Below are 144,179 nucleotides of genomic sequence, written 5' to 3' on the forward strand. Positions count from 1 at the left end.
ACCAGTACTTCTAGAAAGGTTTGCCTTCATCTCAAGGTAGCTTTTTTAAAAACGGTAGCCAGGAAGAGGCAGGTTGACCTAGTTTCTTTAACAAGACTAAAACAATGCAAAAAAGTTTAGGGATGTATAAAAACCAGAGTTTTGGTGGGAGTCAGGCTCTGTTTGGTTCAGAGTATAATTGGGGTGCAACCCTAGCTTACCTCCACATGGTGCACCCTGGGTAATGGTGAAGAGCTAGACCACCATCCTATGGCAAGGACAAAGTTAGAGTCTGTTGTCACATTTAAAATAAGCAAAGTTTCATTTAGTATTCAGCCATATCACATAGGTTGTGGGGTTGGGATTGATTGATGGTCAGGAAGAACCAGTTAGAGTCAAGATGCATAATAAGACCTGGCTGTTCACTGAGTGTAACTAAGATTGAAGCAAGGGAAGAATACAGCAGCACACAACTAAAAACCTGTACACCTAAATGTGAGAGAATGACATTTAGAAGTATGCCAGTGGCACCTCAAGACAAGCAAAGGTCAATGCTAGGTGGTAGAAGTGACACCAGAACTCCAAGAGATTCAATGAAAAGGATGTCCCCTCATATGACATGGATGGAGGGATTTGTTGTCAGGAAGCATCATTAGACTCTAGATGCCAAAGTGACAGAGTGGTCTCTGCAGCTAGAAGTGGATAAACATATTAAACAAGAGCAAAAAAGCTGCAAATTTGGATTCAGAACAGGTATTGAGAATACCTGAGAATAACATGCCTGAGAACTAGGTTTGACTGCAGTGGCACCTTTAAGACCAACATAGTCTCTTTTCTGTGAAAAAACTGAGAACTAAACAGCTTAGTTATTAATTATTATGTCTACTGAGATAGGAAGCCATTATCTTTGTTAGGTCCTGGGGGTTCATTGTGTTGACTGTTTTTATGTTGACTGTAAAACCTTGACTTTATAAAGGACACCAACAATTAAAGATTAAAAAAAAACAAAATAAAACATGCTTAAAACATTAGCACTCTTGCAGTATTTTATTTAACAGTCTATGAAAACTGATACCTCTTGCTCTGATTTATTGCATCAAAATCTGGAAGCAACGTTTGTGCTGTAGCAATCTTGAGTATGCTGTCCAGATGTTGTTCAGTTATGTATCTGTAAGTTGCAAACCTACTTTTGATTTGTTGAAATTCAATACAGAAATCTCATGGTCAATGCTTTGAGCCTAAGATCCAGGGGAAAACAACATGGCTGGGAGCTTCTGTACGTACACTGCTTCTGTATGTACACTGCTTCATGTGCTAGTCAAGAACATGTGAAGGCACCATAACACAGACTGAAGGCTATGTATTTGTTTACAAAAACTGTAGTCTTCCCCAGAGAAATATCTATAACTCCTACAAGGCAGTTCAGTAATACAGAGACAGCAACGTATAGAGGTATCAGCCCTCTTATCTGGCAAGCTAGGTTAAAAATCTCCAGTCTGCAAAAGAAATATGCTAGGTGAACTTGGTCTGGACACACACTCTCAGCCTGTTCCACCTCACTGTGTGTTGCTATTCCTCATCTAAGTAGTTCATATTGCTTATCTACCGAGAAAGACTGGAACATGAAGGCATAAATACAGTGAAAGGAAGGAGGTAAACTCAGTTGTACCCATGAGAGTCCTGGTATAATGAGCCAACAACACACACTCTCTCTCTTTCTCTCTGTAGAAAAGCAAAAAGTCAAACCTTGAATAAAACTTCATTGGCCTTAAAGGTGCTTTCTTTGCATTTCTCCCATGGGGTCAAGGGAACCAAGCAAAGGAAGCTCTCCCACTTTCCCTCCTTCCCTCCCCAGGGGACAAGGAGGGGGAGGAGCCCCAGTGTAGTGTATCGTGCTTCAGTTTAGCACCGCGCGACACGCAATAGAGGTGACCAGGGGAAATCGCGCGAAAGCGACCCTCCAATCAGGACCAATGGCGGGAAGTTTGACAGGCCAGGATAGGTCTGGGCCAGCTAAGGGGCCGTTCCGGGTAGAGTGTATATAAAGCGGGTCCCGGCCCATGTTGCCCCGTCTTGTTGTGATGTACCAGTAAATAAAGCATGTTGCCTTCAACACGTCTCGTCTCCAAGTACATTACACTGGCGACGAAGGTGGGATCTAGCTAGGAAGACATCCCCGAGGGGAACCTGACCTGGCCGAAGACGAGGAAGGTGCTGAACAGCAAGAACTGAGATACCCGCCGCCACCATAGTGAACACTAGTGTAACGACGGGCCATCTTGCCGAGTTCAACCCGGACCACCCCGAGAGGTGGGAAATGTATAACGCGCGAGTCGACTGCTACTTGCGAGCCAACTTAATTACAGACGACAACAGAATGAGGGACGTCCTGCTGAGCGTCTGTGGAGAGGCGACCTTCGAGATCGCCCGAGGTCTCTCGGCACCAGCGAAGTTCACCGAGAGGACATATGGGGAGGTCGTCAGGCTCCTCACAGGGCACTTCGCGCCCCAACCCTCCATAGTGGCCCTCAGATTCCTCTTCCACAAGAGGGATCAGAAGTCCGGAGAGACGGCGGCGGTCTACCTGGCCGCTCTCCGCCAAATCGCGGGGAACTGCGAGTTTGACAAACGGGAGGAGGCCCTGAGGGACCGGTTCGTCTGGAGCCTCCGAGACGAAAGGCTGCAGCAGAAGCTTTTCGCCAAGGAAGAGCTCACCCTCCAACAAGCCTTCAATGAGGCGACGGCCTTCGAGAGGGCCACCAGAGCATACAGCCACCCACGTGGAGAAGCAGTCCACCAAGAAGAAATGGTGCCGGGGGACCGAGAGGAGGAAGAAGCCTTCCAGCTCTGGCAGCCACAAAGAACAGACCCAAGAGTCCCCATGAGGCAACGAGCGACGGAGAGGGCCCCCACCACCAGGTGCACAAGCTGCGGAGACTCCCACGAGAGAAAGGACTGTCCGTACCGCAACATGGACTGCCACAGCTGTGGAAGGACAGGACACATCGCTCGTGCTTGCCGGGCCAAGAACAGCTGCCGGCAACCGTCAGAGCATCACGACTCTACGGATGCTCACACAATGGCGTCCACCAGCCTGCAGGTATTAAACTTGCCCCTCTCAGCCCCGGACAAGGTCAAAATGTCGGTCCTCATCGAGGGCGCCCCCTGCATTATGGAAGTGGACTCTGGTTCCTCCATATCCATTATTTCGGGGGAAACCCTCAAGAGGCTATGTCCCCGCCGCCGCCTCCAAATGAGGCCGGCGGACTTCGTACTGAGGGATTTTCAAAAGAACCCGGTACACATTGTGGGATGGGCCCGGGTGCGATTAGAAAGAGGGAACGTTAAGGGGCCCCTAGATATTCTGGTGGTCAAGCGTCAACTTACCACCCTGTTGGGGCTGGCCTGGTTCCAACCTCTGGGGATCCAGTTGGTGGGGGTGGAACACGTGCAGGCCAGTAATTTCGAAGACATTTGCTGGGAGTTCCCAGCAGTTTTTGACGGGTCCCTGGGGACTTACAAGGGTCCGCCCATCACCCTACCTATCGATCCCATGGTCAGGCCAATCCGGCTCAAGGCGAGGCGTGTCCCGTTCGCCTTAAAGCCCAAGATAGAGGCGGAACTGGACCGCCTCACAGCTCAGGGTGTCTTAGAACCCGTGGCGTATGCTGCATGGGAGACCCCCATAGTAACGCCGGTTAAACCCAACGGGGATGTGAGAATCTGCGCTGACTACAAGTGCACGATAAACAAAGCACTCCAGGACAACCCCTACCCAGTCCCAGTGGTCAGCCACGTCCTAGCAGCCCTTGCAGGGTCCCGGGTTTTTGGGAAGCTGGACTTAACGCAAGCATACTAGCAACTACCGGTAGATGCTAAGACAGCGGAGGTCCAGACGATCGTGACCCATAGGGGGGCGTTCAGGGTTAAACGGTTGCAGTTCGGGGTTAGCGTAGCTCCGGGGATCTTCCAGAGCATAATGGACTCTCTCCTTAAAGGGATCGCCGGAGTACAGCCCTTCTTCGATGACGTTTTAATCACCGCCCCCGACGCAGGAGAGTTCAGCTGCCGCCTGCGAGAGGTCCTCCGTCGGTTCCAAGCGGCGGGGCTGAAAGTTAAAAAGGAGAAGTGCTTGATAGGAGTTCTGGGGGTGGAGTTCCTGGGGTTCGCTGTGGACGCGGCGGGAATTCACCTGATGGCGGACAAGATCAGGGCCATTGTCCAGGCCCCTGCCCCCACATGCAAGGCGGAGCTACAGAGTTTTTTGGGTTTGCTGAACTTTTATCATTCGTTCCTGCCCCACAAAGCTGCTGTAGCGGAACCGTTGCACAGCTTACTGGATAAACAAGCCCCGTGCGTTTGCGGCAAGCACCAAGCTGCGGCGTTCCAAGCAGTAAAGGACCTCCTAGTCTCAAATGCGGTGCTCCATCACTTTGATGAAGCCCTGCCACTGGTTTTGGCTTGCGACGCCTCCCCCTATGGGGTGGGGGCAGCCCTGGGGCAACAACTCCCGGACGGGAGGGAGGTGCCGGTTGCATACTACTCACGGACTCTAACCCCGGCGGAGCGGAACTACGCTCAAATTGATAAGGAGGCCTTGGCAATCGTGGCGGGAGTGCACAAATTCAATGATTACTTGTATGGCAGGCGCTTCACCATAGCAACCGACCATAAGCCACTCTTGGGCCTCCTCGCCCCCGACTGCCAGACCCTACAAATCCTGTCCCAGCGTGTGTTGAGATGGAACCAATTCCTCAACTCTTACTCCTACACCCTGGTGCACCGCCCAGGCAAAGCCATGGGGCATGCTGATGCCCTCAGCCGCCTGCCACTCCCCTCAATGGATCTGGATCCCGCCCTGGCACACCAGGTGATGGTCATTGAGTCCCTCCCCGAGCAGCCGCTCCATGCTGCTGAGGTGGCTCGGGCCACCGGCAGGGACCGCATCCTTGCATGGGTTCGGGACTAGGTGGGGAGGCGGTGGCCTATAGGCAGGGTAGACACGGAGTTCAGGCCATTCGCGGCACGCAGGGACGAACTATCCACGCACAAGGGGTGCTTACTCTGGGGCAGCAGGGTGGTGGTCCCCCCCCCCATGCACAAATAAGTTTTAAACGCACTCCAGAAACACACCCAGGCATTGTGCGAATGAAAGCCCTGGCCCGCAGTTACGTATGGTGGCCAAGCATGGACGAGGAGATTGAGGTGTGGGTGAGAAGGTGCCAACCGTGCCAGGAGTCCCGGCCTGATCCGCCTAGCGCCCCTGCCCACCGCTGGGAGTCCAACCAGTGGCCATGGTCCCGCCTACATTTAGATTTTGCTGGGCCATACCAGGGCCAAATATTCTTCGTCCTGGTTGATGCCTACACTAAATGATTAGAGGTGATCCCAGTGGCATCCACCTCCACTGCAGCGGCAGTCAGGGCTTTGCGGAGGGTTTTTTGTACACACGGGATTCCAGACACCCTGGTCACTGACAACGGGACGGCGTTCACGTCCCGGGAATTCTGAGAGTTTACCAGTCAGTACCTTATCCAGCACATCAGATCCGCCCCCTTCCATCCGGCCACCAACGGCCAGGCTGAACGCATGGTGAGGACCACCAAAAAGGCCCTGGGTCGCATAGTGCAGGGGGACTGGGACCACCGCCTGGCAGCCTTCCTGTTCCATAACAGGATTACCCCCAACTCCACAACGGGGTCGAGCCCTGCTGAACTACTCATGGGGAGGAAGCTGATAACCAGGCTGAACAGGTTACACCCAGACCGGGCGACCGACGTCCGCAATTCCCCCGAAGTCAGGGAAGCAACGCGGGGGTTCTTTCCGGGGGATCCGGTTTGGGCGAAGAACTTCGCGAGTGGTCCGGAGTGGGTAGCCGGCCGGGTACTGCGGGTAACGGGGTCCCGATCGTACGAGGTGTCGACGGAGGAGGGCCAGACGGAGGGGGGCCAGTGGAGGACGGTAAGCAGTGGGGTGCTGCAGGGCTTGGTACTGGGTCCCATGCTCTTTAACTTGTTCATAAATGATTTAGAGTTGGGAGTGAGCAGTGAAGTGGCCAAGTTTGCGGATGACACTAAATTGTTCAGGGTGGTGAGAACCAGAGAGGATTGTGAGGAACTCCAAAGGGATCTGTTGAGGCTGGGTGAGTGGGCGTCAACGTGGCAGATGGGGTTCAATGTGGCCAAGTGCAAAGTAATGCACATTGGGGCCAAAAATCCCAGCTACAAATACAAGTTGATGGGGTGTGAACTGGCAGAGACTGACCAAGAGAGAGATCTTGGGGTCGTGGTAGATAACTCACTGAAAATGTCAAGACAGTGTGCGTTTGCAATAAAAAAGGCCAACGCCATGTTGGGAATTATTAGGAAGGGAATTGAAAACAAATCAGCCAGTATCATAATGCCCCTGTATAAATTGATGGTGCGGTCTCATTTGGAGTACTGTGTGCAGTTCTGGTCGCCGCACCTCAAAAAGGATATTATAGCATTGGAGAAAGTCCAGAAAAGGGCAACTAGAATGATTAAAGGGCTGGAACACTTTCCCTATGAAGAAAGGTTGAAACGCTTGGGACTCTTTAGCTTGGAGAAACGTCGACTGCGGGGTGACATGATAGAAGTTTACAAGATAATGCATGGTATGGAGAAAGTAGAGAAAGAAGTACTTTTCTCCCTTTCTCACAATACGAGAACTCATGGGCATTCGATGAAATTACTGAGCAGACAGGTTAAAATGGATAAAAGGAAGTACTTCTTCACCCAAAGGGTGATTAACATGTGGAATTCACTGCCACAGGAGGTGGTGGCGGCCACAAGCATAGCCACCTTCAAGAGGGGTTTAGATAAAAATATGGAGCAGAGGTCCATCAGTGGCTGTTAGCCACAGTGTGTGTGTATATATAATTTTTTTTGCCACTGTGTGACACAGTGTTGGACTGGATGGGCCATTGGCCTGATCCAACATGGCTTCTCTTATGTTCTAATGAGAGGATGGGTGAATGATAAGACAGGGCAGACTATATCAGAATCTGCTCTCCAGTTAGATAATTTTTTGGCAGTTAAGAACCGGGGATTACAAAGGGATTCATCATTTTACCACAAGCATTAGGAAATGCCTTTCCCATCGCATCATCATGTCCCTGTTTATTACTGGGAAGGTGCCGTTTATTAAATTTGGATTTCTCTTATTTTTAATACCCACAATCAGCTTTACGCCCCCCCCCCCAAAAAATAGATCTGAATTACAGAGAGAAATTATGATGATTATAAGAGGCCGTTTAGTTTATGAGCAATCCTTCGAAGACTAATAGCGCCGCATGAAAATTATTTCGCTTGCAAGACCTCTCTCTCTCTCTGGAGCTTAGTTCTAAATAGATAAAACAGAGCACCAGCTTAGTTATGCTAGATTCTCAGTGGAGAATTAAAACCCCACCGTCTTCTCCTATCCCTGGTGGATGGCATTACATTATCTTGTCGCAATTCTTTTCAGGGCCCATTAATTTCCAGGTGCTAGCTGGAATAATGTAGAAGGTAAAATAATGTCATCATTCTATTACATGTTTACCATACATGGAAGAGCAAAGCTGATGCATATAAAAAAAATTATTTGCCATTGCCTGAAGGAGAAACCTAAGGTGACCCCACAGTCCTCCCCAATATAATAATGGGGTTATTGCCCAACCTGAATGACATTCACCATATATCTTGTTAGGATGTTTCTTAAATAATGAGGAAATAACAAAGTGGTTTTTTTTTAAAAAAAGATTCACTGATTAAAGTGGACTGAAACATTCTAATTAGTACAGCAAAATGAAGTACTCCTTGGGGAGAACGTGTGCTAATGTGGATGAAGGAAATAATTAGGATTGTGAATCTATGCTCTTACCATGAGGGTAGAAAGGAAGATCTTAGTGAGATTCTAGGAGAAACTCTAACGGGGAACAAGTTCTTGGGTGAAAACAGGAAGGAGAAAATGACGCAAGGAGTCAAGACAGAATTATTCCATGATAGGGTTAGGAAATGCTTGGTCTGGGTTGGGAAATACATGGAGGGTTCGAGGTAGGGTTCCCTCTAAGCTGAGTGAGCTAGCTCACAGTTTTTTAGCCTCCGGCTCACACATTTTTGTCTCAGCTCAGGAAGGATGACCCCAGAGCAAACTAATTTATGCAGTAGCCAACTCACTCACTCATAACTTTAATGAGCGCACAAAACCTTTTAGCGATCCCCAGGCCAAAAGATGTTCGACTGTCCACCACCAGGGCAAGAGCCTTTTTGGTGGCAGCCCCTACCCTCTGGAATGCTCTCCCTGAAAACATCAGGGCCCTGCAGGACTTGCCACAATTCCGCAGGGCCTACAAGACAGAACTGTTTAAACAGGCTTTTAACATCTAATAGAGGCATCCAGCACTTCACCACCCCACAGCATTAATATCCTAATCCGACCCAAATAGAAATGCAAGGTGCTCAATAACACCTAATGACATCACAGTAAACAGCGCTAATTAAGAAGGAATAACAACGCCTTCTAGGGACTAAAATTGTATAAGTTTGAGATGTTCTAATAATTTATTCTGATTTTACTGTAATAATGTAATTTTATGTTGTTTTAATTGATGTTATCCACCCTGAGCCCATCAGGGGAGGGTGGGATATAAATATAATAAATAAATAAATAATAAAATAATGCCAGTAGCTCACGAAGCAGCATTTTTGCTCACAAGACTCCACAGCTTAGAGGGAACATTAGTTGGGGGTGGGGCCTGAAAAGGGTGAGGTTTTGGGGAAGGACTTCAATGAAGTATAATTCCATAGAATCCACCTTCCAAAGTGGCCATTTTCTCCAGGTGAACTGATCTCTGAAGAGCCAGATGTAATCCCAGGAGATCTCAGCCCCCACCCGGAGACTAGCAATGCTGTTCTATGACCATTTTAACCCTCACTGAGTAAAAAGGTACTCTGATATCTAGGTCTGAGAGCTTGTTTTTCTGCTTAGTTACTAGGTGCAAATAACATTATCCCATGTGATGGTGATCTACTCAGCTACCTGGAATGACTCAGGGGTGACATGATGGAGGTTTACAAGATTGTGCATGGGATAAAGAAGGCAGAGAAAGAAGTACTTTTCTCCCTTTCTCACAATACGAGAACTCATGGGCACTCAATGAAATTGCTGAGCAGTTGGGTTAGAACAGATGAAAGGAAGTACTTCTTCATCCAAAGAATGATTAACACATGGAATTCACTGCCAGAGGAGGTGGCGGTGGCTACAAGCATAGCCAACCTCAAGAGGGGATTGGATAAACATGTGGAGCAGAGGTTCATCAGTGGCTATTAGCCACAGGGTATTGTTGGAACTCTATGTCTGCAGCAGTGATTATCTGTATTCTTGGTGCTTGGGGGGGGCAATGGTGGGAGGGCTTCTGGTGTCCTGGTTCCACTGATGGAGCTCCTGATGGCACCTGGGTTTTTTGGCCACTCTGTGACACAGTGTTGGACTGTATGGGCCATTGGCCTGATCCAACATGGCTTCTCTTATGCTCTTAGATTGCTTCAAGGGAGGGGATTGCATAAACATATGGAGCAGAGGTCCATCAGTGGCTATTAGCCATAGGGTATTGATGGAACTCTCTGTCTGGGGCAGTGATGCTTTGTATTCTTGGTGCTTGTGGCGGGGGGTGGGGGCAACAGGATGAGGGCTTCTAGTGTCCAGGTCCTGATGGCACCTGGCTTTTTTTGGCCACTGTGTGACACAGAGTGTTGGACTGGATGGGCTATTGGGCTAATCCAACATGGCTTCTCTTATGTTCTTATGAATGTCCCTAGCTTAAATGAAGAAAGAAAAACATGGTCAAAAGTTTTTCCACCCAAAGATGGAGAGTTAATGACTAAAAAAAGTTCCTGATGATCTTCTGTAAAGCTCTTTGTTGCCTGGGACCCACCTATTTATAGAACCACCTCTGTTGATAAGCTGTGATTATCAAAGTTTCTCAAGAGGGTCTATCTTCCAGGCAGAGTGGAACAGCATGTGCTCTTTTCAGAGCTTTCTCAGTATGGTGGAACAGAAGTGATAGTACCAAAATAATCTCTGTGGGTGGCTATTCTGTTAGCAGGGCATTGTCACTGAAAATGCTGTCTTGTCTCGAGTTGCCGTCTTCCTAAGCTCTGAAGGATCAGCTGGAATTTCCAAAGGCATACAGAAGGTCCCAAGTTCAATTCTCAAGAATCAACAGCTAAAATGATCAAATGGCAGATGATCAGGGGTGGAATTCTGGCAGGAGTTCCTTTGCATATTATACCACACCCCGTGAAGTAGCCAAAACTCCAAGAGCTAACAAAAAAGAGCCCTGTAAGCTCTTAGGGGATTGGCTACATCAGGGATGTGTGGCTTAATACGCAAAGGAGCTTCTGCTAGAATTCTACCCCTGCAGATGATGTTGAAAGACTTCAATCAGAGGCTATGGTTGCAAGCCTGACTAGACAATACTGACCTGGTGTGGAGACTTCTGGGGTTGGAAAATGCTGAGCTGAATTGCTTCTCAGAAGGGGAGCAGGCTGGGGCTTCTGTTCGGGGTAGTGGAGGGCAATTTAATGCTTACTGCCTACTTTTCTCAGTCAGAGATCAGTCCAAGATATGCACAGGAAACTCTGAGGAGATTTACCTTGGCTAAAAGGGAGTCCTGGGGGGGGGGGCGCTCCTTTGAGGCTTTGAGAGGTCTCCAAAGATGAGTTGCATATTCATCATCTGCAGAAGTTTCCAGAGTCATTTATTTGACATAAGCTCGACGGGATCCTAACCTTCTTTAAGACTGGTAAACATCTAAAGCTATACAAGACCGGTGTTGGATCTGGATAACTGTAGAAAAAGGTACTGATGACTATCTTCATTCTGGGACTATTTAAAGTTAAACAAAATAAAATCAGAAGGTGGGAAATAGAGATTCAGAAAGCTTGGAAGAAGAAGGGGAGAAGGGGCAAAATTTGAATTTTGTAAATTTAAAGGACAGTGCTAAAAAGTGGAAAGGAATTTATTGTTTTGTCTACTTGCAGTTTTGGTGAAAAAGCCCCATCATCACAGATTTGCAGCTCTCACAGTCAACACAGGAAATCACGAGATCTTTTTACCAGTGAAAATGGGATTTGGTGGCAAGAAAAGCAGGAAATATCAGATGGAAAAGGGAAATCATTGAAGGAGCTAGCCTACTCTAGGACTATAATATCATAGAAAAACATGGGCGGCCATTGCCAGGAGGTCTAAATTTAAACAAAGTTTTTAATGTGTTCGGGATATTAAAAATTGGTGAAGCTGACAGAGGTGACTATTATAAGGTAAATACTATTGGACATTATTGCTGATAATTATTTTAGAAGCCTTTTGAAGGAATTTTTTTTTTAAAGGAAAGCAGAAAGTCACGACTGCCATTTTGGAAGAAATAAAAAATTCAAAAATTAATATCTGAGCCCAGGAGGCTCTGAGGACGGTGAAATTAGGCTTATTGAAAAGGGCAAGCCTTACTCTATCAAACCTGATAGTTTAAATTTAATTTGGAGAGGTCAAGATTTTTGGTGTTTTTTTAAATGTCAGAGCATAAGTTAACCTGTGCAAGGACTGCCTCAGTGGAGAAAATGCAAGAGCAATTAGAAGCAATGGAAGCCAGGATGATGAAAAGGGTGAGAGACATGATAACTTCAAGAAAAGACATTGAAGAGCTAAGGAAAGATATAGAAGATCTCAGAAATGAGACTGTGGTAACATCAAAGAAAGTGCAAGAGGTGGAAGAGAGAGTGAAAGTACATGATTCCACCTTACTAAAAGTGCAAGAAAAGGTAGCAATTCATGACTGCAAATTGATAGAAACCCAGATATGTCTGAGAGGAGTACCTGAGGATGAAGAGACTGATTTGTAAGGATATATAATAAGAATAATTGCAGAATTTTTGGAGGAAGATCCTGAAGGAACTAGAAGCATGCATGACTATATGTATAGAGTGAACTCACTATAAGCCAAGAAAAATAATCTACCAAGAGATGTGGTTATAAGATATATGACAAAATAAATGGTGGGAAAAAACTTGAATAAAATTTTTGAATAGTGGGAGGCAGCAGAGTAAGAATCATGAAAGAATTGCCAAGACAAGTGATAAATGACAGAAGAGCATACAAAAATTGATAGAAAAACTACGTGACAATGAAATGAGGTATAGATGGATAATATCTGAAGGTCTGAGCTTTGAGCTGCAAGGAAAAAGAATTACAATTACAAGCACACAGGAACTGCGTAGGTTTTATGAAGAGCATAAAGAATTTGCACCATGATGGATTACAAATTATTATCTTGGAATGTAAATTGACTAAATTCACCACAAAAAAGAAAGGCAACGTTTCATTGGATTAAAAAGCAAAATTGTAATATAGTTTGTTTACAAGAAGTGCATATCAAACAAAAGGATTACAACTTTTAAGGAATAAACAACTGGGACTAGAATTTTATTCATTGGCTGAACAGAAGAAAAGGGGAGTGATTTTCTATATTAAACAAGAATTGGAGCCGAAATTAGTGTTTAAAGGTAAAGATGGAAGATTTGTAGTGGTAGAAATAATATTAAATGCAAAAAATTACTAATGGTCCAAAGGATGCTTTTAAAAAAGACATTATACAACAATTTTATGAACTGACTTATGACCAAGTTTTGATAATGGGGGACTTTAATGGAACAATTAAGAACACACTGGATAGGTCTGGGGGGTAAAAAAAATAATAAGGAAGGGAAATTGCCAAAGACTTTTTTTGAATTGGTCAAACAAGAAAATTTGGAGGATATATGGAGGAAATTTAATCCTGAAGTGCGAGACTTTTTTCAGCAAGACATAAAACTTTTTCCAGAATTGACGTGTTGTGGGGCACTAAAGACTTAGGCCTTATAACAAAGAAAATAGAGATTTTATCTAAAATTGGGGCTGACCATAACCCAATAATGTGGATTAAAAAAATTGTCTAAGAAGTGGAGAAGATGGAGATTGAATGAAGATTTACTACAGAATAAAGAAATAGTGACATCTCTAGAAAATGAAACTAAAGCTTTCTTCCAAATAAACGATAAAGAGGATATAGAATTTTAGATGGTCTGGGATGCTTATAAAGCAGTAATGAGAGGAATATTGATTACATTGAATAACAAAGATAAGAGGGCAAAAGAAAAACAGATGTTGGACATTCAAAAGGAAATAAAGAAAAAAGAAGGGGAACTGAGAAAAAGGCCAGGGAAAAAGAAAATTATAAGGGAGATTACAATATTACAAAGGCAAATGAGACATTTGTTAAATAAAGAACTGGAATGGAATTCTTTAAGTATTATGCCAAGTTATTTAAAGGTGTTAAAATAAGGAAAGAAAAGATGGATGAGTACTTACAAAAGATAAAAATAGCACCCTTAGCAGAAAATATGCGAAAAGTTTTGAACGATCCAATTGAAAAAATAGCAATTGAAGCAGCAATTAATGAAATGAAAAATGGAAAAGCACCTGGGCCAGATGGATATACAGCTAAATTTTTTAAAACCCTCAAAGAGGAGTTAATCCCGAAACTTCAGAAATTGATGAATATGATAAGAACAAAAGGGAAAATACCAAATACATGGAAGGAAGCTGTTATTTCGTTGATTCCAAAAAAAGATAAGAGATGTTACGAACGTAAAAAAATTATAGACCAATTTCATTATTAAATAATGACTAAAATATATATATACAAGAATCTTGGCAGAACGATTTAAACAATATTTGATAAATTTTATAATTTATCAAATATTTTTATAGTCAAGTGGGGTTTCTTCCCAAAAGGCAAATAAGATACAATATCAGAACTGTTGTAAATATTGTAGAATATTATGAAAGACATCCAGAAAAGGAAGTAGCATTATTCTTTGCGGACACAGAGAAAGCATTTGACAATTTCAATTGGGATTTTATGTTTGCAGTAATGGAGAAAATGGAGCTGGGAGAAAGCTTTATAAGAATGATAAAGACAATATATACTGAACAACGTGCAAGGCTGATCTTACAGAAGACATGATAATTAGTAAAGGTACAAGACAAGGTTGTCCACTTTCCCCACTGTTGTTTATAATGACTCTTGAAATATTACTGATGCAAATTCAAGAAGATAAAGAAATAGAAGGATTAAAAGTAAAAGGATTTACTTACAAATACAGAGCATTTGCAGATGATATAATGTTTATAAATGAAAACCCCATACAAGTCACACTTTTGTTGTTAGCCAAAATACAAGAATATGGGGAGTTGGTGGGACTTTGTATTAATAAAGAAAAATCAAAACTTCTATGTAAAAATATGCAAATAAATAAGCAACAAGAATTGCAGAGACTAACGGGCTGTGAAGTTACCTCCAAGGTAAAATATTTGGGTGTGGAGATAACAATGAAGAATATTGATTTGTTCAAAAATAATTATGAGAAGCTATGGCGTAAAATGGATGAAGATACGTTAAAGTGGAATAAACTTAATTTGTCACTGTTGGGTAGAATAGTTGCAAATAAAATGAATATTCTACCAAGAATAATGTATTTGTTTCAAACTATTCCGATTGTGAAAGACAGTAAACAATCTAATAGATGGGAAAGAAAAATTTCAGAGTTTGTGTGGGCGGGGAAGAAACCAAGAATTAAAATGAAAATTTTAACAGATGCAAAAGAGAGAGGCGGATTTCAATTACCAGACTTAAAATTATATCATGAAGCAGTTTGCTTAGTATGGATAAAAGAATGGATAATGTTGTTAAATAAAAAACTCTTAGCATTGGAAAGTCATGGAAATAAATTAGGCTGGCACGCCTATATGTATTATGGGGAAAAAAAGATAGACGGCTTTTTCTCTCACCATTATATAAGAAACAGCTTGCTAAATACATGGATGAAATATAAGAAATATGGAGATGAGAGAAAACCGTTATGGATAATGCCAGCAGAAGTGATAAAAATAACAGCTGAGACGGGTGAAGAAAAGTGGTTGTCATATAATCAACTATTAAAAATACAAAGTGGCAAAATAGAATTGAAAACTGCTGAAGAGCTGAATAATAATGATTGGTTTCAAATGTAACAAATAAAGAGCTTGGTGGAGAATGACATTAAAACTGAGGGAATAAGAAAAGAGCAAACAGAAATGGAAAAAGTTCTGCTTGGAGACAATGAAAAAATAATTTCAAAATTATATAAATTACTTTTAAAATGGTCTACGGAAGATGAAGTAGTGAAATCTCAAATGATTAAGTGGGCAATTAATGTAAATAAAGAAATACAGATGGAAACTTGGGAATATTTGTGGAAGAACTCTCTGAAGCTATCGATGTGTCATAGTATTAAAGAGAACTTTTAAAATGATGTATAGATGGTATATGACTCCTAAGAAATTGGCAAAGATAAATAATAAGATGCCAGACAGATGTTGGAAATGTAAAAAACATGAAAGTTCTTTCTACCATATGTAGTGGACTTGTGAAAGAGCAAAAAAGTATTGGCAGATGATTCAACAAGAAATTTCTAGAATCTTGGGATATGAATTTAAGGAAGTTGCAGAGACTTTTCTGTTGGGATTACAAATGGAAAAATTTTCAAAAGAAGATAGAACTATAACTTGCTTTCAGCTGCTAGGACATTATATGTGCAGTTGTGGAAGCAAGAAAAAATACCAGAGAAAAGGGATTGGATTGTAAAAGTTATGACAGGGAGTGAAATGGACAAATTAACAAGAATTTTAAGAGACTATGATTTAGAAGTTTTTAAGATTGAGTGGAAAAAGTTCAGAAGATTTGTAGAAAAAGAGTGGAAAATAAAAGGACATTGGACAATTTTTGATAATGATTAAGTCTTAATTTTTTTGTTGGAGTTTATGTTGTGAGCCACCCTGAGCCACTTGGTGGGAAGGACGGGATATAAATCATTAAATAAATAAAATAAATAAATAAGAAGAATATCATTTTTTGTTTTTATTAGTTAAGGGTACCTTTAAACATTAGTACTTTAAGTAAATAACACAGGCAGGGGTCAAGTAACGGGGGGAGGGGTGGGTAGAAAGTAATATATGGGATAGATAAAGAAGTTATTAATGATGCAAGAAATATAATTTGTTACCGTATGTTACCAAATAAAATTGTTTTAACCAGGAATACTGACCTTGGTGTACTGAAGGGCTGATTCAGTATAAAGCATCTTTATGTTAGTGACAGGCACTTTATAGCACTGGTACACCTTAGGGTTGCCAATCCCCAGGTGGGGGCAGGGGATCCTCCGGTTTGGAGGCCCTCCCCACTTCAGGGTCATCAGAAATTGAGGTGGGGAGGGAAATGTCTGATGGGTACTCCATTATTCTCTATGAAGACCGATTCCCATAGGGTATAATGGAGAATTGATCCACTGGTATCTGGAGCTCTGGGGGACTGTTTTTTGAGGTTGAAGCACCAAATTTGCAACATAGCATCTGGTGCTTCTCCTCAAAATGCCTCCCAAATTTCAAAAAGATTAGACCAGGGGGTCCAATTCTATGAGACCCAAAAGAAGGTTCCCCTATCCTTCATTATTCCAAATGGAGGGATTTAAAAGTAGTGTGGTCCCTTTAAACGTGATGACCAGAGCTCCATTTAGTGTTCAATTGTGCTTGTCACAGCCTTTCTCCTGGTTCCACCTGCAAGGTCTCCTGGCTCCACCCCCAAAGTCCCCTAGATATTTTTTGAGTTGGACCTGGCAACCTTAGAACACACATATTCGAACACGCAGTAAGTTTTTCCTCTCCCAGAGTTCTCTTGCCAGTTGTGTTTGAATCTAGAATCTGAGAAACTCAGGAGGGGGAGGGAGGGAATTGGCACACTTCTTTTTTTTTTTGTATTTTTAAAAATACGTGCATGTGTGTATGCATGCACCTGGAAGTCCTGGTGACTGACCCCTACTGTGGGGCTGCAGGATATTCAGGGAGGCAACTGAATAAAGCCTGCCCCTGCCTCCAAACTCCTGGTATTCCAAGGAGGTCTCCCATCCAAGTACTAGCCACAGTCAACCCACCTTAGCTTCCAAAGATTTGATGAGATTGGGCTTGCCTGGACTATCCAGGTCAGGGCAGCACAGTTCATTCTGAGTAACAATCAGTTTCTAGTAGAAACTCCTTTGCATATTAGATCAGACCCTCCTGATGTAGTCAGTCCCCAAGAGCTTACAAGGCTCTTTTTGTAAACTCTTGGAGGATTGTAAGCTCCTAAGATGCAAAGGAGCTCCTGCTAGAATTCCACCCCTGGTAACAATATATAAATAATTAAGAATATTGGATTTTTGTGACAGTGTGACCATTTTTATTACTTCTGGACAAGTTACTGACTTCATAATGGATATATCGGCACGATGTGTTCTTTCCTGGCACACAGCCATCTCCCTGACTCTTGCTGCTTTTGGTTGTAGAATCCGGCCCTTAGAACATTTATCCTAAGGAAGTATTAAATGTCCTGCTGTTCAAAATCAATCACCAAAGGTTCTGCCAGGCTAAACAATATTGAGGAATGAATGACTTTAATAACAATGTGACAACTGTTGAGAATAGGGTGGCCATAATGTCTGAAGGCCAGCCAGGGACACTTTTGGGGGGGGAGGTAGGGGTGCGCGTGCGCGCGCCGCCGGAAACAGGAAGTGACGTCACTTCCGGTGACACCATGCCACCTGCCGGAAGCAGGAAGTGACATCACTTCCTGTGACATCATTTCCCCCGCGCCGCCTGCCGGAAGCAGGAAGTGACATCACTTCCTGTGACATCATTTCCCCCGCGCCACCTGCCGGAAGCAGGAAGTGACATCACTTCCTGTGACATCATTTCCCCCGCGCCACCTGCCGGAAGCAGGAAGTGACATCACTTCCTGTGACAGCACTTCCTGTGATGTCATTTCCCCCAAATATTACCACCCCCAAAATATTCAACTTTTAAAAAGAAGAGAAACTTCACGATGTTCCCTGCTAAAGAAAAAAAGGCTCCAACAGCAATCCCTCTTGAGTCAGATTCACAGGAAAACAATCCACTATCCTTGATACCTGCTTGTGCTCACAAACATTTCAACAAGACTGTCCACAATATCAAAGGGTCTTGATCAACAAAGCAACCCTTATCTACAATCAAACTGAGATCAGAACTAAAACCACCACTGCCAGTCTGTGCCCCGTAGCCCAGCCTGAAGGCAGGCGGATACAGGTCTAGAAAAGCAGGTCCTCCCCAAGCAGCACACAAAAAGAAAAAGGTGTTCAGGTGTCACTAAAATACTAAAAATTGCAAAAGAGAAAGGAAACCAAGTTCTCTTCATATTATTAAAGCGATGGAACGAGCTGTCAAGTCACAGCCAATTTGTTCCTTACCTTCTGTTGTGTGATGGAAGCGATCTACTGTTGTCTGTGGTTGCTAATTTCCTGAATGGAGCTTATCTGGAAAAAAAAGAAACACACTGTCAGCAGTTTAAAATTACTTTGCATCTTGGCAGCTCTTCCAACACACCCAGGAGGTGGCTGCCTAGTGTCGTTTTTTTGGGGGGGGGTATCGCCATTAGCCCTAATCCCCAGTTTTGTTTTGTATTCCTTTTATAATTACTATTAAATTCTGGTCTTACATTAACATACGCCCGCACAGTGGAGCTTCTTGGACCTCGACTTCTCCCTGGACAAAGAACACGGCTGGTAGGATGGGACTTGCGTGCTGTGGGCCCAGGCGGTGGGCCCGCAGGTGTGGGCCATCCCGACTCCCACGCTGGACGAAGGGCTGTGGTGTGGAAGGAGCGACACAGGTTTCAGTCTTTCGCTTTTTTACTGAATTTATACTTCTCTGATTTCCCTGAAGCCTTGAGGATATCTTTCTTCTCCTTAATAAAGTGATAAAATTGATCACAATCCATATTAAAATTCAATTTGACTTGCAGCTCTGCTTTCACCAGGTCTATGCTACAACGATTCCTGGTGTCCGTCCAGTGAGCTGACATGAGGCTGAATACCCTCTCCACAAAAGCGTTTGAGCATGGGATACTCAGGATCTTGCTTACAAGAAGTAAGAGGTTTTCGCACTTCTGAGACCGAGTTCCCATCTCAGAGAATATGGCCACCCACTTTTTATCCACAGTGATTTCTGGGTCAACACAGGCCACTTGCTCATCCAGCAGGCTCTTGGCATCAGTGTATTCACTGTATAGGTGATCCAGGTTTATTATTTTCTCCATTTTCAGCTGCTCAGCAGCACACCGCAGGTGGTCATAAGTCACACTTTTTTTAAGAGAAAATGGTGTCAAAGCACACAGGTGATTTTTCTCAGAGAAATCAAACTTTTCTTCAAGATATGTGGTGGTTCTTTCAAAGAACTTGAGGAAGTCCTGCTTCACTTTCCTTGCCTTCGAAGGTGGCATTTTGCGCAGCGCCTTATCTGTCTCCGTTCCAAAAAAGGAGTCAGCTTTGCGTTGCTTAAGGCTGTTTAGCAACCTGAGCATGGCCTCAAACAATTCAGGTGCTGTCAGTGCATCCCGCTCCAGAATCAGTACAGTCTCCTCAATAGGCGTCAGAGTGGTCTGGAGAAACATCATGTAAGTTTGCGATGTACTGTAGTCCTTTTCTCCAGACTCATCGTCAATGTGGCGCCATATCAGAGGAGGACAGTGATCCTCTCCCAGCTTTTGAAAGTACGCTTTAACGGCTGGCCAACACTTCAACATCTTGTTTATGGCAGGCAAGAAAGATAGCCATCTTGTGCGTACATGTCGAAGCAGGTGATCACCGTCCATCTCCAAAAAATCAAACATCTCCTGAAGTTCCTCTGAGCGTTTGGCAGAAACAGAAAAATGACCAAAAGCCTTCAGTATGAGAGACTCGATGTCGCAGGTGAGCATATCACATCCTTTTTTGGCAGCATTGTGCACAATGTGTGCAGGGCACCTGGCGGGCACGATGTCTTCACGGCCTCTACTCAGAAGTGTGTACACAGAATGGTATTTTCCAAAGTTTACATTCGCGCTGTCTGCTGAGTATGCAGACAGACGAGCTAAGTCCAGCTGGTATTTTGCCAAGACATCCAAAATCCTTCGTGTGACATTCTCTGCCGTTTCATTGGCATCTTCATAGAAATCAAGAAGACGATTTGAAATGCCGTCCTTCAAAGTGAAGTATTTAAGGCATAGGGGGAACATTTTCCTGTTGCCATGATTTGATGCGTCGCTGGAAACGCTGTAGAAACAATGTGCTGTGTCAAGATCTAACAGAATCCGTTCTACAGAGTAAGGTGCCAAGACATCGCTTATCAAAGCTGCGCCCTTTGTTTTCCCACAGGTCATCTTGGTCACAGTCTCGGAATCGGAAAATGTGACTTTGCACAATTTGACACCGCAATCAAGAGACCGGTATGATAACGCATGCCTGTTCGAGTGGTATGCCCAGGTTAGTTCAGCAGCCGCAATTTTGGCCTGAGCAGCGGTGTCTTTTTGGTAGGCAAAAAAACTTGTGATGGATTTTGAAGTTCCAGCTTGGCTTGCCGCACTCCTGTGAGAGTCAGTGTCCTTATGAACTTTCAAATCATTCACTCCACCATGACCAATTCCTATCTCCTTAGAACACATTGTGCAGAATGCTTTGTTCTTGTCCTTTGTCTCTTTTAGCCAGGGGTAGGTGTTTTTCCATTCAGGATTGAACACAACCAAACGTTTGGGCTTCTTTTTTGGTGGTTCCTGGGGCTGGTGACCTTTGCCACCTCCAGCGCCTGATGTTGAAGCCATGGTCTGCTGTAAGGGCCTAGATGAAGAGGGCAGAAGAATCATAATTAAGTCCTCGCCACTTCTGGAAGACGTGGGCCTTGGACTCCAAGCTGGGGAGAGAGGGCTTGTTCAGCCGGGGGCAGGATTAAACCCGTAGAGGCCCATAGGCAACTGAAATCTTGGGGTCTCCTCTCGCAAATTATCTCCAGTCCTAATGCATGGAGGCTGGGAGGGCAGCGAGCGGGGGGGGGGGGAATGGGGGGTGAGGCAGCCTGGGGCATCTAAAGGCGTGGGGGCCCATAGGACGGTGCCTACTTGGCCTATGTGTTAATCCAGCCCTGCATGCAAGACTGCAATGAAGGGTATTGATGCAATAGGCATACACACACGTGTAATGGCAGTGTTTGTGCAATGGAAGAGGTAAAAGGGGGGGGCACTGCCCAATGGGAGCCCCGTTCACACGTGCTTGGGGGACCCAAGCACAATGGGCGAGGCGCACACACGGAACCTGGTGCTGCTGCTGGCGCGTGGAAGCAGGCCTTGGATTCAGGGTCAGGTCAGACGCCACTGCACCTCGGCAAATGGGGGGAAGGCCACTTACTGTAGTCTGTAGGGGAATCCTTTTCTCTTCTTCTCCCCTCTCTCTTCTCCCCTCTCTCTTCTTCTTCTTCTTCTTCTCTCTCTCTCTCTCTCTCTCTGCAATGGGCAAGCAAAGCAGATCGAGTCCCGGTTAGGCCATCCCTCCACTGGAAATAATGAAGGATAGGGACACCTCCTTTTGGGGTGCATAGAATTAGACCTCCTCTACCTCAAAAAACAGGCGCCTTCCCCAGAGACCTGCATATCAGCTCTTTATTATAGCGTATAGGAATCGGTCACCATAGGGAATAATGGAGAGCCCAGCTTTCTGATGACCCTGCTTTCCCCCGCTTTCTGATGACCCTGAAGCGGGGGAGAGGGCCTCCAAAACGGGGGATCCCCTGCCCCCACCTGGGGATTGGCAACCCTATCTCATGAGCCTTGGATAACACAGAAAGAGCCAGAAGTGCACAGTCAATGGCAGGGGGCGATTCCACAGTGCTGTAAGAAACAAAGCCAAATAAAAGATGTTGTTGCTAAAGGAAAACTGGTGCATGTTTGTTTGTCAAAGACTTAGGATATAACATACTGTTTGAAGTACCACAAAGCCAAAGCTGAAAATAACACAAAAAGGGGAACAGGCAAGTATTTATGGTCTTTGAGAATGGGAACATAACTGTCCAGTGAAGGAAGTACACTGAACTGATATTTACAGGTCCCACAGAAAAATGGTCTACAGTAACAGAACTCACTGCTGGGCAGAAAGGCAAAGATACTTGCAGGCCCTGAGATTTCAGTGGCATGAAAGAAGCCCACAGTGCTGTTTGCAAGATCTGAAGCACACACACACACCAGAAGAAGTCTGAGTACAGTCAAATGGGGTAGCAGAAAAGTATGTCCAGATCTTCAAAAGCATAAATGCAGATCTTCAGAAGTCTTCCAATGGGCACTCTTCGCAGTGGAGGATGGTAATGCATGGGATGGAGAAAGCAGAGAAATAAGCACTCTTCTCCCTTTCTCACAACACAAGAACTCGTGAGCATTCGATGAAATTGCTGAGCGGTCAGGTTAAAACAGATAAAGGGAAGTACTTCGTCATCCAAAGGGTGATTAACATGTGGAATTCACTGCCGCAGGAGGTGGTGGCGGCTGCAAGCATAGCCAGCTTCAAGAGGACGTTAGATAAAAATATGGAGCAGAGGTCCATCAGTGGCTATTAGCCAGAGTGTGTGTGTGTGTATACAGTTCTTTTGGCCACTGTGTGACACAGAGTGTTGCACTGGATGGGCCACTGGCCTGATCCAACATGGCTTCTCTTATGTAGACATTTGCCTAAGACAGATGAGCTACAGAAGCATAACAATAGCGGAAGAAGCATTTGTTAAGGATCAGATGTGTTTGTGAAAGACTTAGGTTACAATGGTTGGCAATCCACTGGGAGGATTGGGGAGGACAGGGACAGGTGTACCAGTGTCTCACCAGTACACAAATACAATGCCATTGCTGACCAAAAAAACCACCCTGAAGTGATGTCATGATGTCAAGACAGTGCTCTAGGATACACCAAAGTTCTGTTTTGAACTATATAGTTTGAGGAAAAGCTTAGAGGGGCCCTCAGATGTCATTACTTCCCTTTTTCAGAGGAAGTGACATTGTACACTGGTGCACATGTTTGCACTCCCCCAACTCCCTGTCCCCCCCCCCCCCCCACACTGGTTTTTGTAGCAGGGGGAAACAGGGTAAATTGCTATCTGCCTAACATTTGTACAATTCAGCATCAAAAACCCATTAAGTATAAAATTACAAATATAAAAAGCAGCATAAAGTATATTGATCCTCCTTGTTTCGCAATGCATGTACTTGTGACAAAACTAGTAGTTCTACCACAAAAAAGCACAGTATGTATGTGTTTTGCAGAGGTAAACCTGCCGTGGGTCCTAACTGAAGGCCATTAGGAATATTGCTTTCTTCATATTCTGCTGTTTGTTTCTGCTAATCCCCACAGTCTTCCACAATTTCCCCAACCCATCCTCATAAGGAAATATCAGTGAAACATCCTTCATTCAAATACAAAGCTTAAAGACTAACGTTCAGCGGCCACAATCATCCCAGGGCCACTTCACTTTAAAAGATGCCTGCATGGATGGCACTGTCACATATTTCTTTATGTTGCTGCTTGTATTAAAGATTATTATATGCTTCTTATGTAAAGCATTTGCAGTTGCTTTATGTCTATGTAGAATGATTCAAAATGTTTTTTTGAAAGATGGGGCATTAACTAGAAGTAGGCTCTATAACAGGGGTGGCCAGATTTGCTTGTCACATAGAAGAAATGTCAGATGTTTGAGAACCGCAAGACATGAACATGAGGAAGAGAAAGTGATAGAGCAAGAGGGAGGGAATGAGGGAGGCAACTTTAAATGCGTTCTCCAAGCCCCGCATCTTGACTGGCTTGACTTGGCTTGGCTAAAAAGGAAAAGGGATTTTCTTCACCACATCATAAATCTTTCTACTATGTGCCTGATTACTTGAAAGTCCACACTTGCACACATAATGTGAAGGTGGACAGAGATATCTTTTTAAAGAATGTGGAGGAGGAACACACTGGAAAGTGAGTGTCTCAATTCACAGCAACTCAGAAACTGTAATATAGATTGAACACAACTCAGCAGGCATGAAATGCACCCTAAGTTGCATATAAAATCCAACTTAAGATAAATTACAAGTTAAAATTTACAAATTATAACAAGATGGTAAAACATTAGAACATAAGAACATAAGAGAAGCCCTGTTGGATCAGGCCAGTGGCCCCTCCAGTCCCAACACTCTGTGTTGCGTATAAAATCCAACTTAAGATAAATTACGAGTTAAAATTTACAAATTATAACAAGATGGTAAAACATTAGAACATAAGAACATAAGAGAAGCCCTGTTGGATCAGGCCAGTGGCCCCTCCAGTCCCAACACTCTGTGTTGCGTATAAAATCCAACTTAAGATAAATTACGAGTTAAAATTTACAAATTATAACAAGATGGTAAAACATTAGAATATAAGAACATAAGAGAAGCCCTGTTGGATCAGGCCAGTGGCCCCTCCAGTCCCAACACTCTGTGTTGCATATAAAATCCAACTTAAGATAAATTACGAGTTAAAATTTACAAATTATAATAAGATGGCAAAACATTAGAACATAAGAGAAGCCCTGTTGGATCAGGCCAGTGGCCCCTCCAGTCCAACACTCTGTGTCACAGAAGAATATAAGAGAAGCCCTGTCGCATCAGAGCAATGGCTCATCCAGTGCAACACTCTGTGCCACATAAGAACATAAGAGAAGCCCTGCTGCAGCAGACCAATGGCTCATCCAGTGCAACACTCTGTGCCACATAAGAACATAAGAGAAGCCCTGTCGCATCAGAGCAATGGCTCATCCAGTGCAACACTCTGTGCCACATAAGAACATAAGAGAAGCCCTGCTGCAGCAGACCAATGGCTCATCCAGTGCAACACTCTGTGCCACATAAGAACATAAGAGAAGCCCTGTCGCATCAGACCAATGGCTCATTCTAGTCTAATATATTGGGAAATTATTGGGAAACCAGTCTAATTTATTGGGAAAGTGAGAAACTTCTGAGGTTGAGGGGAGGGACGGTGGCTCAGTGGTAGAGCATCTGCTTGGGAAGCAGAAGGTCCCAGGTTCAATCCCTGGCATCTCCAAAAAAGGGTCCAAGAAAGTAGGCATGAAGAGCCTCAGCTTGAGACCCTGGAGAGCCGCTGCCAGTCTGAGAAGACAATACTGACTTTGATGGACCGAGGGTCTGATTCAGTATAAGGCAGCTTCATATGTTCATATGTTCATCCAGTGCAACACTCTGTGCCACATAAGAACGTAAGAGAAGCCCTGCTGCAGCAGACCAATGGCTCATCCAGTGCAACACTCTGAGCCACAGAAGAACATAAGAGAAGCCCTGTCGCATCAGAGCAATGGCTCATCCAGTGCAACACTCTGTGCCACATAAGAACATAAGAGAAGCCCTGCTGCAGCAGACCAATGGCTCATCCAGTGCAACACTCTGTGCCACATAAGAACATAAGAGAAGCCCTGTCGCATCAGAGCAATGGCTCATCCAGTGCAACACTCTGTGCCACATAAGAACATAAGAGAAGCCCTGCTGCAGCAGACCAATGGCTCATCCAGTGCAACACTCTGAGCCACAGAAGAACATAAGAGAAGCCCTGTCGCATCAGACCAATGGCTCATCCAGTGCAACACTCTGTGCCACATAAGAACATAAGAGAAGCCCTGCTGCAGCAGACCAATGGCTCATCCAGTGCAACACTCTGTGCCACATAAGAACATGAGGAAGGAAGGGAAGGGAGGAAGGGGGGAAGGGAGGAAGGAAGGGAGGAAGGGAGGTAGGAAGGGAGGGAGGGAGGGAGGGAGGGAGGAAGGAAGGAAGGAAGGAAGGGAGGGAGGGAGGGAGGGGGAGGTAAGGAAGGAAAAAAGAAAGGAAGGAAGGAAGGAGGGAAGGAAGGAAGGAAGGGAGGAGGAGGGAAGAAAGGAAGGCCGCCCCCCCCGCTTTCGGCCCCCTTACCTTCTTCCAGGGCGGCGAGGACGAGGAGTTCGGCGGCGGCGGCGGCGAGGCCGGCGCTGGCCGCTGGAGGGGCAGCGGCGCAGCCAGGCAAGCCCGGCGCAGCCAGGCAAGCCCGGCGCAGCCAGGCAAGCCCGGCGCAGCCAGGCAAGGTGACGGGGGGCTTGCGGGGAGGAGGAGACGGCGGGGATTGGGGGTGGGGGGCCTTGGAGGCCGCGGCCTGCCGGCCGAAGCCTCCAAGGGGGGTGAGCGGCGGCCGGGCGGCGGGAGACTGCTGGGATTGGGGGTGGGGGGCCTTGGAGGCCGCGGCCTGCCGGCCGAAGCCTCCAAGGGGGTGAGCGGCGGCCGGGCGGCGGGAGACTGCGGGGATTGGGGGTGGGGGGCCTTGGAGGCCGCGGCCTGCCGGCCGAAGCCTCCAAGGGGGTGAGCGGCGGCCGGGCGGCGGGAGACTGCGGGGATTGGGGGTGGGGGGCCTTGGAGGCCGCGGCCTGCCGGCCGAAGCCTCCAAGGGGGTGAGCGGGACGCGGGCGGCGGGAGACTGCGGGGATTGGGGGTGGGGGGCCTTGGAGGCCGCGGCCTGCCGGCCGAAGCCTCCAAGGGGGTGAGCGGCGGCCGGGCGGCGGGAGACTGCGGGGATTGGGGGTGGGGGGCCTTGGAGGCCGCGGCCTGCCGGCCGAAGCCTCCAAGGGGGTGAGCGGGACGCGGGCGGCGGGAGACTGCGGGGATTGGGGGTGGGGGGCCTTGGAGGCCGCGGCCTGCCGGCCGAAGCCTCCAAGGGGGTGAGCGGGACGCGGGCGGCGGGAGACTGCGGGGATTGGGGGTGGGGGGCCTTGGAGGCCGCGGCCTGCCGGCCGAAGCCTCCAAGGGGGTGAACGGCGGCCGGGCGGCGGGAGACTGCGGGGATTGGGGGTGGGGGGCCTTGGAGGCCGCGGCCTGCCGGCCGAAGCCTCCAAGGGGGTGAGCGGGACGCGGGCGGCGGGAGACTGCGGGGATTGGGGGTGGGGGGCCTTGGAGGCCGCGGCCTGCCGGCCGAAGCCTCCAAGGGGGTGAGCGGCACGCGGGCGGCGGGAGACTGCGGGGATTGGGGGTGGGGGGCCTTGGAGGCCGCGGCCTGCCGGCCGAAGCCTCCAAGGGGGTGAGCGGGACGCGGGCGGCGGGAGACTGCGGGGATTGGGGGTGGGGGGCCTTGGAGGCCGCGGCCTGCCGGCCGAAGCCTCCAAGGGGGTGAGCGGCGGCCGGGCGGCGGGAGACTGCGGGGATTGGGGGTGGGGGGCCTTGGAGGCCGCGGCCTGCCGGCCGAAGCCTCCAAGGGGGTGAGCGGGACGCGGGCGGCGGGAGACTGCGGGGATTGGGGGTGGGGGGCCTTGGAGGCCGCGGCCTGCCGGCCGAAGCCTCCAAGGGGGTGAGCGGGACGCGGGCGGCGGGAGACTGCGGGGATTGGGGGTGGGGGGCCTTGGAGGCCGCGGCCTGCCGGCCGAAGCCTCCAAGGGGGTGAGCGGGACGCGGGCGGCGGGAGACTGCGGGGATTGGGGGTGGGGGGCCTTGGAGGCCGCGGCCTGCCGGCCGAAGCCTCCAAGGGGGTGAGCGGCGGCCGGGCGGCGGGAGACTGCGGGGATTGGGGGTGGGGGGCCTTGGAGGCCGCGGCCTGCCGGCCGAAGCCTCCAAGGGGGTGAGCGGGACGCGGGCGGCGGGAGACTGCGGGGATTGGGGGTGGGGGGCCTTGGAGGCCGCGGCCTGCCGGCCGAAGCCTCCAAGGGGGTGAGCGGGACGCGGGCGGCGGGAGACTGCGGGGATTGGGGGTGGGGGGCCTTGGAGGCCGCGGCCTGCCGGCCAAAGCCTCCAAGGGGGTGAGCGGCGGCCGGGCGGCGGGAGACTGCGGGGCTTGGGGGTGGGGGGCCTTGGAGGCCGCGGCCTGCCGGCCGAAGCCTCCAAGGGGGTGAGCGGCGGCCGGGCGGCGGGAGACTGCGGGGATTTTGGGGGGGGGGGGCCTTGGAGGCCGCAGCCTGCCGGCCGAAGCCTCCAAGGGGGTGAGCGGGACGCGGGCGGCGGGAGACTGCGGGGATTGGGGGTGGGGGGCCTTGGAGGCCGCGGCCTGCCGGCCGAAGCCTCCAAGGGGGTGAGCGGGACGCGGGCGGCGGGAGACTGCGGGGATTGGGGGTGGGGGGCCTTGGAGGCCGCGGCCTGCCGGCCGAAGCCTCCAAGGGGGTGAGCGGCGGCCGGGCGGCGGGAGACTGCGGGGATTGGGGGTGGGGGGCCTTGGAGGCCGCGGCCTGCCGGCCGAAGCCTCCAAGGGGGTGAGCGGCGGCCGGGCGGCGGGAGACTGCGGGGATTGGGGGTGGGGGGCCTTGGAGGCCGCGGCCTGCCGGCCGAAGCCTCCAAGGGGGTGAGCGGCGGCCGGGCGGCGGGAGACTGCGGGGATTGGGGGTGGGGGGCCTTGGAGGCCGCGGCCTGCCGGCCGAAGCCTTCAAGGGGGTGAGCGGCGGCCGGGCGGCGGGAGACTGCGGGGATTGGGGGTGGGGGGCCTTGGAGGCCGCGGCCTGCCGGCCGAAGCCTCCAAGGGGGTGAGCGGGACGCGGGCGGCGGGAGACGGCGGGGATTGGGGGTGGGGGGCCTTGGAGGCCGCGGCCTGCCGGCCGAAGCCTCCAAGGGGGTGAGCGGCGGCCGGGCGGCGGGAGACTGCGGGGATTGGGGGTGGGGGGCCTTGGAGGCCGCGGCCTGCCGGCCGAAGCCTCCAAGGGGGTGAGCGGCGGCCGGGCGGCGGGAGACTGCGGGGATTGGGGGTGGGGGGCCTTGGAGGCCGCAGCCTGCCAGCCGAAGCCTCCAAGGGGGTGAGCGGGACGCGGGCGGCGGGAGACTGCGGGGATTGGGGGTCGGGGGCCTTGGAGGCCGCGGCCTGCCGGCCGAAGCCTCCAAGGGGGTGAGCGGGACGCGGGCGGCGGGAGACTGCGGGGATTGGGGGTGGGGGGCCTTGGAGGCCGCGGCCTGCCGGCCGAAGCCTCCAAGGGGGTGAGCGGCGGCCGGGCGGCGGGAGACTGCGGGGATTGAGGGGTGGGGGGCCTTGGAGGCCGCGGCCTGCCGGCCGAAGCCTCCAAGGGGGTGAGCGGCGGCCGGGCGGCGGGAGACTGCGGGGATTGGGGGTGGGGGGCCTTGGAGGCCGCGGCCTGCCGGCCGAAGCCTCCAAGGGGGTGAGCGGCGGCCGGGCGGCGGGAGACTGCGGGGATTGGGGGTGGGGGGCCTTGGAAGCCGCGGCCTGCCGGCCGAAGCCTCCAAGGGGGTGAGCGGCGGCCGGGCGGCGGGAGACTGCGGGGATTGGGGGTGGGGGGCCTTGGAGGCCGCGGCCTGCCGGCCGAAGCCTCCAAGGGGGTGAGCGGGACGCGGGCGGCGGGAGACGGCGGGGATTGGGGGTGGGGGGCCTTGGAGGCCGCGGCCTGCCGGCCGAAGCCTCCAAGGGGGTGAGCGGCGGCCGGGCGGCGGCGGGGATTGGGGGTGGGGGGCCTTGGAGGCCGCGGCCTGCCGGCCGAAGCCTCCAAGGGGGTGAGCGGCGGCCGGGCGGGGCAGCGGCCGGCGAGGCCGGGGCGGGGATTGGGTCGCTGGGGGAGAAGGGAGGAAGGAAGGCTTACCTAACTTCTAAAGGTCGTGGATGGCCTCCCTTCCGGCGGGTGGGTGGGCGGGCGGGCAGGCAGGCGGGCGGGAAGGACGCAGCGGCGGCTGGTGCGGTGCTCCTGCGGCGCTGCTGGCGGCGAGTGAGGGAGCCTGCACGTGCGCACGACGGTGTGGCGGGCCCTACGCATGCGCAGAGCCCGCCACCCCGCCGTGCGCACGCGCAGGGACGCTGGCTCCCTCACTCACCGCCTTCCCTGCCGGTGCGCGCGGCCAGCTGGCTAAACCAGGACGTTTCAATGGTCCCGGTATAGCCAGGGCGGGAGGCGGGAAACGGGGGCCAGACCCGGGAAAGTCCCGGGCAACCGGGACGGTCTGGCCACCCTAGAGAAGGTCACACACGATTGGTAAAAGCTGGCCAGAGCAAATGGTGTTTGTTTAAATTGGGGAAGTCAGAACCACTAGGAGAGTAGACTTCAATCAAATCTGGACTTCAATAGAATCTATCTGCTTTGACCCGGAGGATCTAGTCCAAGGGTGTCAAACTCATTTGTCATGAGGGCTGGAGCTTCACCTTGTTGGGCCAGGCCATGTGTGTCATAGAACATAATGCCAGGTAAGCAGGGGTGTGTGGCCTAATATGCAAGGGAGCTCCTGCTAGAATTTCACCCCTGATGAAAGCAATGTGTTTGGAGCAAACCCTGCCTATTTAATGATTTTTTTGGCCAGCCACCACACCTCCTATGGATTTGATGTTTTTTGATTTTGGAAGCTGGGCCAGCGCTTCTGGAAGCGCTCCACTTTGCTGGCTGCTTGTTGTGGGATTAGTCACCACTTGGATAGGATGCCCCGAGAGAAAGCCGAGATAGCAGAGGATGTGGTATCAGTGAGTCATTAGGTACCTGCCAGTTCTCTCTCTTGACTCATTGATGGGTCTCTGCGGTGACCGCATTAAAAATACTCTCCTCTTGAGACTTCTTTTTTTTAATTTTTGGCTGATTCACAAAGCTGCGGTGCTTGCCAAGATCTGCACAATCCTTTGTTGCAGGATTTTAAATATCAGGGTTCTCAGCCGGAACTGCACTTGGGCTCTCTTAGTAGTGCATGACGTTCTGTCTAAACCCACAGATTTGGTTCACACATTCTTCACTGAGTCCATGGACAGCAAGCCCTCCTCCACTTGTTTGAAGACGTCACAGCTCTCCTGAGGCCTCACACCCACCAGCCTTCTGAAATGAGTAAAAGAAGCTTCGGTAACTTGTTTACCATTTTTTGTTCCCTCAGAGCTGATGGAATGGGGCGGGGGGTGGTGGTGGTGGAAACTTCTCCCATGTCACCCCATCCTTTGCAGCTATATTTTAAAATAATCTATTCATCACTGCCTTGGACTAATCAGTAGAGTTCACAACACCCAGGTGGTAATTGCAGGGCTCTTTTTCTAGCAGGAGCTCCTCTGCCACGCCCCATGATGTAGCCAGTTCTCTAAGAGCTTAGAGGGCTTTTAGCACAGGCCCTACTGTAAGCTCCAGGAGGATTGGCTACATCAGGGGGGAGTGACCTAATATTCAGAGGAGCTCCTGCTAGAAAAAGAATCCTGGGTAATTGAATAAACACACAACCACAAATGATTATAGTGACCAACAATTACTAATACAACAATTGTATTGTATTACAATACAATTACATATTACAATTTCTGAGCTGGTGCCTCTTTGAAGTTAGTTGAGACTATATGTCCTTGGATGAAATATTGTGAGATTACTTTGGTGTTATATGGAAGAGGTTGTCGATACTGATTAACTGTGAAGCTGCATGAATTGTGGTTCATGGATTATTTGTTTAGAAGGAAAATGGAGTAGAGCTTTCCATTGTTTGAAGATTTGTCGAAACAGAAGCTACAAGTCGACTCCCTGTACTTTGATGCTCTACAGTCTTCCATGAACGCACTCTGAGAGGTTTGTCTATGTCTCTATGCATTTGTGTATTCTCACCTATTCTCACATTATTGTATTGTAATATAGTCTTAGTAATTGTTGGTCACTATAACCATTTGTGGTTGTGTGTTTATTCATTTACCAGTGACCTCTTTCTGATATCAATATCATCAAGCTGGTAAACTGGAGATCTCCTGCTATTACAGCTGGTCTCCAGATTATCAAAATCAATTCCACTGAGGAAAATGTCTGCTTTGGAGGGTAGACTCTATGGAATCATAGAGATGAAACTCTCTGTCTGGGGCAGTGATGCTCTGTATTCTTGGTGCTTGGGGGGCAGCAGTGAGAAGGCTTTTTGTGTCCTGGCCCCAGTGGTGGACCTCCTGATGGCACCTGGGTTTTTGACCACTATATGACAGAGTTTTGGACTGGATGGATGATCCAACATGGCTTATTTTATGTTCTTATGTTCCATCACCTCCAGGTATTTCCTAACCCAGAGCTGTCAACCCTACTCATCAGCTAGATTCAAGTTCAATAGTACCTTAAAGACCAACAAGAGTTTAGGGGTATAAGCTTTTGGGGGTCAAAGTTCCTTTCATCTGACTCTTGAAAGTCAGATACACTCAGAGTTTTCTGGGTTTCTGAGGTGCTGCTGGACTCAAACCTAGCAGTTCTGCTGCAGACCAATACAGCTACCATCTGAAATAGTTTAGCCTAGTCAGGCTTCCTTAAAATAGAATTACCAGTCCTCAGGTGGGAGCTGGGGATCCCCCAGTTTTGCGGGCTCCTGGCCAGCAAGGGGAATCACACCTTCAGCAACCATGACCTCACATAATATCCTCAACATGATGAATCATGCGGAAGTGACTGTTGGTTAAAGAATCTATCTTAACCCAGGTTGACAGCTCTGTAATGACAGCTGGTGATCTAGCCGGCATGCTAGGTCACAGTGACCTTATCAACAGGCTGGTTTGAGCCGGCTGAAGACAAGAGAAGGAACCTGCTGAGTCAGCATGACTGGATTGGCTGACTGGACTATAAATGAACTGTGTGTGTAATGCACAGGTCTCTTTCTGAGAATTGACTTGCTGGCGGAGCATTCTGTTCCTGTGATCAATATATTGGACTGCACTAGTGAGCACGTATTGTATATTCTGTAAATACACTACTTTGGCACTAGCTGCAGGTGTCTGGCTGATTTCTTTCCTGGAGCTCTGTGTCGGGCTCATCACATCTCTCCCTCTGCTAGCATCCGCACCAACAGTGACATCTCCAGGGACATTGTGTAGTGATGCACTGGTGTGGGGGAAAACTCTCTGGTTTGAGCCCAATTTTACCATAGAGTTTGCCCCTAAACCAGAGCGCTGCTGCACAACATCCCCAGCATGATGTCACTTCTGTGTGATGTCATCAAATCAGGGATGTCACCCTGCCCCTCACTCCTAGAAAACTCCCTCCCACCCCACTCTCTGATGGCAACCCTATCTTAAAATGAAAGGTGGCTGCTTGGGGAATGCATTGATGAAGCACTTGTGGTGACATATCTTTCCATCTTTCTCTCTTTGGAACCTCACTAATCATAGTGGCAGGCACAAAATAAAATCACTTTACTCTAAGACCCTACAGCATAAGAAGACTTTGACCAACCTCAAAAAGACTATGAAGAATCTGTCTTGATGAGTTTCTTTGGGGAAATATGAAGCTGCCTTATACTGAATCAAAACATTGATCCGTCAAGATCAGTGCTATTTATTTAGACTGGTGGCAGCTGTCCAGGGTCTCAGGCAGAGGTCTTTCACATGAACATCTACTACTTCATCCTTTTAACTGGAGATGTCAGGAATTGAACTTGAGACCTTTTGTGTGCCAAGCAGATGCTCTGCCATTGTGTCACATATAGGGTTGCCAGCTCTGGGTTGGGAAACCCTTTGGTATGTGGGGGTGGAGCCTGGGGAGGAGAGTGGGAAGGGGCTCAGCAGGGTATGATGCCAAAGAGTCCACCCTCCAGGCAGCCATTTTCTCCAGAGGAAATGACCTCTGTCATCTGGGATAGCAGTTGAAATTCTTAGAGATATCCAGGCCCCGCCTGGGGTTTTTAGCAACGAACAAGAAACAATGGTGTAAAGTTGGGCAACCACAGAAATAAAACACCATATACCTCACTTATAGTGGTATGTTGAATACACTTCCTCCCAATACTTAATACCAGAGCTTTTTTTGAACAGGAATGCACAGGAACACAGTTCCGGCTGGCTTGGTGTCAGCGGGTGTGGCCTAATATGTAGATGAATTCTTGCTGGGCTTTTTCTACAAAAAGCTCTATGTGAAACAATGCTGACATCAAGGGGTGTGGTCTAATATGCAAATGAGTTCCTGCTGAGCTTTTTCCACTAAAAAAGCCCTGCTTAATACACATTCAGTGTTGCAATTTAAAAGCTCAAAGTATGGTGTTTGAACGCGTATCTAATACTGAAAGTCCATATGCGACCCTGGTCACTTTCAGTGATGGTTTTCCAGCGCTACTCTGTAGGCTGGTGATGACACGCCTCCTCGGTTTTATAGTAGCATGTTTCAAGAGGCTCTCCCCCTTCTTCAAATCACCCACATTGAATTTGGAACCACTCCTCAAAGATTTCCACGCATACAAGTCCAAGAATAATGCCAGCGTGCCCCCAGACATTACACCCTATGTTTTGCTATTAACTTCAATGGCCCATAGGGTATAATGAAGCCATATATTCTGGAATAGCTGAATATCTCCTGAATCAGATTCTGGCACCAAATCAGATATTTGGGGATATTAACCCGCCCCCCCAATATATATATATATATATATATATATATATATATATATATATATATATATATATATATATATATATATATATATATATATATATATATATATATATATATATATATATATATATATATATTTGCCACTGAATCTTAATTTTATCATTTTTATTTTTCGGCACAGTCCTGGTCTGGACAATATGGGCAGAGGTGGTCCTTCAAACAGGCTTTGTCTTATTCCCTTATGTATTCTGGGCAAATGAGTGTCAGCAAAGGGTTAATTGAAGTTCCAAAATGATCAGACTTGTCTTTGTTAAAAACTAAGTTTCATTTATTGATTACAACAATGTTACTCTCTACTAGAAGTCATTGAAAGTGATAAGGGTTAGCTTGAAACATTGGCATATATGGGTACACATCAAAGGAAGGGTCTTTGAACCATTTCTCATAATAAAACTACAGTCAGTTCTACAAGTGATACTTTCACATGCCGTGTTATCTTTCCCTGGAGATGGCTGTGCTCTCCCCCCCCCCCCCGGTGATGTCCTTGCTCCGTTTAGGAGGCGCCAGAGAGGCTAGCTTGGCACTTTGCACTTCAAAGGTTTTATCAGCCTTTGGAGTTCTGGCAACCTCGGCTCCCATCCCTCCCTTTCTCTAACAGTGCACATGGGTTAGTAAGGCATAGGTTTATTCAGCAATGGGGTTAGTGAATATGAAATATATAGGATCACACAATACAGTTGCTTCAATGAATCACAGGCTGACAATGAGAACCAGAAATGTCATATGAAACATTTGATTAGGGTTGCCAGATCTGACTCAGGAAATATCTGCAGACTTTGGAGGAGTAGCCAGGAAACTATCCCTAACAAATAAAAATACAGCAGTGCAGTTCCCCTGAATACAGTCTTTATTTCTTCCTCCTCTTTTTTGCCTATCCTGGCTTTCTCTAAATGAAAGTGGTTTGTCAGGCATTGGAAGCTTTTCTGAACATGGTTTTTAAAGGGACACACACACACACACAAAGCTGCCAAAATAAACAGAATTTGCAAGCCCACATTTTTTGTGATCTTACTGGGGTAATTTACTCATGGGAGCTGCTGAATGTAACAATCTGCTGTATTTCAGTCAGCTTTTTCAGAAAGCTACAGGAACGGAGAGCAGCCTAGGGGGTGGAGTTTTCCTCCATCCCATAATCAGGTTCTAGCAAACTCTTTTCTATCCATTTTACTATAGAAGCAACTGATGATAAGCCTCAGTTTAGTCATTTTAGTTTCTAGGGATAGTTGAGGATTGATTTGATCTAGAAACTACTTTATTCCCCTCCCTTACTATATTTCCCCCCTCTCTTCCTAACAGGCTGCAGATTCTTATTTTTAGATGATAGCTGAACATTTCACATGGGATAGTTATTGGCTAGCAGCTGGAAGTGCATTTTCATGAGAACACCTGAAGTCCAAACTGGGCTCTGTTTTCTTATCCCCGAGGGAAGCTTCTAAATTTTTACTCAGTTAATTTAAAACAACACTTGAGCAGTAAAAAAATGGCTTGCACCGTAAAAGCATTGATTTATGACCGGAGTGACTTTAATGACAGCTCTATTATAATAAATTATTTATGGCTGGATTCAAACGCACGGATACTAAATGCAAAGCCGCTAAGAGTGTGGTCTCTCTTTTTAAAGAGATATTTCACTCCTCCTTTCTTCATTGTTATTCACTGATCAGGTTATCCTCGCTATGTTAAAATATCATCATTCCTCACCCCCCCCAACCCACTGTCCCTTCATCCTTACAACCCAATGAGGTAGTTTCGGCTGAGAAATTATAACTAGCCCCAAGAGCACCCAGTGAGATGGAGGTGAGCAGGAATTTGAACCCAGATCTAAGTCCATCAGGGCTTTCTTTTGTAGCAGGAACTCCTTTGCATATTAGGCCACACACCCCTGATGTAGCCAATTCTCCAAGAGCTTACAGGGCTCTTCGTACTGGGCCTAATCCAGGAGGATTAGCTACATTAGATGGGTGTGGCCTAACATGCAAGAGAGTTCCTGCTACAAAAAAGACCTGCTGTCCATTATAGCCTATTGACATTCTGACATAGACATCCCAATCACTAGAGGAGGCTGAAGATCTCTTGAGATTACAACTGATTTCCAGGTGATAGAGATCAGTTTCCCTGGAGAAAATGGCTGCTTTGGATGGTAGACTCAATGGAATTACACCCCATTAAAGTCTCCCCCCTTTGCATATCCCCAGAATTGACAGCTGAACTCTGACACCACAATGATAAAATGCCATGCAGCGCTTCGCCCGATTCATGTAGTTCTTATGTATCTTTTATGACACTCTCATATGCCATAATTCAGTAGCAGCTGGCACCTTTCTTGGCCAGTGTACCAAATGGAAAGTATTGTCGCCAGTATTATATAGTGGCACAGAGTGGTAAAGCTGCAGTACTGCAGCTCAAACTCTCTGCTCACAACCTGAGTTCGATCCCGATGGAAGCTGGGTTCAGGTAGCCAGCTCCAGGTTGACTCAGCCTTCCATCCTTCCGAGTACCCAGCTTGCTGAGGGTAAAGTGTAGGTGACTGGGGAAGGCAATGGCAAACCACCCTACCGTGAAAACGTCGTGATGTGACGTTACCCAAGAGTCGGAAACGACTGGTGTTTGCACAGGGGACCTTTTTATTATATAGTGAGTTTAGCCATGGGTAAGGAACATAACTCTTTATTGAGAAACTCTTAACTGAACTACAACCAGGCAAAGCAGGCAATATATACAGTAGGGGCAAGGAAAGACACACCCCTTTTAGTTGGCGAGAATCCGCCCTATTGGTCTCTTCAGGATCCTTCATTTGCATGTACATTGATACATGTCTATTATCCTGATTGGCTAGTTCACATCGGAATGTAGGCATTTGGCTCCTGGAGAGTAGAAGCATGGTTCAGTTACTAACACTCAGAAAAGTATGTGAATTCAGAGCACAGAACAGTTTATGAACAAGGCACAATACACGACAGAAAGTATCCATATTAGTTACATATCTGCTGAGCTGCTCTCTTGTTCTCTCCTCTTCTTTATGGTCTTTGTGAACTTTAATACAGAAGAAAAGAAGAGGAGATTGGTTTATACCCTGGGAGTCTCAAAGTGGCATACAATCTCCTTTCCCCTCTCCTTCCCACAACTGACACCCTGTGAGGTAGGTGGGGCTGAGAGAGCTCTCCTGAGAGCCAGTTTGGTGTAGTGGTTAATTGTGTGGACTCATCAGGGATAACTGGGTTTGACTCCCCACTCCTCCACTTGCAGTGCTGGAATGGTCTTGGATTAGCCATAGCTCTCGCAGAGCTGTCTTTGAAAAGGCAGCTTTTGTGAGCTCCACCTACCTCACAGGGTGTCTATTGTGAGGGAAGAAGATAAAGGAGATTGTAAGCCACTCTGACCGATTTTGCACTCACCCTTACGCCGCTCTCACATCTGTCTTCTCAGTGCGGTGTCCTCCCGATTTCCCACAATTTGTGCTGAGGCTGCAGCAAACATCACAGTTTTCGCGCAGCAAACGCTAAAAAACAGCTTCTGTTTGCTGTGCAAAAACTGCAATGTTTGCTGCACAATGTTTGCGGACGTGAGAGCAGCGTAAGGTGAGTGCGAAATCAGCCTCTGATTCAGAGGGAAGGGAGGGGTATAAATCTGTGGTTGTCTTCTTGTTCTTCTTTGAACTGCTCTTGAGATAACAGCTCTGACGGAGCTAAGGGTGACCCAAAGTCATTCCAGCAGCTGCATGTGCAGGAGTGGGGAATCAAACCTGAGATAAGAGTCCACATATTTAACCATGACCCCAAATGGAATTCTCTCGACTGCATGCCCAACAACTTGTGATTTGGAACCTTGCCCCTCCTGGCTGTTTAAATCTTGCCAGAGGGAGCTCAGATGTCCTTTACGGGGCATCATAAATAGGTTCCTCTCGGAGGGGCGTTTTCCAGCACCTTTGAAAGAGGCTATGGTCCGTCCCCTCCTGAAAAAGAGTACAGCAGACCCGGCTGAATTGGCAAATTACCAACCGGTCTCTAATTTACCATTTTTAGGTAAAATTATAGAGAGGGCAGTGGTGTTGCAGCTCCAGGGCTTCCTGGATGATGCTTCCATCCTAGACCCCTGCCAGTCCAGCTTTCGCCCGGGCCATGGGACGGAGACAGTGCTGGTCACCTTAGTAGATGACCTCCAGCGGCACCTGGATTGAGGCGGCGTGGCAGTGCTGATGTTGTTAGATCTGTCAGCTGCGTTTGACATGGTCGACCATCAGTTACTGACCCGCCGCCTCACCGACATAGGGGTTAGGGGGTCGGCCTTACAATGGCATTCCTCCTTCCTCAAGGGACGGGGACAAAGGGTGGCAATTGGGAGTGAGCTGTCCCAGCGGCGCACACTAGATTGTGGGGTGCCACAGGGAGCAGTTCTCTCCCCGATGTTATTTAACATCTACATGCGCCCCCTTGCCCAGATTGCCCGGAGGTATGGGCTCGGGTGCCATCAATATGCAGATGACACCCAGCTCTATCTGCTAATGGATGGCCGGCCTGACTGCGTCCCAGGAAATCTGGACCTGGCATTGCAGGCTGTGGCAGGTTAGCTTAGGCTGAGTGGGTTGAAGCTGAACCCAATGAAGACAGAGGTCCTTTGCATGGGTCGCGGCGCTTTGGGAGGAGAAATTACTCTCCCAGTTTTTGACAGTGTGCCGCTGAAAGCAGCGCACCGAGTCAGGAGCTTGGGAGTTCTACTGGAGCCTTCATTATCAATGGAGGCCCAGATAGCAGCCACTGCCAAGTCGGTGTTTTTTCATCTGAAGTGAGCAAGGCAGTTGGCTTCCTTCCTAGAGCGTCAGGACCTAGCAACAGTGATCCATGCAACGGTCACCTCAAGATTAGATTACTGTAATGCCCTCTACATGGGGCTGCCTCTGTGCCGAACCCGGAAGCTGCAGCTGGTGCAGAACGCAGCAGCTAGGCTGTTATTAGGGCTCCCGAAGTGGGAGCACATAGAACCGGGGCTACGCGGACTGCACTGCCTGCCAGTTGAGTACTGGGTTCATTACAAAGTGCTGGTTATCACCTTTAAAGCCCTATATGGTCGAGAACCTGCCTACCTGAAGGACCATCTCTTCCCATACGAACCCCAGAGAGCACTGAGGTCAGCGGGAAAGAACCAACTGACTATCCCCGGTCCAAAGGAGGCAAAATTAAAGAATACTCGTATACGGGCCTTCTCTATTGCAGATCCACATGTATGGAACCAGCTCCCGGAAGAAGTGCGGGCCCTGCGGAGCCTTGAACAGTTCCGCAGGGACTGCAAGACCATCTTCTTCAGGATGGCCTTTACCTGATTGAATACTGATGGATTCGCCTTAAGTGATTTCTGCCATCATACTTCTCTCTCTCGGCTTGACTTCACGAACGAAGATTTAAGAAGGGTGCAGTAGTCCACGTCTGCTGCAGGCTCGCTGGTGGCTGACAAGACCAATGCGGGACAGGCAGATCCGGCCACAGTGGCTGCAGGGAAAAGTCTGATTTGGGGTTGGTGCTATAGCAGTGCGATTCTTCCTCAATCTCCTTTTGTCCTCAAGACCAGCTATGCTTGCGTTCTCAAAGGAAGAGACAGCCTGGTGGATGGTGTGCCTCCATGCTTTGCAATCTGAGGCTAGGTCAGACCACTGGTGATGGTTGATGCGACAGGTGCCAAGGGATTTCTTCAAGGAGTCCTTGTACCTCTTCTTTGGTGCCCCTCTATTTCGATGGCCGGTGGAAAGTTCGCTATACAGAGCAATCTTGGGAAGGCGGTGGTTTTCCATCCTAGAAATATGGCCTGCCCAGAGCAGCTGCGTCTTCAACAGCAGTGCCTCGATGCTTGTAACCTCCGCCCTCTTGAGGACTTCAGTGTTGGTCACAAAGGCACTCCAGTGGATGTTGAGGATGGTGCAAAGGCAGTGCTGATGAAAGCGCTCAAGGAGTCGCAGGTGATGACGGTATAAAACCCACGATTCAGAGCCGTAGATGAGGGTTGTCATCACAACCGCTTTGTAAACATTGATCTTTGTGCCTTTTTTCAGATGCTTGTTGCTCCACACTCTTTTGTGCAGTCGGCCAAAGGCACGGTTTGCCTTTGCCAGCCTGTTGTCAATCTCCTTGTCGATCTTGGCATCTGAGGAGATGATGCACCCCAGGTAGCTGAACTGCTGGACTGTCTTCAGAACTGATTCACCCACAGTGATGCAGGGAGGGTGATAATCTTCCTGGGGTGCAGGCTGGTGGAGAACTTTTGTCTTCTTCAGACTAACTTCTAGGCCGAACAGCTTGGCAGCCTCTGCAAAGCAGGACGTCATATGCTGCAGAGCTGATACCGAGTGGGAGACGAGTGCAGCATCATCAGCAAACAGTAGCTCTCGGATGAGTTTTTCCATTGTCTTGGAGTGAGCCTTTAGTCGCCTCAGGTTGAACAGGCTGCCATCGGTGCGATAGCGGATGTAGACACCATCGTCATCATCTAGATCTACTGCGGCTCTTTGAAGCATCATGCTAAAGAAGATCGTAAAGAGAGTTGGCGCGAGAACGCAGCCTTGCTTTACACCTGTGCCTATTGGGAAGGGCTCCGAGAGGTCGTTGCAGTGTCTGACTTGGCCTCGCTGGTCTTCATGTAGCTGGATGATCATGCTGAGGAACCTTGGGGGACATTCTAAACGTTGCCACAGGCCTTTCCTGCTAACGGTATCGAAAGCTTTGGTAAGGTCGACAAAAGTCACATATAGACCTTTGTTCTGTTCCCTGCATTTCTCTTGGAGCTGCCTGAGAACAAATACCATGTTGGTGGTGCTCCTTGTGGAGAAACACTATCTTAGAGTGTTGGTGCTTCATTGGCAGGGATCAGTAAATCCCTCAGCAGGCTTTGTAGCCTTCCTCTCACTCCTCACCCTCCCTTCCAGAACCAAACCAACAACGCTAGGGGGGAAATCTCCTAGAGAGGCAGGAAGTGCTTTTGTTCTTGCCATGTGTTAGGCAGGAAGAGAGTTCAGTTCTCAGCTGCAGCTCGAAGGGAGAGGTTGCCAGTGGGAGAGCTCCTGCCTGTGCATGCGGCCTATTCAAAAGAGAATGAGGCCTCCAGGCAGTAAGACAAAGTAAGTAATTCACAAGACAGGGCAAGTTTAGATCAGGGCCAGCAGGACGCGTTTATAACACATTTTGTTTGTCAGGCTGTTTGCTGTGCGTGTGCTGTGCTGTGCTAACTTTTTAAATGCAACTGTTTTTGTTTTGTTTTTCTTTTCCTATCTGTTTCTTTTTTTAAATAAATATATTTTTACTGTTTAAATGCTGGCAGTCAATCTCTGTACCACATAGATCCCCAGACCGCTTTAGACCACGCTGTTTTTAGGAAGGGGGCCCCAGGGAAGGGGGAAGGCATGCAGTTGGATAAGGTGCCAATCCTCCAGGGGTGCCCCAAAGAAGTGCTGAGGTCTCTGTGAAACCCAAGTACAGGGTGGCAGAGGACCTGGAGGCCTAGCCTCACAGCTGGAGAGGGGGATTGGGAGTCCTGTTCCTCTCAATCTGAACCCCGGGACTGAGCAGGTGGTGGCAGCGAGCCCAAGGGGCAGGAGGAGAAATAGCTCCCTCCAGGAGTTGGCGACTCAATAGGGAGCTGACGGGACCGGGTCTGAAGGCAGAATCGGGCTGGTTCCGTCACACTCCTGTTAGCTCTGAAGCCGCACTGGCTCTCTGGGAGGAGTTCTTCTGCAATGGTGGGCACCAGTCTGTTCAGGAGTATTCTGGCAAGGATTTTGCCTGCGATGGAGAGCAGGGTTATCCCCCGGTAGTTGGAGCAGTCTGACTTTTCCCCTTTGTTCTTGTGTAGAGTGATGATGATTGCATCGCGAAAGTCCTGTGGTAGCTTGCCTTGTTCCCAGCAGGGGACAAGTACTTTGTGAAGCGCGAAAGATAGCTTTTTTCCCGGGACAGGAGGGCTGAGCAAGATGTGCTTGGTAGGCAGATCTCTTTTTCGCTAGTAATTCTTGGATCTCTTGATTGTTCTCGTCAAACCAGTCCTTGTTCTTCCTTGTGGAGAACCCAAGGACTTCTTCAGAGATCAACAGGATGGTAGTTTTTAGGTGTTCCCAGAGTGCTTCTGGAGAAGGGTCTGTGGGGCAACTGGGGTCCTCAATTCTTGACTGGAGTTTTGCCTGGAAGGCAGCTTTAACTTCGGCTGACTGAAGGCTGCCAACCTGAAGCTTCCTCCGAGGGATACCTCCTCTCCTGGGTGTGGGTTTAAAGTGAAGACGGAGATTGCAGCGTACAAGACGATGATCCATATGACATTCCGCACTGGGCATTACTCGGGTGTGTAAGACATCTCGAAGGTTTCTCTGGCGCACCAGAATAGTCAATAAGGTGCCAGTGCTTGGACCGTGGGTGCATTCAGGTTGTCTTCAGGCTGTTCTTCTGCTGAAAGATAGTTCTAGCAGGAGGCGCCCGTTATCATTGCAGTTGCCAATGCCGTGTTTGCCAAGTACTCCTTTCCAGGCTTCCGAGTCTTTACCTACTCTGGCATTGAAGTCGCCAAGGATGATCACCTTGTCCTCTGTAGGGGTCTTCCGTATGAGGTTGTGTAGATCAGCATAGAACTTGTTCTTTTCTGCAGGATCTGCTTGAGGGGTTGGGGCATACACACTGAAGAGTGTTGCATGCTGCTTGTTTTGAAGTGGGAGGCGCATGGACATGATGCGATCTGAGTGACCTGTTGGCAGGTTTTCGAGTTTGGAGGCAATGGAGTTCCTGACCATGAAGCCAACGCCAGAAAGGCGGCTCTCAGCCTTTGACTTACCCGACCAGTAGAGGGTATAGCCGGCACCTTGTTCTTGAAGACTACCTTCCTCAGGGAAACGGACCTCACTGAGAGCTGCTATGTCAATATTCAACCTGAGAAGTTCGTGGGCAACTAGAGCAGAGCATCGTTCAGGGTGACCACTCTCTACTGTGTCAAGCATGGTTCTGATGTTCCAACTGTCAGAACTTGTAACTTTCTCTGCCTGTTGCTAGCCAAACTGACTCCATATTGTAACCTAACTCTAACCCAGAATATATAGCCTAAGCAATTAACACCAGTGCCTTGCAAATATTCCAAATACTCTGTGCTCACTGAAGGGCGACAGATAGGCTCTGTTCAACATCCACAGGTGTCCTTTGAAGCCGGGCCGTTTGGCCTTCGAGATGGGAGAGCATCCTCCCTCCTGATAACAGACCTTGGGAAAGGAGACACTTGTCTGTAACCCGTGTGAATAATCGTTTTATTACACTTTTGCTGAAGGCATAAAATGTAACCAAATGCCGGGCCCGGCATTACTGTTATCTCGTAGCTCTAGCACTGTAGTTCTCTAATAAAGATTCTATACTTTGCAACAAGTCTTGGAATCGTCTGAAGTTCGTTCCAGTTCTGACATTATAACAGTAATCCTTTATTCTGGGACTTATCTGAACTGGCAACCTGGCTGCATGGTGGCAGAGGCTCCAGACAACGGAGAGCCCAGCACTCCCACAGAAGAAGAACCGTTAGACCCGAAGGTGACAGGGGTGAGACGCAAACTCAAAGTTCCAGCACCATTCTCTACCGACGCCTTCCCCTCGTGGAGTTGGAGCCCTCGAAAGTCCACGGCAGCAATGGAAGCCGCGGAACAACGGTACTGGGCTCTCGCCACCGGCGCAGGGGGAGACGAGGAGGACGAAGACAGAGAAGAAGGGACCGGCACCAGCTCCTCCACCTACGGCGGTGGGGACCCGATCCGAGCACTACGCAACGAGCTGTTCGATTGGGTGAGGGACATCCACGACCAGGTCCATATGTCCCGGGTGCAAATAGCGGAAGAAATGCAGCAGAACCTGGGCGCGATCCGTGACCAGATACGCGCCCTGCAGGGAGGCGGCCCCGCGGCCGCCAGCCCCAGTGCCTGCGGGCCCGGGTGATGGTGGAGGGGGGGGCAGCTGGACCACCACCCGCAGCCCCACCGGCCCCTCCACCAGCGGGACCGGCACCCCCCGCGCCGCCACCGGCGCCAGCAGCCTCGGCAGCACCCGTGGCACCCGTGGCACCGGCACCCCCGGCTCCCGCGGCTCCGAGAGCGCCAGCACCGGCGGCGCCCGCGGGACAAGGCGGAGCCGACGGAGGGGGGACCCGAGAACTGAAAATCACGTTCAACGGGGACGGAGACGAAGTGGAATACTTCACAATCCAATGCAACAACTTTTTCACGCACTGGGGAGCGAGTTACCCCACGGAAGCGAGCCGAGTCGACCACGTCGCATCCAGGCTGAAGGGAGCCGCGCGAAAGTGGTATGTGGGGCTGTACACCGGGTGCAAGCCCGAGCTAGCCACAGTGGCTGATTTCCTCCAGGCGATGCTACGGCAGTACGGGGATCCCCTGCGGGAAGAGAAAGCCATCGAGGCCCTTCAAAGGATCGAGCATGGGAACCGCACGACCCGCGAATACGCCACCGAATTCATGGGGCACTGTGAGACCGCAAGAGGTTGGAACGAGGTGATGAAGTACACCGCGTTCAAGAACGGGCTGAACGCGAACATCCTCGACCGGTGCTACCACCAGGGACGACCCGACACCCTGGTGGGGTGGATCCAGCTGGCGGGAGAGGTAGAAACCGACTTACAACATGTCTGGATGCGCCGCCAGCAACAAGGCAAGAAAGGGGGGAAGCCGAGCCCAGCACCCAGCAAGATCGACGGGAGGCGGCCCCCCACAACATCTACCCCCGTGGCCACCGCACGGAAATGCTTCAGGTGCGGGGACCCGGGTCACCTGGCCGCCAACTGCCCCATGAAGCAGACGCCGACCCCCACCCCGCCTAAGGGCCCCGCGACCGGGCAAAAGAAAGGAGGGAGCCGCTCCAAAGAGCCCAGTCGGGGCACCGTCGCCGCGTCCATGGCGATTGACAAGGAAGTTACCACCATTGCAGAATCGAGCGAGGAGTCGTGGGATCAAGAGTCGGCGGAAAACGACGACCTGCTTTAATCGGTGCCGCAAAGCAGGTCCGAGAGACGCCGGCACCAGTAACGGTGAGAACTACCGGGGGACTATTGTTTATGGCAGTGACCCTACTGAACCCTAACCTCAAACTCTTCATGCACACCTGGGCCCTAATAGACTCCGGGTGCACTCGAGACATCATCACCCCACGTTTGGTAGAGGCGCTAGGCCTAGCCACGTCCCCCCTGCCCCACCCAATCCAATTCGAACAAATGGACGGGTCCGTCATGAGTGGGGAACCCTGTACCCAGGAAACCCAAGCAACCCCCATGGGGACAGAAGAACACTGGGGAATAGAGACTTTTGTAATAGCCCCCTCCTCCTCGTTCGATGTGGTGGTGGGAGCGGGGTGGCTCGCAAGGCATCAACCAGACATACGTTGGGCGGAGCAGATTGTGCGCTTCCCTGACTGGCGATGCGAGCACCACCACTGGAGAACCGAGTGGGGCCCCAAAGCACCGCCCCAAAATGAAAGGATTTGCCTCACGCTTGAGGAAGTAGGGACAATCCCAAAAGAGTACCAGGACTTGAAAAAGGCTTTTAGCGAACGGGAGGCAGATGAACTACCCCCCCACCGCCTGTGCCATCGAATTAATACCAGGGCAAGAACTACCCAAAGCCAAACTCTATTCGATGGGTTGGGCGGAGAAGGAGGAACTGAGAAAATTCATTGACAAGAACTTGAAACGGGGGTTCATCCGGCCCGCCACGGGCCCCCACGCTGCCGCCGTCCTCTTTCGCAAGAAGAAGGACGGAAATTTGAGACTTTGCACAGATTTTCGCGGGATGAACGGGATCTCTATGTCCAACGCTTACCCGATCCCGCTGATAAAGGACCTCCTAAGCACAGTAGCCGAAGGCAAAGTCTTCACCAAACTCGACCTCCGCGGCGCGTACTTCCGCGTACGGATTAAGGAGGGGGATGAATGGAAAACGGCGTTCAACACGCCAATGGGACAGTTCGAATACCTAGTTATGCCCTTCGGGCTACAAGGGGCGCCAGGGGTGTTCATGAATTTCATAAATGAAGTGCTGCGGGAATATTTGTATAAGGGGTGGTGGTGTACCTTGATGACATCATTATTTATTCGAAAGATCTCGAATCGCATGTGCCATTAGTGCGTAAAGTGTTAACCACCCTGTATCAGAACAAATTGTATGCCAAACTGTCCAAATGTGAATTCAACAAAACGGAGCTAGACTATCTGGGATTCCGGGTGTCGGGGGAGGGCCTAGCCATGGACCCCACGAAAATCCAAGCCGTATTGGAGTGGGAACCACCCCGAACCCGACGGCGGCTCCAATCTTTCATCGGGTTCGCAAATTTTTACCGCGGGTTCATAAAGGGGTTCGCCCAGGTTATGCTCCCACTCACCGAGCTCCTAAAAACCAAAGGGAAGGGGGAGGAGGCAAAAAAGCCCGGGGCGCACCTCCGTTGGTCGCCCGAGTGCCACCAAGCTTTCAATGAGCTCAAACAGCTATTCACCTCCGAACCGATACTGGCCCACCCAAACGAACTTAAACCCTTCGTGGTGCAATGCGACGCCTCCGACGTCGCCGTAGGAGCCATATTAATGCAGAAAAATGATGAGGGGGAGCTCCGGCCCTGCGCCTACATCTCCCACAAGTTTTCCAGTGAACAAAGAAATTGGTCGGTGTGGGACAAAGAAGCATTCGCGGTCACGTTCGCCTTAAAAACTTGGCGATCCTGGCTAGAGGGGGCCCGGGTCCCTTTCGAAATTTGGGCTGACCATAAAAACCTCGAAGCCCTCACCGGCCGCCGCAAACTGACCGCAAAGCAAATCCGCTGGGCGGGTTTTTTTGCCAAATTCGACTTCGTGCTGAAACACATCCCAGGCACAAAAAACTTCTTGGCTGACGCACTATCGCGCATGCTGCAGCACGAAAGCCAAAGAGAGGAGATAATTGACTCCCTCATTCCCCCCTCGGCTGTCGCCGGGGGAGTGACCACCCGGTCGGGGAAACAAACCGGGACCCCCGACCCTCAGCAAAAGGAGAGCTTCGCCATCAAGACTGAATTAGAAGGAAACAACCGCCCCGAGGGCCTCGAAAAGGGGGAGGGAGGACTTTGGTTCCATAAAGGGAAGATTTACGTGCCAAAAAGCCTGAGAAAAACCGTTTTAGAGCAATGCCATTCCAGCCGCATAGCAGGGCACTTTGGGTACGTGAAAACACTTAATTTACTCAACAGACAGTTCTGGTGGCCCAAACTGAAAAGGGACGTATCAGAATTTGTGGTCGCCTGCCCCACCTGCATCATGTCAAAACGGAGGGGGGGAAAGCCGCCAGGGCACTTAGTCCCCCTCCCTACGGCGAACCGCCCTTGGGCCGTCGTCTCCATGGATTTCATAGTCGAACTCCCACCTTCCCAAGGGAAGACAGTAATTCTCGTGGTGGTAGATACATTTTCAAAGCAAGCCCATTTCATCCCCTGTAAAAAACTCCCCACTGCAAAGAAATTGGCACACCTATTCTTTAACCACGTGGTCCGCCTCCACTCGTTCCCAGACAAGGTCATTAGCGACCGCGGGCCGCAGTTCGTTGCCAACTTCTGGCGGGAGTTCTGTAAAATCGCCGGCATCGAGCAGGGGCTTAGCTCCGCCTACCACCCCCAGACCGACGGACAGACAGAGAGGGTTAACGGGCTTCTGGAGCAGTACCTCAGGTGCTATATAAATTACCAGCAGACGAATTGGGTCGAATTGCTCCCCTTTGCGGAGTATGGCTACAACAACAGCCTCCACAGCTCCACGAAGACCTCCCCTTTCCAAATTGTCAATGGTTATGAAGGGAAACCCTTCCCAACTCTCCCCCTACCATCTGGAGCCCCAGAGCCCACTTCGTGCGAACAGTGGTGGGAGGGAATGCGTAAAGGGTGGAAGGTAATTCAAGAAAACCTGGAGGAGGCAAAGGAAGAGTACAAACGGCACTTTGACAAAAAGCACGCCCCTCAATGGGAGTTGAAGGAGGGGGAGACAGTATTTCTGTCAACCAAGAATCTCCCTCTCCCTCAAGGATGCCGTAAACTGGCCTCCAAATATCTAGGGCCCTTCAAGATTAAAAAGGTTATCAATAAGGTGACCGTAGAACTGGAACTGCCCAAATTACTGAGTAAGATCCACCCTGTGTTTCATTGCAGCCTGCTTCGCAAAGATCCTGGAGCCACATCCTATCACCCTCGCCCTCCAGAACCACCTCCTACTCGAGTGAGGGGCCAGAGCCACCATGAAGTTCAGGAAATCCTAGATTCCAAGATCCAGCGGGGGGTTCTGTACTACCTCATCAGGTGGAAGTACTTTCCCCCAAGCTGTGATGAATGGGTGAAAGCATGTGATGTATCCGCTCCGCAATTGCTCAAAAAATTCCACCTACTGTACCCACACAAGCCCAAGGCGAAGAGCTTAGGGGGGGCAGTATGTCAGAACTTGTAACTTTCTCTGCCTGTTGCTAGCCAAACTGACTCCATATTGTAACCTAACTCTAACCCAGAATATATAGCCTAAGCAATTAACACCAGTGCCTTGCAAATATTCCAAATACTCTGTGCTCACTGAAGGGCGACAGATAGGCTCTGTTCAACATCCACAGGTGTCCTTTGAAGCCGGGCCGTTTGGCCTTCGAGATGGGAGAGCATCCTCCCTCCTGATAACAGACCTTGGGAAAGGAGTCACTTGTCTGTAACCCGTGTGAATAATCGTTTTATTACACTTTTGCTGAAGGCATAAAATGTAACCAAATGCCGGGCCCGGCATTACTGTTATCTCGTAGCTCTAGCACTGTAGTTCTCTAATAAAGATTCTATACTTTGCAACAAGTCTTGGAATCGTCTGAAGTTCGTTCCAGTTCTGACACCAACACGCAAGCTTTAGTCTTTGCACACTTTGTGAGGCAGGTGCATGCCTTTTCTTTGTTGTTATTTTTTGACCGCAAGTAAGGATGCCCGTTGACCGCGGCTAGCCAACTGGGGTGGGGGAGACGAGCTTTGTTTAGGCCACCTTTTCTAGGCCCCTCTCCATGTGGAGCAAGCAGTGCTGTCCCTAGATAAGGCTGCTTGGTCGTTCAGGGTGCTGCCAAAAGATGCTTTCGTCTCCGGGTCAGCATCAGGCGACCAATACCCTGAACCGCCTACATGCAGGATCGGGACTGCGGCTTCCAGTGGCATCTTCCACCTGCCGTTTCGCCCCTTGCCCATCACTGCAGGACTTGGTGTGTTGTGGGTTGTGGATGTGGATATGCCCTTCAGGCCTGCGCAAAGGAATTTTTAGGTGTAGCACAGTGTGGGCAGTACTGGCTCCACCCTTTCACCTTGGGGTCATCTGCCATGGCCCAGTAAGCCAGCAGCGAGTCCTCCAGGTGGTAGGTGTTACATTAACGAGCTCTATCTGCCCGGGTTTGATGTTAGAGTTTTCCTTCTCTTGGCTGGCGAGGTTGTTGAGCCCAGCCTGCCCATCCGGTTATACCGCCGGACATTCGGTCGCACCATGACATGGCAAACTCTGAGAAACGGGGGGGACCAGCAGGAAGGTGTTGCCACAGATGCAGTAATGCAGGAGAGGCCATTGCAGTGACCATCTGCCAGGCATAGCTGGACAGTGACCACGCGGCATTCACTACACCGGGAAAGGAGAGGCTATGTCTTGCGCATACACTTTCCCTGGGGGGGGGGGGGCAAGGTACCCAAGAGGGAGCCCATCATACTTACATTTAACAGAATAGCACCAGAAATGTTAATTTCAAATTGGAATGTTTTTAAGTTGATTGTTGATTTTAAATTTATATTTAACCTATTGTATGGATTGATATGTTGTTAGCCGCCCTGAGCCTGCTTCGGCGGGGAGGGCAGGATATAAATAAAATGTTGTTATTATTATTATTGTTATTATTATTCTAGAAACCAAAGCATGAAAATAACAACCAGCATCAAAGATTCTGAAGGTCTGAACTCTTCCCCCAAGCAGGATTATTTATAACAAACACAAAATAATAAATGAGATATAAATAGAATAATAAAATATTAGAATTATAAGTATAATAATAAAAATATAAATACACAATATAAATATTTTAAAAAGGTTTCTTAAACTTGGATTTTGACTGTTTAGGATCTCACTGTGCATCCCTAATTGCTGATTCTCTTGACTCCCTACTCCGTTTGCCATTCAAGCTCTACTTCATCCACTCCAACGCAGTTCCAGGTTGTAGCCTGATAATTTGGAACTTTGCCCTCGAGTCTCCTGCAAATCCATCGAGGCACACAAAAAGAGCCCTGTGTTTCAGTCTCGGGAATTAATGTTGGTTCTATGAAACCAACCATTGCAAACAATGATTTTGCTCCTGGATGTTCATGTGTGTGATCTTGCATCCTATCAACATGGGTTTCGAACACTGGTTTGCTCTGTTGCTCCCAACAGCTCCGCTTGATCAGCGGTAACTGATCTTTACATAAAGAGCAGTTCTCCCTGATAGCCTTCCCTCCCTCCGTGTCCAGCAATGAGACACACAAACAAAAAGATGAAACTAAAAATCATTTGCCAAGTTTACAGGCTTGCCGTGCTGAGTGAGGAGGGCAAATGTATTGTGCCTTCCCAAACAACCATTGTTTCCCTTTCAGAATGCTGCCTGAAAAGCAGCAAATAGAAACAAGAAGGTTCCTTCTGTATTTTGCCAGATGTGTATCCTCCATGATTATTCATGCAGTTAAAAGATTCATGAGAAGACCTTGGCTATCCAGAGGATGCTGGCCTTGCTAAAACTGCCCAGAGCTCCAAGAATAATGTTATGCTAATTGCTTGTTCTACTTTTCTCATTTTCTGTGCATAATTTTTTTTTTTATTTCATCTTTTTCTGATGGAAACTTATGAGTTCCGAACAGGGCTTTTTTTTTTTGTCGAAAATGACCAGCAGGGACTCATTGGCATGTTAGGCCATGCCCCCTAACATCACCATTATTTTGCTCAAGGCTTTTTTGTAGAAAAATCCCAGCAGAACTCATTTGCATATTAGCCCACACCCCATTGACAGCACCATTGTTTTGCACAGGGATTGCTTGTAGAAAACCCCCAGCAGGAACTCATTTGCATATTAGGCCACAGCCCCTGACACCAAGCCAGTCAGAGCTGTGTTCTTGTGTGTTCCTGCTCAAAAAAAGCCCTGGTTCTGAATATCCCCTGCTTATTTTCTTTGGGGTTGATGCAACCAAAGGAATAACATTTTGTATGCCAATGTGTATGAAGAGAGGGTTATCTCACACTTGTCGAAGTCTTGCAGTTACCCTCCATTGCCCAAGCAGTTATAACAAGATCCCAGACAGTCAAAGAATCATAGAGTTGGAAGGGACCTCCAGGGTCATCGAGTCCAACCCCCCCCCCTGCACAATGCAGGAAACTCACAAATACCTCCCCCTAAATTCACAAGATCCTCATTGCTGTCAAATGGCCATCTAGCCTCTGTTTAAAAACCTCCAAGGAAGGAGAGCCCACCACCTCCTGAGGAAGCCTGTTCCACTGAGGAATCGCTCTAAAGGTCAGGAAGTTCTTCCTAATGTTGAACTGGAAACTCTTTTGATTTAATTTCAAGTTCTGGTCCTACCTTCTGGGGTCACAGAAAACAATTCCACCCCATCCTCTAGATGACAGCCCTTCAAGTACTTGAAGATGGTGGTCTTGACATTAATTCAGCCTTCTCCTCAGCTTTTCCCATGATCGTCTCACTTTGTCTAGGAGCCAGTTTGTTGTGGTGATGATGATGATTTTGTTTTGCACAGACTCTCAGAGCATTCTCTGCAGGATGCAGACCTTGCATCCCATTTTGTCACGTTTTCAGGAGGATGCATGTTGTAGCACCTGGGATTTGGAACCATCGCAGAAAAAGTATGATTCTGGTGGTTAACTTCTAAACTGCTTGTTGCAGACATTTTTTGGGGAGGGAGGATTATCTTGGAGCTATTTCTGTTTCTTCCATTAAATAATGCAGGCAGGGGGTCCACGGGGGCTTCTGGGATCTTGTCTCCCCTGCTGCTCCTCTCTCTGCTTTCTCTCCTTCCCTCCCCTCATATCCCATGCAGTTTCTCCCATTTCTCTGCTTTCTTTCTTCCCACTTCTCAGTTTCCTGATCTATTTTACCATGAACCCTTCCTTCCCCGTCTCTTTCCCTGTGTCCTTCCTTACCCCAGCCCCCATTTCTCCATTGCCTCCATTTTTCTTTCCTTCCCTCCCTCTACTGTAGTTTCACTTTTATACCTTCTAATTCTTTCTCGCTCCACCCCTCCTCCCGCCCCAGTCAACTACAATTTCAAAGTGAAACAGTTGCAGCCATTTTGGGCTTCCTAGGCACAGTTGGCTAAGCAGTACAAATGGCTTCCAAGATCACATGAAGCTACCTTACACCGAATCAGTGTAACCGTTAAAAGGTTTTAATTGCTTAAATATTTTTAAGGTTTTAATTGCTTAAATATTTAATTGTTTTTATACTTAAAATTGTTTAATTTTCATGTTTGATCAATTTTGGAAGCCGCCCTGAACCACTTGTGGGAAGGGCGGGATATAAATCTCGAATAAATAAATAAATAAATAAACCAGGGCTTTTTTTGAGCAGGAATGCACAGGAACGCAGTTCCAGCTGGCTTGGCGTCAGGGTGTGGCCTGTGAGTTCCTGCTGGGCTTTTTCTACAAAAACCATTAATGTCAGTGTTGGCTACTTAGACTGGCTCTCCAGGGTGTTAGGTCCTGAGCCCATCTATGGGATAGGGTGGAATATAAGTCCCCCGAATATAATAGGGTGGAATATAAGCCCACCGGTTCAGCAAAATTCTGATTGATAGATAGATAGATAGATAGATAGATAGATAGATAGATAGATAGATAGATAGATAGATGTCTTTCACATTGCCTTCTACGTGGTCTTTTAACTGGAGGCTGCAGTGGGGGACGTTGGCCATGGAGCGGGTGCTCAGCATGCCTGTAGCCACGGGGGAGCCACGGGGGGCACAACCTCTCTATTAAACCCCCCTTCCCCCTGTATGGCCCCTCTGTTGGGCCTCCCCAGGGCTGCTGCCACTCAGTGGGGGTGGCGTTTGCACTGAGGGCTCCTCATGAGCAACCCTCAGTGCAAACAGGGCCATCTGGCCCCGTGTCCCCCCCAAAATTTCTAACCTCGGGGGCCCCTCCACCCAGAATTTTTTGGATATGGGCCTGGCGCTCAGACTCTGAGATAATTTGTGAGGGGGCCCCCAAGATTTCGACTGCCTAGAGGCCTCCACAGGGTTTAATCTGGCACTTGTCACAGCCCCTGTCTGCTTTATATGTCTTGGTTATTTTTCTTTTGTGTGTGAGTGGGGGGGAAATATTAGAAAGTTTGTCAGATCTTAGAGTTCAGCAAAATTCTCACAGTGGTTTGAGCAATGGAGCCAAGAAGCAAGTATTGAGGGAGGGGGAGTAAGAAAGGAAGAGCACAATAAAATGTAGAGGTTCCAGAGCTCCGTTTCTATGAGCTCCTGCCCAAAACAAGGCCTGCCTACCTCACAGAGTTATTGTGATGCTAAAATGGATAAAATGGAGGCGAGGAGAACTATGTAAGCTGCTTTGACTCCCTCATGGTGGGATACAGGGCTTTTTTTGAGCAGGAACGCACAGGATCCCAGGTCTGGCAGACTTGGTGTCAGGGGGTGTGGTCTAAGATGCAAATTAATCCCTGCTGGGCTTTTTCTATAAAAATCCCTATGTGGAACAATGGTAACATCAGGGGCTGTGGCTTAATATGCAAATGAGTTCCTGCTGGGCTTTTTCTACCCAAAAAGTCCTGGCGGGCTATAAATTTATTTATTTATTTATTTATTACTTTACATTTATATCCCGCCCTCTCCGCAAGTGGACTCAGCAAAGCAAATAAAAAATATTTCCAACTTTACCTGTACTTTCTAGGGAGCTGCCACATAACAGGCTTGGGTACCACTACTTGCCTTGTGCCATTTGTATTTTTGAAGTCTATCCCTTCCCATTCCTTCTGGAAGCAAACTGCTTCTTTGCATATGGACGGAAATATATAGCTCTAGAACGTCCTTGTTGATTGTCAAATGGAACTGAATTATTACTGTGTTAAAAGGGGAGGAAAATAAAATTAGCTCTCTGCTCTGTAAAGCTGGTTTGTTTCCATGTTCCTTTTTCTGAATTTTCTAAAGGCTTGATTGGGAAGTACACTCTGTTGCTATATGCCACAGCTGGAATGCTTTACAAGGAGGAAATAGATACCCCTCAGGTACGTGCTGATAGGCTATATTGTGTGGCAAGCGAAGGAATGGAGCCATCCAATTTGAATAATCTAATTTAAATCCCTGGATGATGCACAAATCATTGCACATTATTTAGAAAGCAAAACAAACTGATGGGAGAGATGACGGCTTACAAAGCAGGAATTAATCCAAAACAATATGCGCGAGTGCTGGCAAAACGTCAGTCAAATGGAACCCAAGACAATTTTGATTAAACTCAGAGAAAGAAATGAGTTAACTGTGCTTGGAGTTGATAATAAGCGACATTAGGAGGCATATTGTAGTTGATGACAGTTATACATGAAAAGAATGACACTGATATAGAAATAATTGGGGAAATTAGTTGCCTGACATCCATGAGAAAGCATTGCTTCCAATAATGTTAAATATGCAATCAATCAAGTGGAGCCGCGGACATTTTCGTGGGAAGGACTGAAATGTACAATGAATATGAGATATTTTTACTATGATCTATAAGTGTCTGGAAATACTCATACTGTGTGGCTCATGACAGGCAAGGGAAGTCCGTCCAAGAGCAACATTGATTAATAAAATCTAGTAGCCCCAATGGTTACTAGACCAAATGGGTACTAAAGTAATTGACAAACAGACTGCAAAGTACCAGACCAAATTAAATACCCCCAAGACTTTTTTTTGAGCAGGAATGCACAGGAATGCAGGTCTGGCTGGCTTGGTGTCAGGGGGTGTGGGCTAATATGCAAATAAAATCCTGCTAGGCTTTTTCTCTAAAAAGTCCTATGTGAAACAATGGTGATATCAGAGGGTGTGGCCTGATATGCAAATGAGCTCCTGCTGGGCTTTTTCTACAAAATAGCCCTTTGTGAAACAATGGTGAGGTCACAGGGTGTGGCCTAATATGCAAATGAGTTCCTGCTGAGTTTTTTTTCTACCAAAAAACCCTTGAATATACCATAAGCACTTGGGGGGGAAGTCATAGGTTGGGTCCAGATGGGCAGGTGAAGCTGATACAGGAATGCTCACAGATGGATTAAAAAATTAAGTTCAGACATTCCGATCTGCCACCCATATGGCTCCCATACTCACCCGGTCCTCTGGCATCTGAGGCAGCTCAAAGAGCTACCACTTAGGAAGCAGTAGCAAATTCATCTGCCATAAGCCATCCACCTTTCTAGGTGTCTGAACGTGGGAGTGCGCAAGTGAGGCGGATTGGTGGTATGAACCCACCAATCCTCTCTAGGTGCTCACTGATATTCTTTTTTTTTAACTGTCCTGAGCTCATGTGCACATGTGCTCAAGACCACTAAAAAGGTATGGGAAAAAAACCAAACTGTTGTGTATAAGGACTAATATTGTGTAGAAAGAAAGGTGTTCCTGCCTGGCTCATTGGAGCCTTTAGGACTGAGTTTGGGGACTCAGGAACAATGGACAGTAAGATCCAAAACCCTGCTGCCCTGGTTCAATCACGGGCCCCCTGCTGGTTTGAATGATCCAACGGCGTGAGGTGTATATAGTTGGCCCTGTTGGCCCAGTTCTCCTGTCTTAAAGTTCAGCCAGTGCCAAGCTGTACTTAATCACAGCTGCCTCGTCTCTTCCATGCAATGAACCCACTATATTATACGAACCATGCCAAAGAGATGATGTGCAACAGTTGATCCAGTCGCTCCGCTGCGACTGCCCTGCCAATTTAGATACACTAAGTGAACTCGAGGCCCAATGCGTGTCTTCTGATTTGACCCTGGACTGCTTCGACCTACTCAGCTTGGAGGAAGTCGACAGAATTCTTGGCACTGCACGACCCACAACTTGCGATCTGGACCCATGCCCCTCCTGGCTAATTAAGGCTTGCCAGGAGGAGCTAAGATGTCCTATACGGGACATCATAAATAGATCTCTTTCAGAGGGCTTTTTTCCAACACCCCTGAAAGAGGCAGTGGTCCGCCCTCTCCTGAAAAAGGCTACATCAGACCCGGCCGAATTGGCGCATTACCGACCGGTCTCAAACTTGCCCTTTTTGGGCAAAATTATTGAGAGGGCTGTGGCGTTGCAGTTACAGGATTTTCTGGATGACGCTTCCACCCTAGACCCATGCCAGTCTGGCTTCCGCCCGGGCCATGGGACAGAGACAGTCTTGGTCGCCCTCATGGATGACCTCCGGCGACATCTGGATCGAGGCGGCTCGGCGATACTGCTGCTGCTAGACCTATTGGCTGCGTTCGATATGGTCGATCATCAGCTGCTGACCCGCCATCTCGTCGATGCAGGAATTCGGGGGCTAGCCTTACAGTGGCTCTCCTCCTTCCTTGAAGGTCGGGGACAAAGGGTAGCAATTGGAGGGGAGCTGTCTCAGAGACACCCACTTAATTGTGGGGTGCCTCAGGGGGCAGTTCTCTCCCTGATGTTGTTTAACATTTATATGCGCCCCCTTGCCCAGATTGCCCGGATATGGGCTGGGCTGTCATCAGTACGCTGATGACACCCAGCTCTATCTATTGATGGATGGCCGGACTGGCGATGTCCCTATAAACCTGGACTGGGCGTTACAACCCGTGGCTGACTGGCTCAGGCTGAGTGGGCTGAAGCTGAATCCAGCAAAGACTGAGGTCCTTTGCATAGATCGCGGTGGGCCAGGAGGGGAGATCTCCCTACCGGCCTTTGACGGTGCGTCACTGATACCAGTGCGCAGGGTCAAGAGCTTGGGAGTGCTACTGGAGTCTTCCTTGTCAATGGAAGCCCAGATAGCTGCCACTGCTAAATCTGCCTTTTTCCATCTTAGGAGGGCGAGGCAGTTGGCTCCCTTCTTGGAGCGTAGCGACCTGGCAACTGTGATCCATGCAACGGTCACCTCGAGGCTAGACTACTGTAATGCCCTCTACATGGGGCTGCCCTTATACCGAACGCGAAAACTGCAGTTAGTGCAGAACGCGGCGGCCAGGCTGTTAGTGGGACTACCTCGATGGGAACATGTGCAGCCTGGGCTGCGGGAGCTGCACTGGCTGCCGGTTGTGTATCGTGTTCGCTATAAGGTGCTGGTTATTACCTTTAAAGCCCTATATGGCCGAGGACCTGCCTACCTTAGGGACCGCCTCTCCCCATATGTTCCCCAGAGAGCACTGAGATCCAGTTCCCAAAACCTTTTAAAAATCCCTGGACCAAGAGAGGCTAGACTGAAAACAACGAGGGAGCAAGCCTTCTCAATAATGGCCCCCTGATGGTGGAATCAACTTCCAGAGGTTGTGCGAGCCCTGCGGGACCTGAATCAGTTCCGCAGGGCTTGCAAAACCACCCTCTTTCAGCTCGCTTTCAAGATAGAACCTGGCTAAATTGACTTTTAGCCATCTTATATCTTATATATGACTGTGAATTGTAGCACCTTAATTATTAATACATAACAGCTGTTTTATCTAATTTTAACCTAATTTACAACTGTAATTTAATTGTATTTTAATTTGTCTTATTGTATTGATTGTATTTTACTGAAATGATGGTTGTTCCATGTCTGTGAGCCGCCCTGAGCCTGCCTTTGGCGGGGGATGGCAGGATACAAAAATAAATAACTTTGTTTTGAGAATGATTTAGAGACCCCTGTCTTTGATGTGCCCCCATAAATGCTAGTGCCTTTTCAATGTATGTTATCACTCTCAAAGACCTTCTGCAGCAGTAACATTGTATATTCAATAAAAGAAACTTATTTCAAAAGAAAGAGTTCTATTATTTTGAAGAATCAATGAACCCTGCGCTGACATTTTGAGAGTGATCCCTTAAAAGGGACTTATCGGCACCAGTTACTTCTAGCGAATGGCTACAGAGGCACCGGACGACCGAGAGCCCTGCATTCCTGAACTACCGGGGTCCCTGGCGTGGTATGTGACTGAGAAACGTAAGCCGCAGAAAGTGAGCAGCCAGGTGCTCTTCATCACCCCGAAAGCGTGGAAACACCGCACCTCTACTACCCTGATGGAAGAGGCCGTGCAACGCCACGCTAACATCCTCCGCAACCCTGGGGACCCGGAGGGGTCCACCGGCTCGCCCGACATCTTGGACGAGCCAACTGGCCCAGAGGGACCGGGCAGGAGCCCGGGGTCCGGCCACAAAGGCGACGGGGGGGGGGGAGACTCCGGAGACGAAGACGACGGGGACTCGCGAGCCTCCACACCCCTGAAAACCGCCACCATGGACGAGCTCCGAAGGGAGGTAGAGATTCTGGGGTGCGACCTCCTCCGGGAGATGAACATCACCATGAAGCTAATGATGAACGAGATGCAGCAACAGGTGGATCGAGCGGTCGCAGGCGTAGTGGGGAAGACAACCGGAGCGACAGCCCCGATCCCGGCCCAACCCGCGGCCCCCGCGGCGCCGGCAGCACCCCCTGCCCCTCCGGCACCGGGAGCCAAAGTGAAGACTAGGGATCTACACGTCACCTTTGACGGCAGCGCGGACAAGGTGGAGTACTTCATCATACAAGCCAACAGCTATATGCACTATTGGGGGTCGTCCTTCCACGATGAACGCAGCCGCGTGGCCTACCTGGGATCGAAGCTGGAGGGAGAAGCCCAGTTATGGTACGTGACCCTCTTCGAAGCCAACGGTCCGGAGGTGGCCACGGTGGTGGGGTTCCTGCAGGCCCTCCTGTCCCAGTTCGAAAACCCGCTGAGAGAGACCCTGGCGATCGCTGCCATCGAGGGGCTTCGCCAAGGGGGAAAGTCGATCCGAGAGTACTCACTGGAGTTCCGGAACCACAGCCGCAAGATCCGGGGATGGAGCGAGAACATGAAGATCCGAGCGTACAAGAAAGGGTTGAACCCCAGCATCCTGGATCAGGCCCTGGGGCAAGTTCGCCCAGACACCTTGGTTGGGTGGATCCAGCTTGCAGGGGAAATCGAAACTAACATTAAAGAGGTGGCGATCCAGCGCCAGGGGCTACAACCGCGCCCCAGCCGAGACGCCAGACCGGCGCCTAAGGCAGAGGCAAAGAAGACGGGGGGAGTGACCCCTAAAGTGTTCTCGGGGACTCACAAATGCTACCAGTGCGGGGACCCGAACCACCTGGCTGCCAACTGCCCTGACAAAGTCCGAGCCAGCCCCCCGGCGGCGAAAGGCCCCCCAAGCAACGTGAAAAGACCGAGTAAGCTGAAGGAGTTGGGCCGCAGCAGCACCGCCCTGTCGATGGTGCTTGACGAGGATTCTATAATGCTGGAGGAACTGGGGGATGACGCGTGGGACCCCGAGCCGGCGGGAAACGAGACCGACTTGCACTAGAGGGTGCCCAGCAGCAGGTCCCGGAGAAAGCGGCAACACTACGGGTGAGAATTTCGGGGAAACTGATGTTCATCCCACTGACTTTATTAAACGTGAAACTTAAGCGCTTTGTACATGCTCGGGCGCTGATAGACTCGGGGTGCACACGGGAGCTAATGACCCCGCAGTTTGTGGACATGTTAGGGACGGGGCGCAAGCGCTTACCCCGGCCCCTCGAATTTGAGCAGATGGATGGGACTCGAATGAGGGGGGAACCCTGCGTCAAACAGACGCAAGAGATACTCATGGGGGTGGAAGATCACTGGGATCTAGAAGTGTTCGTGATCGCACCTTCCTGCTCATTTGACATTGTGCTAGGGGTCGGGTGGCTGGCGCGGCACCAACCGGACATTCAGTGGGGGGAGCACACGATTGACTTTTTGGATCGGAGGTGCACGTCCCACTTATGGCGGGAGTCCTGGGGGCCCCAACCCCCACCAAAGAACAAGAAGTTGTGTGTGACCATAGAGGAGATAAGGACTATCCTGAGGGAATACAGAGACTTGAAGGGAGCCTTCAGTGAAACGGAGGCGGACGAATTACCGCCCCACCGGGCCACTGACTGCGCCATAGAGCTCATCCCCGGTCAACCGCTCCCGAAGGCCAAACTGTACTCGATGGGGTGGGCGGAAAAGGAGAAACTATGGAAGTTCCTCGACAAGAACCTCCGCCGGGGGTTCATCCGCCTGGCAACGGCGCCCCACGCCGCCCCCGTCCTGTTCCGGAAAAAAAAGGACGGAAGTCTTAGACTTTGCACAGATTATCGCGGGATAAACGGGATTTCGATGTCCAACGCCTACCTCATCCCCCTCATCAAGGACCTCCTGAGCACAGTCTCGGAGGGGTCGATTTTCACCAAACTGGATTTACGAGACGCTTACTTTAGGGTCAGAATCAAAGAGGGGGACGAATGGAAGACGGCGTTCAACACGCCAATGGGGCAGTTTGAGTACCTCGTGATGCCTTTCGGGCTACAAGGAGCCCCCGGGGTTTTTATGAACTTCATCAACGAGGTCCTCCGGAAGTACCTGTACAGGGTGGTGGTGGTGTACCTGGATGACATCATTATTTATTCAAAGGACATGCCCTCGCACGTGAAATTGGTCCGGGAGGTGCTGACCACCCTACATGAGAATAAACTTTATGCCAAGCTATCCAAATGCGAGTTCCACAAGGAGGAACTAGACTACCTGGGTTTCCGGGTCTCGGGGAAGGGTTTAGCCATGGATCCCGCAAAGATCCAAGCGGTGTTGGAGTGGGAACCCCCGAGGACACGTAGACAGCTCCAATCTTTCCTCGGGTTCGCGAACTTTTATAGAACGTTCATCCAGGGGTTCGCCATTGTGGCCCTGCCCCTCACCAACCTGTTACAGACGAAGGGGAGAGGGCCTGAGGCGAATAAACCAGGGGCAAAACTAAACTGGACTAGCCAGTGCCAAGAGGCGTTTGACACTTTAAAGCGCCTCTTCACAAGCGAGCCGGTGCTAGTGCATCCAAACGAGCTCAAGCCCTTCGTGGTCCAGTGTGACGCCTCCGACACGGCCGTAGGAGCAATACTCATGCAGAAAGATGAAGGGGGCTGCTTGAGACCATGTGCTTATATATCCAAAAAAATTTCGAGCGAGCAGAGGAACTGGTTGGTGTGGGACAAGGAAGCCTACGCTGTCACCTTCGCTTTAAAAATGTGGCGATCGTGGCTAAAAGGGGCTAGGGTCCCCTTCGAGATTTGGACCGACCACAAGAACCTAGAAGCCCTCATGGGACGCAGGAAGCTGCCCGGCAAGCAGATTCGATGGGCGGGATTCTTTGCAAAATTCGACTTCACCCTCCGCCACATTCCCGGCTCTAAGAACTTTTTAGCAGACGCCCTATCTCGGCTCCTGCAGCATGAAAGCAAATGGGAGGAGGTCATAGACTCCCTCATCCCCCCAGAAGCAGTGGTGGGAGCCGTGCAGACACGCTCGCACGTGATGGGCCCCCCTAAGAGCCCCTGGGGGGGGGGAAGCAAACTCATCTCCAAAGCGGAGGCAGAAGGGAAGGACCGGTCTGAGGGAGTGGAGAAAGGGGAAGGAGGTTTCTGGTTCCACGAGGGGAAACATTATGTCCCGAAATCACTCCGAGTGGAGGTGCTCCAGCACTGCCACACTAACAAACTAGCGGGGCACTTTGGTTACATGAAAACCCTCCACATGGTGCATAGACAATTTTGGTGGCCCCAAATGAAAAAGGATATATCGGAGTTTGTGCAAACCTGCCCCACTTGCCTCATGGCCAAGAGAAGGGGGGGAAGGTGCCCGGACTACTCCAGCCCCTCCCCTCGGCTGAACGACCCTGGTCGGTGGTGTCCATGGACTTTATAGTGGAGCTACCCCCCTGTCAAGGGAGAACTGTGATCCTGGTAGTGGTAGATACGTTCTCCAAACAAGCCCACTTCATCCCCTGCAGGAAACTCCCCAGCGCCAAGGAGCTGGCTCACCTGTTTTTCATCCACGTGGCCCGGATCCACTCGTTCCCAGATAAGGTCATTAGCGACTGCGGGCCTCAGTTTGTTGCCAACTTTTGGCAGGAGTTCTGCTGGTTAATCGGTATGGAGCAGGGACTGAGCTCCGCCTACCACCCGCAAACAGACAGTCAAAGCAAGAGGGCGAACGGGCTCCTGGAACAGTATTTGAGGTGCTATGTGAATTTTCAACAATCTAACTGGGTAGAACTACTGCCCTTTGCGGAATACAGTTACAACAACAGCCTGCACAGGTCCATCAAAGTCTCCCCCTTCCAAGCCGTGCATGGTTATGAAGGGAAGCCCTACCCAACTCTACCCGGGGGAAGCAGCCCTACGATTTCACCCGAGTGCCAACTGTGGTGGAAATCGTTAGAGAGCTCATGGAAAGTCATCCAGGAGAATTTGGAAGAGGCAAAAAGGGACTACAAAGCCCAATTCGACAAAAAGCACAGCCTGGGGTGGGACTTCAAAGTCGGAGAGACTGTATTTCTATCAACCAAAAATCTCCCGCTCCCACAGACCTCCCGGAAGCTCGCCTATCGGTTCTTGGGACCGTTTAAAATCAAGCGGGTGATCAATAAAGTGACAGTGGAGTTGGACCTGCCCAAACTGTTCAGTAAAATACACCCTGTTTTCCATTGCAGTCTCATCCGTCGAGATCCGGGTGGGTCGAGGTGGCATCCCCGGGGCCCCGAGCCGGAATCTATTCTTGTGCGGGGCCAGAAACACCACGAAGTGAAGGAGATCCTCGACTCTAGAGTGCACCGGGGGGTCTTGCAGTACCTGGTGCGCTGGCGCTATTTTCCTCCCAGCTGCGATGAGTGGGTGAAAGCTTCGGATCTCAACGCCCCTCAACTGCTTAAGCAATTTTACCTACTGCACCCAGACAAACCCCGAGCAAGAGCTTAGGTGGGGCAGTATGTCAGCTTGTGTTCAGTTGCATCCTATTGATCCTAACCACATTGCCTATACTGTTTATTTGCTTAGAACTAACCCTAGGGCCCTTTGATAGAATGCTAGGTATGCCAACCAGGGGGAGGGAAGAGCAGGGCGCCAGAGGCCATAAACAGCGGGAAGACCAGAGGGAGGCACCGCCGCTTCCCAGCCGCTGCAAGGACATTGGCCGAAAGGGGGAGGCGGGATGGCTCAGGAAGGGAGATAGCCAGCGTGTGAATCAAACACCTTAGAGAGGGAAAATAACTTTGTTTTGAGAATGATTTAGAGGCCCCTGTCTTTGATGTGCCCCCATAAATGCTAGTGCCTTTTCAACGTATGTTATCACTCTCAAAGACCTTCTGCAGCAGTAACATTGTATATTCAATAAAAGAAACTTATTTCAAAAGAAAGAGTTCTATTATTTTGAAGAATCAATGAACCCTGCACTGACAGTAAAGGCCAAGAGACAGGGTAATCTGTATCTCCTCGAGACGGAGAGAAGTGTACAGGCTGTAAGTACAAATCAACCGCCCCATGATGAATGTATTCATTTATAGCATAGGAGGCTTGGTCATGTCAACTTCCAAGCAGTGAAGAAAACTTTACTGTCAGCTGGAATAACGCTGAAGCCGTGCAAGTGCTATTTGGAATGTGAAATATGCAAGGCTGTAAAATCAAAGGCTGCTTCAACAAAATCTCCAAGCAAATTCCAAACCCATGAAATACTGCACTTAGTATTTTTAGATCTTATAGGCCAGTTTCCAAAGAACCTAGGTGGGGCAAAATTCTGTTTATGCATAGAAGACCACTACAGCAGGTATGGTTTTTGCTTCCTCCTCAGGTCGAAGGCTAAGACATACCAAGCCATCTCTAACTGGCTACGCTTTGTAAAGCGCACAACAGGAAAGGTACCTAAATGTATTTTGATGGACAATGGCTCAGAATTTTTGAATGCTAAGATGCAAATGCTATGTAGAAGATATGGCATTGAGCATAAGTGCACTGCACCTTACTATCTGCAGCACAATGCATTTTGTGAAAGAAGGAACCAGATCCTTACCAACATGGCAATGTGTATGCTTAAGGACAGTGGTTTGCCTATGTGTTATTGGGGGGAGAGTATAATGTGTGCTTCTCATGTACTTAATCCATCTTGGTCCTCAGCAATAGGAAAAATTCCTGCTCATGTCTGGTATGACAGGAAACCTTCTATTGAACATGTTAAAATATTTGGAATACCAGCTTATGTCCATATTCCAAAGCAGCTGAGAAGAAAGGGGAGAGACAAAGCCGTTAAGATGTTGTTTTTAGGATATCAAAGCAACCACAAGGCTTACTGGTTCAGTTTGGCTGGGGAGAGGAAAATCATTACAAGCTGTTCTGCAAATTTTCTTGAGCGTTCCGTTGGCTGGCAACGCATTTCAAGCTCCACATCTTTGATCCTGCTGATTGCTGATAAGGAAGAGCAACAAGTTCCCAAGGCCGGGAGGGGGAGTTCATCACCAAGCAATGGAGCAGTGAAGGAAGAACTTTTAACCCCGAAGTCTCCAGATGCTGGTTTGCAGCAGCAGAGTGCATCACAGCAACTTGCTTCTGAGTAGTCTGCGGAGCCGATTCTACGCAGGTCGACAGGTGAGACAAAGCAACCCGATCGGTTTGTCCCGGGACAGGCATGTGCTGTACTGTCGGAGCCTTCAAACTTTGAAGGAATACAGCATTTGTCTGCACAGGAACAGACTGGATGGAAAGCTGCTATGAGCTCTGAATTAGAATCCCTATCACAACTACAAGTGTTTGAAGAAACATCTCTTCCACCCGGACAGAGACTCATTGGGTCTAGATGGGTGTACAAAATTAAAACTGGTACTGATGGTACAACTCAGTACAAAGCCCGATTGGTGGTTCAGGGATTTGCACAAGGGGGTCAAGACTATGATGAAACTTTTGCACCTACCCTGAAAGCTAATTCATTGTATTGTGCATTAGGAATAGCAGCAAAACAGCCTACCTACATGCTCCTCTAAGGCATAGTATTTACATGCAAAAAACACCAGGTGTCGCTGGTGATGGTAATAAATGCTGGCTACTGAAAAAATCTTTATATGGCTTGAAACAAGCCGGGTATGAATGGAGCAAGCATTTAACTGATAACTTAAAAATGTTTGGTTTCAAACAAGGTGTTGCTTATCCCTGTGTATTTAGCAAGGGGAAGGGGGAGCCACGATATATCATATTGATCTTTGTTGATGATCTAGCAATGATATGTAAATCAGAGAAAATAATGAATGAAACTATTGAGACACTAAAATCCAAGTTCACGGTACGGGATCTAGGTGAAATCAAAAATTACGTTGGTCTAGAAATCCAGAAAATACCTAATGGATATAAAGTGTCACAAAGGGCCAAAATAACCCAGTTGCTCAAGCAATTTAAAATGGAGCAATGTAAAGGGGTAAATAGCCCAATGTTCCCAGAGCATGAAACAGACAGTGTTGAGAGTCCTTTATTAGATCAGGAGATCTATCAGTCCCTGATAGGAAGTTTACTTTACTTAGCCAACTGGTCCAGGCCAGATATAGCCATGGCAAGTAATTTGATGGCTAGGGCAGCGGTACAACCAAGACAGAAACATTGGCTAGCTGCCAAACACATCCTAAAATACCTTAAACAGACTATGAATATAAGTTTGTTTTTAACTCCTGAAGGTAATCTTGATCTACTAGCATATGCAGATGCAAGTTTCGCCAATGACCCAGCGACTAGACAGTCCACCACTGGGATTGCCATATTCCTAGAAGGAACTCTAGTTGGCTGGAGGTCTATAAAACAAAAACATGTGGCTCTTTCAACATGTGAAGTTGAATATGCGGCTCTAATCTGGTTCAAACAACTGTTACTGGACCTGGATGTACAACATGTAAATCCCATCACAGTGAGAGAAGACAATCAAGCCGCTATACAGCTAGCTTCCTCACTTGGTGTAAAAGGAAGGTCTAAACACACAGATGTACGTTTTTATAATGTTAAGCAGTGCATAGCCGAAGGTCTTATTCAGCTGGAGTATTGTGCAACAAATACTAATGTAGCTGATGTATTTACAAAAGTGCAAACTCCGGTCAAACATAAAGAAAGCTGTCTGGCATTGGGAAACTGGATGAAATAATGTAAACTGAATGTTTAACTGTATAGTGCAAAGTCGTTACAAATGGGGGAGAATGACAGTATATGTCGCTTTAAGGCTTCTTAACACTGGTTAAATGATTATGTAACTCCTGCTATACAGGTGTAAGTAGAAGCATGTGAGAAACATGTGAAACTCATTAGCCAAATGAGCAATGGGATTGGCTGGTGGGGGTATAACAGCAGTGGCCACACTACTACCTAGTGTGGGAGAGATTGGAGAGGATTGGAGGAGTGTGGCGTGTTATACTGTTGGATTGATGAATGACTTGGATTGATGGACTGTTAACTGACTATTCTTCTGGACTGTGATTATTGTACCTTTGAACTCGCTGGACTGACTGTGAGTGACCTGACAATTGGACTGTACTTGACTTATGCTTATTGCCTGAACCCTAATATAACTGTTGAACTGGCTGTCTGTGAGTCTGTCTTCATTAGAACTCTAGCTGAAGCTGGGCTGACCAGAGTGCCCTACAGGACATAATCCAGCACACTCTGTCAGGGACCACTGATGCAGAGGGTATGACATCATGTGCAGCACTACATCATTTCCAGAGAAAACCTGGAAGTGACTTAGGGGTAGTTCTAGGAATTGTTGGAAACTCCATGGTAAAATCTCATTTCTATGAAATTAGAGCTGGGTCAGGCTATGCGTTTTTTAAAAAAATATGATTAAATAGTTCAGTTTACAATAGAATGCACAGTTATTATACTTCAGCATTATGATCTGCACAGAGTGAAATGTTCCTTATCGTTTTTGCCGAACCAGTTATTGCATCGTGACTTAATTCACTCATTTGATCATCTATACTTTTTTGTGTGTTTGGCAGGTAAAACAAGAAATGATGAGATACTGAAAGAATCTTGGGTTTCCACATTATGGCATAATAAGAGCTTAATGATACAAAAAAAAAAGTCATTAGATGTTGGTCCATGGGAACCTGTTCTGATTAGCATTGGGATTTTTTTTGGTTTCTTGAAACCAGCCTAATCTAATTTATATGTTAATGTAGCAATGGCTCCTGTATATGTGTAAAATCTGTTCTGATATTATGTACAGCTTTCAGCAGTTCTTCTTTGCTGGGTAACTGGGAGCCTATGGTGTTGTTCAGAATGATGAAGGGGGAGACCTTGGCTCATTATGCACTTCTTTAATTTCATGCTTGTCTTCTGCAAAATCTCTTGCCATTTATTCTGCCAGTAGAAAAGCACGGAGGCAGCACAATATATTTTTTAAAAAAGGTATTGATTACCATTTCATTTAGAATCAAGGAAATGAGCATTCCTTTTGTTTGAGTGCATGGTGCAACCTGAGTTACTGAAAAACTGGGCTGTTTACAGAAGAGAGTGATTTGTCTTGAAAGAGGAAAGATCCAATTGTCACATAACTTTGGTTTCGGTGCCCCTGTGCATTTTTACATGTTCAGATCTACTTCTGTTAGAATTGGCGGGAGTCTTTCTTAAGCTTGGAATTGTTCTATCCATGAAGTAGCCACCAAGTCTTCATAGAACCATAGAGTTGGAAAGGGACCTCCAGTGTTATTTAGCCCAACCCCATTATTTTCAACTCTTGTTCAAGATTCGCCACAAGACATGAATGTTTGAGAGGTGTCAGGTGTTTGAGAGCCGCAAGACAAGGAAGGAAGGAAGGAAGGAAGGAAGGAAGGAAGGAAGGAAGGAAGGAAGGAAGGAAGGAAGGAAGGAAGGAAAATAGATGGGGGATGGAGGGAGACAAACTTCAAAGGGTGGAAGGGGCTTCAAGAGCCACACAATATGTGTGAAAGAACCACATGTGGCTCCCAAGTCACAGTTTGGCCACCCCTGCTCTATGGAGACCGATTCCTATAGGGTATAATGGAGAATTGATCCATGGGTATCTGGGGCATGGGGGGGATGTTTTCTGAGGTAGAGGCACCAAATTTTCAGCATAGTATCCAGTGCCTCTCCTCAAAACACCCTCCAAGTTTCAAAAAGATTGGACCAGGGGGTCCAATTCTGTGAGCCCCCAATGAAGGTGTCCCTATCCTTCATTATTTCCAAATAGAGGGAAGGCATTTAAAAAGCGTGCAGTCTCTTTAAATATAATGGCCAAAACTCCCTTTGGAGTTCTGTCGTTCTTGTCACACCCTTGCTCCTGGTTCCCCTTCTCACAAAGTCTCCTGGCTCCACCCCCAAAGTCCCCAGATAATTCTTGAGTCAGACCTGGCAACCCTAAAGGGTCACCTTCAGGGTAGTTCCAGCACTCCCTTAACCTGGCTACCTAAGCTTCCTTGCCTGCCCCATGCCAATGATGCCACATCACTGGTTGCTTTGCTCTCTCCACATCTCTTCCACAGTCCACTTCTTCAATACACAGCCATCCTTACATGCTTCCCTAGAGCTGTTCTTGCACTTGAGTTGCCTGAGAGGACCAACGTTGCCTCCAGCAGCTTCTCCAGCTGAGGAGGAGGAGGAGGAAGAAGAAGATGAAGCAGATGAAGAAGAAGATGATGATGATGACATTGAGTTTATATCTTGCCCTATACTCAGAATCTCAGTCTCAGAGCGGTAACAATCTCCTTTACCTCCCCCCCTCAACAGACACCCTGTGAGTTAGGTGGGGCTAAGAGAGCTCTTGCAGTAGCTACCCCTTCAAGAACAACTTCTATGAGAGCTATGGCTGACCCAAGACCATTCCAGCAGCTGCAAGTGGAGGAGTGGGAATCAACCTTGGTTCTCCCAAATAAGAGTCCGCACACTTAACCACTACACCAAACTGGTCCTCTCCAGACTTTGTGGCTCCAGTCCCCAGTATTTCCTCACTACTCAGCCACTATTTTCAGGAAGGGAGTCTGAAGAACTGAGCCAAATTGAAGTGACCAAGAGATGAAATTCTAGGCCCCCTGGGGAAATTAGAAACTGATAAATCTCCAGTCCTTATGTCATACATTCTATATTTCCTAAGGGAATCAGTTATGAGATCGTTGATCCACTAACCCATATATGTAATTTATCCCTAAATTCACCTGCAGTGCTAGAATATTAGCAAATGGACACCAATTTTTAAAAAGCAATCCAGAGAAGAACCAAGAAGTTGCAGGCCGTCTAGACCAGGCAAACTAGTAGAAACTATAGTCAAAGATAGAATTGTTAGACAGAGAGGGACAAAGCCTGCTAAAGGAAAATAAACATAGCTTCTGATCTTGGTGGCTTTTTTTAAAGAGCAGGAAGACACGGGGGAAATCGGAAGGAGCTGTGGGCCAAAATGCTCCTGTGCAGCAACTGGTGGGGAATTGGTTGCTTGATCCGGGGAAAGCAGAAGCCAAATGGCAGAGCAACTGCAGAATCAGTCTTGCATTGTACTAAATGACTCACAAAGTTACTCAGACGAATTATTCAGGACTGCGATCTGCACTACTGGGGCCGGCCCCACCACTAGGCAAACTAGGCAATTGCCTGGGGCAGGGGTGGCCAATGGTAGCTCTCCAGATGTTTTTGCCTACAACACCCATCAGCCCCAGCCATTGGCCATGCTGGCTTGGGCTGATGGGAATTCTAAGCAAAAAGGAGCGCTACCATTGGCCACCCTTGGCCTAGGGCGCTGGCCTTTTGGGGGCGCAGAATTGTGACTCAGTGACATTATCAGCATGGGGGGGGGCAGAAGTTAGACTTGCTTCAGGTGTCAGACAGTTTGGGCTGGCTCTGTGTACTACTGCATTGAAACTAGGATCCTACTGTGGAATTTTGCATAATCTAATACATCACTTCGATACTTATGCTTTGCTTCTGTTCCATTTTAGATTTCAGGTTGGTTCAAGAACCCTAATTCCTATTGTACTGTTCACTGAATGTTGATTGTATTGATTCGTTCTGTGTAATCCGCCTCGAATCCTAGTGAGAAAGGTAGATCAGAGCCAGCCTCCGCAGAGTGCACTGTTTTAGTGGCACCAGTTGCTTTCAAGTTGAAAGTGGCCGGGCGACGCTAAAACAGTGTGCTCTTCAGAGGCTTCCTTGGAAGCCTCCGAAGAGCTTAATGCAGGGGGGAAAGGGTGGTGCAGCAGCATTCTTTTTTGCTGCCCGTCGCTTTCTCATCCCCTGCCACCCTGCATGATGACGTCACTTCTGGTGACATCATCGTGCAATGAGCTCCATGAAGGGAGCTTGTGGGGGGGGGGGTGCTGTGCAGGGATCTGCCTCAAGCAGCAGAACCCCTAGCACTGGCCCTGAGGTAGATTATAAGTAACATAAATAAAAATAAACAGATATGGGCTATTCGGGAGAACCTATCTGGATCTTAACTTAACAGCATTCTCAGGAAAAAAGGAAAAGGAAAGGAATGGCAGGAGAATCTCTTCTCAAAGCAATGGCTGTCCTCTGCCAGGCAAACATTTCCATAGTGATGGCAAAGCGGTTGTGAAATAACCTGTATAATGCAATATGCTCTGGGTATCCAAAGTAAACGTGGTCAACTGCCATCCATCAGTAGTGTTTCAAGAGGCACTTTTCCCATGTTGTGCCCCCTGGCTAATGAACATCTCTGAACGTGAGTCACCTCATCCATCACCTCATCTGCATCCAAGCCCTTGACGCTCTAAATTAAGCTGCTACTGAGAAGAATGTGAAGGGACTGACAAGAACAACCCCAAGGCATTCCCCTTCTGCTCTGCGGGGGGATAAGCATGGTAAAATAACTGAGAAAATTGATTCACTACGGCACTAAGAGCCAAACAAACAGGCAGTCTTTCCTATGTACTGAGAGAGTGAATGTACCATTCTCACAACCATGGCTCTGCTTGCACTTGTATCATGCAGACAGATTTTTCATTACTGGCGTTGTCATGATCTGAGGCCTAGTGTAGATGTAGGAAATGTAGGCCCACTAGCAACTCCTAGGAAGGCTTCTCCCTGCCTTCTAGGCCAAGGCAGGGAGAAGCCTTCCTAGGAGTTGCTAGTGGGCCTACATCTCCTGGGATTCCTTCTGTCCCTCTGATTGGTGGCAGAGTATAGGAAGGAAAACTAGCCCAGAGGGGGTGGGACCTGGGAGGAAGAAATAAACAGGCCTGGCTGGAAAGGGGACTTGTTTTCTCTAGAGAGGCTGCAGACAGAGAAAGGTGGTTCTCTCTGGAGATAGTGCAGCAGGAGGGTGCCCTCACCCAAAGGGGGTGGTGAGTTTTTGATTTATGTAGCAGGGAACATCTAGTTCAGTGGTGGCCATCGTAGCTCTCCAGATGTTTTTTGCCTACAACTCACATCAGCCCCAGCCAGCATGGCCAATGGCTGGGGCTGGTAGGAGTTGTAGGCAAAAAACATCTGGAGAGCTGTTGGCCACCCCTGATCTAGTTAGATGTATCAGGGCTTTTATTTCTTTGTACCAGCCTTTACTGTTTTCCTTTATTCAGTATGCACTAGGTTTGCCACATTCCCCATGCCTGCCGGTGGGGAACTTTTTTGTGTGTGTGCACAATGGTGCCATAGAGTTTTCCCAAAATTGCTAGATTGTCCCTGTGTGAAACCATAGTAGAAGGTAAAGGTAGTCCTCTGTGTAACACCAGTCATTTTCAACTCTGGGGTGGCATCACATCACAACATTTTCACGGCAGACTTTTTAATGGGGTGGTTTGCCATTGTCTTCCCCAGTCATCTATGCTTTCCCCCCAGCAAGCTGGGTACTCATTTTACCAACCTCGGAAGGATAGAAGGCTGTCAACCATGAGCTGGCTACCTGAACCCAGCTTCCACTGGGATCGAACTCAGGTCATGAGCAGCGCTTAGGATGCAGTACTGCAGCTTTACCACTCTGCGCCATATATGAGTTTACTGCAAATTCCTCGAACATCCCTGTGCAACGTGCCTGAAGAAAAAGAAGAAGATATTGGATTTATATCCCGCCCTCCACTCCGAAGAGTCTCAGAGCGGCTCACAATCTCTTTTACCTTCCTCCCACACAACAGACACCCTGTGAGGTGGGTGGGGCTGGAGAGGGCTCTCACAGCAGCTGCCCTTTCAAGGACAGCCTCTGCCAGAGCTATGGCTGACCCAAGGCCATGCTAGCAGGTGCAAGTGGAGGAGTGGGGAATCAAACCCGATTCTCCCAGATAAGAGTCCGCACACTTAACCACTACACCAAACTGGCTCTCCTGTAGCAATAAGTGACTTCCAGATGCTGCACATGCCCCATGGCAATGGGACTCTTTGAGGGTGTTATGGGTAGTTTTCATCTTACCAGGAAAACACCAAGACAAGGTGGTCAGCAACAAGCAGGTTTTTATTTGGAATACATGTTTGCAAGCATGGAGAGAAAGCACCCAAGATAGGTGCGGTCTCTGAAGTCTGGGATGCAACCCAGCTCAATTTTAAGGCTCCCGACGCCATGTCCCTAACTGTTCCTCTGGCTAATCAGGGCCATCGCGGAAGGCACACAGTCTGCCTATGACCGACCTGATTTTCTTTTTTTTATTCTTATATGGACATTTCTCTGCCCTCTGCGTCATGCATGATTAATATATGCAGAAAGAGGAAAATAATCTATTTACAGACATAGGCGTTGCATAGGCCTAGGTACTTTCCTTGGGTGTCATGGATGGATAATTGCTGGCAAGGCAGTTTTACAGCCTGGTGCTTTTTCTAGGGGACTTTCTTTGAGTGTGGTGCACAAGAGACCTGTACTTACCCATATCAATCCCCCCTTTTTCTTTTAATTCATTTCTCTTGGGCACACTCATTCCTCCTCCTCTATTTCCACAATTATTGTTGCATAGTCAGTATCCTCAGTAAATTCAATCTCTCTTCCTTCTGGGAAGGGGCGATTTGGGCGATTCTGTTTTATGGCCTGCAGGTATAGAAGTTTAATAGGATCTTGGTTTCCTATGGCTGCCTCCACAGCCTTGGTTACCATAGAGCAAATTACTGGAATCAGACAAGGCAACATTATTAAACCCCCTAGAATCAACAATCCCATCAATAGGCCTGTTTCCAATTGGTGAAGAAGCCCCCTAGCCACCCTCCTTCATCTAACATTCTAACCCAAGTTTGGACCGGCACATGAGCAATTTTGCGAATCTCTGCTGCTATATCTTGTACTACTTTTCCATTATCATCTATATTAAGACAACAATTTGTGAGATTAAATTTTCCACAGACGCCACCTTCTTCAGCCAGTAAATAATCTAGAGCCAAGCAGTTTTGATATATGACAGCACGCATCTGGGTCTGTTGTTTAGCCAACAGATTTAAAGCCATGGCTGTTTGATTGGTTATGATTTCCACCACAGCCTGCAGTCTAATTATACGGTTAAGTATATATACAGGGGTTCTATATCCCCAAGACCCATCCTGTGCCCAGTTAACTGGGTCATAATATTCAATGATCTGCTGTGGGGGCCATTCATCTCCCCACTGCCTACCTCCAATATCCAAGGAACATTTTGATCTAACATAATCATCAAACAATGGGGTTCCCAGGGCAGCCCCAACGTTTGATGGCAGAAGAAAGAAGTTGGGACGTATAGTTCTAATAATGCAAGTCCCTTGCTACCTCCTGAGCAGGAGTGTATAAGCCCTTTTTCCACAGATCCAATACAATCCTTCAGGAGCCCCCCATGCTCAGAGGGATTTGACGCATCCTTCAAATATTATTTATACCGCTAACATTTTTCCATGGCTGAAAATCCTCTGTTATATTACCGCCCTCTGCCCCCACCCATGCTGGTTCTTCTTCAGTGCTGTTAATTAGCAACCTCCGGTGGCACCAAGAGTGCCCAACATCCTTTCCATTCGCTCACAGCCCTTCTCGGGAGATGCACAATTCTCCATTTGCCATTGTTTGCAACTCCCAGAACTTTCTCTCTCCTTGCCTTGACCCTGGCCCAGGTGCAGTCCACTGAACTAGGTCAGTGGGCAGAACCTCGGTGCCAATCCAAGGCCACCTTTCACTCATGAGTGGGCCTCCACACACCCAGCAGTTTGAAATATTTAGCGAGGTAGCTATTTGCCCAGCTAGGGCTATGAAAAGATTGCTGTCAGGCTCTGGAATGACAAACTTTTCATCCTGAGCTTCATTAAATTCGATGTTATACAGAACTTGCTTAGTCTCTTGGACCAGTTTGGGCTTAGGGGTGGACATCTTTTCCTGGCCTGTTTTTGAATCTGCGGGCCAGCATGCCCATGATGCCATTGGGCAGCTGACTCTCCCTCTACCAATTATTGTTCCAATTGACCCTGGGGATTTTATTTCTGCCTGATAATAGGAAATTCCTTGCTCCATACAAACTGTCTGGGTCTTAGGTTTTACACGGCTTTCAGGCATTTTCCTTATTTGAATACGCAGCAATTTTTTTAACCCCTGCATTTCCCAGCATTAGTACATCTAGCTGTGTGATTACAGCATATTGGCACACTGGCAGCGATACAATAGAGCATGGCAATAAAAAGCATGCATGATTAAATCTTATAACTAATACTTATAGCACAATAACAGGATAATAGGGGAGCTCTTAAGTATCGTCTTCTTCTGAGGAGTCGTCTGTGTCTCCATGTAAAGGGTTACTTGAGTTTGAAAACTTTGCACAATAAATCCTGTGAAAATAGTGGGGGGAGTTAAGATCCTTTAGGGCACAAGAGCCTGACTCGGTCAGCCCTCCACTATAACGGTCCTAGATCCTTCCTTGCCCCAATTTTTCACCAACACACTTTTGGAAATAAAACCTAATCTTCCACTTTTGATGTTTTCTGGGGTCTCTGTGTTGGTACTCTACTCACCCCCAGAAAATTCGCCCATCCCCATCTTTGTATTTCCAAATTCTTCCCCTATAGAACTGGCACAGTTCTCCCTCCCACTTTAGATTAGGCCCATAGGGATATTGGAGTGGGTCCTCAAACTGCCACGCAAACCTTTGAAGCCTTTCTTGAGGGCTCCACTCCGAATCGTCATCCTATTGGCAGTTCTCCAAGGGAAACCGAAGCATCACCTGTTAGCTGGGTTACTTTTTCTCAGTGTCAGCTTCAAGGGGTTTTCAGGGTCTAAGTTTGCGGTCTAGTCTGGAGTGCTGGCTTCGTCAAAGGCTGGGATGACCTTCACACGGGAGTGATGCACCCAACCACCCTTGGTGGTTTGAATGGCAGTCTCCATCACTAGGAGAACAAGGAATGGTCCCTCCCAGTTGGGTTGCAGTGGTTTGTCCCTCCACTTCCTCAGAAGCACCCAACCTCCAGGCAACACATGATGGGCTGATACCTCCAATGGAGGGGTCTGATGAATGAGACCCTGTTTCCTGCGGGTTGACAAAATAGAAAACAGCGACAGCACATATTTCCACAGGAAGACATCTTTTATTTAATGGATAGCATCTCCAGGTTGACAGGGAGACACAGCCCAAATAGAAAACTCATATAGCAATTCGAACAGCGAAAGTTTAACCCCTGCTCATGCCTTGGTTTTGATATTGAAAAGGGCCAAGGAGAGGACCTTTGTTCAAGGCAGCCGGCTCTCCACAATGAGCTTCTTTAACATGTTTTTAATGGTTTGATTCATTCTCTCAGTTCTGCCGAAACTCTGAGGGTGCCAAAGGGTGTGGAGTATCCACTTAATTCCCAATTGTTCCACTAGGCCTTGGAGGATTTTTCCAGTAAAGTGGCTCCCCCTATCCGAATTTATCCCTTCCAGGATCCCAAATCTAGGGACTGCGTGTTCCAGGAGTAATCTTGTCACCACCAGGGCAGTGGCTCAGTCCTTGGGAAAAGCCTTGACCCATCCTGTGAGGGAGTCAGTCATTACCAGGCAATGTTTGAGCCTACCAACCGGGGGCAGATCTATAAAATCCGCTTGTAGACTCTGAAAAGGCCTTACTGAAATCGGATGGCCCCCAACATGTTCTATTTTTGTTCACCTTTTGTTCACCTTCTGGCATATTAAGCAATGGGGTCAATTGTTTAGCTATTGTCCACACCCTGCATCCCACAAACTTCTGAAGGTAGGCATCTACCAAAGCCTTAGTTGTCAGACAATGGAACTTCAAATCAACCAGACTTTGAGTTGATACAAAGTTTAGGATTTATTCGAGAGTCCATAGCATCTGAACGAGGAAAGATTGGAACTGATACAGTGTTGCATACGAGAGCATGTCTTAAGGAATTCTACATCAAAGCTTGCTATGCAAAAACCCACACATCTAAACATTGCTAGGTCGGGGTGCAAGGTTTCATATGGGTACTCCTTTTTATCTCATTGTTATTGCGGCTTCACAGGAATGGCCAAATTGCCAGCCCTGAGGCACTTATCTTCAAAGGAAGGTATCTTTTGTTAGTTACAGGGAAAGGAATGTTCACACCAACTATTAGTAACATTCTGTGGCCTCTACTTTGATATGCAACAGGCTTTCTCATGGTTAGTAACAAGGCTAGGAAAATGGAGTCAGTAAGGCATTTACTGTAGTTATATTCCAGTGTCTGACATACTGCCCCCCCTAAGCTCTTGCTCGGGGTTTGTCTGGGTGCAGTAGGTAAAAATTTTTGAGAAGCATAGGAGCATGGAGGTCGGATGACTTGACCCACTCATCACAGCTTGGAGGAAAATATTTCCAGCGCACCAAGTAATGTAACACCCCCCTTTTTATTTTGGCGTCTAGCAATTCCTGCACCTCATGGTGACTCTGGCCCTTCACTTGAATAGGTGGAGGCTCTGGAGGGCAAGGGTGCCATGACGAAATGCCAGGGTCCCGACAAAGAAGGCTGCAATGAAACACAGGGTGAACTTTACTAAACATCTTAGGGAGCTTCAATTCTACAGTCACTTTATTGATCACCTGTTTGATCTTGAATGGCCTCAGATATTTGTAGGTTAGTTTCCGACAGGTCTGTGGCAAAGGTAAGTTTTTGGTAGATAAGAACACAGTCTCTCCTCCTTTAAAGTCCCATTCTGGGGAATGTTTTTTTTTTTTGGTTAAAGTGGCCTTTATAGTCTCTTTTTGCTGCCTCTAGATTTTCATGGATGACTGCCCACCCCTTTTTTATTTCTCTCCACCATTGCTGACAGGAGGTAGGTGACGCTGTTTCCTTTGGGCTGGGCAGCAGCGGGTACGGCTTTCCTTCGTAGCCATGGACTATTTGGAAGGGTGTTGCTTTGGTTGAGCTGAGCAAGCTATTATTGTACCCATATTCGGCAAAAGGCAGTAGTTCGACCCAATCAGTTTGTTGATAGTTTGCATAACACCTTAGATACTGTTCCAGAAGGGCATTCACCCATTCTTTCTGTCCGTCCGTCTGCGGCTGGTACGCAGAGCTCAGACCTTGTTCTATGCCTGCCAGCTTGCAAAACTCCCGCCAGAAGTTGGCAACGAACTGTGGCCCGCGGTCGCTAATGACCTTGTTTGGGAATGAGTGTAATTTAACGTGTTGGAAAAATAAGTAAGCTAATTTTTTAGAAGTAGGGAGTTGCTTGCAAGGGATGAAATGTGCTTGCTTAGAGAAAGTGTCCACCACTACTAAGATCACAGTTTTGCCCTGAGACACTGGGAGCTGTACTATAAAGTCCATGGACACCACCGACCATGGCCGCGTGGCTGTGGGGGTCGGCTGGAGGAGGCCAGGTGTTTTACCTCCTCTCTTTTTTGCCATGATGCAAACCGGGCAGGAGTTCACAAATTCGGAAATGTCTCTTTTCATTTTTGGCCACCAAACTGCCGATTTACCAAGTGCAGCGTCTTCACATACCCAAAGTGCCCTGCTATTTTGCGGCAGTGGCAGTGTTGCAGGACCTCGGAGTGGAGTGTCTTGGGCACATACAGTTTCTCCTCATAATACCAAAACGGCCCTTCGCCTTTAACAATCCCATCTGGTCTTTGATCGCCCTCTTTCTCTGTCTCCTCAATTAGTTTACTGGCCACCCCCCCCCCAAGGCTCTAGAGACTTCGTTTTCTTCCTGGAGTGAGTGGTCACCGCCCCAGCCACCGCCGAAGGGGGAATCAGAGAATCTATGACTTCCTCTTTTTGACTTTCGTGCAGGGGGAGCTGGGATAGCGCATCAGCCAGAAAGTTCTTTGCCCCCGGGATGTGCCTTAGGTGAAGTCAAACTTGGCAAAGAAGCCGGCCCATCGGATCTGTTTGGCGGTTAGTTTCCGCCGGCCCTCTTCCCTTAGTCTTAAGTAGGTCGGTCAGGGGCAACATCACCTGGGCGAACCCCTGAATGAACCCCCTGTAAAAATTCGCGAAAGCGAGGAAGGATTGTAGCTGTCTACATGTCCTCGGAGGTTCCCAGTCCAACACCGCTTGTATTTTGGCTGGGTCCATGGCTAATCCCTTCCCCAACATCCGGAACCCCAGGTAATCCAGTTCCGCCTGGTGAAATTCACACTTTGACAATTTTGCATACAGTTTGTGCTCATACAGGGTAGAGAGCACCTTTCTAACCAGCTGTACGTGGGAAGGCAGATCCTTGGAATAGATAATGATGTCATCCAGGTACACCACCACCCCCTTGTACAGGTATTCTCTGAGACTTTGTTGATAAAGTTCATAAACACCCCCGGGGCCCCTTGAAGGCCAAATGGCATCACCAAGTATTCGAATTGCCCCATTGGTGTGTTGAACGCCGTTTTCCACTCGTCCCCCTCCTTAATCCTTACTCTGAAGTAGGCGTCCCTTAGGTCCAGTTTAGTGAAAATGGACCCCTCTGACACCGTACTTAATAAGTCTTTGATTAACGGGATGGGATAGGCGTTCGACATTGAAATCTCATTTATCCCGTGAAAGTCCATGCAAAGCCTAAGGCTTCCGTACTTCTTCTTCCGGAAGAGGACTGGGGCAGCGTGAGGGGCTGTAGCAGGTCTGATGAATCTTCTTTTGAGGTTTTTGTCAATAAACTTTCTCAATTCTGCCTTCTTGGCCCACCCCATGGAGTACAGTTTTGCCTTTGGGAGTTCCTGCCCCGGGATCAATTCAATTGCGCAGTCAGTACTGCGGTGGGGTGGCAGCTCGTTGGCTTCCTCCTCGCTAAACACTCTCTGCAAGTCCTGATACTCTTTGGGTATCGACCTGATCTCCTCCACTGACACACAAATAGTCTCATTCTTAGGGGTTGGCCCCCATTTTCCCAGCCAGTGGTGGTGCGTACACCGCCAATCTGTAAAGTTTGCACCCCCCACTGTATGTCTGGCTGGTGCCTAGCAAGCCTGCCCACCCCCAACACCACATCGAAAGAGGAGGATGGAGCGATGATGAATACTTCAACCTCCCAATGTTCCTCGATCCCCACCGGCAGCCCCTGGGTCTCCTCCGTGCATGGCTCCCCCCTCATGGCTGACCCATCCATTTGTTCGAATTGGATCGGGTGGGGAAGGGTGTTCAATCCCAGGGCATCCGCCAACTGCAGGGTTATGATCTCTCGGGTGCACTGTCAAGTCTGTGTATAACTCTGGCTCAAGCAAAGAGCATGCTGGGTAGAACCAAAGTACAACCAAATGCTGCTAGCTCATCCCCTCCTATTCCCCCCTCCCATTAGAGAACTGTCCCTGCTTTGAAATGGTAATGTGTGAAAAGTCTTATCTGTGCCTTCTCAGCTCAGGCTTGGGGGAGAGGAAGGAGCCTGGGAGTATCAAGGCCAAATGGGCCTCTAATCAACATGAGAATGTATTTGTAACATCTATGTGTGAATGTCTTCTGCACAATCCTCCCCCTGTAGGAATCCTTTTGAAGTATACCTTATATGCAATGTATCTACTGTATGTTCTTTAGTCTTTTCAAGACCTGGCTTAGGCCACAAGTATCAGTATCAATAAAATAGAGTCTTTGTATCCACACCGACTCATCATTAAATCTGCAGACTGCATTGAATCTGCAGAATCGACCAAGGCCAGGGCGTGCAGGAGTCTCTTAAGTCTCGGGTTTAATAGAGTCAGGGAAACAAAAAGTAGGGACCCGGTCATTCTCACCCATAACGGTGCCGTTAGATCCACAACGTGCTGCCCGGCACCATTTAGTGCAGGTCGTTCTCGTTTTCCACTGGCTCGGGTTCCCACGCCTCGTCGCTCAGGTCATCAGCAATTATATTATCCTCGTCAATCACCATAGATATGGCGATGTTGCTCCGATTGGGCTCCTTGGGCTTCCCTGAACCTAAGAGAAGCCATGTTAGATCAGGCCAATGGCCCATCCAGTCTAACACTCTGTGTCACACAGTGGCAAATTTTTTTTTTTTAATATATACACACAAACACACACACACTGGCTAATAGCCACTGATGGACCTCTGCTCCATATTTTTATCTAAACCCCTCTTGAAGGTGGCTATGCTTGTGGCCGCCACCACCTCCTGTGGCAGTGAATTCCACATGTTAATCACCCTTTGGGTGAAGAAGTACTTCCTTTTATCCGTTTTAACCTGTCTGCTCAGCAATTTCATCGAATGCCCACGAGTTCTTGTATTGTGAGAAAGGGAGAAAAGTACTTCTTTCTCTACTTTCTCCATCCCATGCATTATCTTGTAAACCTCTATCATGTCACCCCGCAGTCGACGTTTCTCCAAGCTAAAGAGTCCCAAGCGTTTCAACCTTTCTTCATAGGGAAAGTGCTCCAGCCCTTTAATCATTCTAGTTGCCCTTCTCTGGACTTTCTCCAATGCTATAATATCTTTTTTGAGGTGCGGCGACCAGAACTGCACACAGTACTCCAAATGAGACCGCACCATCGATTTATACAGGGGCATTATGATACTGGCTGATTTGTTTTCAATTCCCTTCCTAATAATTCCCAGCATGGCGTTGGCCTTTTTTATTGCAGACGCACACTGTCTTGACATTTTCAGTGAGTTATCTACCACGACCCCGAGATCTCTCTCTTGGTCAGTCTCTGCCAGTTCACACCCCATCAACTTGTATTTGTAGCTGGGATTCTTGGCCCCATTGTGCATTACTTTGCACTTGGCCACATTGAACCGCATCTGCCACGTTGACGCCCACTCACCCAGCCTCAACAGATCCCTTTGGAGTTCCTCACAATCCTCTCTGGTTCTCACCACCCTGAACAATTTAGTGTCATCCGCAAACTTGGCCACTTCACTGCTCACTCCCAACTCTAAAACATTTATGAACAAGTTAAAGAGCATGGGACCCAGTACCGAGCCCTGCGGCACCCCACTGCTTACTGTCCTCCACTGCGAAGACTGCCCATTTATACTGGCTCTCTGCTTCCTATTACTCAGCCAGTTTTTGATCCACAAGAGGACCTGTCCTTTTACTCCACGACTCTCAAGTTTTCTAAGGAGCCTTTGATGAGGAACTTTATCAAAAGCTTTCTGGAAGTCAAGGTAAACAACATCTATCAGGTCTCCTTTGTCCACATGTTTGTTCACCCCCTCAAAGAAATGTAACAGGTTAGTGAGGCAAGATCTTCCCTTGCAGAACCCATGCTGAGTCTTCCTCAATAACCCGTGTTCATCAATGTGCCTACTCATTCTGTCCTTGATAATGGTTTCTACCAACTTTCCCGGTATTGAAGTCAGACTGACTGGCCTGTAATTTCCCGGATCTCCTCTGGAACCTTTTTTAAAGATGGGGGTGACATTTGCTACCTTCCAGTCCTCAGGAACGGAGGCAGATTTCAATGAAAGATTACAGATTTTTGTTAGAAGATCCACAAGTTAAACGTGGTTGTGGCAGTCTTTTTGGACAACACCCTATTTATACAAACGGTGAAATCGATAACATTATGGTCACTGCTCCCAAGCGGCGCAATCACTTTTACATCTCTCACCAAGTCTTGGGCATTACTTAGGACCAAATCCAGGATCGCCCCACCGCTGGTAGGTTCTGAGACCATCTGCTCCATAGCGCAGTCATTGAGAGCATCAAGAAACTCAATCTCTTTCTCTCGACCAGAACACATATTGACCCAATCAATCTACGGGTAGTTAAAATGACCTATTACGACACAGTTTTTATGTTTAACCGCTATCTTTAAGCCTTCCATCATATTATAATCGTCCTCTCTCTTTTGATTTGGTGGGCAATAACAAACTCCCATAGTTAAATTTCCTTTTGGGCCCTCTATTTCAACCCAAAGCATTTCTAAAAGTGAATCTAATTCTCTGACCTCAGTCTTACTGCACCGTATATCCTCTCTGACATACAGAGCCACCCCACCTCCAACCCTTCCCTCCCTATCCTTCCTTTATAGCTTATATCCAGGAATCACCGTGTCCCACTGATTCTCCTCATTCCACCAAGTTTCTGAAATTCCCACAATGTCTATGTTTTCTCCCAACACTAAACATTCCAATTCACCAATTTTACTTCGAACACTTCTAGCATTTGCATACAAACATCTATAATTTCCCAGGCGAGCTAGGCCCGCCACCTTCCTCCTGCCACCTCGAGACTTTGGCAGACAGTCCATATTGTTTGTCGCCTTCACAGTGGACAACTCTGGTCTGTTACCTGGTAGAAAAATAGCAGCTAACCCTTCATCTCTTTGAGACGAGTCCTCCCGAACCAGAGACATTTCATCTCCTGTCGGCTTTCCCCCAAGATTTAGTTTAAAAACTGCTCTGACACCTTTTTGATTTTAAGCGCCAGCAGCCTGGTTCCATCTGGGGACAAGTGGAGACCGTCTCTTTTGTACAGCTCTCGCTTGTTCCAGAAAGCATCCCAGTGCCTAACAAACTTAAACCCTTCCTCCTTACACCATTGTCTCATCCACACATTGAGACTTCTAATTTGTGCCTGTCTCTCCTGCCCTGCACGTCGAACAGGTAGCACTTCCGAGAAGGCTACCTTGGAGGTCCTGGCCTTAAGTCTCCCGCCTAGCAGCCTAAATTTTTCCTCCAGGGCCTCACGACTGCATTTCCCCACATTGTTGGTGCCAACATGCACCACGACCACCGGCTCCTCCCCAGCACTGTCTATCAGTCTATCTACTACATGCGTAATGTCCGCTACCTTCGCACCAGGCAGGCAAGTCACCATACGGTCAGTACACGGTTTCGCCACCCAGCTGTCTACTTGCCTAAGGATCGAATCACCAACTACCAACCCCCCCCTCTCCCCCTGCTCAGGGATGGTTCCTTGGCGCGAAAGAATTCCCACTCACCAACCGAAGAAGAGGTCCCTTCTGAGGGCGCATTCCCCTTGTCCTCAGCACGGTGCCCTGTTCCCTCTCGACCCTCTCGCTCTCTGGCAGCAACGGGGCTGCTACTTTCAGAGCGGGGCTCATCTAATATGCCCCCAAGAGTCTTCCCCAAGTGCCTAACTGACTGTCTCTGCTTCTCCAGTGCAGTCACCTCGGCCTCAAGGGTACGAACTCGTTCCCTGAGGACCAGGAGCTCCTTGCATCGAGCACACACCCAAGACTTCTGTCCTTTGGGCAGATAGTCATACATGTGACGCTCAGTGCAAAACACTGGAAAGCCCTCAACCCCCTGCTGGCATTCTATCTTCATGATATATATATATTAAAATATACAGTCCTCTTTAAATGCTGTTTGTTTAAGTGGCTCCCCTTCTGGAGGGTCAACTTACCTTACCTCAACTTACCTTATTGGGAACTTACCTTATTTGGAGAACAAGATAATCAGGGATCTGGGTTCCTGGCCCTTAGAGAGCCTTTAGGCGAAGAGCCACGGGCAAGGCGCAGCTTAAAATGCAAAGAGGGTGGAGCAGAGGCACTCCTCAGCAATCAGCAGCAATCACTCTTAATCTCTTTCACCCTTAGGCCAGTCAACCAAACAAAGAGCAGTCAACCAAACAAAGAGCAGTCAACCAAACAAAGAGCAGTTCCCCAGCTATCACACCTTAGAATTTTAGGCAGCCCCACAAACCTTAGAATGAAGTCCTTAGAATGAAGTCCTTCAAAACTCAGAAATTCTCAGCAATTTCTCCAGCTGTCTCAGCTATCAGAGCTGCTCTGCTCCTCTCAGACCTCTGTGAATTGTGCTCAGCCTTTGGCAAGGCGCAGCTTAAAATGCAAAGAGGGTGGAGCAGAGGCACTCCTCAGCAATCAGCAGCAATCACTCTTAATCTCTTTCACCCTTAGGCCAGTCAACCAAACAAAGAGCAGTCAACCAAACAAAGAGCAGTCAACCAAACAAAGAGCAGTTCCCCAGCTTTCACACCTTAGAATTTTAGGCAGCCCCACAAACCTTAGAACGAAGTCCTTAGAATGAAGTCCTTCAAAACTCAGAAATTCTCAGCAATTTCTCCAGCTGTCTCAGCTATCAGAGCTGCTCTGCTCCTCTCAGACCTCTGTGAATATCACTGTTTTCCCTTGCGAGGGGGGTAATTCGACTATAAATGTCAAGTCAGCTGGATTCAATAACGAGTCTTTGGTTGAAACAAAGTTACTAGTTTATTGAAAGCAGAGCTGAAGACCATGATAGAGATTGAAGGACTGGGGTACATGGACATTAACCAAGCATTTAAGGTATAGATCAAAGGATTCCTACTGGCGGGGCACTCTATGCAGTATATTTTCGCACAAGGATGTTACTCCCTCGTTCCCAAGCCAAGGCCTTGGCGCTTAACACTCCCACAGACACCCAGCTTGAGAAGGCTCCACAATCTTGTTCACATATCAGCATTTCAAAGCAGACTACACAACAAAGGCATAGCTAAGAGGAGGGGGGGGGGGAGGAGAGGTAGCTAGCAGCATTCGGTGTTCAGTAAGAGCCCAGAATCCCTTGCTTCTGAACCAGAGTTAGACAACATGTTAATAACAATACAGCAGACTTGACATACTGCCCCCCCTAAGCCCCCCCCTATGGTGCGGGCTCGAAGTTGCTCCCGATTATGGCTCTGTGTTTCGGAACTGTGCTTCGTTGACTCTGATTGGTGCCAATCGGTCGAGTGCGGGCTTCGACGAAGTAAGCTGCAATGAAATACAGGGTGGATTTTACCAAGAGCCGGAGGCAAATCTAATTCCACCGTTACTGGGTTAATTACCCGCTTGATCTTAAAGGGCCCCACGAATTTAAAAGCCAGCTTCCTGGATGGTTGGGAAAGGGGTATTTTTTTTGTTGACAGGTATACTGAGTCCCCAATTTTTAGTTCCCAGACTGGCACGTGAGACTTGTCGTATTGCCTCTTGTAAGCCTCTTTTGCTGTTTTTAAGTTTTCCTGGATAGCTGGCCAGCACTGGCTAGGTCCCTGCCACCACTGCTCGAAGGCAGAGCCCGTCCCTGGATCTCCCCCCCCCCCGGCAGCATCGGGATCGGTTTTCCCTCATACCCAAACACTGTGGAGAAGGGGGAGGCTTTAGTGGAACTGTGAGCACTGTTGTTATAGGCATATTCTGCAAAAGGGAGGAGGTCTACCCATTCGGACTGGCGTTGACTCACAAAGCATCGCAAATACTGTTCCAGCACCCCGTTCACTCTCTCCGTCTGTCCGTCCGTCTGGGGGTGGTATGCTGAGCTTAGCCTCTGCTCCATTCCTAACAGTTTGCAGAACTCCCGCCAAAAGGTGGCAACGAACTGAGGCCCCCGGTCACTAATAACCTTGTCTGGAATTGAGTGGATTTTGGCCACGTGATCAAAGAATAGGGCGGCCAGTTTCTTGGCGGTGGGTAGTTGAGCACAGGGGATGAAATGAGCCTGCTTGGAAAACATGTCTACTACCACTAAAATGACTGTCTTCCCCCGTGAAGAAGGAAGCTCTACTATAAAGTCCATAGACACAATGGCCCAGGGGCGTTTGGCTGTTTCTAGTGGTTGCAGCAGGCCGGGGGGCTTCCCCCCTCTCTTTTTTGCCATTATGCATATTGGGCAGCTGGTTACGAATTCCGACACGTCCTTTCTAAGGGATGGCCACCAAAACTGCCGGTTTACTAAGTGCAAGGTTTTTACATAGCCAAAGTGCCCGGCCAATTTAGATGAATGGCATAGTTGTAAGATTTCTTTTCTCAGGGTTATCGGGATGTATAGTTTCTCCCCCTTATACCACAGACCATCTTTTCCCTTCTGCACCCCCTCGGGCCGCCCACCTCCCTCCCTTTCGGTCTCCAAGGTGATGCGCTCACGGCTGAGCCCGTCCAGCTCTCTCCTTTTCTGCGAGCGGGTAGTGACCATGGCCGCCACTTGCGTGGTGGAGATTAACGAGTCAACCACCTCTTCCTTCTGGCTCTCATGCTGGGGGAGCCTGGACAGGGCATCGGCTAAGAAGTTCCGGGTCCCTGGGATGTGTTTCAGAGTGAAATCGAACTTGGAAAAGAACCCCGCCGACCTGATTTGTTTCTCACTTAGCTTCCTTTTCCCAGTCAGGGCCTCAAGGTTTTTGTGGTCCGTCCATATCTCGAATGGCACTCTAGCCCCCTCTAGCCATGATCTCCAGGTTTTTAGAGCAAACATGACTGCGAAAGCCTCCTTGTCCCACACTGACCAATTTCTCTGCTCGTCTGAGAATTTTCTCGAGATATAGGCACAGGGTTGCAGCTTCCCTTCTCCATCCCTCTGCATGAGTATTGCTCCTACGGCGACATCGGAGGCGTCGCATTGGACCACGAAGCCCTTGAGCTCGTCTGGGTGGCTCTGGACCGGTTCGCTAGTGAACAGTTACTTGAGCCGGTCAGAAGCCGCCTGGCAAGCGGGCATCCAGTTTAGCTTCGCCCCGGGTCGCTTTGCATCCTCCCCTTTCCCTTTTGTCTTTAGAAGGTCTGTCAGGGGCAGGGCGATCTGGGCGAACCCCTCAATGAATCCTCTGTAAAAATTTGCGAATCCGATGAAAGATTGGAGCTGTCTACGTGCCCTCGGGGGGGCCCACTCTAAGACCGCCCGCACTTTCGCGGGGTCCATGGCTAGACCATCTTTCGACACCCGGAACCCGAGGTAGTCCAATTCGGTGCGGTGGAACTCGCACTTAGATAGTTTCGCATACAGCTGGTGCTCTAGCAGGGTGGTTAGCACCTCCCGCACCAATTTCACGTGGGACTGCTCATCCTGTGAATAAATAATGATGTCATCCAGGTACACCACCACCCCCTTGTACAGAAATTTTCTCAACACATCATTTATAAAATTCATAAACACCCCAGGCGCCCCCTGCAACCCAAATGGCATGACCAAGTATTCAAATTGCCCCATCGGAGTGTTAAACGCAGTCTTCCACTCATCCCCCTCTTTGATGCGCACTCTGAAGTACGCATCTCTCAAGTCAAGCTTTGTGAAGATCTTCCCCCCCGCCACCGTGCTCAACAAGTCTTTGATTAGGGGGATGGGGTAGGCATTGGACATTGATATCGCGTTTATCCCGCGAAAACCAGTACAAAGTCTAAGTGTATTGTCCTTCTTTTTTCTAAACAGTACCGGGGCCGCATGGGGGGCCGTTGCAGGTCTGATGAAGCCCCTCTCCAAGTTCAGGTCTAAGAACTTGCGCAGCTCCTTTTTCTCGGCCCACCCCATCTGGTAGAGTTTGGCCCGGGGTAGGCTCTCCACGGGGATCAGTTCTATGGCACAGTCCGTTTTCCGATGGGGGGGGGGGTAATTGGTTGGCCTCTCGTTTGCTAAACACCTCCATTAAGTCTCGGTATGCGCTCGGGACCTGGTGCACTTCCTCTACCAGGACGCACGCCCTCTCGCGGGCGGCGGGTGCTCGCGGCCCCCACGCCGGTTTCCACAGGTGCCCGCTACAATCTGGGTCGGGGAAACGAATGGTTTGCGCTTTCCAGCGGATGAGGGGCTCGTGTCTCTCCAACCACCCCACCCCCAATACCACGGGGTAGCCGCAAGCCTTGGCAATGACGAACGTCTCTAAGTCCCAATGGTCCTCAATTCCCAAGGGGCACGGCTCTGTTTCCTGTGTACAGGGTTCCCCCCCATCACCGATTCGTCCATCTGCTCAAACAGCATGGGGTGGGGTAGCTGCGAGCGCTCTAGTCCCAGTGCTTCCACTACCTTGGGGGAGATTAATTCCCTGTTGCACCCCGAGTCTACAAGGGCTCGGATCTGTAGGAACCTTTTCTGTTTTGGGTTCAACAGTTTTACCATCACGAAGTACAGTTTTCCCGTGGATCTCACCGTTAGTGGTGCCTTTTCCCGATCGACCTGCTGGTTGGCACCGCTCAAAGCAGGTCGGAGTCGTTTCCTGCCGGCTCCTCTTCCCACGCGAGGTCGGCCAGTTCCGCGGACAGATGGACCTCTTCCTCCTGCAGCTCCTCCTGCACCATCAACGCACTGCTCTTCGCCGCATCCTTAGGGCGGCCAGTGGGTTTCTTCGGACCCGGGGTGCTTTGCCTGGTCAACCCCGGCATCGGGGCTGCTCCTGCGGGTGGCTGGGGGTAGTTGGAGGCGAGGTGGTTAGGGTCGCCGCAACGGAAGCATTGGCGAGGTCCTGCCGGGGCAGCCGCTGGCTGTTTCTTGGTTTGGGGAGGCTCGACCTTCCCGGGGGTGGTTTTGGGTGCACCTTTGCCGGCCGCTAGTGCTTGTCGCAGCATTGCCACCCTCTTCAGGTTGGTTTCCACCTCCCCCGCGAGCTGGATCCAGCCCACTAGCGTGTCTGGATGGGCCTGGGTGAGCGCCCGGTCCAGGATGCTAGGGTTCAGCCCGTTGGTGAAGTGTTCAATCTTCATTACCTCGTTCCAGTTCCGGGCCCGAGCAGCGTTAGCCTGGAAATCTGCCGCATACTCCCGGATGGATCGGGCCCCCTGCTTCATGTTCCGCAGCGCCAAAAGCGCTCTGGCTTCCTGCAGGGGGTCCTCATACTGGGTCAGTAGAGCTTGCACGAACGTGTTCACGAAGTGCAGGAGCGGGCTGTTGGTCTCACACAGGCTCACATACCACTTCTTAGCAGCACCCCGCAGCTTCGACCCCAAATAGTCCACTCGGCTCACCTCATCGGGGAACAGATCTCCCCAACAGTACATGTAGCTATTCGCTTGGATCGCAAAATAGTTCACTTCCTCCGGATCCCCGTCGAAAGTTGCATCCAGCTCCCAGCCCCCCCAGGTCTCGCTGTCTGACCGGGGCAGGGGCCGCCGGCGCTTGGGGTGCCGCCAGGGCGACGGGTGGGGGTTGGCTCGGCCGGCCCCGCTGCCCCGCTGGCGCCGGCTGCTGTTGGCGGGTCCCGGTTAACCTCAACGCTCTCCCCAGCTGGGCGGTCAGGGTCTGCAGTTGGTCCTTGAGATCCTTCACTGCCCCGTCAACCTCGCGGCGGACCATTGACCAGAACCATTGACTAGTCCTCGTCGTGTGGGTCCTTGGGCTTCGCCCCCCCGTCCTTCTCCCCACATTCTGCGCCTTCGCTCCCGCTGCCTGGAATTTGGGTCACGGTCGCCTCAGCCCCTTCCTCCGGCTCGCCCGGGTTGGCAGCCGCGGCTTCGCCAGCTGAACCCGCTTGGTGTGGCGGGTCATGATCGCCTCTCGGCAGATCGGTGCCTGGTCCATCAACGTGGTCGAGGTCCTCGGCTGGTATTGCCGGGGGGTAACCACCAACTGGAACTGGGGGGGGGGGGAAGCCGCGGTCCTTCTGGCAGTATGAATGTGCCAGGGTGTCTCGGCCCCCTCCGCTCTGGTTGGGAGTTCTCCGTTGTCCGGAGGCTGATCGGACATCGCCTTTTCAGTTGCCGGAAAGGTTGAACTCCAAGATAGGGAGTCCTTCAAAATGTCAAGTCGGCTGGATTCAATAATGAGTCTTTGGTTGAAACAAAGTTACTAGTTTATTGAAAGCAGAGCTGAAGACCATGATAGAGATTGAAGGACTGGGGTACATGGACATTAACCAAGCATTTAAGGTATAGATCAAAGGATTCCTACGGGCGGGGCACTCTATGCAGTATATTTTCGCACAAGGATGTTACTCCCTCGTTCCCAAGCCAAGGCCTTGGCGCTTAACACTCCCACAGACACCCAGCTTGAGAAGGCTTCACAATCTTGTTCACATATCAGCATTTCAAAGCAGACTACACAACAAAGGCATAGCTAAGAGGAGGGGGGGGGGAGGAGAGGTAGCTAGCAGCATTCGGTGTTCAGTAAGAGCCCAGAATCCCTTGCTTCTGAACCAGAGTTAGACAACATGTTAATAACAATACAGGAGACTTGACAATAAAGTCCATGGACACGACCGCCCCGGGTTGGGATGCGGTGGGTAGTGGCTGCAGCAAGCCTGGTGGTCCCCCCCCCTCTTTTTTGCCATAATGCATGTGGGGCAGGACCCAACAAATTCTGAGATGTCTTTTTTCATTTGAGGCCACCAGAATTGTCGATTTACCATGTGGAGGGTTTTTACATACCCAAAGTGCCCGGCTATTTTGCTGCAATGACAGTGCTGCAATATCTCTTGCCTAAGGCTTCTGGGAACGTAAAATTTTCCGTTGTGGTACCAGAAACCCCCTTCTCCTCTCTCTACACTCTCCGGTCTTCCTTCCCCCTCCTTTTCTGCTTCTTTGTGGAGTCGGTTGCCCCCCCCCCACGGTTTGAGGGGTCCCGTTTTCTTCCCCGACCTGGTGGTCACCCCTCCCGCTACGGCTGAGGGGGGAATTAGGGAGTCTATGACCTCCTCCTTCTGGCTTTCGTGCTGCGGGAGGCGGGATAGGGCGTCAGCCAGAAAGTTTCTCGAACCGGGTATGTGCTTCAGCACGAAATCGAATTTGGCAAAGAACCCTGCCCAGCGGATTTGTTTGGCTGTTAATTTCCGCCCAGTCAGGGTTTCTAGGTTCTTATGATGAATCCAGATTTCGAATGGGACCCGGGCTCCTTCTAACCAGGACCTCCATGTTTTTAGAGCGTAGGTCACGGCGAAAGCCTCTTTGTCCCACACCGACCAGTTTCTCTGTTTGTTAGAGAATTTGCGGGACACATAGGCGCAGGGTCTGAGCCTCCCTTCTGGGTCTTTCTTCATTAATATTGCTCCAATGGCTACATCGGAGGCATTGCATAGCACCACGAAGGGCTTCAGCTCTTTGGGGTGGATGAGCACGGGTTCGCTTGTGAACGCCCTTTTCAGTTTCTCAAACGCTGCTTGGCATTGCGGGGTCCTGGGGATGCGTGCCCCGGCCCTTTTCGCTTCTAACTGCTTCCCCTTGGTGTTTAGTAGGTTGGTTAGGGGTAGCATTATGTGGGCGAACCCCTTAATGAACCCCCTATAGAAATTTGCGAATCCGAGGAAAGATTGTAGCTGCCGTCTGGTTTTAGGGGTCTCCCAGTCTAATACTGCCTGGATTTTCGCTTGGTCCATAGCTAAGCCTTCCCCTGAGACCCGGAACCCCAGGTAGTCTAGTTCCGTCTGGTGGAACTCGCATTTGGATAGTTTGGCATACAGTTTGTTCTGGTAGAGGGTTGTTAGCACCTTTCGTACTAGTGGCACGTGGGACTCTAGGTCCTTGGAATAAATAATTATGTCATCCAGATACACCACCACCCCTTGTACAGATACTCTCGCAGTACTTCATTGATAAAGTTCATAAACACCCCCGGCGCCCCCTGCAACCCGAACGGCATCACCCGATACTCAAACTGGCCCATTGGGGTGTTAAACGCCATTTTCCACTCATCCCCCTCCTTAATCTTAACACAGAAGTAGGCATCTCTAAGATCGAGTTTCGTGAACACCTTCCCCTCAGACACCGTGCTTAAAAGGTCTTTGATTAGGGGGATGGGGTAGGCATTGGACATTGAAATCGCATTAATCCTGCGAAAGTCTGTGCAAAGTCTTAAACTCCCGTCCTTCTTCTTCCGGAAGAAGACTGGGTGTCAGAACTTGAAGAACTTCAAACGAGACCCATTACTTTGTTGCAAAAGTCTAGGACGTTTATTAAGAACTGTGTTCAGAGAAGGCACAAGTTGAGACTGATAACAGTCTCAGCGATTGATACATTCTTTATGCAGTTGTTACAGAAACAATAAAACCATTTCTCACACTCTGGGAGACAGTTGTCCGTTCTCAGGGTTTCCTATCAGTCAAAGGGAGGAAGGAGTCCTGCTGTGAGATTCTAGCAGGCAAGCTTCAAAGGACACCTGCAGATATTTTCCAGAGGCTATCTGTCACCCTTCAGTGGTTACAGTTTGTTTGAAATGTAAAACATTGGGTTAGTGGCTCTAGTTACAAGGACACAGGGTTAGTATACAATTACAATATGGAGTCGGTTAGGCTAACATTACCCAGCTTGGCAAGCAAAACAGTTACAAGTCCTGACACTGGGGTGGCGTGCAGCGCCATGGCGGGTCTTATAAAGCCCCTCTTCAGGTTCTTGTCTATGAACTTTCTCAGTTCTTCCTTCTCTGCCCACCCCATGGAGTACAGTTTGGCGCGAGGAAGCTCCTGCCCCGGAATTAGTTCAATTGCACAGTCAGTGTCCCTATGAGGCAGCAGCTCATGAGCTTCCTCCTCGCTGAACACACACTTCAAGTCTCGGTACTCCTTGGGGATAGACCTGATTTCTTCTACAGCTACACCTATTTTTTCATTTTTTCGGAGGGGGATTGGGGCCCCACTTTGTCCGCCAATGGTGGTGGTTGCACCGCCAGTCAGTGAAGTCTATTGCCTGGGCCTCCCACTGGAGGTCTGGCTGGTGCCGGGCTAACCACCCCACCCCCATGACTACATCAAATGAGGAGGAGGGGGCTATCATGAACACCTCCACCCCACAGTGGTCCATGTCCCAACCGGCACTTCTTGGGTTTCCTCTGTGCACGGTTTTCCCCTCATCGTGGTCCCGTCCATCTGCTTGAATTGGATCGGGTGGGGGAGTGGAACCTTAGCGAACCCCAGGGCTTCCACTAAGCGGGGGGTGATGATCTCCCAGGTGCAACCCGAGTCAATTAGAGCTCGGGTGTGCATGAACCTCTTCAACTTGGGGTTCATTAGTGTCACAGACATATAAAGTAGTTCCCCCGTTATTATCACCCTCAGTGGTGCCGTCAGCTCCACGAACTGCCACTTGGCACCTTTCAGTGCAGGTCGCTGTCGTTTCCCGGCGACTCCGGGTCCCACGACTCTTCTCCCGAGTCCTCGACGGTTATAATATCCTCATCAATCACCAGGGATGTGGCGACGTTGCCCCAACTGGGCTCTTTCCCCTTGCTTCCACCTTTCTTCGGGGCCCCAGGAGTGGCTTTCGGCGTTTGCGAGGGTGCTCGCGGCTTCTTGGGGCAGTTGGCCGCCAAGTGCCCGGGGTCACCGCATCGGAAGCATCGCCTCCTTGGGGTCGGTGCTGGGCTGGTCCCCGGGGTTGCAGCTTTCTTCCCTTCTGATTTGGCGACGGCTTTTGGCACTCTTCTCCCTTTCCCCGCTTGTTGCTGCTGGCGGCGTAGTACGACATGCTGCAGATTGGTCTCGACCTCTCCGGCCAGCTGGATCCACCCCACTAACGTCTCAGGGCGGCCTTGTTGTTAGCATTGATCAAGGATACTCGCATTGAGACCATTCTGGAAGGCCTCGTACTTCATGCGCTCGCTCCATCCTCAGACCTTGACGCAGTGGCTCTGGAAGTCGGTCGCATACTTGCGGATAGTTCTCGACCCTTGTTCCATTCCCTGTAGGGCGGCGAGTGCTTTTACCTCTTGGAGCGAGTCCCCATACTGCCGCAGCATAGCTTGGAGGAAGTCGGCCACTGTTGCGAGCGCTGGCCCTCGGGTCGCGTAGATGCTTACAAACCACTTGCTCGCGGCGGCCTTCAGTTTGGAAGCCAGGTAGTTGACCCGGCTCGCTTTGGTTGGGAAGGTCACTCCCCAATGGGTCATGAAGCTGTTGCACTGGATCGTGAAGTATTCCACCTCCTCCGGGTCCCTGTCAAACATGATCTGCAGCTCTTTGCCCCTCGCGCCATCCCATGGCCCCGGGGCAAAGGGCGCTGCAGGCCCGGCTGGCTAGCCGGGTCGTAGTGCGGGTTGGGGCACCAGGACGCGCGGCGGGCCCTGGACTGGGGCTCCGGGTTGCCCTGGCTGTTTGGGTTGAGGTCCCACTGGCAGCCCCGCCGGCGTGCCCCCCCTGGTGGCCCCGCCGGTTCTCCGCCCGCTGGCGGCCCCACCGGCTCGCCCCCGGCCAGTGGCTCTGCCGGTTTGCCTCCTGCTGGCGGTCCCGCCGGCTCGCCTCCTGCCGGCGGCTCGACCAGAGCTGGTGCTCCCTGGATCTGCTCCCGGATTGCGTCCAGTTGCCTCTGCAGTTCTCAGGTGATCTGCATGTGGCTGGCATGGACCTCGTTGTGGATCTCCCTCGCCCAGATGAACATCTTGTTCCGCAATAGCTCGGTCCCTTTCGCGGCTTGGCTGCTGTCCTCATCTCGGCCCCCTCTCTCGACCCCTGTCGCCGCATCCTCCTCTTCCTCGGTGCCCACTCCAGCCAGTAGTTTGTTGAAGTGGCCAGCCGCTTCGTCCATCAGGGCCGTCGAGGTGCGCGGCTTCCACTGCTTCGGGGTTTAGAGGAGCGTGGAGAAGTGCACGGGTGACTTTGTTCTCCTCCGCATTACTGTCACTCCTCGGGGCACGGTTGGCTCTTCTGCTGGTTCTGTGGGCTCTCCGTTATCTGGTGCTTTGGCGGCCATCCAGCCGAAGTTACCAGTCTCGGATAAGCTCCAAAAAGATCAAACTCAAAATGTCAGACATTGAACGTTGAAATAATCCCTAATCATTCTGTTGGAAAATTAATTCATTTATTCAAGAACTAGTGGTCTGGGATACAAGCAGATTGAGTTTGATACATTCCAAGGTTACTCTTGGACTTTTGTAGAAGAGGATAACATAACAAAGAATTCATTCTCACACCCTGAGAGACAGTTGTCTGTTCCCACATTCCCTTATCTCATTCCCAGGAAGGCTCCCCGCTGGTTACCTTGAAGCTTGCCATCTTCAAAGGCTTGGAGAGCCTATGGATGCCAAGTGAGAAATTCCTCCCATGGGATTTACAACCTTCCCTCCCCGTTTGAAATGCACAGTCACAGGCTCATGGTTAGTAATAGCAAACAAGATGGCGTTAGTCAGGTCAATAGGCTAAAAGTGAGTTAGAGCAGGTACAATGTCTGACACTTATCTTCAAAGGAAGGTATCTTTTGTTAATTACAGGGAAAGGAATGTTCACACCAACTATTAGTAACATTCTGTGGCCTCTACTTTGATATGCAACAGGCTTTCTCATGGTTAGTAACAAAGCTAAGAAAATGGAGTCAGTAAGCCTAAGCATTTACTGTAGTTATATTCCAGTGTCTGACATTAGTTCCCCAATGTCCACCCTCATACAAAGTCTTTAGGACCTCCCGGGTCACTCCCTCTGGGTGTCAGGCTCTGTTCATCTATGATATTAATAAATGCTGTTACTAATCATATTCAATGCTGCAAAGAAATGCATATTAACATAGAAGCCGGGATAGCAAGGAGGGAGGGGGTAATAGTAGAAAACAGCTTCCCAGGAATATCAAAGGTTGCCAAGGTCTCTTTGAAGTAGACAGTATGTGCCAGTTTCTCACCTCCTCTCTGGAGGCCCCAAGGACATTGCCTTGTAACTGTAACCACCAACTGAAGAAATGTAACCACCAACTGAATAGATAAGGGTGGGGGGGAAGCGTTGGGAAAAGTCTCACATGCAAAGCAACCTTTTGTTTTGGGAATTAAGGAGTAGAAACAATTGCTTTGATGTAGAAGGTTAAATGCCAATAGTTCGAGCTGATCTCCATCAGTTCCAATATCTGCCATGCTCAAGTAACTCTGAAGTATCCAGTAAATGCAACTTTGTTTCAAAATACCAAGTCTGCTTACTTGTGGGCTTCAATGAACCTACGCCTGACACTGGGAGCCAGGAGCGCCCATCAGGGAGTGTGAGCCTTCCTTTTTCCTCCTGAGCCTCCTGGCCATAAGCCTTCTCTCTTTCCTTTTGTGTATATATGAAAGGGAATTCCGGATCCAGTCCTTGAAGGACAAGGGCAGCCAAAAGGGCTGTTGGGGCCAGAGGCCCTAGGGCAGCCATCTTGGCATGCTCATCTGCCCATCGGTTTCCCTGTGTCTCAGGGCTGGACCCATTTTGATGTCATTTCACATGAATTATGGCCACCTGGGCCAGTCCTGTTAGTGCTCCTAACAGCCTTTTGATGATGCCTACATGGGCCACAGATTTCCCTTGGGAGCTCAGCAGCCTTCTTTCCTCCCAAATTTTCCCAAACACATGCACTACCACACATGCATACTTAGAATCTGAATAGATATTTACACTTTTTTCCTTGAATAGCTCTAAAGCTCTCTAGACCACCACTAGTTTGGCTGTTTGGGCCAACATGGATGGGGGAAGGGATCCAATTCGAGTTCTTGTCCTCCCCTCTCCACTATGGCATATCCACTGTATCATTTTCCATTGATCACTCTGGAGGATACATCTACAAATACATCTGTTGCCCCCAAAATGGATGTTTCCTCGAGGTCTTCCCTGATTTTGGTCTGCAGTCCCACCATATCTATACAGCAATGTTCCAGCCCCATTTCTTTGTCTGTTCCTGGGGATAGTCCCAACACCAGACTAGGTCCCTCCGAGGTGGCTAGGATTAGATCAGGGCGTTCCAACAAGATCATTTCTAATTGGAGAAGCTGGGCATCTGTCATCCACTGCCTTGCAGTGTGAGTTAAAATGCTTTGTATTTGGTGGGGGGAATGCACAATCAGGACTCCCTGCCACACAAATTTCCTAGCCATTTTTACTGCCTGAGCGGCAGCTGCACAGGCCCGCAGACAGTGGGGCCATCCCTGTACAACTGGATCTAACATGCAGGAAAAATAAGCCACAGGTTGTTGTCAAGCATGGTAGAATTCCACTGGTAATTGATTGTTTTAGGGTCCTCCATAAAGCTGGCCTGTGAAATATCATGGAGGACCAGGTCTATTAACTCTGTTATTCTTTCCCCCTCCCCGTTCTTGTTTTATTGCTTGCGAAGTAGAAGTAGAGAGAAACGAAACTAACTTGAGAAAGAGTAATCAGCACCTTCCCATACATTCCTGTTAGGGAGTGTGGCACATCTGGGGAAAGCAACGATGGAGTCCTGATAACGCCATGAGAATGTAAACATTTATGATAGTTTATGTGTGAGAGTGCATCCCTCGCCCCACCTTTTGGAATCCTTTTGAAGTATGCCTTAAAAGTATTGTATCAATGTATTTTTAGCATCACTCTCAAGAATCTGTTACACAGAAAGTATAGGTCTATCAATAAACATAGTTTTGTATCAAACCTGACTCGTCATTGAAAACCGCATGCTTGACAGTTGTTCCACCCCCCCCCCCCGCTTTTTCTGGGTCATGGCCGCAATCACAAACTCCCTTTGGGTGACTACATGTAGGTGAAAGGGCTTCTGCATGTTGGGGAGCCCTAAAGCCGGGGCAGAGAGGAGGCTAGATTTCAATTTTTGGAATGCCTTCTCTTCAGCCCTGGTCCATTCCAATCTGTCAGGACACTCATCTCTTAATTTACTGGTGAGAGGAGAGGTCATGGCTGCAAATTCCTCTATCCAAGTTCTACAAAAATTTACTGAGCCCAAAAATCCTTGCAATTGTCTTTTGGTAAGGGGGAGAGGTAGGTCTTGGATCCCCTGGACCCTCTCAGGGTACAGGAGTTTCTTTCCTTCTTTCAATAAATGTCCTACATACTTCACCTGAGGCTGGCAGAATTGCACCTTTTTCTTTGCCACCCTCAACCCCTTTTGGGCTAGAAAGTTTAAAAGGCTCACTGAGCCCTCCCAGAACTCCTCCTCGCTCCTCCCACTTATCAAAAGATCATCTACGTACTGGGTTAAGGAGACCCCTAGAGGGTGCTGCCATTCTCTCAAAACTTGGGTCAATATTTTCCCAAATATTGTGGGGGACTCAGTATATCCCTGAAAACGGGTCACAATTCCTGTATGGGGGTGTGGCCATTGAAAGGCAAACAGGGGCCTGGCTGTGTCTGCTAGGGGCACACAAAAGAAAGCTGATTTCAAATCTATTACTGTATATAGCTTGTAGTCCTCGGGGATTCCATTGCGGATAGTATAAGGGTCGGGGACGATGGGGGCTCTTGGGGCGACTATCTTGTTAACCTCTCTCAGATCCTGGACCATTCTATTAGTATCATCCACTTTTCTGACTAGCAGAATGGGAGTGTTATAGGAGGAAATGGATTCTTCAATCAAGCCATCTTGTTATAATTCTGTAATTACTGGCTTTAACCCTTCAGCCTCACAGGATATTGGGTACTGCTAAACTTGCACCACCTTAGGGCTTTTTAGGGTGACAGTGACGGGCGCAGTATGTGAAAGTACAGGGTTTCCTGGAGCTGCCCAGACAAGGGGGTCAATATCCTGCACGTCTTCCTCCCTTAACATTCCCTGGAACACTACACATTTATTCCCAACCATTCCAGTCCACAATCCTAATTTCCCCCACAAATCCCCTCCCAATAGACTAACTCCACTCCCGGGTATCCACAGAAAATCATGGAATAATTCACCCAATTGTTGGGGTAAGGACACTCTCAGAGGTGCCAAAACAGGCACCACTGGCTACCTACCCAACCCCCCAATAACTGTCACCCACCCCTTTGTTTCTTTCATTCCCTTTATACTAATGGTAAGTGTTGACCTCTTTGCCCCTGAACCTACCAAAAAAAAGACAGGCTCCCTTTCTGGCCCCACCTCCAAAGTTATCATGGGCTCTGCGGAGGTTGGACCATTATACAGCAACCCTGGACACCCCTATTCTGAATCTTCGTACCAGAGGGCCTGAATGTAGGCCACCTGTTGGTCTCCTCCCCTTTTATTGGGGCACTCCCGTTTCCAATGTCTGGTTTCTCTGCATAGGGCACAAATGTCCATAGGGAGTGGGGGTCCACCGGGACCCCGTCTCTGGTTGTCAACTCGGCAGATTCAATAACGAGTTGTTGTTGATACAAAGAAACTACTTGATACTACTGATACTTGAGGCTAAACCAGCATTGAAAGACTAAAGAATAACCTGTAGATACATTGCATATATGGGACACTTCAAAGGGATTTCTAAGGGGGGAGGATTATGCAGGGCACATTCACACATTGATGTTACCAATTCGTTCTCAGGCTTGCATGGCCTTGATCGTAGTGGGCTCCTGACTTCCTCCTGAGAGCCAGGCCTGAGAAGGTACTGATAAGACTTTCACATCTTTCCATTTCAAAGCAAAGACACTCACTACAGGAAGGGAGGGGTAGGGAAGCTACGAGCTAGCAGCAATTGAATATACTTTGGTTCTACCCAGAATGCTCTCTGACTGAGCCAGAATTACAGATAGATTTGACATACTGCCCCCCTAAGCCGCCTCCACAGCCCCATTGGAACACTTTTGCTGGAATCTTTTGATCAGGTCCGGTGCTGAGATATCGTCCTCAGCCACCCACTCATTTTCGCTGACTGGGAAGTGTTTCCATTTCACCAAATAATACCGGACCCCTCTTTTGACTTTAGAGTCCAGGATTTCTTGGACCTCGTGATGACTTTGGTTTCCAATTAACACAGGCTGGGGGGCTGGTGCTTGAGGATGCCAAGCCGAAGCCCCGGGGTCTCGACGGAGAAGGCTGCAATGAAATACAGAGTGTATTTTACTAAGTGCCTTGGGCAGCTCTAGTTCTACGGTCACCTGGTTTATGACTCTTTTGATCTTAAAGGGACCCAGAAACCTATAGGCTAGTTTTCTTGATGGTTGGCTGAGAGGCAGGTTCTTGGTAGATACAAATACTGAATCCCGCACCTTGAAATCCCACGCAGGAGCATGGGATTTGTCATTCTGCCTCTTGTAGGTTTCTTTGGCTGCTTCCAGATTATCTTGGATTGTTTTCTAGCTCCCACTCGGTTCCTGCCACCATTGTTCAAAGGCAGTAGGCTCCGAGGGGGGCTCCCCTCCCGGCAATAAGGGCATAGGCTTTCCCTCGTACCCATGGACTGTGGAGAAAGGGGAGGCCTTGGTGGAACTGTGCACACTGTTGTTGTACCCATACTCAGCAAACGGGAGCAGGTCGACCCAATCGGACTGTCGGTGGTTAACAAAACAGCGTAGGTACTGTTCTAGAATCCCATTCACCCTCTCAGTCTGTCCGTCCGTCTGGGGGTGGTAGGCAGAGCTCAAGCCTTGCTCAATCCCCACCAAGTTACAGAACTCCTGCCAGAAGGTGGTAACAAACTGTGGCCCGCGGTCGCTAATGACCTTGTGGAGTCTAACCACGTGGTTAAAGAACAGCATGGCCAACTTTCTTGCAGTGGGCAGTTGTGCGCAAGGAATAAAGTGAGCCTGTTTGGAAAAAGTATCTACCACCACCAGGATCACCGTCTTCCCATGAGAGGGGGGCAACTCCACAATGAAATCCATAGATACCACTGACCAGGGACGTCTCGCTGTTTCCAAGGGCTGGACGAGTCCCAGAGTTTTCCCACCCCTTCTTTTGGTCATGATGCAGATGGGGCAAGAAGCCACGTACTCGGACACGTCCTTTTTTAGGGACAGCCACCAGAACTGCCTACTAATCAGATGTAGGGTCTTCACGTAGCCAAAGTGCCCCGCCAGCTTATTGGAGTGACAGAACTGCAGCACCTCTGCTCTTAAGCTTTTTGGGACATACAGTTTTTCCCCTTTGTACCACAACCCGTCTTTTCCTTTCTGCACTCCATCGGGCTGTTCCTCCCCTTCCCTTTCTGTCTCCATGGCCAGCTTTTCCTTACTCAGCCCCTCCAGTTCCCTCTTCTTTTGCGATTGGGTGGTGACCATGGCCGCTACTTGGGAGGGCGGGATTAAGGGGTCTATTATTTCCTCCCTCTGGCTCTTGTGCTGCGGAAGCTGCGAGAGGGTGTCCGCCAAGAAATTTTTTGCCCCCGGGATGTACCGCAGGGTAAAATCGAATTTGGAGAAGAATCCCGCCCACCGGATTTGCTTCTCACTCAGTTTTTGTTTCCCCGTGAGGGCTTCCAAGTTTTTGTGGTTGGTCCAGATTTCAAATGGCACTTTTGTTCCTTCCAACCAGGACCGCCACGTTTTGAGGGCGAACATTACTGCAAAGGCCTCTTTGTCCCACACCGACCAATTTCTCTGCTCTCCCGAGAATTTCCGGGAGATGTAGGCGCACGGACTCAACTCCCCCCCCCCTCGTCTTTCTGCATGAGAATGGTGCCGATGGCGACATTGGAGGTGTCGCATTGCACAATGAAGACCCGCTGCTCATCGGGGTGGCTCAGGACTGGTTCGCTAGTGAACAGGCACTTCAATTTGTCGAAGGCCGCTTGGCACTTCGGGGTCCAATTTAGACGGGCTCCCGGCCGCTTGGTGTTGGGTCCCTTCCCTTTCGTTTTTAGGAGCTCTGTCAAAGGGAGGGCAATCTGGGCAAACCCCTCTATGAAGGTCCTATAAAAATTTGCAAACCTGAGGAATGATTGGAGCTGTCTATGTGTCCTCGGGGGAGCCCATTCCAATACTGCCTGCACCTTGGCCGGGTCCATTGCCAACCCCTTTTCTGACATGCGGAACCCCAAATAATCTAGCTCGGTCTGGTGGAACTCGCATTTAGATAGCTTAGCATAGAGCTGGTGCTCCAGCAAGTTGCTGAGCACTTCTATCACAAGTTTCACATGGGACTGTTCGTCCTGCGAGTAAATAATGATGTCATCCAGGTACACCCCCCCCCCCCGGTACAGAAACTTTCTGAGTATATAATTTGTAAAGTTCATAAACACTCCCGGGCCCCCCTGCATTCCGAAGGGCATGACCAGATACTCGAACTGCCCCACGGGCGTATTGAATGCTGTTTTCCATTCGTCCCCCTCCTTGATGCGCACTCGGAAGTACACGCCCCTCAAGTCCAATTTGGTAAAGATCTTGCCCCCCGACACCATACTCAACAAGTCCCGGATGAGGGGGATGGGATAGGCGTTGGAGGTGGAAATCACGTTTATCCTGTGAAAGTCTGTGCAAAGTCTAAGCGAGCCATCCTTCTTCCTAAATAGGACCGGGGCAGCCGATCTGATGAAACCCCTTTCCAAGTTCTGGTCTAGGAACTTACAGAGCTCCTTCTTCTCCACCCACCCCATAGGGTACAGTTTTGCTCGGGGTAGGGTTTCCCCTGGAATTAGTTCTATGGTGCAGTCCATGTCCCGATGGGGGGTAGTTGGTTGGCTCCCTGCTCACGAAATACCCTCATCAGGTCCCGATAGGCTCTCGGGATGGTGTGGACCTCCTCTATGGACATGCACGCCCATTCCTTGGCTACTGGAGCTCGTGGGCCCCAGGCTGGATTCCACAGGTGACTCGCACAGAGGGGGTCTATGAATCTAATGGTCTGCGCTCCCCACCTTTGGGGGGCTCGTGCTTCTCTAGCCAGCCCACCCCCAGGACCACTGGATAGGAGCAAGATGGAGCAATAATGAAAGATTCCTGGTCCCAATGCTTCTCAATCCCCATCGGGCAGGGCTGGGTCTCTAGTTTACAGGGTTCCCCTCGCATCACTGACCCATCCATTTGTTCAAACTGCATGGGGCAAGGTAGTGGTGCGCTCTTGAGCCCCAGCGCTTCAACTATTTTGGGGGCTATCAGTTCTCGATTGCACCCCGAGTCTACTAAGGCCCGGACCTGCATGAACCTTTTCAGGTTAGTGTTCAGCAGCTTCACTGTTACAAAATACAAATGTCCTGTTACTCTCACCCTCACTGGTGCCTCTTCCGGCTCGACCTGCTGGCTGGCACCCTTCAAAGCAGGTCGGTCTCGTTTACCGCCGGCTCAAACGCACAGGCCAGATCTCCCAATTCCTCTGACAGCAGCACCTTCTCGTCCGGTTCCTCGGCCACGCCGACACTGGTTTTCACCGCTTCCTTAGGGTGGCTGGGCGGCTTCTTAGGGGTTGGAGCGTTGGTCTTCGGCACCTCTTGCGGGGCCTTGGGAAGAGGAGGATTCGGGCAGCTGGAGGCCAGGTGGTTCGGATCGCCGCACCTGAAGCATTTGCGAGGCCCCGCGGCTGCTCCTCCTCCCCCGGCGGGCTTCTTAGGCTCGGATTTGGGGGGAGCCGGTTTCTGTTGGCTCTTCCCCGACAGGTGCTGGCGCTGCTTCGCCACTCACTTCATGTTAGTCTCGACGTCCCCCGCCAGTTGTATCCATCCCACCAGGGTGGTGGGCCTGGCTTGGGTAAGGGCCCAATCCAGGATACTGGTGTTCAGGCCCCGGGTGAAGTGTTCGATCTTCATCAGCTCACTCCATCCCCGAACTTTCGCTGCATTTGCCCGAAACTCCGCGGCGTACTCCCGGATGGATTGAGACCCTTGCTGCATATCCTTGAGAGCTGCCAGTGCGCGCGTCTCTTGGAGGGGGTCTTCGTATTGAGCCATCAGAGCCTGGAGGAAGGTTTGCACATAGTCCAGTTCGGGGCTCATGGCCTCATACAGACTCACGTACCACCTCTTCGCAGCCCCTCTCAGCTTTGAGCCCAAGTAATCCACTCTGCTGAACTCATCAGGGAAGTTGTTTCCCTAGTAGTACATGTAGCTGTTCGCTTGGATGGTGAAGTAGTCCACCTCCTCCGGATCCCTGTTGAAGGTGGCTTCCAGCTCTCTCCCTCTCCCCCCGTCTCGCGGTGCAGCAGGACCCGCTGGTCTCAGCACCGGCCCTCTCGCAGGGGGCGCTGCCGGCAATGTGGCGGCAGGGGCCCGGGGCTGTGAAGCTGGCTGTGATGTCCGGGGGCCACCCAGTCCCAGGGCGCGGGAGAGCTGAGTGATCATCGCTTGCATCTTGTCCTTTAGCCCCTTGACCACCCCATCGACCTCTTTTCGAACCATCGCTAGGAACATGCGGGCGTCCTCCTCGAGCATGTCCTTAGGCAGTGGATTGTCTTCTCCCCCCCCGGCACACTCGGGGTTGTCCTCTGGTACTTGGACGACAATGATGCTGTCCACCTCACCTGGCTCGAGGGTGCCCGGGTTGATGGGTTCTGGTTCGGCCATCTGCACCCTCCTCATGTGGTGGGTCATGATGGCATCTCAGCGGATCAGTGCCTCGTCCATGGTGGTGGTCAAAGTCTGCTGGTGGTATTGCCAGGGGATGATCACCAGCTGGAACTGTGGAGGGGAAGCAGCCACTCTCCTGGTGTCCAAGACTGCCAAGGTACCTCCTGCTCCCCTTCCTCATAGGGAAGCTCCCCATCTCCCGGAATCTTTTTGGCCATCTGGTTACAAAGTTGCCAGGATGGTTGAGCTTCAGATCGGGAGTCTTTCAAAATGTCAAGTCGGCAGATTCAATAACGAGTTGTTGTTGATACAAAGAAACTACTTTATTGATACTGATACTTGAGGCTAAACCAGCATTGAAAGACTAAAGAATAACCTGTAGATACATTGCATATATGGGACACTTCAAAGGGATTCCTAAGGGGGAAGGATTATGCAGGGCACATTCACACATTGATGTTACCAATTGGTTCTCAGGCTTGCATGGCCTTGATCGTAGTGGGCTCCTGACTCCCTCCTGAGAGCCAGGCCTGAGAAGGTACAGATAAGACTTTCACATCTTTCCATTTCAAAGCAAGGGCGCTCACTACAGGAAGGGAGGGGTAGGGAAGGTATGAGCTAGCAGCAATTGAATATACTTTGGTTCTACCCAGAATGCTCTCTGACTGAGCCAGAATTACAGATAGACTTGACATAGGTCCCCTCCTTGAAATGGGGGTCTGCTTGGGCCCCGCCTCTAATCTCCTCTTTCCTATGGTCGGCCTCCTCCTCTCTTTACTTCCTCTTCCCTTTTTGTACCCGTCTCTCCTTCCATTTCTGTTATCTGCCTCTACCACCTCCTTCGCAGTCTGCACCATGAGACTGACTTTTCTCTTTTTCCTCTTCCCTCCTTACCATAACCTTCTGGGCCTCATTTACCAATTCCAAAACCGTCTTATTTACCAACCCATCTATTTTCTGTAATTTCTTTTGTATATCTGTGTATGAGCCCGAGATGAATTGCAGCTTTAAAATCACTTCATTTTCTGGCAATTCAGGATCTAATCCTGTGAATTTCCGCATCCCCTCTTTGAGTCCTTCCAGAAACTCTGCTGGAGATTCCTCTTTCTTTTGAGACTGTCCAAACACTTTACCCACATTGGCAACCTTGGAAACTCTCTATAATCCTCACAATATTTTCTTCCAACCTCCCCTTGGATATTCAACTTAAGCGGGTTTTTAAGGGGGATTTCGATTTCAGCATCTGCCACCATTCGGTTGGCCCCCGCACCTCCTCATCCTATCCAAATTTTCCTTGATTCTGCCACTCCTTGGTTAACCACTTCATTATTGGTAAATTGTTTTAAAATATGTATTAATTTTGTGGGTGTGAAAGTGGACAGGCCTAAAAGCCTGTCCAATTCTTTAACAAATCCTTCTGGATCTTCTTGCAATTTAGGAAGCTGGTTCCTCATGTTTTGGACTTACTGTCAAGTATTGTATGCCCTTTCTATATTGCTGGAGTCAGACCTTAGAATTATTATTCTTATGTTAGAGAATTTAGATGGTAGAAATGTTACTAACCCAAAGTTAAAATGTGAGAACATCAAAGTAGCAACCCCCACCTTTCTTCTTTCGCTTTTACTAACAGATGCAGGAATGTCCTCTTTGAAGATAAGACCTCCTGGGACTTGTTCCCAGGCCTAGCAAGGCCTGAACCCAGGATGCGATAGCCGCAATAGAGATAAGGAACCCAGAGTGTGAATTTCACATGTGAATGTTGAATTGTTTATAGAACCTTTGATGTGCCATTTTAAAGCTTGTATTCTACTGTTACGAAGTATCAGTCCCAATCTTCAGCTTGAATGAGCCACATGGATTATCAATAAACGTAACTTTGTTTCAAAATCCAAGGACTGGTTATTTTGAAATCTCATGCTTGACACTTACATGGAGGTCAATGGGACATCCACGTAGCCCATCTGGCCATTTCTCTGGGGAACCTGTCTGAGGGGGCATGTTAGAACCTCCTCTAACTTCCCTCCACTTGCACCCTTCTCCTCTCCCTCTTCCTCTGATTCCCCCTCTTCCGTGATTATGTGAGACCCCATTCGTTGTTCCTCCTGTGTATATCCTGTAATTCATTTCTCAATTTTCTATAGGGGGGTGTTTTTTTAGGTCCTGGTGTCACCTCTGCTTCTTCCCCTCCTTGCCTCGGGGCAGGATTTTGTCCGGGACCTCGGGGTAGTATATAAGGGGGAGGCAAGTGGTCCAACAGGTCCCACACGGCTGAAATGAGAGCCGCAGGAGAGGCAGTCTGGTCTTTCAAATCTGCCATCATCACTTTAACTGTTTCTGGCTTTGGCTGTTTACATTTTTTTGCCAAAACGAAATTTATCCACTCTAGGATATATGGGATTTGTTCACCTGCCATCTTGGTGGGTCCTTGTTCCAACCAGAAGACATAGACCTCTGTACACAGAGAATAGTCACATGTCCCAAATTTCGGCCACCTATGTCCTGAAGCCAGGTGTAGATATAGCCACACCTGGGTCAAAAGACGCATCATTTCCTCTTTCGACAATCCACTGGCCCCTCCAGTGGTCTCCCATTGGGCACAAATCTGCCCCTTGGGGCTATCTTGAGGAATCTCTATCTGTTTCCATCCAGACGGGGCGTCCCCCATGAGACCCTTTTTCCCTGACATCTTTGAAGGTTTATTCCCCATTATGCTCCTAAGGTGTTCTAACTTTACCAAAAATACTCACCAGGAATCTGTCAAGGCCCCTCCTCGGTTCCTCTCTGGTGATCTGGTTGTTACTGCCTCAATATGGGTTCTTGACCCCATGGCGGGGAAGGCAAGGAAATTGCCGAGGCTGGTTCCAAGGGTTCCAGGGGCCCCCCTCAAACAAAATATTCACGTTCTCCCGCCAGTGGGTCAACAGAGGGCGAAGCCACAGATCCCCAGTGGGACCCCCCCCCTCGGTCCAAAAGGACAGTATCCCACTTCTGACACCAAGTTGTTATGGGTAGTTTTCATCTTACCAGGAAAACACCAAGACAAAGTGGTCATCAACAAGCAGGTTTTTATTTGGAATACATGTCTGCAAGTATGGAGAGAAAGAATCCAAGATAGGTGCGGTCTCTGAAGTCTGGAATGCAACCCAGCTCAATTTTAAGGCTCCTGAAGCCACGTCCCTAACTGGCCAATCAGGGCCATTGCGGAAGGTGCACAGTCTGCCTATGACCAACATGATTTTCTTATTTTATCCTTATATGGAAATTTCTCTGCCCTCTGCGTCATGCATGATTAATATATGCGAAAAGAGGAAAATCATCTTTTTACAGACATAGGCGTTGCATAGGCCTCGGTACTTTCCTTGGGTGTCATGGATAGATAATTGCTGGCAAGGCAGTTTTACAGCCTGATGCTTTTTCTAGGGGACTTTCTTTGAGTGTGGCACACAAAAGACTTGTACTTACCCATATCAAAGGGGAGCAAGGAACCGCCTCCTTGTCGGTTGATTGGGGCCCATCAAAGTGGGGGATCCCCTACCCCTAGCGGGAACTTGGCAGCCCTTCTGTGCACTAAGAAGTTTTACAACCCACTTATTGTTTTGAGCTGTTATAATAAATTTCTCCAGGTGAATTTATCTCTGTAATCCTCAGAGATCTCCAGCCACCTTCTGGAGGCTGGTAAACTAGTAACTGTCAAGCATGGCTAATTCTGATCAATAACTGATGGGTTTATGGTCTGTCGAAAGCAGGCCTGGGTAAGATCTTAGAGAACCAAATACTGCTAGTTTATTATCCCTTCCTAGCTCCTCTTTGTTTTATAACTGTTAATTAGAGGGAACAAAGCAATCAGCACCTTCCCATGAATCCTTCTGTGGGAGGGAGAGCCATCTGGGCAATGCAAGGCCAAATGCCTGATAATGCCCTGGGAATGTATGTAGTTTTGATATTCTATGTGTGAATGCTCCCCCTCCCCATAGGAATCCCTTTAAGTGTACCTTAAAACTTGTGTATCAATGTATTGGTTTCATTCTTCTCAAGCTTGAGCCAAAGTATCGGTCTGTCAATAAACGTAGTCTTTGTAGCAACCTAGACTCGTCATTGAACTCGCATGCTTGACAGTAACAGCAGAGATTCCTCTTGCACAAATTACAGTCTGCCAGTGTTTCCTAACCTGTGAGTAGAGGCCCAAAAGTACATCACAAAGCCTCTGAAAGTGGGTCACAGCCTCAGGCCAAACCTCTCTAGTGGCTGCCCCTGCCCTTTCTATCGTTCTGTTTTGTTATTTTGCAAACCAAGCTCTGACACTGGTAGTAGTATCTTCTATGTCGCACAATAATTAGCATTTTTTTCTTCACTGCATATAAGTGTTCATCAAGGAAAACATGTCCTGATGGTTACTAGAGTCAGTTTCTCACACTTTTGGAGATTAGGAGTAGTGGAGAAGGAGAGAGTGATCAAATGTAGGATGTAACCTCCATACTCAAAGGCTGTTCATGTCAGAATGCCACTTCATATCAGAGACAGCTGCGCACCCTTTATGTCAGGGGTGTCGAGCACATTAGTTATGAGGGTTGGATTGACATAAATGAGATCTTGTTGGGATGAGCCATGTCGGGCTGGGTCATGTGTGTACCTATTTAAGATTACATAGCGGAGATATAAATTTTATAAAGAACACAGACAAACACAATTAAAGATTTTTCTTTTTAAAAAAACTTAAAACATGTTTAAAACATAAGCACTCATTGGTTTTAAAGATGCTTTCTTTGTATCTCTCCCATGTGAGCCAGGGAACTGGGAAAAGGAAGCTCTGGCTCTTTCCTTCCTTCCTCAGGGGGTCAGGAGGAAGAGAGCCAATAGAAGGAACAGAGGCTTGGCTCAGTAGCTCTGCTGTGCAATTAAGAGAGCCTGGCAAAGCAAACTCTGTCTTCCCCCCTTCCTCCCCAAGGGAGGAGCCTCAGCTAATGGAGAAAATAGAGGTTTTCCTCTGTAGCTCCTGTGCGATTGAGCAAGCCTTGCAAAGCAAGCTGTGATGCAGAAGGAAGCAAGAGGGAGGAAGAAGGAAGGAAGTAGATGAAAGCCAGTTGCTCGGGGTTCTGATAGGAGTTCTTTAGGGGCCTGATTCAGCCCTCGGGCCACATGTTTGACACCCCTGCTTTATGTGATTTTTTTTGGCTTCTCAAAAACTTCTAATTAGCCACTGTTAAAAATGGAAAACTGAACTAGATGGGTGCCAAGCTCATTGTTTTCTCTGGTTACTAAAAAACTTTGAGCCAGTTTTGGATAGGTCATCAAACCAAATAAACTTGGAGTTGTGGGTCGCCATGCTGAAAATGGTCGGAAAACTCTCTAAAACACAAAAAGAACAATGAGGCCATTAAATGTTCTGCAAGCCCTACATCAGATCAATCTTGAGGTCTAATCTCCCCTAAGAGCCAGTATGATGGTTGAGTGCATAGACTCTAATCCGAGAGAACCAGGTTCGATTCCCCACGCCACTATATGCAGCTGCTGGTGTGACCCTGGGTCAGCTACAAGTTCTCAGCAGAGCTGCTCTCTCAAAAGTAGTCTCTCAGCCCTACCTGTTTTACAAGAGGGAAAGGAAAAAAGAAGGGGAAGGGAAAGGAGATTGTAAGCCACTCTCAGACTCCAAGCAAAGGGCAAAGTATAAATCCAATCTCTTCTTCTTCAGTTTAAGCAAGAACATAATTTAGTCTTGAATGGGGGGGAGGGAACATTTGAGAAAGCAAATATTGAGAAAGAATATCATTATTCTTATATCTATTGCTGTCAATTCAGATGGCACTTTCTAAAGTACCATAAGCAAGCTACAGATATTCTTTGGGTAGGAGAAACGGCAGAGGCAGTATATTTTCTCAGGGGTTACAAGCTGCACTTTGTAAATTATCAAAATCATTTCCAGCAGGACATGTATTTTGGCCTGGAACTAGGGTTGCCAGCTCTGGGTGGGAAAATACCTGGATATTTGGGGGGCAGATTCTGGAGAGGACAGAGTTTGGGAAAGCAAGGGACTTCAGCAGGGCACAGTACCAAAGAGTCCACCCTCCAAAGCAGCCATTTTCTCCAGGGAAACTGACCTCTATTGCCTAGAGATCCATCGTAATAGTGGAAGATCTCTACGTCCCTATGAAATTGACTTGACTTGTCCAACAGAGTTACAGACAACAAAGCAGGAATCAAGTATCACCTTTAAGACCAACAAAGTTTTATTCAGAATGTAAGTTTTTGTGTGCTAGAAGCACACTTCATCAGACAATACAATGGAATGGCAAATAGTCCTTAATATAAAGAAAGTTGGCAGTGAATTAGTATACAAAATCATGGAAATATTGACAGCAGATTAAAAGAATTACAAGTTGGGGTATGGTGATTGCTAGTTTGGGTTGACTGGGCTAAAACTACAAAAACAAGGCAATATATGTCAGAATAGCAGACTGATTGGATGATTAATCAAAAACGATGCAGTGACCTTGAAACAGTTACGGTCCACTTTGTACCGGATTTATCTCGTCATAGCAAGGCTGCGCTTTGATTCTTTATCGAAATCCAAAGTGTGTTGAATGAAAGGCCGCAGACCAGAGCAAAGTATGATAATTGTAGTAAGCAATTAACCTGAGAAATCGTCCTCCAAGCAGCATTGGCTCCATTTCCTGGGCTCCTGGGTTGCCCGAAGACCCAGCTCTGCCTTATCTTGATCTCATTCCCTTTGAGGTTAAGAGCATCTGACACTGTTGGAACCAATTCACCAGCTGTCTCCACATTTATTAATTTGGGCGCTTTTATCCCTGCAAATCTGATCATGCTTTAGTCAAATCACTTTCCACTTGTGTTTTTTCTTTATTTATTTTTGCTTGAGATGGACCCAGAGTGATTATTTGGTGTTTAATGCTATTAATTTATCCGTTGCCTCTAATTTCCTGCTATCTCGTCTAAGAGGATAAATGGTTTCACTTTGGCTTCTTACAACTCCAGTTTAAAAAGATTTGTATCGTCATTTCCTTTTGCTACACCAATTATTTACTTTTTTACTCGTTATAGTCGGCTTTTGGATTAATTCTTTTTCACAGCTTTCTGTTTGTGTTTTGAAGTTCCTCTCGACATCTTTGAGACAACATAACACAGAGGACAGATTATAGTGGGCATAAACACATTCAAATTACTGTTAGATTATAACTCTTTCAACACTAAGCAGGAAGACAACCTCAAAAAAAGGATCCCTAAACAGATGTTCAGGATATCTTTATTGCTTTTTGAAATCCCTTTCTTCATCAAAAGCTTTATGAAGTGATGAAAAAGAAATGGGAAAAGTACTGCTGCTGAAGTTATCTACACTTTTATTAAGGAGGGGCTTAATATTTAAAATAAGAGCCCCGTGGTGCAGAGTGTTAAAGCTGCAGTACTGCAGTCCTAAGCTCTGCTCATGACCTGAGTTCGATCCCTGGTGGAAGCTGAGTTTTCAGGTAGCTGGCTCGAGGTTGACTCAGCCTTCCATCCTTCCAAGGTCGGTAAAATGAGTACTCAGCTTGCTGGGGGGAAAGTGTAGATGACTGCAGAAGGCAATGGCAAACCTCCCCCCCCCCCGCCATAAAATGTCTGCCGCAAAAACGTTGTGAAAGCAACATCACCCCAGAGTCGGAAACGACTGGTGCATGCACGAGGGACCTTTTCTTTTCCTAATATTTAAAATATACATGGTTCTTGAGTTGACTGTTGATTTTAGAGCTACACAGAATAGAAAAAAAACAAGTGGGGGACTTTGGAGAGCCAGTTTGGTGTAGTGGTTAAGTGTGCGGACTCTTATCTGGGAGAACCGGGTTTGATTCCCCTTTCCTCCATTTACAGTTGCTGGAATGGCCTTGGGTCAGCCATAGCTCTGGCAGAGGTTATCCTTGAAAGGCAGCTGCTATGAGAGCCCTCTCAGCCCCACCCACCTCACAGGATGTCTGTTATGGGAGGAGAATATAAAGGAGATTGTAAGCGGCTCTGTGTCTTTGATTCAGAGAGAAGGGTGGGGTATAAATCTGCAGTCGTCGTCTTCATTTCCCCCTCCCCTACGATTTTCTCTTTCCTTTCCCTGAAAACCCCTGTAGCTTTTCCCCTTTCTCTGCCTCTTTGGCTGGGTCCAGACCAGTATTTTGAGCTGGTAGGCGGATGGGATGCAGGTGGAACAAAAAAGCATGACCAAACTGCCTCCTGCCCATGCCCCTAGTCTGTCCGAGTCGTGTGGTGCTACTGGGATGGCCCTTGGATGGCTTGGGGGCGGGAGTAGGACGATTATTCTGGATCCTGTAAACCATGGATGGAAGAGGTTCACAGAACAGATCTCTTATCCTTCCCTTTGCAACCTTATCTCCCCCCCCACCCTACTGCTCCTGGCCTTAGGTTCCTATAATATAGTGGTTTCAATGCAAAGAAGAAGTGAGGTGGTCGTGATCATAGCTCTTTATTAGGTGCAGCAAAGTATAGGGCTGCACTGAAAGACTGACTACAGGGCCAACTTATATATACTCAGGGTTCCCACGCATGCCATTGGACCATTCAAACCAGCAGGGGGTCCGTGATTGGAGCAGGGCAGTAAGGATTTGGATTGTACTGTCCATTGTTCCTGAGTCCCCAAGCTCAGTCCTATAGGCTCCAATGAGCCAGGCAGGAACGTCATTAAATACATGCATTGCAGATTGCATACACAACAGTTCCTGAAGAACAGAGAGGGATAGAACATGGGGCAGTTCCAAAAGAAAACAGAAAGAGCTTATAGAGTGGACTACTGCAAATATAAGCTTAATCATCAAGTGCCAATCTGCCATTTTGAATAACCAAATAACATGCTTATAAGTGTGAGTTGTTAATAATAATAAAAATTAATACATCAGAGAGTTCATATACTCCTGAATTTTTCCATAAACCGCACAAATTAATGGTGTCTCCCCTTGATTCTCAGCTGTGGTGTAAAGTCATGTTAAGCTACATGGCAGATAAAGTTTTGTGGTATGGCTTTAAACTTTCTTATCTGTTATATTGATCTCATTTATCAACTCTACAGTAAAAGTCCCCCTAAGTTCATTATCTCCTCTAGTTAGACAAGGCTTACTAGTAGCACTAAAATTAAAGTGAAGTTTACTTCTAAGTGATTTAAAAGCAGGGCAATAAATATTTGGCTTCAATCTTAAAATCTAAAGTAGGGGTGTCGAACTCATTTGTTTACAAGGGCTGGATCTGAAATAAATGGGACTTCATGGGGCCGGGCCATGTGTGTCATAAAATCTAATGCCAGGAAGTCAAGATATAAACTTTATAAAGGACACAAAGATATTTTTTTAAAGAAAACATGCTTAAAACATTAGCAGTCTTGCAATATTTTGTTTATTTGACAGTCTCTGATAACTGACAACTCTTGCTCTGGCTGAGGAACCTCAGCCAATAGAAGGAAGAGAGGCTTGGCTCAATAGCTCTGCTGTGCGATTGAGAGAGCCTGACAAAGCAAGCTCTCTCTCCCCAGGGAGGAGCCTCAGCAGTGGAGAAAATATAGACTTTGCTCCATAGCTCCTGTGTCATTGAGCAACCTTGGCAAAGTAAGCTGTGATACAGAAGGAAGCAAGAGAGAGGGAGAAGGAAGCAGATGACAGCCAGTTGCTCACAGGATTGATAAAACTCCTCCCTCTGGCTCTGGAGGCCCTGACTTACCTCTAGTCTAAAGCAGTTTCCAAAATTTAGACATCTTACCAACTTCCTCAGTTCTTTTTGGGGTCTTGCTTTTGGCATCTAATGCCAAATGATGGCCTTGAAGTGTTTTAACAGACTTCGTTGGATCAAAGATGTTCATGTTCCCCTGGTTCCCCTCATGAAATTTTAGACATTTTTTTTAGAATTTTATTTCCATGAACAGGTTCCAGATCCGGCCCTTGTGTAGGCCCATAGCCACGGGGGGCCTGGAGGGGTACATCCCCCATCCAACCCCCCTTTGGACCTTTGCGGCCCCTCCTTTCCCTGGCCCCCACTCTCTCCACCTCCACTTTTGTCCCCGCGGCTCTGGCACCCCCACTGCTCTTCGCACAAAACCTCCCCCTCCCTCTCACCCACACCCACTTATTCATCAACTGGATGAAAGGGTAAAGAGCTCTTGCAAGGCGGGCCCCCCCACTGATCACATGATCGGCAGAAAAAGCCACTCTGAAGCCTGCTTTCCAGAGCAATCAGCAAGTTCAGCGCTGGGGCGCTGGGGCGGGTGAGTTAGTGGGTGGGAGGGAGGGAGAGGAGCCGTGTGGAGGGGGGTGGGACCTCCAGAGCCAGGGCAAGAAAAGTGGTGGTGGAAAGAATGGGGGCCTCCAGAGGGCCTCCATCCAAATATTTTTCCCATGTTCCCCCCCGAACTGAAATTTTCTGGTTACAGGCCTGCCTTTGCGGTGCATGTTTGACACCCCTGAAAAGCAATAAATTAAATAATCACTTCTACAATATGAAGCCTCTAAACCAAAAGGATTGTACAGTTAATATCATCTTGGTTGTTTTTCCACAGGTCTTGCTTCTCAAAGGGGTGCAAAGTTTCAGGAGGAAAGGCTTTTCAGAGGGCCCATTTGCTTGGAAGGAAAGAGCAGTTATTTGTTTGTTTAAAATGTATACCATCCCTCTCAGGGCTTTTTTCCGTGGGGGAATGCATTGGAACAGAGTTATGGAACCTGTTCATGGAAATAAAATTCTAAAAAAAAATGTCTAAAAGTTCCTCAGGGGAACCAGGGGAACATGAAAGTCTTTGATCCAACGGAGTCTGTTAAAACACTTCAAGGCCGTCATTCAGCATTAGGTGCCAAAAGCAAGACCCCAAAAAGAACTGAGGAAGTTGGTAAGATGTCTAAATTTTGGAAACTGCTTTAGACTAGAGGTAAGTTGGTATAAGTCAGTAGAAGCCCTGTGGCGCATAGTGGTAAACTAGAGGTAAGTTGGTATAAGTCAGTAGAAGCCCTGTGGCGCACAGTACTGCAGTGCAACTCTCTGCTCAGAACCTGAGTTCGATCCTGGCAGACGTTGGGTTCAGGTAGCCGGCTCAAGGGTGACTCAGTCTTGTACCATAGAGTTTTCCCTCCCAAATTGCTAGAGCATCTGGGAAAACCATAGAGTTTTCCTGGAAATGCCTAGAGCGGCCAACACGCAGTGTGGCTGGAGTGATGATGTCACTTCTGGGTGACGTCATTGCACCGGTGATGTCAGAGGAGGTTCCCCCCGCTGGCCCAATGTGGGCCACCGGGTTGGGAACCTCCAGGGTGGGAGAATCACCGCCCAGCCCAGGGGCTTGGCAGCCCTATGCAGATCAGTTCACCTGGAGAAAATGGCCACTTTGAATAGTGGACTCTATGGCATTATACCCCATTGAAGTCCCTCCTCTTCTCAAATCCCACTCTCCTCAGGCTCAATCTAAGACAGTTCTTTAGCATTATATATATTTTGTAAAATATCAAATAGCCAATCACTATCATGTCCCCCATAATCATCCATTTGTAGATTAAAAAATCCCAATTGCTTCATCCTTTTCTCTGGGGCCCCGTGGCGCAGAGTGTTAAAGCTGCAGTACTGCAGTCCGAACTCTCTGCTCATGACCTGAGTTCGATCCCCAGCAGAAGCTGGGTTTTCAGGTAGCCGGCTCCAGGTTGACTCAGCCTTCCATCCTTCTGAGGTTGGTAAAATGAGTCCCCAACTTGCTGGGGGGGAAGTGTAGATGACTGGGGAAGGGAATGGCAAACCACCCTGTAAAAAGTCTGCCGTGAAAACATTGTGAAAGCAATGTCACCCCAGAGTCGGAAATGACTGGTGCTTGCACAGGGGACCTTTCCTTTCTTTTCCTTTCTCTGGGGCATGTCATGAAGTTTCTCTTTGTATGGATTCCTTCCCTTTGTCCACTTGGAGGCACTGCAGTTCACAAGAAGCAGAATGAGGCAAGTTTCTTTCCCACTGGTAGAATTACTAGCTCTAAGTTGGGAAACTCCTGGAGATTTGAGGATGGAGCTCAGGAGGCAGGGTTTGAGGAGGGGAGGGACCTTGGTAGGAGTACAATGCCGAAGAAATTGCCCTTCAAAGCAGCCATTTTCCCCAAGGGAAATCATCTATTTAGTCTGGAGATCAGTTGCAATCAGAGATCAGAAGGCGGAGGAGAGGTTTATACCCTGCCCTTCTCTCTGAATCAGAGACTCAGAGCAGTTTATAATCTCCCATATCTTCTCCCCCCTCAACAGACACCCTGTGAGGTAGGTGGGGCTGAGAGAACTCTCCCAGAAGCTGCCCTTTTGAGGACAACTCCTGCAAGAGGAATGGGTGACCCAAGTCCATTCCAGCAGGTGCAAGTGGAGGTATGGGGAATCAATCCTGGTTCTCGCAGATAAGAGTCCATGCATTTAACTACTACTCCAAACTGACTCTCTCTGTTCCCTACCTGGAGGCTGGCAAACCCACCCACAAGTTTGGTTGGATCTTATGGATTTTTTTCTACTTATGGTAGCACCTTCCGCCAGTACTAGATGTCTTCTCCTGACACAACTCTATGATTTCCTCATTGCCTTATTATACTGGTCAGCCATTTGGATGCCGATACAGAGAACTGTGGTCTTAAAGGTACCACCAGACTCTGCGTTTGATCTGTTGCTTCAGGCCAACATGGCTACCCACCTGGTTCTATCTACAGAGAACTGTGGTTTGGTCTTACAGGATGTGACAATGATTTTGGTAAATTTAAATGAAAATATTTGAAAACGTCGCAATGCACACTCATTTTTCAGGCCTGTTATGCATGAGGCTGAACTCCGAGTCATTGTTCCCACATCCCTTTTCCAGAATTTTCGTTCTAATTAGCCGAACAGATACTTAAAGCTCAAGTAGGGATTTTGCTGTGCAACAGGAGAGCTCTGGAATGATGTGACACAGGGCTTATGTATTTTTTATTGTAACATTTAATTGCACATTAAATATGTATCAAATTTGACAAAGACAAAGTGAACCTCAGAGAATAAGCAACTCAACTTCTTGTAGCATGAAAGAAAAAATGAATTTAGTGCCTCTCTCTTCTTGTCTTAGCGAGCAAATTAAGAGAGTGATTTCCACACATTTCGCGAAGCCAACCTGGGCTTGCCTCTGAGTGTGTACTTGGCAGGGAGTATACATTCAAGAGAGAGGATGTACACTTTCCCCAGATCTGAGGTGCTACTACTGGCTCAGTTCAAACATAACATGAAACTCTGGTTTAATTAACCTAAACACGGGAACAAATTTTGAGTCAAGTGGCAGCTTTAAAATCAACAACGCTTAATTCTGAGCATAAGCTTTTGTGTGCATGCACACTTCAGGCTGTGAGCTTTGGGAATCAAAACTCCCTTTGATAGACAGAGTCAGGGCTGTTTTTGTAGCAGGAATTCCATTGCATATTAGGCCACACATTCCTGATGTAGCCAATAAGAATATAAGAGAAGCCATGTTGGATCATGCCAATGGCCCATCCAACACTCTGTGTCATACAGTGGCCAAAAAAACCCCAAGTGCCATCAGGCGGTCCACCAGTGAGGCCAGGACACTAGAAGTTCTCCCACTGTGCCCACCCCCCAAGCACCAAGAATATAGAGCATCACTGCCCCAGACAGAGAATTCCAACGATAAGCTGTGGCTAATATCCACTGATGGACCACTGCTTATCCAATCCTCTCTTGAAGCTATCTATGCTTGTAGCCACCACCACCTCCTGTGGCAGTGAAGTCCATGTGTTAATCACCCTTTGGGTGAAGAAGTACTTCCTTTTATCAGTTCTAACAATCCTCCTGAAGCTTACAGTAGGCCCTGTGCTATGAACCCTGTAAGCTCTTGGAGGATTGGCTGCATGAGGGAGGTGTGGCCTAATATGCAAAGGAGTTCCTGCTACAAAAAAGCCCTGGATGCAGTAGAATAGACGTGTAAAGAATGCTTGTAAAGGATGCACTGCAGATGCTAATGTTTTGCCCCCAAGCATTTCCCCTCAAGCATTTCCCCCCAAGCAGTGATGCTCTATATTCTTGGTGCTTGAGGGGGGGGGGAACACAGTGGGAGAGCTTCTAGTATCCTGGCCCCACTGGTGGACAGAGAGCCAGTTTGGTGTAGTGGTTAAGTGTGCAGGCTCTTATCTGGGAGACCCGGGTTGGATTCTCCATTCCTCCACTTGCAGCTGCTGGAATGGCCTTGGGTCAGCCATAGCTCTCGCAGGAGTTGTCCTTGAAAGGGCAGCTGCTGTGAGAGCCCTCTCAGCTCCACCCACCTCACAGGGTGTCTGTTGTGGAGGGAGAAGATATAGGAGAGTGTTAGCTGCTCTGAGTCTCTGATTCAGAGAGAAGGGCGGGGTATACATCTGCAGTATTCTTCTTTTCTTCTCTAATGAAGCTGATTACAATAGCAATAGCATCCCACTTGGGAGTACCTAAAAATAAATGGGAAATTCTGTCAATCTTATCAGCAATCACAAAAACACTTTTGGCATACAATTGGAAAACTCCTAATATAGTGTCTTTAAATACAAAGCCCTGGGAAAAGCGATCTTTGACTCTCAAACTCTTTATGGTCTCTGAGACACTGCTGAGAACAAATCTAGCTGCTCTAATGAATGGGAATACCACAAAAAAGGAGCTACATAAAGGTTAACTATGAATGAGATGTGATTAACTTTTCTGTTGCAATCCAATAAAATTTAGAAGTGCTTAACTGTGTCTTTAACTGTACCCAATTCCAATAATGTCTTTAAATTTTATTTTAACATACAGTACAGCAGTGTTATGTTTGTGCTGTGAAAATGTACAGTCAGAAATGTAAAGATTTTGTTTCACAGTCATTTGTTTTATATAGATCTGATCCGTGAAATGATCCAGCATTGCTGAAAGCCAAGACATGAATCAGAAACATTTATGAGTCAAGGACCCAACAGTGTCTCAAGTCATTAGAATTTCCCCCGTTTTCTGTAAAAATCAAAGGTCCCACTACTCCCTTTTGAAGCTGTTGCTATTGGTTTATGGAGCGTTTGGTAGACTTTGAGTAAAAAGTATTTTACTACAATATTGGTTACTTTGCAAAAGAACTGTAGATATTGGAAGACGCCTCACAGCATCCTCAGATCTAATCCCCCGGCATTGCAAGGAAGATAGCTTAGATGTTAACCATCCTTAATAAATACTTAAACTGACTTTAAATATTGAAGGCGGTAGGCACTTCCACAGGTTCTCAAAGGAACTTGGACACCGTTCTAATGCAATGCATTCATCTGTCAATGTCACACAATACTTTGCAGGAACTATAAGTATTCATAGGAGGAATCCCCTGGTTGGTATAGGGCAGGGGTCCCCAACCCCCGGTTCATGGACCAGTACCGGTCTGTGGCCTGTTAGCAACCAGGCTGTGAGTTGTATAATTATTTCATTATATATTTCAGTGTAGTAGTAGTAGTAGTAATAATAATATTATGACATTGGATTTATATCCTGCCCTCCACTCTGAATTTCAGAGTCTCAGAGTGGCTCACAATCTCCTTTACCTTCCTCCACAACGGACACCCTATGAGGTGAGTGGAGCTGAGAGAGCTCTCCTCAGAAGCTGTCTTTTCAAGGACAGCTATGCAAGAACTATGACTGTCCCAAGGTCATCCCAGCAGCTGCAAGTGGAGGAGTGGGAAATCAAACCCGGTTCTCCCAGATAAGAGGCCGCACACTTAACCACCACACCAAACTAATAGAAATAAAGTACACAATTGTATCATCCCCAAACCATCCTCCTGCCCGGTCTGTGGAAAAATTGTCTTCTACAAAACCAGTCCCTGGTGCCAAAAAGGTTGGGGACCACAGGTGTAGGGACTCCCAGTGACCAGTATTGGAAACAGGATATTATGTTCGATGAATCCTGGGCTAAACAATGGGATCCATTTGGAATCCCGCTTCTTGCATTCTGCCCAAATGTACTTAATTGAACTTAGTCAGAAAATTTTGCAGCAGAAGCTGACTGATGGTGCTGATTGGCTAGCACCAAGGATATCCCCCAGCAGCCTGAAGATCAACAGGGTTGCCTCTGGCTAGAACCTGCATGGGAGACCAACAAGGAACAACAGTGTTGCTGTACAGAGGAAGGCAGTGGCAAACCACCTCTGTTCATCTCTTGCCCAGAACACCCAATAGAGGGGGCTGTTACGAGCTAATTGCAACTCGACAGCATGTTGTCCACCCACCCCTCAATCAAACGCCACGCAGGTTATTAGTCAAACTGGGGGGGGGGGGTTACACATAAGCTGATCTTAAAGCAGGGGTTGTATTGAGCTTGCAAAGCAAGCTTCCTATCAAGGCCACTGGACTGTAATTCTCAGGGGATGGCAGCGGCCACCAGACCTGGCCAGCCAACCACCCCCTGATTGGCCAGCTCTCCCACGCTGAGCCTCTATAGGCTCCTTCCATTCTTGTGATTCCATCTATAGAGGTGGGAAGTGGGCAACCACCAGGGCCTGCTTGATGGACCAACACTGGGTTTTGTCTTCATCTATGGTTTCTCCAGAAAACTAATCCAATATTCAGAATGCTTCTGCACTTGATTTTAATGTATTTTTCTTCTAATGGCAAACTATATGTATGTTCCATGTTACAAGTCAAATTAGTTGAATGGGAAAATCTTCTGAGAAAGAAATGCCCTCATTTTGGCTCAGGTTTATAACAACGGAGTGATTAGCAGACATCCTCATATTTTTTTTTATTAAAACAATTCAGTAACATATGGTAACAATAGCTATTTCTTGCATCATTAATAACTTCTTTTTATCTATCCCATATATTACTTTCTAACCACCCCTCCCCCCATTACTTGACCCCCGCCAGTGTTATTTACTTAAAATACTAATATTTAAAGGTACCCTAAACTAATAAAAACAAAGATAAATATCCTTCTTCCTTCTAATACTTAATCATTATCAAAAATTGTCCAATGTCATTTTATTTTCCACTCTTTTTCTACATATCTTCTAAACTTTTTCCACTCCATCTTAAAAAGTTCTAAATCATAGTCTCTTAAAATTCTTGTTAATTTGTCCATTTCACTCCATGTCATAACTTTTACAATCCAATCCAATTTCTCTGGTATTTTTTCTTGCTTCCACAACTGCGCATACAATATCCTAGCAGCTGAAAGCAAGTACCAAATTATAGTTCTATCTTCTTTTGGAAAATTTTCCATTTGTAATCCCAACAGAAAAGTCTCTGCAACTTTCTTAAATTCATATCCCAAGATTCTAGAAATTTCTTGTTGAATCATCTGCCAATATTTTTTTGCTCTTTCACAAGTCCACCACATATGGTAGAAAGAACCTTCATGTTTTTTACATTTCCAACATCTGTCTGGCATCTTATTGTTCATCTTTGTCAACTTTTTAGGAGTCATGTACCATCTATACATCATTTTAAAACAGTTCTCTTTAATACTATGACATGTCAAAAGCTTAATAGAATTCTTCCACAAATATTCCCAAGTTTCCATCTGTATTTCTTTATTTACATTAATTGCCCACTTAATCATTTGAGATTTCACTACTTCATCTTCTGTAGACTATTTTAAAAGTAATTTATATAGTTTTGAAATTAATTTTTCATTATCTCCAAGCAGAACTTTTTCCATTTCTGTTTGCTCTTTTCTTATTCCTTCAGTTTTAATATCCTTTTCCACCAAACTCTTTATTTGTTGCATTTGGAACTAATCATATTTATTATTCAGCTCTTCAGCAGTTTTCAATTCTATTTTGCCACTTTGTATTTTTAATAGTTGATTATATGACAACCACTTTTCTTCACCCGTCTCAGCTGTTATTTGGAGAGCCGGTTTGGTGTAGTGGTTAAGTGTGCGGACTCTTACCTGGGAGAACCGGGTTTGATTCCCCACTCCTCCACTTGCACCTGCTAGCGTGGCCTTGGGTCAGCCATAGCTCTATCAGAGGTTGTCCTTGAAAGGGCAGCTGCTGTGAGAGCCCTCTCCAGCCCCACCCACCTCACAGGGTGACTGTTGTGGGGGAGGAAGGTAAAGGAGATTGTGAGCTGCTCTGAGACTCTTCGGAGTGGAGGGCGGGATATAAATCCAATATATTATTATTATTATTATTATTATTATTATTATTATTATTATTATTATTATTATTATTATTATTATTATTATTATTATTACTTCTGCTGGCACTATCCATAACAGCTTTCTCTCATCACCATATTTCTTATATTTCATCCACATATTTAACACATTGTTTCTTATATAATGGTGAGGAAAAAAACCATCCATCTTTTTCCCCATAATACATATAAGCATGCCAGCCAAATTTATTTCCATGACCTTCCAACGCTAAGAGTTTTTTGTTTAACAGTGTCACCCATTCTTTTATCCACACTAAACAAACTGCTTCATGATATAATTTTAAATCTGGTAATTGGAATCCTCCTCTCTCTTTTGCGTCCGTTAAAATTTTCATTTTGATCCTTGGTTTCTTCCCACCCAACACAAACTCTGAAATTTTCCTTTGCTATCTATTAAATTGTTTACTGTCTTTTACAATCAAAATAGTTTGAAACAAATACATTATTCTTGGCAGAATATTCATTTTAATTGCAGCTATTCTGTCCAGCAAGGACAAATTAAGTTTATTCCATTTCAGCATATCTTCATCCATTTTACGCCATAGCCTCTCATAATTGCTTTGAAACAAATCAATATTCTTCATTGTTATCTCCACACCCAAATATTTTACCTTAGAGGTAACTTCAGAACCCGTTAGCTCCTGCAGTTCCTTTTGTTTATTTACTTGCATATTTTTACACAGAAGTTTTGATTTTTTTATTAATATAAAGTCCCCCCAGTTCTCCATATTCTTGTATTTTAACTAAAACAAAGGTGTTACTTGTATGGGATTTTCATTTATAAACATTATATCATCTGCAAATGCTCTATATTTATAAGTAAATCCTTTTAATCCTTCTATATCTTTGTCTTCTTGGATTTGCATCAGTACATAACAGTGGGGAAAGCGGTGGGGAAAGCAGACAGCCTTGTCTTGTACCTTTGCTAATTATCATATCTTCTGTAAGATCTGCATTTATACATAGCCTTGCACATTGTTCAGTATATATTGCTTTTATCATCCTTATAAAGTTTTCTCCCAACTCCATTTTCTCCATTACTGCAAACATAAAGTCCCAGTTTAAATTATCAAATGCTTTCTCTGCGTCCGCAAAGAATAATGCAACTTCCTTTTCTGGATGTCTTTCATAATATTCTACAATATTTACAACAGTTCTAATATTGTCTCTTATTTGCCTTTCGGGGAAAAACCCTGCTTGATCCTCCTTTATAAAATTTATCAAATATTGTTTAAGCTGTTCTGCCAATATTCTTGTATATATTTTATAATCATTATTTAATAATGAAATTGGTCTATAATTTTTTACATTTTTATATCTTCCAGGTTTTCTTGTTTAACCAGTTCAAAAAAAGACTTTGGCAATTTCCCTTTCTTACTATTTTTTTCCCCAGACCTATCCAGTGTATTCTTAATTGTTCTATTAAAATCCCCCATTATCAAAACTTGATCATATGTCACTTCATCAAATTGTTGTACAATGTCTTTGAAAAAATCATCCTTTGCTCCATTTGGTGCATGCAATCCCAAAAACAACGTTTTATTTTTTTCATTTAACATTATTTCTACCACTACAAATCTTCCATCTTTATCTTTAAACACTAATTTCGGATCCAATTCTTGTTTATTATAAAAAATCACTCCCCTTTTCTTCTGTTCAGCCAATGAATGAAATTCTAGTCCCAATTGCTTATTCCATAAAAAATTGTAATCCTTTTGTTTAATATGTACTTCTTGTAGACAAACTATATTACAGTTTTGTTTTTTAATCCAATGAAATGTTGCCTATCTTTTTTGTGGTGAATTTAGTCCATTTACATTCCAAGATAATAATTTGTAATCCATCATGGTGCAAATTCTTTGTGTTCTTCAAAAAATCTACGCAGTTCCTGTGTTTTTGTAATTGTAATCCTTCTTCCTTGAAGTTCAAAGCTCAAACCTTCAAGTAATATCCATCTATACCTCATTTCATTGTCCTGTAATTTTTCTGTCAATTTCTTATATGCTCTTCTGTCATTCATCACTTGTCTTGGCAACTCCTTCATAATTCTTACTCTGCTGCCTCCCACTATCAGTGTTTTTTCGAAATTTTTATTCATAATCTTTCCCACCATTTCTTTTGTCATATATCTTTTTTTTTTAAATATATATTTTGTCATATATCTTATAACCACATATCTTGGTAAATTGTTGGGGTTTTTTGCATAGAGTGAATTCACTCTATACATATAATCATACATGTTTCTAGTCCCTTCAGGATCTTCCTCCAGAAATTCTGCAATTATTTTTATTATATATTCTTTCAAGTCAGTTTCTTTATCCTCAGGTATTCCTTTCAGATGTATCTGGGTCTCCATCAATTTGCAGTCATGAATTGCCACTTTTTCTTGTATTTTTAGCAAGGTGGAATCATGTATTTTCACTCTCCCTTCCACCTTTCTTTGATGTTATCACAATCTCATTTCTGAGATACTCTAGATTTTTTTTGCTCTTCAATATCTTTTCTAATTTCTTTTTTGGAAGCAGTTATCATCTCCTTCATCCCTTTCATCATCCTGGCTTCCATTGCATCCAATTGCTCCTGCTTTTTCTCCAGTGAAGCAGCCCTTGCATGGGTTTGCTTTTGTTCTGACATGTAAAAACACTGAAAAATTTGATCTCACCAAATTAAATTTCAGCTATCAGCTTAAAAAGAATGAAGCTTGCTTTCTTCAATAAGCCTAATTTTGCCATCCTCAGAGCCTTCTGGGCTCAGATATTTATTTTTGAAGTTTTTATTTTCTCCAAAATGGCGGTCGCGACTTTCTGCCTCACTTTAATTTTTTTTCCTTTTTCCTCTAGAGGCTTCTAAAATAGTTGTTAGCAATAATGTCCAATAGCATTTACCTTATAATGGTCACCTCTGTTAGCTCCACCAATTTTTAATGTCCCGAACACTATAAAAATTTTATTTAAACCTCGACCTCCTTGCAATGGCCACTGATGTTTTTCTATGATATTATAGTCCTGACTGCTTCAGTGATTTCCCTTTTTCATCTAATACTTCCTGCTTTACTGGCCACCAAATCCCATTTTCGCTGGTAGAGAGATCTCACGATACTTGATGTATTTCCTGTCTTGACTGTGGAAGCTGCAATTCTATGATGATGGGGCTTTTTCTCAGAAACCACAAGTAGACCAAACAGTAAATTCCTTCTCACTTTTTAACACTGTCCTTTAAATTTACACAGTCCAAATTTCGCCCTTCTCCCTTTCTTCTTCCAAGCTTTCTAAATTCCAATTTCCCACTTTCTGATTTTAGTTTGTTTAATTTTAATTAGTCCTGGAATGAAAGATAGCGATCTGTACCTTTTCTGTAGTTATCCAGATCAACACCGGTCTTGCATAGCTTTAGATGTTTAGTAGAATCAAAAAAGATTAGGATCCTGTCAAGCTCAAGTCAAATAAATGACTCTGGAAACCTCTGCAGATGATGAAAATGCAACTCGTCTCTGGAGACTCTTCAAAGCCTCAAAGGAGCCCCCCCCCTCCGGGACTCCCTTTTAGCCAAAGTAAATCTCCTCAAACTTTCCTGTGGACTAATCTCTGACTGAGAAAAGTAGGCAGTAGGCATTAGATTGCCTTTCACTACCCCAAACAGAAGTTCCAGCCTGCTCCCCTTCTGAGAAGCAGTTCAGCTCAGCATTTTCCAACCCCGGAAGTCAGCAGACATCCTCATATTTTGACATGTTACTGTTTTATTGGTTTCTCATGCTCATGTTACCCAGATCAAAGGTTTGCTCAATTTGTTATTTTTTATGCGGTAGTGTCATACTTAACCGAAGAAAATATTTTGCCAAAAAAATGCTGTACATGAGAAAATGATTTATTTTTAAGTATAAGATTACCTAACGTTAAGTCAATAATACATGATCATTATGTGCTTCAGCAGTTATGGCTGTTATGTTAAGGTTTATTTTACTTGATTTTAATTTTATTTTGTATGAATACCTGGATACTTGTGCATTGTAACAAATATCTGAATATCTGTGAAGAATGATTTGTGAAGAATGATTTGTATATATAATCTGTTGTGTTTTGGGGTTTAATAAAAGTTGAAAATTAAAAAAAAATTGTTATTTTTACTATTCTGTCATTAGATCTTAAATTTGTACCATTTTGCATTCTAAACCACTGCCTAGCAGCTCTATGTAGCTCTGCTCACTACCTGATTCCTTGTCTGATGAAGTGTGCTTAGAGCACACGAAAGCTTACATTCTGAATACAACTTTTGTTGGTCTTAAAGGTGCAACTGGACTCCTACTTTTGTTCCATTGCACTTTAAAAAAGGTATCTTTTAAATGGATGTGACACTAGATGGACAGATATAGTGTGCAGCACTCTAAATCAGAATTGTCTCTGACTTCTAATCTGAAAATCCTTTTCTGTAGTAGGGAGACTGGAAGATAGTGTTTTAAAGTTCATTGTATGCTTTCTGCTTCAATTTAGAGTGGTGGGAGTTAATTTCTTTCTGGACTGCCTCCACCTGGAATTGGATTTCACCCCCTCTCTTGTCTAATTATTCGTCCATTCAGTTTGGAATTCAAATTAGCCACAGCAGGATCTGGAGTTCTATAGCTGCTTGGCGTAGATCTTGAAATGGGAAGGGGGGGGGGGAGCAAGAACGACAACCGAATCAGTGTTCGATTCGTCAGCCTGTCTGGAAAATGTCTGTCATTCAAATTAGGAAGCTGTAACAAGCCAGGCTTGGAGTGTGCCAAAGGTCCCTGTGTGGATTCTCCTCTTATATTAGGTCTGTCTTCACTCATACATTTGTATGTCTGTTCCATGGTGATTAATTTTCTGAACAGAAAGCCTTCTGGGAAACAGACTACAGCTGCCAGCTCCCAATGTAGACCTTTAAAATGATGGAAGAATCAGCTGATGCACTAGCCATAGCTCTGGTCACTCTCCTTGCTTTAGCAGGTGAGGTGAAGTTAAGGTTGATGGCTGGGGATCTCTCAGGATTACAGTTCATGTGGTTATAGTGGTTAAGAGCAGTAGATTCTAATCTGGGTGACCTTGGGTTAGTCACAGTTCTTTCAGAACTCTCTCAGCTCCACCTACCTCACAAGGTGACTGTTTTGGGACTTCCTGTTTGGGTTTTGGACAGTGCTGCAGCTCCCTACTAAGGGGGATTTTTTTCTCTCTGTTCAGGGTATAAAAGACCCCTCTGGGGTGGTCTTTGCCCATTAGTCTTAGTTAAAGGCTAATCCAAGACAACGTCAAACACCTTTTGCTGTTGATTTCGGTTTGGGGAAGGTGGGCAACTGCCTTCTTCAGATCTTGAAGTCCGGCTACAGGGGGATACATCTGCCATTGTCTGCAGAGGATTAAAAGTCATTAATTTGACTTAAGCCTGTCGGAATCCAGACACTTAAGAACTGACTTATGACTGCAAGATAACAGATAACAGAAAGCCGGAGTGACGAGAGAATTTCTGTTTAAGGTACTTTGGTCTGAATTCCTACTCCAAGAGTCCTTGGACTTTATCTAAACATTGTGTCGATTATAAACAGTTGAAGCATAATTGAATAAAGATAATTACCTGTCGGGTTTGAACTTTGAAAGTAAAAAGGCTTTAGCAGAACTTGAAAGAAAAAGGAGTCTGTGGTTTGGGGTTGATGACGTGGGATGCTTCTTGCTGTGTTTTCACTCCTACAAGCTGGAATTTATAAATAAACTAAGCTGAATTAAGGCATAATTGAAAGAAAATTCAGCCTGCAAAAACTGGACGTTGTTAGTTCAATAGCCTCAAAAGAAACTGGAGAAAAGGAAAAGTTGTTTTGAATTCTTGTGGGTTGTGGCTGAGGAAGAAGACTATCTCAAAGGCTGCGAGACTAGACGTGAGAACGGAGTAACCTGCACCAGGAAGTAAAAGGGACTGACCAATCAAACAAGTCTGTAAGGATTACAAAAGCTGTGACATTTGAACCAGGAAGGAAATAAGACCAAGATCAAGAAGGACCCATCTAGGAACTGAATTTAACCATAGAGAAATAACGATTGCCATTTTAAAAGGGAGAAAAACTGTTAAATTTGTTAAAAATCAATATCTCTGCCTAGGAAGCTAGGAGGAAAGTGAAATTAGTCTTATTTGAAAAAGCATGTTCTAAGCTATTGGACTGGGTGGTGAACTTTAATTGGAAAACTTTTTAAGAGTTGGTGACTTTTTTATGTCAGAAGGGAGAGTAACACGAGCAAGGGCTCACTCATTTGACAAAATGCAATCTCAGTTTGATGCTCTGGAAGCGAGAATGTTAAAAGCTATGGACAAAATGCAATTGGCAATGAAAAAAGAATTTAAAAAGGAAGTTGGAGATCTTAGAAAAGACATTGAGGGTTTTAAAGAGGAGGTTAAAAACAGAGTGAAAGAGGTAGAGGAAAAAGTGGATACACATCTATCTTGTTAAAACTCCAGGAGAAGGTCACAATACATGATTGTAAGTTGATGGAAACACAAGTTCGTCTGAACGAAATACCTGAAAAGGAGGAGGCAGATTTAATGGGATATATGGTGAATACTATCACTGAATATTTAGAGGAAGACCCTGACAAATTTCGAAGCATGTTGGATGGTGCCTATAGAGTCAACTCAGCATATGCAAAGAATAAAAGCCTGCCAAGAGACATTGTTATAAGACTAAGATCAAAAGACCTGGCAGGAAAAATTTTAAACAAAGGTTTCCAAAAAGCTTGGATCATAGAAGGGAGCAAAATTAAAATAATGAAAGAGTTACCAAGACAAGTGATCAATGACAGAAAGAAATACAAGAAGTTAACGGACCAACTGCGTGCAGAGGGTACAAGATATAGATGGATAATACCCGAAGGTCTTGGTTTTGAGCAACATGGAAAAAGGATTACAATAAGGAGTGAACAAGAGATGTATAGCTTTTTTGAAGAGAACAAAGAATCAGCATCATAATGGAGTACAAACTATTATCTTGGAATATAAATGGACTAAATTCACCACAGAAAAGAAGAACATTTCATTGGATTAAAAAACAAAAATGTAACATAATTTGTCTACAGGAAGTTCATATACAACGCAAAGATTGTAAATTTTTATGGAACAGAAATTTGGGGTTAGAATTTTTTTCATTAGCAGAACAAAAGAAAAGGGGGGTAGTCTTTTATATTAAAGAACAACTTGAACCAAAACTAATATTTAAAGATAAAGGAAGATATATTGCTGTGGAAGTGACAATTGAGGCGAAAAAAACGTTGTTACTAGGATTATATGCGCCCAATGGAGCGATAGATAAATTTTTTAAAGATATTAATCGGCAATTAGAGGAAAAGTCATATGTGCAGATTTTGTTGATGGGCGATTTTAATGGGACAATAAAAAATAATATTGACAGATCAAGCCAAAAGAAGAATGATAAAGAAGGGAAATTACCAAATTCTTTCTTTGAGTTGGTTAAAGAAGAAAATTCGGAAGATATCTGGAGAAAATTTAACCCTGAAGTAAGAGACTATACCTTCTTCTCAGCAAGACACAATTCTTTCTCTAGAATAGACATGTTATGGGGTTCCAAAAGTTTGGGCCTCATAACAAAAAAAATTGATATTCTACCAAAGGTTTGGGTGGACCATAATCCAATATGCTCGTCTACAAAATTGCAAAAGAAAACAAGAAGATGGAGAATTAACGAAGACTTGCTACAAGATAAAGACATTGTGACATTTTTAGAAAAGGAAACTGCAGCTTTTTTTTCCAAATAAATGAAACTGATGATATGGAATTTCAAACAGTATGGGACACTTATAAAGCAGTAATGAGAGGACTATTAATCACACTGAACAATAAGATAAGAGGGCCAAAGAAGAAAAGCTGTTAGCATTACAAAATGAAATAAATAAAAAAGAAAGGGATTTGAAAAAAAGGCCAGGAAAAAAGAAGTTAATAAAAGAAATTACGATATTACAATCCCAAGTTAAACACCTATTGAACAAAGAATTAGAATGGAATTTAAAAAGTTTGAAACAGAAATCGTTTGAAAGTGCGAATAAACCTGGGAAATATTTGGCCTGGCAATTGAAGAAAAAGAGAGAAATAAAACCATTAATAAAATTATGGTAAATGGAAAAGCAATAGTAGATCAAGAAGGAATCAAAAGAGAATTTTTTAAATATTATGCAAATTTATTTAAAGGTGTGAATATCAGGAAAGAAAGAATGGAAGAGTATCTACGGAACATCCAAGTGGCACCTTTGACTGAGTATATGAAAAAGACTTTAAATTACCCAATAGAAAAAATTGAAATAGAAGCAGCAATAAAAGCAATGAAAGAAGGTAAGGCCCCTGGGCCAGATGAATTTACATCTAAATTTTACAAACTCTTAAAGATGAGATAACACCCAAACTGATGAAATTGTTAAATACGATAAGAGAAAAAGGGAAAATTCCAAATACTTGGAGGGAAGCGGTAATTTCTTTGATTCCTAAAGAAGATAAAGATGCCACAAATGTAAAGAACTATAGACCAATTTCATTGTTGAATAATGACTATAAGATCTATACAAGAATTTTGGCAGAACGATTGAAGCAATATTTGATTAACTTTATAAAAAAAGACCAAGCCGGATTTCTTCCTAAAAGACAAATAAGAGACAATGTAAGAGCTGTTATTAATGTTGTGGAATACTATGAGAAACATCCGGAAAAGGAAGCGGCCTTATTCTTTGTAGATGCAGAAAAAGCCTTTGACAATTCGAATTGGGACTTTATGTTTGCGGTAATGGAAAAAATTAACTTAGGTTAACATTTTATAAAAATGACGAAACCAATATATATGGAACAACAAGCAAAATTGTGCATAAATGCAGATCTTACCAAAGAATTGAAGGTAAGCAAAGGTACAAGACAAGGGTGTCCGTTATCACCATTGCTGTTTATAATGACTCTTGAAATTTTATTACAACAAATACAAAATGATAAAGAAATAGAGGGATTAAAAATCAGAGGATTCTCTTACAAATATAAAGCATTTGCAGATGATATTGTGTTCTTAATAGAGAATCCGATCCAAGTGTCACCATTGTTGTTAGCCAAGATACAAGAATATGGAGAGTTAGCAGGACCATATATAAATAAAGAGAAATTGAAATTTCTATGCAAAAATATGCAACCAAATAAAATTAATGAATTGCAAAGGGTGACAGGCTGTGAGGTTACTACTAAAGTTAAGTACCTTGGAATAGAGATAACCGTGAAGAATATTGATCTATTCAAAAATAACTATGAAAAATTGTGGTGTAAGATGGACAAAGACTTGATGAAATGGAATAGACTTAATCTGTCCTTAATGGGCAGGATAGCTGCAATTAAGATGAATATCTTGCCAAGAATAATGTATTTGTTCCAAACTATTCCGATTGTAAAAGATACCAAACAATTTAACAAATGGCAAAGGAAGATTTCTGACTTTGTATGGGCCGGAAAGAAACCAAGGATTAAGATGAAGATTTTAATAGATGCTAAAGAGAGAGGTGGTCTTCAACTCCCGGATTTAAGATTGTATCATGATGCGGTTTGTTTGACATGGATTAAAGATTGGATAATGCTGTTAGACAAAAAACCTTTATGGTTAGAAGCTCATGGGAATAAATTCGGCTGGCACGTGTATTTATGTTATGGGAAGAATAAAATGGACGGATTTTTCTCTCACCATTGTATTAGGAACAGTTTATTAAATACTTGGATAAAATATAAAAAATATGGAGACGAGAGAAAACCGCTGTGGATAGTGCCAGCAGAAGTAATAAAAATAACAGCTGAATCCGATGAAGAAAGAGCGATGTCATATAATCAACTGCTCAAGATTCAAGGAGACAAAATTGAATTAAAATCTTCAGAAGAGTTAAATAATAAGTATGATTAGTTTCAAATGCAACAAATTAAAAGCTTGATGGAAAATGATATTAAATCGGACGGAATTAGACGTGAGCAAACAGAATTAGAAAGAGTCCTGCTTGGAGATAATGAAAAATTGATATCGAAAGTATATAAATTATTATTGAAATGGTCTACAGAAGAAGAAGTAGTAAAGTCTCAAATGATCAAATGGGCAATCAATGTGAATAGAGAAATACAAATGGATACGTGGGGGCACCTTTGGAAGAACTCGATGAAGATTTCAACTTGTCAGAGTATCAAAGAGAACTGTTTTAAGATGATGTATAGGTGGTATATGACTCCAAAAAAAAACTGGCTAGGATGAGTAAGAAAATGTCGGATAGATGTTGGAAATGTAAAAAACATGAAGGTTCTTTTTTTTCACATGATGATACAACAAGAAATCTCCAAAATTTTGGGTTATGACTTTTAAAAAACTGCAGAAACTTTTTTGCTTGGATTACAATTAGAAAAATTTCCAAAGGAAGACAGGACATTAATTTGGTACTTGCTCTCAGCTGCTAGGACATTGTATGCGCAGCTGTGGAAACAAGAAAAAATACCAGAGAAATGGGACTGGATTATGAAAGTTTTATCGTGGAGTGAGATGGACAAACTAACTAGAACTCTAAGAGACTATGATCTAGATATATTCAAAAAGGAGTGGAAGAAATTTAAAGGATATATGGAGAAAGAGTGGAATGTAAAAAGACATTGGACAATTTTTTAGTATGGATGAGGGAAAAAAATATTGAACTTTGATTAGTTACTGGTACCTTTAGTATTGAACTTAACTATATAACTTCGGGGAAGTCAAACAAGGGAGGGAGGGGGGATTGAAATATCATATGGGTTAGTACAGGAAATGTATAATTAATTTTTGTAACCATATGTTATCAATAAATTGTTAAAACACACAAGGTGACTGTTTTGGGGAGAGGAAGGGAAGGGAATTGTAAGTCACTTTGAGACTCCTTAAGGTAGAGAAAAGTAGGGTTGCCAAGTCCCTCTGCTACTCCAGCAGGAAACTCTTTTCTGGCGTGATGACATCACCCAGGCGTGACATAATTGCACTGGGCACATTTCACTGTGGACATTCTAGGATGGTACCATAGAGTTTTACAATGAATCCTAGAGTATCCCTGGAATGATGCTCTAGGATTCGCAGTAAAAACTCGATGGTTACCATAGTTTTACTGTAAATCCTAGAGCATCCATGGTGCGATGCAGCGATGTCACTTCCAGGTGACGCCATTGTGTGGGGCACATCGTGCGGTGATGGGGCTGTGTAGAGGCAGGGATCCCACCGGTGGCCTGCTCAGTGCCGTCAGGTTGGCCTCCCCCAAACTCAGGAATCCCTCATCCCGGTGGGAACTTGGCAGCCCTAGAGAAAAGTGAACACCATCTTCTGAAATTGAGAAGGTCCTTACAATAGTATTGACTGCTGCAAGACATTGTGATGGCCACTTGCTTAGACATCTTCAACACATTCATGGAGGGGAGGCTTATTCTTCTGCTATTTTCCATGAACAAGAATTCAAGTTCAGCAGCAGTAGACTTTTGAATGCTGGATGTTGGAGACAAATAGAAGAGGAAAGCTATTGCCTCTGTTTTGTGAGCCTCCCAGAGGCATCTGGCTTAGCAGCCTGTTGCTGTTGGAAAAGCATGCTGGGCTGTAAACAAACTTCAGCCATCCAAAGTTTTTTGGTTCTTAAATTCATTACTTAAGTTTGCAATCATTAGATATCCTTCCTTTCGGCAACCATGCCAAATGGCCACAAAAGTTTAGAATCCACTGTGGTGAATTTGAGTGCCAGACTCAGCAGACAAATAATGAAAAGAGAGGTGAATGAAGTCCAAGTGGAATCCATCCGGGGGGGGGGGGCAGGGTGAGAGAATGAAGTCCAACAGCTCTGAACAAAAAGAAGAAAGAACTTCCTAAACGAATGAAGTTAACAGTGGCCTGAGCCAACAATGCAATCGGCTGAATTCTGGCGAAGAGATGATCGAGTTAAGATGCAGGAGACTGGCAAGGTAGAGATGTGGGATTCTTTTGTTTCTGAAAAATACATAAAATAGCCCCTGGTAAGTAGAACAAAAGGAAATGGAGTTAGCAGAGGGCCTGCTCTCATAACTAGCTGCCGTAGCAGGCAGATGTGTTTAAGGAAACACAAAGGCACCAGTTTTTGAATAAGAAATATTAATTACGAAGGGACTTCCTGACCTGGCAGCATTCCTTGAGCCCAGGCCGTGCAAAAGTTGCTCTTTGGATTGCCTCAGCATCAGAAAAATCAGTGCATTTCTTTTTATGTGCTTCTTTTAAGAGATTTCAGCAATTCTTAAGCTCTGATGTGAGTGTCTTTATAGTGGGAGAAAAGCTTGAATTTTTTTAAAAAAATAATTTTCTTTCTTTGGGCACAATAATATGAAAGGCTGAAGTTTGCCTTTATAATGTTGGTTGGCTCCTTTTGTGTCCCATTTTAAAAGGGAGAGGAAAGTCAATGGTTCTCACAATGAAACCTGGCAGGGTAAGTCTGTAACTTACAGATTTAATGGAAAAAATTTAATGAACTCGGGGATTGTGAGTAGCCCACAGAAGATGATGAACACCAGTGAGTCAGGATACCTGCAGCCCTTTTCTTGACTTATGTGAATGCTCAGATAGGTTGCCATGGAGACTCTGGGGAGAAAGCTGGGTAACCACTGTATTTTTCACGAGTTGCGTGTGAGAAGCTGAATAAGGCTTTGCAGTGGTCTTGAACTTGAAATGAAATTTCAGTATATTTTTCATCCCCCCCCCTTAAATCCTCAACTATAAATTATTAGAAAACAATAGGTTGCTTATTCTGCATTACCGCTGCTCCTGGAGTTTCCCCCTCCCTCATACGTTTCCCTTTTTTTTTTTACATGCATGCGTGTTTGCGTTACAATGTAACATCTTAGTTTGCAATACAACGTAATGCCAGAGGCATAATACTGGCAAAGTCACGTGTTTTCCTTTCGCCCTGCCATTGGCAGGTTAAGCCCCATGAAATCTGAGTCGATTAATGTTAAGCACAGGATTGATTTTTTTCGGAGGGGGAAGAAAGTAATCACAATGCAATGGCACATTATCAAATTCACGTGGAATATAGTAAAGAGCCTCCAAATGCTTTCCAAGGAGTGGGGAGAGAGACCTCTCACGTCCTTCTCAAATGGTTTCTTTGCATTCGAACAAAGAAAAGTTTCAGTAATGAAAGAGAGGTGGAAACATGATGTTTGCGGGGGGGGGGGGCACAGAAAGCCGCCAGTTCGGGCAGCGCTGAAGTGCTCACCAACCCCCCCCCACACCACTGGAAAAAAAAGTGAAGGGGAGTTTAATACCCCTCAACAACCCCCTACAATCGATGCTTCGAAAACTGATGTGCCATTCTCTCAGCGGCCTGGATTTCTACACACACACACACATGCCAGTTCCTCTTTGCAAGCAAATCTGAACTTCCCCGGCAGCCTGCGCCCCACAGAGACCCCCCCCCCAGCCCCTCCATGAGTGATGCATTCAGAAAAACAAAATAGCATTACATCGTTATATTGTTTTCGTGTTGTAACGCGAAACGAGTTGTTTTTTTAAAAAATTAATCCATTTCAAGAAAATATTGCATAATTTTCAAAGGGAGTAAAATTTTTAAAGAATGACGAAATAACTGGGTGGAATCATGGGCGTGGAGTTATGTGGGTGTGTTCTACTGATGCTAGAAGTTTGACAGCGCATTGGTGCGAGTTCCACACATAAAATTCTGAGCCTCGGAACCGCAGCAAAAAAAAAGATCTGGTACTTTGCCGATCTCCTTAATCCGGGGTGGCACCGCTTTGGAGGCGGGTCAAACTGCCACCCCGGGTCAAAATGTGCGGAAACCAACATCTGCCTCGGGGGAAACACAGCGTCGAAGTCGGAGCAAAGGCTAATGCGGAATCACCTGAAGCTTTTGTCCTTCATCCATAGAGTCAACAATGTCCATATATGAAGCTATCTTAACTGGAGAGAGACCGAATGGTCCATCAACTGCAACATCTAACAATGACTGGGAGCAAATCTGGGGCAGAAAGGGATCTTTCCCAAAGTGTAGTACTTCAGAACCTATACATGGAGATGCCAGGAGTTGAATCCAAGATTCTGTGCAGGCAAAGCACATATTCTAACTGTTGTGTACTGGACTCAAGTGAAGACTTAATTAGGTGTTCCAGCCTGGCTCATTGGAGCCATACGAATGGAGCTTGGGGACTTGGGAACAATGGGCAGCAGGATCCAAATCCGTGCTGTCCTGCACCAATCACAGGCCCCCTGCTGGTTTGAATGATCCAATAACATGCTTGAATGGGAACCCTGAGTTGTATATAGTTGGGCTTATTGGCCTAGTTTGCCAGTCTTTTTAGCGCAGCCACCTACCATGCTGTATCTAATAAAGAGCTGATATTCATACCACCTTGCCTCTTCAATGCATCAAACCCACTATATTATACTAACACTCAGCCATACTCCTTTCCCTGATCTCCTTATCCTTGAAAGAGGTTTTATGCATCTGCGTGAGGAAACCAGTGATATTTTGAGACAGACTAATCACATTTGCTAACCTGATATTTAAACTCTATGACGAAGAACATACTACCTAAATGCAGTCGTGAAGAACATACTATTTAAATGCAGTTGTGAGGTCCTGGAGGAAAAATTTAGGCTGCTAGGCAGGAGACTTAAGGCCAGGATCTCCAAGGTAGCTTTCTCAGAAGTGCTACCTGTTCCATGTGCAGGGCTGGAGAGATAGGCACAAATTAGAAGTCTCAATTTGTGGATGAGACACGATGGTGTAGGGAGGAAGGGTTTAGGTTTGTTAGGCACTGGGATGCTTTCTGGAACAAGTGGGAGCTGTACAAAAGAGACAGTCTCCACTTGTCCCCAGATGGAACCAAGCTGCTGGCGCTTAAAATCAAAAAGGTGGCAGAGCAGTTTTTAAACTAAATCTTGGGGGAAAGCTGACAGGAGATGAAATGTCTCTGGTTCAGGAGGACACATTTCAAAGAGATGAAGGGTTAGCTGTTACTTTTCTACTGGGTAATGGATCAGAGTTGTCCACTGAGATGGTGACGAACAGTATGGAGTGTCTGCCAAAATCTTGAGGCAGCAGGAGGAAGGTTGCAGGCCTAACTTGCCTGGGAAATTATAGATGTTTGTATACAAATGCTAGAAGTGTTCGAAGTAAAATTGGTGAATTGGAATGTTTAGTGCTGGGGGGAAACATAGACATTGTGGGAATTTCAGAAACTTGGTGGAATGAGGAGAATCAGTGGGACACGGTGATTCCTGGATATTGGAAGGATAGGGAGGGAAGGGTTGGCGGTGGGGTGGCTCTGTACGCCAGAGAGGGTATACAGATCATGATTATAATATGATGGAAGGATTAAAGATAGCAGCTAAACATAAAAACTGTGTCGTAATAGGTGATTTTAACTACCCGCAGATTGCTTGGGTCAATATGTGCTCAGGTCGAGAGGAAGAGATTGAGTTTCTAGATGCTTTCAATGACTGTGCTATGGAGCAGATGGTCACAGAACCTACCAGAGGTGGGGCGATCCTGGATTTGGTCCTAAGTAATGCCCAAGACTTGGTGAGAGACGTTAAAGGTGATCGCACCGCTTGGGAGCAGTGACTATAACATTATTGATTTCACCATTTGTATAAATAGGGAGTTGCCCCAAAAGACCAGCACAACCACGTTTAACTTTAAAAGGGGTAAATACTCTGAGATGAGGAAGCATGTGAAGAGGAAACTAAAAGGAAAGGTAAATACAGTCCAAACCCTTGGGGAAGCTTGGAGGTTATTTAAAACTATGATCCTAGAAGCTCAGATAAAATATATATCACAAGTTAGGAAAGGCACAAACAGGTATAAGAAAAGGCCTTCATGGTTAACAAACAAAGTAATGGAAGCTGTAAAAGATAAGAAGGACTCCTTTAAGTGGTGGAAAGCTTGTCCAAGTGAGATTAATAAAAGGAAACACAGGCTGTGGCACATCAAATGCAAGACTGTGATCAGGCAGGCAAAAAGGGACTATGAGGAGCATATTACAAAAAACATAAAAAACAACAATAAAAATTTCTTCAAATATATTAGAAGCAGGAAACCAGCCAGGGAGGCAGTGGGGCCCTTGGATGACCAAGGAGTAAAAGGATTACTGAAGGAGGAAAGGGAAATGGCTGATAAGCTGAATGCATTTTTTGCCTCCGTCTTCACTGTAGAAGATGAGAAGTGTTTGCCCGCCCCAGAACCACTAATTTTGGAAGGGGTGTTGAAAGACCTGAGTCAAATTGAGGTGACAAGAGAGGAGGTCCTACAACTGATTGACGAATTAAAAATTAATAAGTCACCAGGTCCGGATGGCATACATCCAAGATTTCTGAAAGAACTTAACGTTGAACTTGTGGATCTTCTGACAAAAATATGTAATCTCTCATTGAAATCTGCCTCCCTTCCTGAGGACTGGAAGGTAGCAAATGTCACCCCCATTCCAGAGGAGATCCGGGAAATTACAGGCCAGTCAGTCTGACTTCAATACCGGGAAAGTTGGTAGAAAGCATTATCAAGGACAGTATGAGTAGGCACATTGATGAACAAAAGTTATTGAGAAATACTCAGCATGGGTTCTGGTCACCACACCTCAAAAAGGATATTATAGCATTGGAAAAAATGCAGAAAAGGGCAACTAGAATGATTAAAGGTTTGGAACACTTTCCCTATGAAGAAAGGTAAAAACGCTTGGGGTTCTTTAGCTTGGAGAAACGTCAATTGCGGGGTGACATGATAGAGGTTTACAAGATTATGCATGGGATAATCACAATACAAGAACTCGTGGGCATTAGAACATAAGAACATAAGAGAAGCCATGTTAGATCAGGCCAATGGCCCATCCAGTCCAACATTCTGTGTCACACAGCGGCCAAATATATATATATATATATATATATATATATATATATATATATATATATATATATATATATATATATATATATATATATATATATATATATATATATATATATATATATATATATATATATATATATACACACACACACACACACACACACACACACATTGTGGCTAATAGCCACTGATGGACCTCTGCTCCATATTTTTATCTAACCCCTTCTTGAAGGTGGCTATGCTTGTGGACGCCACCACCTCCTGTGGCAGTGAATTCCACATGTTAATCACCCTTTGGGTGAAGAAGTACTTCCTTTTATCCGTTTTAACCTGTCTGCTCAGCAAATTAAATAAGTCAGGTTAAAACGGATAAAAGGAAGTACTTCTTCACTCAAAGGGTGATTAACATGTGGAATTCACTGCCACAGGAGGTGGTGGCAGCTACAAGCATAGCCACCTTTGAGAGGGGATTGGATAAAAATATGGAGCAGAGGTCCATCAGTGGCTATTAGCCACAATGTGTGTGTGTGTATATATATATATGTGTGTGTGTGTGTGTGTGTGTGTTTGTGTGTGTGTATATATATATGTGTGTGTGTGTGTGTGTATACACCACACACATATATTGACCACTGTGTGACACAGAGTGTTGGACTGGATGGGCCATTGGCCTGATCCAACATGGCTTCTCTTATGTTCTTATCTGCTACTTGCCAACAGGGTGAATGTTTAACTATGTGATTTATCTATTCATATAGATTTTATTGTATTTCACTAGTGAAAGATGTGTTTTGTCGATTGCAGCAAAGCTTTTGAAGGTGTGAATCCTGAATAGTTACAATTGGTTTAAAATAAATGGGGGTGCCATGACATCTGATTGTTTTTATGTGCAACCTGTACGCTGGACAAAAGGCTACTGTTTGGAAAAGCAGAATAGTTTCCAACTGGAAAAGGTGTCAGACAAGTATGTATTTTATCTCCCTGTCTGTTCAGTCTTGGATGAGCCCCGTGGCGCAGAGTGTTAAAGCTGCAGTACTGCAGTCCTAAGCTCTGCTCATGACCTGAGTTCGATCCCCAGAGGAAGCTGGGTTTTCAGCTAGCTGGCTCAAGGATGACTCAGCCTTCCATCCTTCCAAGGTCAATAAAATGAGTACCCAGCTTGCTGGGGGGAAAGTGTAGATGTCTGGGGAAGGCAATGGCAAACCACCCTGTAAAAAGTCTGCTGTGAAAACGTTATGAAAGCATATGAACATATGAAGCTGCCTTCTACTGAATCAGACCCTTGGTCCATCAAAGTCAGTATTGTCTTCTCAGACTGGCAGCGGCTCTCCAGGGTCTCAAGCTGAGGTTTTTCACACCTATTTGCCTGGACCCTTTTTTGGAGATGCCGGGGATTGAACCTGGGACCTTCTGCTTCCCAAGCAGATGCTCTACCATTGAGCCACCGTCCCTCCCCTAACATCACTCCAGAGTCGGAAACGACTGGTGCTTGCACAGGGGACCTTTCCTTTCCTGTTCATAAGGAAAGCTGGATTAGATGTAGATGAAGATGGAGTGAAAATAGGTATAAGAAACATTAACAATTTGAGGTACGCTATGACACCACATCACTGAAAATGTTGAAGACATGAAATGACTAATGCTCAAAATTAAAGCACAAAATGCCGGTGCAGTATTACAGTTGAACATCAAGAAGACAGAAGTAATGACTACTGAGGAATTACGCAACTTTAAGGATGATCAGGGCTTTTTTTGTAGCAGGAACTCCTTTGCATATTAGGCCACACACCCCTGATGTAGCTAATCCTCCAAGAGTTTACAGGGCTCTTAGTACAGGGCCTACTGTAATCTCTTGGAGGATTGGCTGCAAAGGAGTTCCTGCTACAAAAAAAAGTTCTGAGGATGATGGTGAAGAAATTGTAATAGTTCAAGGTTTTCTATTTAATGACTCAGTCAACAACCAAATGGGAAACTGCAACCAAACAAGGAAGTAGCGGGTTGAACCTGAGAAGAAAAGATTTTAAAGGGTAAGGATGTGTAATTGGCAACCAAGATCATTTTAATTCATATCATAATTCCCCATTACTATGTATGGCTGTGAAATCTGGCACAATGAAGAAAGCATACAGGAAGCATTTTTTCCCAGTAAAGTAAATACCCAATCTTCCCTGACTGTCATCAAAAGTTAATAGTGATATTTACATGACCTAACTTCTGGATCACTGGGAATGGCAAGTGTTGCTTTCATGTGCAATACCCTTATTAAGCAAATAAACTGTCTTTACTATGCCATTTGTATGCTCTTTTTAATAAGTTGTTTTGATTCACGCTGCTTCTTGGTCCTGCAAGAAATGCATTCTGCTCGGGCATTCGAAGTTGCTGGATACCAGACAGGATTGCAAAATAGCTCAGCAAAACAGCCCTTGAATTCTATTCAGAGACTCCAAGTTCCTTTTCAGCAGCTGATCCAGTTCAGGTCACTGAAAGGTCTTTCCATTGTTAGCGAGCCAAATACTCAGAGAAGGAAACACCAGCTGGAGTTTCTTTCTTATTTTACAAGGATAATTCTCGGTGCTGTTGTCCAACCAAGATGATTTCCCTGAGCATCTCTGAACATAAGCAGCGGATCAATGGTACAGCTATGGGCATCCGCAGGAACCCACGTTATGCTGACATCTTTATGGCTGACTCGACTAATGCTTCCCACCCTCTCTTACACTTGCAATACATGGATGGCATTTTTATTGCCTGCACACATGATAAAGAAGCTCTGGACTATCCCACCAGGCTTTCGACAACTTTCACCTCACCATCAACCTCACAATGAACCAATCCAGGACCCTTTTCTGTAGAAAAGGTCCAGCAGAAACTCATTTGCATATAATACAGTTGCTAGACTACTTTAGACTACTTTAAAGCTGCAGTACTGCAGTCCTAAGCTCAGATCACGACCCAAATTTGATCCCGGCAGAAGCTGGGTTCAGCTAGCCAGCTCCAGGTTGACTCAGCCTTCCATCCTTCCAAGGTCAGTAAGATGAGTCCACAGCTTGCTGGGGGGAAAGCGTAGATGACTGGGGAAGGCAGTGGCAAACCACCCCATAAAAAGTCTGCTGTGAAAACGTTGTGAAAGCAACATCACCCCAGAGTCAGAAACAATTGGTGCTTGCACAGGGGACTTTTACCTTTTTTTTTATTTTAAAAATACACAGTGGGCACATAGCCACCACCTCATATTGAAAAGCTACTGACTGACAAATACCTGGAGGTTCCACTCCCAAACCTCCAGGTATTTCTTCACCCAGAGCTTGCACTTCTACCAGTAGGACAAAATTCTACCAACAACACAGATATGGCTGAAATGTATCTGGTTTATGGTCTGCCCATGGTGACCTTAGAGTTCACAGAATCCAAGCAAACCAGTCAGTGCATGCAAACAGAAAACCGCTTCAAATATTCCTAATTTGAATGAGGGGGGGGGGGTAAAATCACCAGTACGACTGTACAGGGTTTTTGATCAGACCCAAAGCGGGCACTGTAGTCAAAGGATGTTCTTAAAAAAAATTCAAAACATCACAATTTCGTTTCACTTAGTTTTTTCCATCTGTTTCGAGAACCAAAAGCAAAGAATCCCCAGAACCAGGGGTCATTTTGTAAAAAAATAGGTGGTGGAGCTCATTAGCATATGCCCCCACCAGCCAAAAAGAAAGGAGAGCCCTAGGCAAGCAAGGCCTGCTTGAACTGGCTAGAGATCCAGCCAGCCCAAGCCAGCCTTGTTCACCTGGGGCTCTCTTTGGCCACTCCCCCCCAAACAGTCAAAAGGTCAGCTAGCCACCTGCCACCCAAAATCGCCTAAGAAGTGGAGAAAGGGTGGGCCTTGGGCTTCTCCGGGGGTTAATGAGGGCTGCTGGGGATGTGTCAAAGCCCCTGGTGGCTGAATGGTTGCCCGCTCTCCTAATTCAGGGATTGGTATGCGGCTGCACCTACTATTCAATGGACAAGGTAGGTGGGGAGGAAATGGGGGAACCCTCAGAAAGATTCAAGAGCTGTGCTGTGTTGGTAAGCGTGCAGTCATGGGACTGTGGTGTGTAGAGCCTGGTGGAGATACTGGAAAATCAATGGTCTACACCTGAACATCTAGGGTAAGCGGAAAATGAGGAATGACTCCAGCCCAGGGGTGTCGAACTCATTTGCTATGAGGGCCAGATCTGACATAAATGAGACCTTGTTGGGCCAGGAGCCATGTTGGGCTGGGCCATATGAGCACCTATTTAAGATTAGGTAGCAGAGATATAAATTTTATAAAGGACACAGACAAACACAATTAGCAATTTTTTTAAAAAAACCATGCTTAAAAAATTAGCATTCATTGGTCTTAAAGGTGCTTTCTTTGTATTTCTCCCATAGTTTCCAGGGAATTGGCAAAGGAAACTCTGTCTTTTTCCTTTTTTCCCAAGGGGACCAGCAAAGGTGGAACTTCAGCCAATAGAAGGAAGAAAGGCTTGGCTCAGTAGCTCTGCTGTGGGATTGAGAGAGCCTGGCAAAGCAAGCTCTGCCTCCCCAAGGGAGGCACCTCAGCCAATAGAGAAAATAGAGATTTTGATCTGTAGCTCCTGTGCAATTGAGCAAGCCTTGTAAAGCAAGCTGTTATGCAGCAGGAAGCAAGAGAGAGGGAGAATGAAGCAGATGACAGTGTTGCTCAGGGGCCTGATAGGAGTCCTGCAGGGACCTGAATCAGTCCCCGAATGTTTGACACCCCTGCTCTAGCCATTCCCACTGTAG

The sequence above is a fragment of the Heteronotia binoei genome, chromosome 3 (genome assembly GCF_032191835.1).
Source record: "Heteronotia binoei isolate CCM8104 ecotype False Entrance Well chromosome 3, APGP_CSIRO_Hbin_v1, whole genome shotgun sequence".
Lineage (NCBI taxonomy): Eukaryota > Metazoa > Chordata > Lepidosauria > Squamata > Gekkonidae > Heteronotia > Heteronotia binoei.